The sequence below is a fragment of the Eupeodes corollae genome, chromosome 2 (genome assembly GCF_945859685.1).
Source record: "Eupeodes corollae chromosome 2, idEupCoro1.1, whole genome shotgun sequence".
NCBI classification, from domain to species: Eukaryota; Metazoa; Arthropoda; class Insecta; order Diptera; family Syrphidae; genus Eupeodes; species Eupeodes corollae.
In genome coordinates, this window is record NC_079148.1 from 112,690,701 (window position 1) to 112,834,879 (window position 144,179).

The window sequence follows — 144,179 nt, forward strand, 5'->3', positions numbered from 1 at the left end:
ATTGATTTTTGTTTGTAATTTTTGTTAAAATGTTTTTTTTCTTAATTTGGCTTCTTTTAATAAAAAACAAATATTTGTGTATTGCTCCAGAAGGGCATAGAATCGTTATTTTGTTTTTAAGTTTTCTCAAGAACGAACAAACCGATTTTAAAAATTTGCATAATTGCTGCTCAAGCTCTTATACTATCTTAATAATGTTTAATGATCAAAAAAGTCATTGTTTTCATTTTTCATTCTAAAACAAAATATTAAACATTTTTTTCGATATCTTGGAAATGGGTCATAATTTTTTACGAAACTAAAATGTAAGCGTCAATATCGTAAATAATCTGAAAAAAAAAACGATGAAACGATTTTTGAAACAGAATTTTGAAAATCTAAGATTTTTTTTAATAATCAAGTAGCATTTTAATTTTTGAAAACAAACTTTCTGCAGGTACATTTTTAAGTATTAAAATAAAGAAAATATTTTTTAACAGATTCTGGACAAATGACCAAGTTTGTGGGACCCAGTCGTGCATTTTATTTCTAAAGGGTGATTTTTTTGAGGTTATGATTTTCATGCATTAGTATTTGACAGATCACGCGGGATTTCAGACATGGTGTCAAAGAGAAAGATGCTCAGTATGCTTTGACATTTCATCATGAATAGACTTACTAACGAGCAACGCTTGCAAATCATAGAATTTTATTACCAAAATCAGTGCTCGGTTCGAAATGTGTTTCGCGCTTTACGTCCGATTTATGGTCTACATAATCGACCAAGTGAGCAAACAATTAATGCGATTGTGACCAAGTTTCGCACTCAGTTTACTTTATTGGACATTAAACCAACCACACGAATGCGTACAGTGCGTACACAAGAGAATATTGCGTCTGTTTCTGAGAGTGTTGCTGAAGACCGTGAAATGTCGATTCGTCGCAGTTCGCAGCAATTGGGTTTGTGTTATTCGACCACATGGGAGATTTTACGCAAAGATCTTGGTGTAAAACCGTATAAAATACAGCTCGTGCAAGAACTGAAGCCGAACGATCTGCCACAACGTCGAATTTTCAGTGAATGGGCCCTAGAAAAGTTGGCAGAAAATCCGCTTTTTTATCGACAAATTTTGTTCAGCGATGAGGCTCATTTCTGGTTGAATGGCTACGTAAATAAGCAAAATTGCCGCATTTGGAGTGAAGAGCAACCAGAAGCCGTTCAAGAACTGCCCATGCATCCCGAAAAATGCACTGTTTGGTGTGGTTTGTACGCTGGTGGAATCATTGGACCGTATTTTTTCAAAGATGCTGTTGGACGCAACGTTACGGTGAATGGCGATCGTATCGTTCAATGCTAACAAACTTTTTGTTGCCAAAAATGGAAGAACTGAACTTGGTTGACATGTGGTTTCAACAAGATGGCGCTACATGCCACACAGCTCGCGATTCTATGGCCATTTTGAGGGAAAACTTCGGAGAACAATTCATCTCAAGGAATGGACCGGTAAGTTGGCCACCAAGATCATGCGATTTGACGCCTTTAGACTATTTTTTGTGGGGCTACGTCAAATCTAAAGTCTACACAAATAAACCAGCAACTATTCCAGCTTTGGAAGACAACATTTCCGAAGAAATTCGGGCTATTCCGGCCAAAATGCTCGAAAAAGTTACCCAAAATAAGACTTTCCGAATGGACCACCTAAGACGCAGCCGCGGTCAACATTTAAATGAAATTATCTTCAAAAAGTAAGTGTCATGGACCAATCTAACGTTTCAAATAAAGAATTGATGAGATTTTGCAAATTGTATGCGTTTTTTTTTTTTTTAAAGTTCTCAAGCTCTTAAAAAATCACCGTTTACTTCTCCAAAATAGTAATGTCATATCTGGAGCTCAATTTTGTTTTTAAGAAAAGCAGTACTTGCAGGTAAAAATGGTAAAATAGTGGTTTTACGCATACTGCAGAACCTTGCTTCATTATTGGATATTTTAATATTCGATGCCATCTATTTTTTTGATTAGTACATCTATTAGTGGATCATATTTTTGGTAACGTGTACAGTTTTTGGTTGATTTAACATCCTTAAAAAATCAATAACATTTGTATTACTCCCCCTAAAAATTACAGCTCTTCATATTTGTAATAACTTTTTTTGGCATTTTGAAATTTGACATAGAATTGATTTGGGTTGGTCAATATTAAGCGAGGTTGTTTAAATTAAACACTCGAATAATTTACCAACAAATCTGACACAATTTTCACTCCAATGAAACGAGAAAGAAATATTTCAATTATTTATGCCACAGAGAAAAAAAATCCCTCTGGTATTTGATTAGATTCATAAATAATATCGATTTCAATGCTCCCTTTAAATAAATTGTTTACCATCAATCTGTCATAAAATTAGTTTCAAGGACACATAATATCATAGGTACATGTACAAATTATTTCAAATGAACTATTACAGTAAGAGGAGTAACATTGTCCTTTTTATTAACGGTTCGAATTTAGTAAATAAGTACAGTATTATGTCACTAAATGGAAAAACATCTGTGACAGAAGAAAGCTTAATAAACTGTATAATCATTTCATTTAACCTTTATTTGATATTTCCGATAAATGTATGTACAAAATATCGAGCAAAATATTGATTAACTAAAGCTATAACTTGTAATAAGTCAATTATTCAATTGAAAAACACACCACTAATCGAATCGAAACCAAAACCAACTAACACCATCATCAAAAATGCCATCATCAGCAAAGGAAGAGGTTTAACCTTCATTTGGTTATTCGTTTACATAGGTTGATTTCATAATTTGGGTTTTATAAACATTTAATAATACCTTCGAGTATGTTCTACATTTTGAGTGCCTGAAATAGAATCTATGATATCCTTAATCAAGATTGATTACCTGTATAATGTGGTTAAAGTTTTGTAAAACCAAAATAGAAACTTGTGGAAAATCCATATTGGCATTGGAATTCCACTGAAGGGTTTGAATTAAAAAAGAAAAGTAATATAAATCTATAATTGCAACACGACGCCGACCGACACGTGGTTGTGTTTTTGATTTTGTTTTGATTGATACCTATGCTAGAAATAATTGAGGTAAATGGAGGTGTTCTGTATAAACACCATGAAAACAATAACAAACAAAACTAAAGAGCTATTTTCGTATGTTCGTGTTATGCCGGTTTTTGTTGAGTCCTGCCATTTAATGACACCGAAATTTAACCGTGGCACCACTTGTGGTGAAATTGATGGGGTTTTAATTATTAAAAACGGGTATTTCGATTTTATTTTTAATGCTGTAGAGACTATTCTACTTTCTTCTATGAAACACATATTTGTACATAGTTTTGTAGGTCTTAAATTCTATATTTCAAAACACTGTAAACTTAGTACACTATGGACCATAATGCTGTATGATCAAAACACTGTATGTATATTGTATATCATAATACTGTATCGCCAATTTTTTTATGACAAAACGCCTGTATCCCTAAAAAGTGTGTTTGTGATAGTTCTGATTTAAACAATCTGTAAAACAAAGACCGAGCTTGATTTAATGCATTTTTTTTGAAAACCCGAACAAAAGTTGGATCAGAATTTAATTAAAAAGGCATGAAGATAATTATATACAGATGACATGATATAAATTTACAAAAACACTATATCAAAGAAAAATAAAAAGTCTAAACATAGCAATGGAGAGACCAGTGGGGGTCGTAGAAGTCATGACCCCAACCCCTATCAAAACAAGTAAAATTTTTGTTTCACGCAATTTTCAATTTGGAAAAACTCTAGTAATGCTTTAAATTGTTTTCATAAAATTTGTTTCTAAGAAAAAGGGCAAATATTCAGTTTCTTAAAAATAAGCCTTGAACAAGAGATCGTGAATGTGATATTAAGTTGCCTTCAAATTCCTGAAGCTTGTCTTCAATTACGTCTTATTTTTCAAAAAGCACACAAATAACCGATAAATTTGTTTTTAATTTCCTATTTTTTTTTTCTTACTTAAGCTTCTTCTACAAGAAAAAAATATTTCGGTATCGATCCAGAAAAGTAAACTTAATAAACCCGTTGTTTTCAAAAGAATGCCATTATTTTAATTTTTTTAAAATATATTAATTTTTGTTTACAAAACTTGATATCTACTAATTCTGCATACCAAAATCATTTTTAAAACCAAATTTAAAAAATGTATATGCAAAAATCAATTAAGAAAAATCCCTCTATTGATTTTCAAAAAAAATTATGTTAATCTAGTTTTTTTTGGGAAATGCAACTACATTTTTTTCTTTGAGATAAACTTATTTCTCAGACACATTTTTTTAAATTTTAAAACGGACTTTTTGTAAGACATTCGCAGGTTCGAGCAATTTCTTTCAAAACTAATTTTCTGTTGAATACAAAAACTTGTAGGATCTTAAAAAATTAAATAAATCTACTTTTTGAAGTGAATTTGCTTTGGATGCTCTAGAACTGAGATTTCAGCAGATTGACAGCAATAGTAATAGTAGACTCCCAAAAATTGAATTCGAAATAACGTCAAAAAAAAAACCGAACATTCTTCATATCAGATCCTTTCTCATATTCTAGGTTTTTAAATTTTTATTTGTAGCGTCCTTCTCATTAATATTTAGAAATGGAAACAAGAAAAGTATAGTGAGTGCTTGAAATGCACCAAAAGCTCTCTTAACTGTTATGTTTAGCTCTTAAATATGGCATATTTAGAAAACTGTTGGAATATAGGAATGCTTTCATATTTCAAACGTTGGAACATATTTTACTGGATAATTATTATATATGTATATAATTATTTACTAAAGTTGTAACATTAGCCCTTGAAATGTGTAAATGTAAGGTTAAGATGCACATTATGTTATTTAACATTTAAGTGGTGAGTAAAAATTCGTGCATATATCAAGTGTGTGACCCCTCCCAGATGAAATGTCTGGATCCGCTCTTGAAACATTGATATATTCATAAAAAAAGGCTGTAAATGGGCTACAAAGAAAAATCAATTTGTAACTTCTTCATCCATAATTTTGTAAAACAGCATTTTGACCTCAGCATAGTATTTCGGAAACAGTACAGCTTTTCGACACAAAACCTGATTATATTTCTGCGCTGATGGTTTTACCTAGCAAACAAAAATAAATTTAAATTTTCAAAGCATTTTAAAAAGTTTCGTTCAGCTTTTCCTTAAAGTGGCGACTCAAATCGATTTCACTACTTTTGGACATTATTTGGCTATAAGCTTATGACATGTCCGCATTTTAAACCTATTAAATCCAGTTAAGATAGTTAAGATAGTTACACAAATGTCCTTCCTTCTAAGAGGTAGAAGTAATTACTCTAGCATTGCCAATAGCATCCTGAAACACATATGACCGAACGAATTACCAAACGTATTTGCTACAGTGGTTTTTATAGTACCAATGAAGGGTTTTAACAACTACTCAAATAGCATATTCTATACTTATAAACAAAGCTAACCAATCCATAAAAATAATTGTATGCTAAGAATCCAGAAAATTGTATGTGATTTTTTGGCATTCTATAAATAGTAAAGTAGAAAATTCCCAAGAAAACTCATCGCCAGATTTTAGTATTTTAAAATTGGTACAATTAAAAGAAGATCTGTTAGAATAATAAGAGAAAAACACAAAATTTGAAGAAAATTTTGTGAAAATCAAAAGTTAAAAATTACCTTTAGCAAAATAAAACTAACTTAAACTAATAAAATGAACAATTTTCAAGAATAATTGGTAAGAAAACATCTGGAAATTGAGATTCTATAAAAAAAAAAGTTCATTTAACAATTGCAGCTTTGACATCAAATAAAAACTTCAGGAAGGGGGTTTGTTCGTAGACTACTACATTATCATGTGGTATTGAAGCGAGCTCGAAACTCGTTTCAATTCTTTCAATAACTGAATCGAGTTGAAAAGAGCTTGATTTGACTCTATTCTGGTCGGGAATCAGAGTTGATTCAAAATTTGTGAAGAAAAACCAGTGTGGAGGAGTTGGTCTTACAGATAATACATTGTGGTCTGTTTATTTCCATGATTGTGTACAAAAAAATATAGTTTTGTTTAAATCAAATTAAAAAAAAATCACACATCATAAGAAACATCGAAACACCATTTGCATTTTAGAAAGTGCTGTCAAACTTTATCATTTTTAGATCTTCTTGTTCGGTGGAAATACCAAAAAGATTTATTTAATATAAAATGAGATGAAACCTTTAGTGGAAACATAGCAAAACTTAATTTCGTTTTCTATTGTTTACTCTTTCAAAATAATCCCAGTTAGTTCATTTTCATTAACAAAACTAAATAATATTAACAGTAACAGATTGTTTTTTTTTCGCCAACGGAAAACACATGATTCCACATGCACAACTACTCAACGAACACAGCAATCGAGACACGAATGCATTATCAACATTATTTGAGACTCGTATATAAATGTCAAAAACCTATCCGTAGTAAGATTCTACTTTACCTATTATCGGTAGTTTTCATACTGCGGATATTAATTTTTTTATTCGTGTAAGATCCTACTATACTATTGATAGGTTTTCCAACAAAACTCGGGTATTTGATAAGAATAAAAATTCAAATATAATCGAATTTGTATGTACAATAAGTAAAATAATCAAAACCGTATGGAAGTACATAAGGTACCTTTTTTTTCTGGACAGAAAAACTGTCAGTTTCAGTTTTACTGCTGATAAAAGTAGATTCAATTTTGACGACGATTTCTTGAGTCTCAAATATAAATATTGGTACAATTGATAACTCGTGAGTATGTTGAAGGTATGGTCGTAGAGTATGAAGAGTAGTTTGTTGTTTTGAACTTTTCAGTAAGACCTTACACCTTTAACTGTTTGCTGCAATTTTTGGTATATTTTCAACCAAACTAACAGAAACGCAATGCGAACAAATTAAATTTATACGAAAAACTATCTATTTTTTGTTGTCATACAAAAGCTGTGTATTCTCTGCTTAATCTTTTCGTTTTTCAAGCAGCAATATAAACAACAAAAATGCATATTTCAATTTTTCGTACTCCGCTATTGTAAATGTCTTCATAATAAATTGTAAATCAAATAAAATTATTATTTTGTTTGTAACCTGACTCGAATTAGTTATTTAATTATGCTGAAGTAAAAATAAGCTGTAATGCTTATTTTTTATTTTGCAAAAAGTTTTTAGAACCATGCGATATTTTCTGAATATGTACTCCTAAAAATTGTCTTTTTTATTTAATAAGTTAACATTTTTTTTATTAATTATTGGCGTTCCTAAATGTGACACATTTTTACGTTTGTTGAATCTAGACTTGTGTAAAAGTCACATTTCCGAAATTTCATTAGTTATAACTTTAATAAAATTTTAAGAATTGGTAAGACACTAAGCTTTGAAAATTTTTTACCAACTACTTCCCTTTGTTGACATAAAATAAAGTTAAGACTAAAGTTAAGACTACTAATTATATTATTAAACAAAATTCTCATATTACACTATTCTTATTCAGAGAGAAGTTTTGATCTTTAAGTCCGCCTTCCAGAAGAATAATTCTCAGAACATGAAACCCATATATAATTTAAATGCTTATAATTATCATCCAAAAAATATCCATTAATTTCAGTTATTATTAAAAAGTCGTAAATACTTCTCATAAAGTCGAAACGAATATTAACAGAAATAATGCCTTACAAGCACATATAAGGTTCCCTTGAAATTTTTTAACCATAATTATAAAATTCCTGAAAGCAATTAAAAATCTTTTGATCAATTATACTTTAATCTTACAGATGAAATAATAATTTTGTGAAAAGTCCATATTCATGAATGCGCGCGTTCGTTCGTCGATATTGTAAAAAACAAAGAAGTAATTTATTGCATCCTGATAAACTTTAAACTTGAACGAATTAACACTTCAATGACGTTTAAGTTTGACAGCTGTCAAAATTATAGTGCATCATAAATATGTATGCATCAATTGTTGTATTTAATCACTTCACTTCGTTAAAATACTACCTCCTGAAAACTGCACCCATACCCTCCTTTATCCTTTGTAAACCTGTGAATGACGTGCGATAAGGCATACAATTTTAAAAAAACTCTGACTCAAACGAAATTATTGGGATTATTTTAATCAAAAACAGTTTAATAGCTCCTGTTGGAATTTTAATCTCACACAATCCATTTTAAATATTAAAATGAACAACTGCAAGTGGATATCCCTCGATAGAGCACAACTTTTATATCACTTCTGATATGAAACCAATACAATCCTTTATTAAAAAAAAAAAAGGAAAAATTACCATAATCATTCCATCAGGAAATCATTACATCGTTTCGACACTGAAATGCCTCATCCTTATACTTTCTGGTTTATCATACCAATACGACATTTCGTAAAAATTTCATATACGAAAGTATAACATTTGATCGAAATGACACGCAATGGTCGACAACGATGACGATGACAAGCTACATTCAAAGAATCCCTCTTAAAATGAGCACAAATATTGGCATATCATGTGCCTTGATGGGGCTTGACATATAAATTGCTATATCACTTGAAATCTTCAGCTGTTGATTATTATATCCAAAGGGGAGCAAAAAATTGAGTTTGTATAATCTTACATCCGATAGACTCGTAGATACACAGGAATGCTGTCATTTTTGTCGTTCTTGATGTCGTTGTCATTCCAATTTAACGAAAATGTACTTGAACTTTCGTCATGATGAAGACATCACCAGAATTGATGGGATCATCATCATGGTCGTCATCGTCATTCTATCGAAATGGGAATGATGATGAAATTTTTTTTCTCGTTTAAATTAGTTCAGGATGATGAAGAAGAAAAGCTTGAAGCTCTCTTCAATGCAGAGCGGTATTTTTATTTTCTTGTTGTTTTTGGTTTTCGGATTAAGTTTTCTATTTCTAGTAGATAAGATAGAAACGAACAGGAAAGGATATAGATTTTTCAGCTACAATTCTCATTTGTCTATTTAAACAAACCTGAGATCCTGGTTTCTCCTTGAACCCCTTTTCGCATGAAGTGCTAATTAGTTTTCTACAATAAATCAATTTTGAAAAAGTAGTACTCTTGTTTGCTTGTGGCATCAAAAAATCACTCTCGCTACAAATGCATCGATACGACGATGGAAGCCATTTATTGAATTAATTTACATCATCTATTTTACAAACTATATATGGAGAGTTTTAAAGTTAAAAAATTTGTATTATATTGAGAATCAACCTTTTTTAAAATAAGTTTTTTTTTAAATATCTCTCTGTTCTTATACGCACTGAAAAAAAATTAAATAAAAACGAAGCAAGGTAAATTTTACCTTCGATCTCAGAACTGCTTATAAGCTGCGAACCTTCAATTAGGAAGCCTTTTCTTACATGTTAATTACATCTAAGCTTTTTAAAATGAGCTCTGAACAGAGTCCTCACATACAAAGCATGTCCTGATCATCCTCTGAACAGAACCACACCTAATCACTCAGCTCTCACCATTTGGCATTTATCAATTTCAACATCGTAACCCATGCACTACAGCTAAAAATCATCAATTAGGTATTGGAAACCTTGAGTAACAGAATTCAAAGCTTAGCCGATACAGCCTCTTGAATGACGCTGTGTCCATTAATGAATAAAAATGTTTGCTAAAGCTCATTAAACCATAATAAATGGATCGAATTTAATTTTTTTCTTTCTCAACCATTCCTGGATGCGAGTATTGTTGTCTGGAATGAAGGGGACCTACAGTTTTAAGCCAAGTTGTCAGTTCGAATACCAAATTGACGTGCTTCGACTCAACTTGATCACTCCACCAAAGATGAGGCGTGCATCTGCTTCTTGTTCCCTCAAACTTGGAGTTGAATACCTTACGGGCTCAAGCTTTGATGTTCATTTGCTCGACATGCCTTGGCCATCCTAAGCGTTGAATACACTGCTTTTTGACCAGTGGTAAGTCGCTGTGCAAAGCGTATAATTCCTGCTTAAATATTCTTCACTGCCTGTCGACACAAACCGGACCATAGATCGTACGCAGAACTTTCCTCTCGGAGATACCAAGTGATCCTTCATCCGCCTGGGAGAGGGTCCATGCTTCTGCACCATCAGCAAGACTAGGAAGAGTAAGGTTTTGTACAGTGTCTCTTTGGTACTTCGCTTATTTCTCAACTGCTTGCTTAGGCCAAAGAAACAGGGATGGTAATTCTACCTTTGTTTTCCGCGCTGATGGTGCTTACGTTTCACTCGTCGGGCATGCTTTCTTCCGACCAAATTTTAGTGACTAGCTGGTGCATGCACCTTACCAGATCTGCTCCAGCGTACTTAAAAAGCTCAACTTGCAGACCGTCATCAAAGGCCGCTTTGTTCGACTTCACCCTGGTGATGTCTAGTTTGATCTCACTCCGGTCGGGTGGGTGGAACTCTAGATCGTCAACCAAATGGATTTGACGTGGCTGCTCGCTGGTGGAATCGTTGACTTCATCACCATTAAGCAGCTGGTTGAAATGATCTCTCCAGATTTTTAGCATTGAGTGCGTCTCGACTAGGGTATTCCCCTCCTTATCTTTACAGGCTCTCGGGAGGCTGGTGCATCCCATTGTTTTCTTTTTGACTCTTCTATAAAAGCTCCGCACCTGTTTCCTGTTAAAACGTCCCTAAATCTCCCTGACTTCACGTTGCTCAAGGGCTTTTTACTTTCCTATGAGCAAGCGGTTCTCATCCCTTCTCTTGTCGATGTTGAGCTGGCGGGAAAATTCTGTCCTCCTATGCTGCCACAATCTGTGTGCCTCCGTTTTGGCTTTGTTTGCCTGAGCACATTTGGAGTCAAACCAGGGGTTCCTTGGTGGTGGCTTTGGGAAACCAAGCACCTCTTCTACATGATTCCTGATAGATTGTTTGTAAGGCTGCCAACGGGTCTTTCGCAAGCTCTAGGGATACTTTGTCGGCAAAGGCAATGGCTGCTGCACTCTTCCAACGTTGAATCTTCTCCTCGTGGTTGTTGCTCGCCTAAGAGCTTCCATGAATATTCAATAGCAACTTGATCGATTTGGTTGCATGTTCGGTCATCGGGGGAACGCCAAGTAGCTTTGTGGATATCAGGGTGCAACTCAACACCATGTTGTTTTGGCTAGGAAGTCGATAAACCTGAGTCCGTTTCCAGATGTGATGTCGTTTAGGCTATGTCTTCCGATTGACCTACCAAAGATACCTTCTTTACCAATTTCGGAGTTAAAAATCCTAGGAGAATTTTAAAGTCGTTTTTGGGACATAGCTCATATGTTTTGGCGCAAAGCTCGCGGATTGTCGTCCCTCTTTCGCTCACTTCCCGAGAGCTTAAAACTCTTTGCCTTAGTTTCCCTCTGACAGCAAAATCCACATCTAAGTAAGCGATTCCTTCCATCAAGTAGACACTTCCCATAGTCTTCCCATAGTTCCTACTGCCTGGACCATTCCATCGCATTTCCTGGAATGCTGTCACATCAGCTTTGAGTTCTGCGAGGGCATCGGCAAGCTACTCTGCTTTGCGTGGTATCCTAAGTGTACGCACATTCTATGTAGCATTTTATTGCATTTTTAAAAATTCAACGAATCTAACGATATCGCTTTCAAAGATTGTTCTTTGACGCACATATCAATTCAGAATAGGCTAGTTTCCACAAACCTAAATTACTACGTTAAATTCACAATATTGCCACTAGGACAGATTGACTGTCAGCATTTTCTCAATAGCTTAAAATCCCCTTTTTCGTAGTTGCTTTTAGAAGACCTTTTCTTTCTACTTTTCTTGCGTAAGTTTCCTCTAATGTACTTGATAGTTTTTTTTACTGATAATTTCAAAAGCAACTTACGTTATTTCTGCAATGAACAGGTCTTCTAGCTCCCTGACACAGGATTGTTTAAATTTCTGCAAAACGAAAATGTAAAAGAAAGATCTTTTGAATTAGATACAAACCAAAGCAAAGAATAAGTTTCGCTCACTTTTGAAATACATACTTTCAAACTTTCTTATTTTAAAGTCTCTTCTTCTTCATTATGAATCTCATTTAAACTTCTACTATTGGAATAAATTAATTACATAAATATTTTTGTTCTGTTTTTGATAAGAACAAAAGCTTTTTCAAGTTTTTCTATGAATCTTTTTATCTTTATTCTTAGATAATTTTACCGGATGTTTTTTTACAGAGAAAAGTAACCCCTTATATTTAATGCACTTAATTTTTGTACAACAGGAAGGTGATGAAGTAAATGTTTAGGGATTTCTAAAGACAAAATAAAAAGAAATCATAAAAAAGAAGTTTAAGGCTTTGCATAGAAACAGTTTTCTATGGAGTTTCATATCTTTAAATTTGATTTAAACAAATTGTTATCGTCGTTGAATTTGATTTCTTGCTCGAAATGTAACTTGAAACGTTTAAGAAAAAGAACAAAGAGAACATTTTTTGACTTATGTTGGTATCTGACTTTCCTTCTGAGGGGACATTTTGAAGAAAAAAATTGGTTAAAAAAGTACTTTTACTTATTTTAATTAACATGCACGTAAGGTCATCTATAAAAGTAGATGGCTTATATGTTCTAAATTTGAGTTAAGCAAATTGTTACCGTCTTTGACCTTTATGTCTTTAAAAACTATCCGAAATGTAACTTGAAACGTTTTAGACAAAGAACAGGGAGAATATTTGTTGACTTATATTGGTATGTAAATTTTCTTGTGAGGGACCACTTTTAAGAAAAAACTTGCTTTTATTGTTTTAAATAAAAAATCAAGTAAGGTCATCTAGAAAAGCAGATGGTTTACACCTTCCAACTTTTTCGCTGCAGAACTAATCATTTTGATAAAAACCTAAATTTTGTTTGTGCACGAAATCAAGGAAGTAAAATAAAATAATACCTAAATTCAAACTCATCTTCATCATCATACGTTATCCTTAAATTCCTTGGTACAGGTTCTCTTTTTTTTTGGTGTTATGTGCAGAAAAGAGGTTAAGATAGAGCTACCTATAGCTTATTTATGTTGTCGTTTTGTTGAAAAATCTCATTTCAACACATCAGAGGGTTATAAAATCGTGTTAAGGTTCTTTGAGCTTATCGGGATGAAACAAAAATAACTCACAAAATCATATCCGCATCATCGTCATCGTGCTTTGAGAACCGGATGTTATGTAGTTTCCAACTGATGCTTCTTTCTCGCTCTCAACATAATGTACACTTCTTGAATATATATATTTATATTGTGTTGACGTATCCTTTTTTTATCGCACGTTCATCAAAAAGGAAATAAGTGTTGGAACTTGGAAGGCTTAAGATAAAAAGTTCATTTTACAAAATAACTAAACCCATTTCGAACCTGTGATGTATTTTTAAGGATTGTTGTTACTATTGTTTTTAATGAGTTATGGACCTTTGAAAGTACAAATGATTCTGAGTTGAATTTTAAATAAAAAGGCCTTTTGTGGGGTAAGTTGTTGCAAAAATACAGTTTGAAACATCACCATAAATCTCAATTCAAAAGATATATCAGATTTTTGTTAACAAGGTGTGACATCTAGTGGTTTCTTCTTCTAAAGGTTATATCAGTATAATTAGGGACGTAATCAGTTACTCTACGCTTGAACGACGTTGGGAAATATTGAAAACTTATCAAAGCATCGGAGGCAGAATTTTCTGTGAGGAATAATCACGGCCCGAATTTATGCAAACAATCAGTACATAAATCAAATACTTAGGACCAATATAATGAAGAATAAAGGATGAGGCTGAAGGCCCAGCCCTTTACTTTTTGGGATGAGTTGTTCGTAACTTTATAACAATCAGCTATAAAGGATCTTTTGATTTATCAAACGTTTCTAATCTAGGAGAAAATTCAAATTTATAGTTTAAAACTAGTTATTTTGAATACGTTCTTGTTTTAAAAACTTATGCATGCATTTATTTAACACCAATTTGGTGATATGAAATTTGATATTTTGTTAAACACCAACAATTTTTAAAATAATAATTATATAAAGGTTATTGAAATTGCTCTCTTAGTGCTATAAGCAAAATGAAGATTATACCATTAAGCTTCAAATTGCGAAACAATATTAATTAAAAGTTCAAATATCTGCCTACGGTGTTCCTGAGGCTTGAGGCAAAGCAACAATTTGTATTAATTTATGTGCCAAAAGTTCAAAGTACTCATCACTACCACCACCATCATCATCATCCAAACAGTATAATTAAAATCTCTCTTCACTATACTTATCTTATATTAGTTTTATCAGTGGTGCCGAAAGTGCTGTTTTAGTACTATTGTAGTATTCACAAGACGTTTATACTCTTAAACTCATCCCCTCACATTTTTAATACAATTCAAGAAACTGTATTCATGTATATAATGCATAAGCTCTGACTTTATCCTTAAGAATTCTCTTAAATTAAAATGTCAGTACAAATTTGACAGATTATCAAAGATTATTTTATTTTGTCTCTGACTTTATCTATTAGTTTAATATTTTGTTATTGTAATAGTAATATTATTTTACTGATTTGGTTTTTTCATGGACTTAGGGCTTGAGAAATCTTCTACTTTTCAACACTTAACTTCGTCGGCATCCCTGGTAGCAGCATAAATTCTTAACATACCTTAACTAAGCATTACAATCAGCAGCGATCGGAACGTGGAAGTCGTGGTGGTTAATTTTAACGTGTAAAGAAGGATAAACGTAATGCAAACGCACCTATTATAGTACACCTTACATATTTAACATTCACCATGATTCACATTGAAATGCACCACCATTCCACCGCCACACGTGCTGTGGATGCTGCCGTGATATTTTGTACGTTCTATGGAACATGTTGATGGGCATTGTTGGAATTGTTGCTCTAGTTAAAGAATTATATAACAATAAAAGAAAATAGAAAAAGGAAAATAATCAATACTATATGTACTATGACGGTCATTATGTAAACACAATCTGAATGTTAAGTGTGTGACCTAGAATTACTCGTATGCTTACACATCAGCTACTTAGGAATTTCTAGTTCAGCATACATATTTCCTGTTTTAAGAAAAATATCTTTGTATATGGATGAGGACATCCGTTTCGTATAAGCTTTTGTATATCTGGTGGAAAAGATCTTCTAATGACTCTGCTATGACTGGTATATTATTTATAAAGTAATAAAACGGAAGTATGATTAAAATGCTTTACAAATTGCAACAGAGCTGAATTGAGTCAAATTTGTGGAGTAAACTTCCGTCGAATAGAAATTAACCGGATGAAAGAAACCTACATTGAAAATAAAAAACTTTTTGTACAAATTTAGATCCACCTGTTGAGGCTTTTAGTTAAGGGAATTTTTTCTTGTTGAGCTATTTTTAGAAATTGTTTTTAAGATGTCCATTTTTACCCTCAGACCTTAGATAAACTCATGGATTAAAAGTTACCTATATAAAACTTATTTCTACTGGAGATTACTTCACCAATAATAGTTTCCTTCTTAAATTAAGACAGGGTCTTTCACAATATGCTGTTGAAATTTGATAATCAATAGAATGCATACATTTGACAAATGGTTATTTATTCGATTCAATCTGTTTTGTCAAATCATGTTGCAAGGATACAGTGTTAAACGGAGATGCCGATAAACAGTGTGGTGGCCCGTGATTAAAATCCTCACGAGGTCTGCCAAATTCTATAACACTTTGAATGATCTGTAAGTTCGTTGAGATTAACTTTTGGAACGTCTTCAACATCAACGGGAAGCGCTAAAAATCAATGATCGATAACTTCTTTTGGAAGATTTTGGAGGTTATCGATACCAAAACTACATAATTTCATCAGTATGGCGCATTGTGACAAAATAATCAAGTTATTTTGGGAATTCTGAATCAGTATTTTTCAAACAACATGTCAAAATATTCAATAGGGTTTTTTTTTTTAAATAAGCACACACTCAAGGCGATATTACTACCCTTATTATGCAGAGTCACAGTGGGAGCACTAGGAAGAGGAGAGATGGTTTAAAAGGAGATGTCGGTGTACATTGTTTTTGAATTCCTGAATAGGAAATACAGAGGGTAGTAAGGCATTCCACATTCGAGTAGTACGGCTAAAGAACGAATCTCAGTATTTGACAGTCCAAGTTGGACTCGAGGGTAAACTGAAGAGCATTCCTAGAAGCGCGAGTATTACGGTTCAACTGTGCAAGGGGAAAAATGCACCTGGCTATTTCACTAGATCATAAGCCGTTAAAAAAAACGGTAAAAAAGGGTCAGACAAGAAACCCTACGACGATATTTAAGCGAAGCAAATAAACTTATGATGATGTTATCATCTATCAATTTAAATGCTCTACGTTCAATACTATCCAACAGGCTTAGGTAAGCTTTGAACGTATATAAGTCTTGTAGATAACAGCCAAATCTAAAGGAGTGAAATATTTCTTGCATCGCCTAAGGAAACCCAAACACCTTGGGACATTTTTGGCTAAATCGCGTATGTGACCGAGAACATTGAGGTGTTCAGTCTCATTGATGCAAGTGACATCACAGAGCCTGGGGCACACCAGCATTTAATTTAAGGTTTTCAAACTTGAACCCATCCGATAATACTTATATTGAACGATCCGAAAGGCGATTACTAATCCAATGAAGCAGTGATTTATGAAAACCAAAAGCAAGCAATTTCAATAATATTACTTTCTTCAAAACGATATAAAGATTTGCTCCACTGTTCGGTGAGATGAACCATAAGTGGACTATGAGCACCAGTTGACCTATTGCTTCGAAAGCCGTACTGCCGGTTATTAAGAAACTTTCGATCTTCAAGATATTTCTTGAGCTGATAATTAATCTGCGTTTCCATGACCTTGGAAAGAAGGGACTTTAGTGCAATCGATCGATAGTTAGAGGGTGAGAAAGATTCGCCTTTTTTGGGGATGGGCTGGACAAATGCAGTCTTACACCCTCTCGGAACGAGACCTGACGAGTAAGACAGATGCAAAATTTTAAGCAGTGGGTTTTGCCACCGTTGAAGAACACCTCTTCAGAACAATAGCGGGGATACCAACCGGACCAGCGGATTTATAATTGTTGAGATCTTTAAGAACTCTTGCCACAGTACGAGTGCGAAAAAATATTGGTTTCATAGAACCACTAACACGCTCAAGTACAGGCGGAGTCATAACACTCACTGGCAGCGTAGAATTAACGGTGAACTGCCTAGCGAAGAGATTAGCTTTCTCTAAAGAGCTAACAAAAGGAGTGTCATTGACAACGAGCGTAGGAACCGAGAAAGAGGAAGAATTCCTCATGTTTTTTACAAATGACCAAAAATTTGTGCTGCCTTTGGGACATTCAAAAAAAATCAAATGGGGTGGCCCAACAGTCCGTTCTGAACCAGGGCCTAGTGACTTACAACTCTCAACCATTCCTGTGTGCGAGTTCTGTTGTCAGGAATGGAAGGGACCTACAATTTAAGGCCGAATCCGAACGGCTAGTTTGAGAAAGCACTTTTTCATGACAAGAATTACTCTTGAAGGATTTGTCAATTCCTCGCAAGAGGCAGTACCCGCGAAAATTATTTTTTTTAAATTAAGGTGGCACAGGCAGGGATTGAACCCAAGACCCCTTGCATGACAGTCCAACGCACTTTTTTTTTTTTTTAAATTCATTTTTAAACCTATCCTAAAGCTAGACAAAAAATTCATAAAACTAGCCTAATTATCCATAACTTACAACTAACTTAATGGTCCCATACGGATACTCTAAGTTAAACTATAACACTAACTACTAATGCCTTTTGGCCCTAAGATCTATTTTAACTTCAATTCAATTTTATTTATTTTTGTATTAATTAGAAAATTAAAAAAAAAAAAAACAATTTTAATATCCTTTTTATTTTTGCTTAAAAACTACTTAAATAAGGTCCCTAATATAAAACTTAAAACTAACTTAAACTACCTATTCTACCTATAAACTACTTAAAACTAGAACAACCACAGCAGCAAATCTAACGTTTTTTGTTTTTATATTTTACTGTCTATTTTTTGTATGCTTTTTTTTAATTTTGTTTGTTTTTTTTATTCATCTGGTGGAATGAACCCGCTCAAGCTTGCACTTTCAAAATACTCGTCGTTCGGATAGAACGCCCAGAAAATTAAATTGTTGGTCGAAGACATAGCTCTTGCAATGTGACCTCGAACGAGTTTTATCACGAAATTGTCAATTCTGTTGATTCGAGCCCCGTTGTATAGGACCTCGTCGGAAAAATTATGCACATAAGAAGACTCGGCTGTTCGATATAAGCCGGTACAGCGTCGTAAACACTGCCGCTCGAACACCCGAAACTTCTCCATCTGGGAAGGAGCAACGTTGAACCACACAGGACAACCATAAACGATCATTGGCCGTATGAGGGCCATGTAGCAAATTACCTTCACTCTGGGGTCAAGCCGACTGCTAAAAAACAGCCGTTTCGTCAGAGCGAAGGCTCCTCTGGCCCTGGTCAGAGCAGCATTTATATGTCTGTCGAAATACAAATACTGATCTAACCAGCTACAGTCCAACGCACTAACCAGCTTTTCTCAGTACGGTTGGCCTTATAGCAGTGAAAACTTACTTCTTTGGCCCTAATAGTTCCGAACGCCACTATCGAGGAAGCGTAATGACCAGTTAATGATCCTGAAGTAATTATTGAGACCGTCCCAGTTGGCTTTCTCGTATTTGCCAAACGGTTCTCTTAGCAGCTCTTTCTTTAACTGAACAGTTTTGACACGAGAAATTTGCTGATATAACATGATGGTCAGATGTGCCTAGATAGAACACTTACAATGTACTTAATGTACTTATCAGGGTCAGAGGTAAGAAACAAGTCAAGAGTGTTTTGTGCTCGACTTTCAACGTCCGATATTCGGGTGGGCTCGTTGACCAGATGAGTTAGGTGGTTCAACTCAGCGAAGATTTCTGCACACACTCCATCGGGTGTTGTCTGGCCTGAATGTTGAAGCCATGAGAATTTAAGATAAGCATCCTTTGTAAACAGCTAACAGTAAGAAAAGATATTTGATTTGAAAATCAATTTTTAGTAATGTTTTTTTAGTTTTCTATTTTTTTAGGAAACTGTCAATTCGATCTTTCTCAAAATTTTATCGAATGTTGAAAACAATATTTTTTATGGAATAACATTAATTTGAAGCCTTATCTCAAATTTTTAAAACAAAATGTTGAGTCAAAATCAATTTTTACAAACTTTTACTATTACTTTTTAGGGTTTTTATTTTTTTTTTTTAAATTTTCAATGTAATCTTTCTCATAATTTTATCAGATGTCAAAAACTATATTTTCGGTGCACACAATTATTTTGCAGATAAAATCAGTTTTTGTGCTTGGTAAAAGGGTGACAAAGTTTTACTCTACGGATCTTGAAACGTCGAGAAATGTTAAAATTTTCAATTTGACAAATCGGAACGATTACAATAACTTCCTATGGGAAGTTAAAAAAAAATGTAATAAAAGTACTTTGAGTAAGCTCTTTTTCAATCAAGAGCTTATGAGTGATGCAATTTTGTTTTTTCAAAGAAAGTCCAGAGAGTGTTTAAGAGAAGATGAGAGATGAGATGAGAAGATGATAATGTCCACGTGATAAAATCAAGCAATTGGTACTCAAAAAACTTTACTAACCTTGTTGATATATCAAAAGGATCCGTGAAACCAATTGCCTATAGTGACCATTTGGGTCCCATAAAATTGAAAACTCGATTGTTGCCAAAAACGCTTAATATTTACACCAATAATTTGTCATCATATTCGTTCCGAAAACATCGAATTAACCTGTCTTAGAACTAAACGACTTCTGGATATCGATAGAATATAGACATTTTTTTTTATTTTTTATTGTTTGCACACAGTGGTACATATTTCGGGTTCTTTAATGGGGAGCAGTGTTTTCAAATTTTGATAAATACACCTTTAACAATTCTTCGCCTTCTTCTTTTTCACATTCATTTTAAGCTTTTATGATTTGCAAATTTCAAGAACATCAAAACGATTATATTACCAATCAAATTCATCTGTTGGATTTTCTTATAAAAATACAATTCTCAAAAGCTTAAGCTTTGACAGATTCTAAAAAATCATTTTTCTTAAAACCCTTTTAATAGGAAATTCAATGCAAGTGAACATAACCTATACTATTAAATCTCGCATACTTGGTATATAGAAATATATTTAACACTATTATACGTCAAATAAGAATACTCGACTTCTTTAATATCATATTTGTTCAGAAAATATGTATATACCTGCTCAATAGTTAGACCTTTCAGGAAAAACAGAATTCCAATAACTTGAAAATTAATCAAAAAAACTATTGTGAAAAGCTAGTATAGAAGCAAAAGATGCAAGTATCTGATGCAATTCCCACAGCTGCAAAAAGCCATATACTTTTTTAACTTAACTATAAGAAATTCATTTATATATTCTCTGTATACGATTCTTTATAATATCAGGATAACATATACATAAAATCTAATCCTCTTTTCTCGAAAAAGCAAAATATTTACATATTTTTTAAACAGCTTTGGTCACTCAGTATTGTATTTTTCCACATCAATTCTTCGTTACACAGAAGAAGACATTTTATCTTTATTTAACCACGTACATCCCATTTGATCATTAAGGCATATTATTGGGAAAATCTCCAAGATGCAGTTGGAAAAACCTACACAAAAAATAAGACCTTAAGGACTTTTTATGAATCTATTCAAAGTCAACACAAAGTATTTTATTTCGTGGTGGTAGAAGAAAAACTCACTATTTAACAAATGACATTTTTGTGTATGGAAAAGAAAATGTTTAAAAAATAAATTTGCTTACAAATTTCCAAGTTCCTCTACAATAGTTTCTTAAATTCACTTTGATGTTTAAAAACGAAAAGGACTCTTTTTTTGCGTAGCGTAATAGTGCTCGTGAGTCGTCGTCGTTGGTGGTGTCGTTTGTATTTTTACATGAACATAGAAAGGACACTGCTCACTTAAACTTCACTTAAAGTCAAAACGTTTACTTCTGTTATGATTATTTTCAGACAACTTTTATGCGCTTTTTTGTCTTCTCCTTTTTCTTCTCCATTTTGTTCTCAGACGTCTCTGCAATTGAGGACTTAGTCAGACAAAAATGCAATGAAATAAAATCGAGAAAGGATATTTTCCTTTTTGATGCAGTTTTTCCTTTTTATTTTTGGATTTTGTAGATTTTCATTTTAACTTGGAGTTCAAATTCAAAAGGATATAAAAGGACAAAGAAGTTGTGCTTTGCGTTGAGATGTAAAAAAAGACTTTAAATAAATTTGCGACGAAACGCGAATTTGTATTACTCTTAAATATTCGACTTAAATTCTTGAAATCAAAAAGAAATTATTTTTAAAGAGAATTTTGAAAAATATTTTGCTACTTCATTACACACAATGGAAAGTTCATTTATCTTTTCTACTTCACCACCCCCCTTCTATTCGAAGATATACATAAATAAATTCTTATCCATATGTATAGCGTGTATTTTATTTATCCAAAGGATGCCTTATCCTTGATGAATGAAAGGATATCGTAGCGAAGTTTTGTGTTTGCTTATGCCTCGTTAGCTTAAACAGTCTTAGAAGTATGATAAGGAAGTACAAATTGCTCTTTCCATTTTGTTTATACGTACAACATCCACTTCGTTAACTTGATTTTATTATATAGAGGGAAAACTGTTGCTGATGGAAAAGCTTCCTTATTTTACTTCCTGTTCTACAAGAGCGGTGCATATGTATGTATGTAGGTGTATATAACTTTCACCAAAGGAAATACATATAATAAGTTTAATAAAGCAATTTATTAGTTTTCGTGTTCGTACGATGCGTTGCAAGGGATGGTATACAACAGCGGTAGTGGTGGGAGGGTAAACGAAACTATTATATCGGGGGGTTTAATATTGCTTTATTGTGATTTATACTTTTTTATGTTCTTTTTAACGTTTAATTTATTTTTCATGTTTTTTTTGTTTATTTCCTTGCGTTCATTTCGGCCAAAGGGCAATTGGCATGGTTTCAAAAAACAAAAGATTGTACATTGTAAGCTATTCGCTGTATTTAAATTTTATAGTTTAAGGAAAATGTTATTTTGTTTTCTTACGAAATTAAATTTTTTGTTCGATGGCAAAAATTGCTTGTTCAAAATGTTTGTTCTCATTTTATTTAATTTAATTTGTTTCTCGAAAAAATTGAGACATTTTAATATAAATTTATTCGAGGAAAAAAATACTTGTTGATATCAAGAAGATCTGTTTATTTACAGGAAAAAAAAAAGATTTACGGTTTTTTTTGCAAATTGTTAAATGCATTTCTAGTTAAAAATATTATAATATTATAAGAGCCAATTTAAACTAGAAGCAATAAACAAGCACTTAACTAGCTATTCAAAGTCATGTTTTAGAAAAGTTTATTAACTTATACAAATAGTGAAAGGAATTTAACTGAAAATGTAACTTCTTTGTTGTTAAAATTTTAAAAGATAATAAAATGGTTTTTAACAAAAAAAAATATATTGTACAGATACCAATGGAATGTAGACAATCGTCTATAGATTTCAAGTTGAACAGCTGACCGAATTGGTTAAAATAACCATCATAGGTAGGTAGGTAGAAATGGCGATCTCAAGGCAACCTAGTCTGAGATCTAATTAGCGCTGTAGTGCGCCGTTTTGATACCAAAAACTCGTTTGACCTGTGATAGAAAGGGAAAGATTTATAGAGAAGCTTTATAGTCATTATGTTAGAGCCATTTTGTCGCATTGAGAAAAAATATTAGGTCTCTTATCTTTGTCTCAGATAGCTCATCAAGTTCGTAAAAGAATGCTTTTCCAAAGTATTTCATTCTAGTGTTTTGCCAAAGCAGGACATTTGCAGAGGAAATGGATTATAGTTTCACTTTCTCTTTGGTCACTACAACTACGGCAAAAGGTGTTTTAGAGGAGGTACCCAACTTCTCTGCATGAACGTCTATAGGCCAATGTACAAACCGCAACAATCCTGGCTATATCTTGCCTTGGGCTGCATAGAAAATCGTATGTACGGGTTTTATTATAGATATAATGCAGTTGGGTAAATTGCTCCACCTTCGATTTGATTCAGTTTGGTTTAAAAAAAAATGTACCCTTCATAGCACCAAGAGGAATGTTAACCATTTCCGCAAGTGAGTTATGAAGGGCCGATCCTTGCCTGGCTAGCTCGTCAGCCCGTTCATTTATCACGATACCACTATGGCTGGAACCCAGATCCGGGTGATGTAAAGATGGTTTTGTCGAAACCTATCCACACGATGTCATCCTCCCAATCTTCTCTGGATGGGAAAATAACCTTAAAACCCTTACTAAGGCTCAAAGTAGGAGTGCAATAGTCAGTGTCTACCGAGATAATATCTGAGCGAATCAATTTCGTTGTGTTGCTGTGACTATAAGGTTTTGACAACCAGCTGTTTGATTCCTTCAGCCTTGAGAAAACTATGTATTTAATAAAAAGGTTGATTGGTAGAAGATCCAAAATAACGTTTAAGGCGTCCGTTGGGCAAGGACGCATGGCCCCGTTGGTGCCCACCCAAGCTGTTCTCTTTAGCTTATTAATATAATAGGCTTTGCTAAGAGCAGGCCACCACACAGTCGAACCATATGTAAAGATTGGGCGTACTGCGGCTGTGTACGCCCATAAAATCATCTTCGACTAAAGTCCTCACTTTTTGCCGAAAGTTTTGCTGCAGGCGTAGAATGCAACACAGGCCTTCTTAACCCGTACTTCAATATGTAGTTTCCAGTTTAGTTTAGGGTCGAGTACAACTGCCAAATATTTTGCACTGGAAGACAATGATAGGATTTGACCGTTGAGTCGAGGTAGCGTGAAGGGCGGTACTTTTGTTTTGGTGGTAAAGAGCAACAGTTCAGTTTTACTTTGGTTAACTTCTAGTCCACAACTCGTGGCCCAGCTGCTAACTTTCTTCAAAGCTGACTCCGTGATTTCACTAATCACAAAGGTGTACTTTCCTGACACCAATAGCACCAAATTATCCGCATAGGCTACCGCCTTCACTCCACTTCTTTCTAATTTAACGAATCCATGACCGGAAGCCATATAGAAGAGGCGAAAGGACACCACCCTGGGGTGTTCCCCTACTCACGTGATTTTTGGTAGGAATCTCATTGAGCTACTTAAGCATTGAAAACGAGCATTATAAGGACTTCCATTTAAGTTGAGAACTTCACATCTTGCTTTAAAGATTAGGGATATCTCTTCAAAACTCAAGATTATAGCTGAGCTAACTGTAGATTATTATATTGAATGAGTCTTGAGCTGCTTCTATCAGTGAATGCCTCATTATTTCATATGGTTGCTGCAGACTTTGATGATGTATTGAGCTTGAGACTTCAGGGTGCTTGTTAGAAGTTTTAGAAGTCCTGTTTCTAAATAGGTATATGGCAAAACTAGGCGTATTCAGAGGTAGGTTAAAAAGTTTCTTTATAAAATTCCTATAAAATTTTTCGCTTTCTTCATATTCTTCTGATCCCTAAACCTGAGTAGCATGCAAGAGAGTATACTTCACTACTGAATTAAATATTTTTTACTTTGTATATAAGTTAATTTGTTTGTTTATTAAATTTATCAAACCTTGCGAGCTTTAGGCTTTCTCCTATAAATGAATTTTGCAATTTAACGTATGATTCAATTTCAAGCCTAGTTATTTGATCACTTTTGCTACCAGTTGCGTATTATTAGGCAGGTCTTGTTTCCTTGCAATTATTTGTACAATTTCATTAAAAATCTTTAAAGCATGGTTTTGCCGTCTACCTGATTGACAACTGTATTAAAGTTTGGTAATTAATTAAGTTGCAATTGTTTTAACTAAAAATGTTCATCTCTAACTCTGCTTCTAAAGCTATTTTACAATATATAAGCATTTAAGACACATCTACTTCATTTAAGAGAGCTAAAGTTTCGTTTTCTAATAAAAAGTCTCTACCAAGTACATTTCTTCTAGTTTCTCTCAGGACTGGACACTATCCGCAAAAAGAAAAATATCCTCTTGTTCAGCAGTGTTGCAAACATCACATAGCAGTGGAAGATCTTCGTGATGTGGAACGTAATTTATTTTTAGTAGTTCACCTCTTACCCGAAACATGTTATAGATTGGCTCTACAGTATTTATGTCCTGGAAGTAGTTTCTTTCATTAAGACTATAAATCAGCCTGTTTTAGATCATCCGAAGAAGTGAGCTGGATGCCTATTCTGTGAACACATTTCTAAAATTTTCATCCAGACGCCTAATTACCAAGTTCAGTGACGATTTCCATGTACTCTGTTCACTGAGATATAAAGTTACACCTGTATCTTCTGCTAGCCCAATCCACTCTTAAACAAATCCTGTTTTGCTTCGTATCGCTTGTAAGGTTGCTTATTTTGCTAAGAGATTGTTGGGCATATTCAGTACTTTCAGAATGTAATCGACTTGTAGCTTCAACGTTTTTATAAAGTGCGGGGATAAGCCTGTTTCTAACATTATCATGTAATTTGGGGTGCATGAAGGAAGGCGGAATGGTAGTTTTAAATAAAATCTCAAGAGTTTTTCCACAGTCTCAAATTTGTTTGTTCCCCACATTTGAGCTACGTAAAACAGGATTGATTGGGATACAGCTTTATATTTACTACTATGCGCAATGTTTTTGTTGTTGAAACATTATTTCCATACAACGTTAATTGTGGTTTTAGCCTTAGAAGTTTTCTGTTGAGGTGTTATTCCATACTTAAGTTTTGGGTAAAATATACTCCTAAATAAACTTTGCCTACATAAACATCTATGAATAATGTTTTATAAAATACTTCCGAATACATTTTTATAGAATAAACTAAACTCTTTAAATTTATCGGTATCGAAAGTCTTCTTCTTTTCAAGAATCTTATTCCTTTACTAAAAATGAAATCCAAATATTCTATTTTTGTTTCTTTTCTATTATCATTGTGGTCCTTAGCTTCCTTGCGATAACTTCCTCCATCACTGGTGTTATTTACCTTCACTCTTTCTTGGTTTATGATATTTTTTGTTTGATATAAAGTCGTTGATACATCCTTGTTCAATCTTTAACACACATGAGAAAAGTCCTCGATTATATTGCCACCAAAAAATAAAAAAGAAAGAAAATAATAAGTTGGTACTCGTATAAAGACTTTTTATTGATTTTTCTACGTGCAATAACAGTTTTGTTTGTTTTGTATTATCAACGGAGCAGGAGTATTATCCTACCATCTTGCTTCTTATGGAATTGTTAACCCCTGCCAGTGGCATTTTAGTCACTTCTTAAGAAATAAAATATTATATTCAGGTGTGTACACTTGAGCTATGTTATTTTGTGTTGTAAGGTTGCAAGTGCTACACAAGAGGTAATAAACTGGAAAGATCCTTCACACTTTACCTTGTGTTTATGACTTGTTTTTTGTTTTGTGTGTTATTGAAGCCATATGTTATATGCAATAGGGTGTTACTCATTTTAAAAACATGTCAAGTTCTTAAGACTCTCAGATGCGTATTCGATTTCAAATAACGAAAGAACAACTTTTTATAAGTTACAAGTCTACTAACCTATGATATGATTCTCAATGGAACTTAATAAAATATAAATGTTTTAATTAAGTTTTTAATAAATTACGACCAACAGTTTTTCTAAGGAGTTTTTTATTAGAATATAAGAGTTCTAAGTACTATAATTCTCTTACTTAAATTCGAAATTGATCCAATTACGAAAATGCTATGTGCATTAAACTTGCCAATTGGAATCTTTTGATTTCCTAACATTAAGGATCACCCTATTAAACTCATATATATTTACGATTTGATAAAAGATAAAACACGTTTGCACTTGACCGATGAGGTTGTTGGATGTTCGAAAAGAAAAGAAAAACATTTTTCATTTACAATAAATCATTGATTAACTTGATAGACTTGACGAGAAAAACAAAACAAAAAATAACACTTAAATTCAATACCTTTTTCAGCATAGTATAAAGCTTTCGAAACTTTGAACAATAAATTGTTCGTAAAAAAGAATAATGGAATATATCAGATTTACATGTTTCAATACATAACCCTTACGAGGGTAAAAATGACGAATGTCTTTGGTAATTTAAGAAACACAGTACGCTCTCTTTTGTTATAAAAATATAAACTTGATTTTACTTTATTTTACTTAAGTCTCAAAACCTTTTTCTATTTATTTTTAGTTCTTAAATAAAGGTTCATCACTCGTAAAATTTTCTTAGAAATCAATAAACTCACAATATTGCCCAGGACTCATTTATTCTTTCTAAGAATTTGTTGTATTTTGTATTGAAATGAAATTATTTGCTTAATTTAATAGGAAGACCCTTTTAAACAAATTTTTAATAAAACATGCAATCAAATAATGAAATAAAGTCAACCCATCAAGTCATGAGAAAGTCAGCTGATATTTTTGTATATGTTCTCTTGAAATCCAAAAAAGTTTTCTTGACTTCAATTTTAATTTTATAATAGATTTTGACAGTTGAAAGCAAATGGTTTTTGTGGATAGGTCAAGAAAGTAATTTTTGTGCCTAAAACCTTGGCATCTTTTAATACCTTCAAATTATAAAATAAATAAATTGGGCGGCGCAACAGTCCGTTTGAGAAATAGGGCCTGGTGACTGACAACTCTCAACCATTCCTGTGTGCGAGAACTGTTGTCAGGGATGGAAGGGACCTACAGTTTTAAGCCAAATCCAAACGCCAAATTTAAGAACGCATTTTTCATGACAAGAATTAATCCTTATTATTAATGTGGTGGTAGAGAAGGAGGCAGGAGATCAAGAAGCATCAGCTCTTGACTTAATTGAACTTTAACCACAAGTTTCACAATTGCAAATTGAAGAGCTACATTAAAACGCAAAGTTAAAAAAATTGTGGGAGTGTACAGAGAAGACCAAGAACTGTTTCTTCCTCTTCCTCGCCCATACAGGTTCTGCAAAAGTCATTTAAGAATACGCCTAGTCTCGTGGCGTGCTTTCCTATTAGACAGTGTTTGGTTATGACACCTATTATCTATTATATTATATTTACGTTTTTAATCCAGTGTTGGACAGATGTTTTTTGTGACCTGACACGTGGTGATGTTGTTCCACCATCGAGAAAAGTTCCGCCTGGCTACAATGTTCGGGAAGGCGGAATGAAAGACTTAATTTCATTCAACATCTCCACCAACTCGTTCTTTTGTTTTTGATTCATCTGTATAAAAATGGATTGACTCGTCTTCCAAGAATGCCTTTTCCTCCCAGAAAGATCTGGAAGGTATAGAAATCTGGAAGTACCTGTCGAATTGCAGTTGGGGAATAGTGTAGTCTGTGTGCTTTGGAAATGATTCTAAAAACCTTGTTGTTGTCAATTTACTGACAGTGTTTGGTTATGACACCTATTATCTATTATATTATATTAACGTTTTTAATCTAGTGTTGGACAGATGTTTTTTGTGACCTGACACGTGGTGATGTTGTTCCACCATCGAGAAAAGTTCCGCCTGGCTACAATGTTCGGGAAGGCGGAATGAAAGACTTAATTTCATTCAACATCTCCACCAACTCGTTCTTTTGTTTTTGATTCATCTGTATAAAAATGGATTGACTCGTCTTCCAAGAATGCCTTTTCCTCCCAGAAAGATCTGGAAGGTATAGAAATCTGGAAGTTCCTGTCGAATTGCAGTTGGGGAATAGTGTAGTCTGTGTGCTTTGGAAATGATTCTAAAAACCTTGTTGTTGTCAATTTACTGCGACGAAGCTTTAAAGTGAATAGCAGATGTGTTAGGTAGATTAGAGTGTCGAGTGCCGCAAATGGGGTCGTGCACAGCGATTAGCTTATACACTTGCAAGCTGAAGGTTGGACTCTATTTATTTTGTTGTGGTTTATAGCTTTTTATAAAGTCCACTATACTGCCTCTGCCTTTTTTTTCAAGAAAAGAGAGCTACAGTAGCTTTTTTGACTCTTTCCTGTACGTTGCGTTTCCAATTAAGTATTTTTAAATAAGCCAAGACCCAGATATTTAGCCTCGTCTGAGAATTTTAATTGGATTTCTTTAATATAAGGAGGGTTAACAAATGGAATTTTGTATCTCCTCAAAAATAAGACTAAATCGCTTTTGTGTGAGTTAACACCCAGCCCACTCCGATCAACCCAAAGTATTAGTCTGTCTAAGGCATCTTTTAAATGTTTTTTTTAAGGTGTTACACTTCAAGTATTGACTTATTTCTTACTTGTGAAATGTCAAAAGATGGCGGCTCTAAAAGTAACAGCTGATGAAATAATAGTGTATCCAAAATTAAACATTTTATTGCTAAAACCTCTACTTAAGTTCAGAAAATGAATTTATTAAGAGGAAATTTCATTCAGTTCTTTAAATGGGTGTAAAGAATAGAGTGTATCAGACCAGTACCTCATTTATTTATTCATTCAAAAATTGTTTTTAATTAAATAAGTGACGAAATGAAATAAATTAGTCGCCTGAAGAGAATTATCTGTAATCAGAGTCAATGGAAGATATTATAACAACTTTCTTCAAATAAGAGTTAAGTTCAAGGTTTGTAGGATCAAATAAACCAGGAAATACAAATTTTACTTCCGAAAAAAAAATGTATTCATTATCATTGAACACGTCATTATGGCAAGCTCATGAATGAATTTCACCATGTTACATCTATGCTTACATATATTTGGACAATTTAAACAAATTTAATACTTATTTAGATTTCAAGAAATTGATCGATTTAAAAAAGCAATAAACCGTTTTAATCACATCCAGATCGAAAAAGTGAATAAAAGCTTTGAAGAGTTTGGAAACAAAAGCATTTTAAATATCAAACTTTAATTATTTCTGTTCAATTTTCCTTTTTCGAAAATATAATAATTATATACATAAGTATGTAGATTTACTTATTTAATCATATTCAACCTTTATACAATGTTTAAAAATACCTGTTGCTTTAATATTACAATAATCTCATTCAAATCCTTTTCAATATATTGAAATGATAATTATTTTACAGGTGCCTTCCTTCATATTTTTCATTCTTTTAATTTAAAATCAATATAGTAAACGTTTTAAACTTTATATGATAATTACACTCAACCAAAAGTAGAATCTCCTCCTTCCATTACAGTATTAATAATAATTATCACAAGGTTACACCATTAACTTGAATGGGGTATTTTTCACCCATCATAAGTATGCAATTAAACGTGAAATGAATAAATTATCCCCTCTCGTACTTCTTTTAAGAAAGTATTTAAAAACTTGAAGCACAGCACGAGAAGAACATTTATCGCAAAAACATTATATAAGATGGCATAAATCTCCTCGTTTTGATGGTCCCACAGAACGCAACGGCTATAGATGTATTTTGAAAATGAATTTGTTTTTATTTCTCGGTTTTAAGTTTTCCACTTAACAATTCAATGCAGGACTTACCTTAAAAGAAAAAAATGAAAGAAAATTAATTAGTGAAAGATTTCAAATTTTTAAAAGAAGAAATTGAAAAGAATTAGGAAATAGTCACAACCAATAGATATGATCGGAGTTATATAAAAGTTTTATTAAATTCTCATAACTTAAAGAGTGAGTGGAATGTCATTGAAATCTTGCAATATTTTTAAAATTCTACCAATAACATTATGTATTTTCCAAGACTCTGGCGCATAAAGCAGGCGTCATTAGACTCTTAGCATTTTGTGGGTTAGTGACTTGTGAATTATTTTCAAAAAAAATGTGACTTAAGATAACCTCACAAGGATAAATCTATAATCATTTCAATATTGACGCGTCTACCAACTTTCAATGTTATAAAGGGTGTCCCAAATTCAATTTTTTTTTCCTAATAATAATCAGTTTTGTTTTAAATAGGCCAATGCTTGGGGATTTCCCATATTTGATGATAAGAATGCTTTGAAAGATAATGTACTTCCAGCTTTTGAAGATGTTATAAAGTACAACAAGTGGACGCGGTTTGAAATGAAAGTGACTAAAAATACAACAAAAAGACCCATATTTTCATTTTTCCAGCCCATTCACAAAATTTGGCGAATCTTCTTCACTCTCTAATTATCGACCGGTTGCACTTACATCCCTTCTTTCCAAGGTCATGGACACGTTGATTAATTATCAGCTCAAGAAATATCTCGAAGATTGAAAGCTTCTTAATGACCCACAATACGGCTTTCGTAGCAATAGGTCAATTGGTGATCTCCTTGTTGATCTTACCGAACAGTGAAGCAAATCATTACATCGCTTTAAAGAAAGTAAGATTATTGCACTTGATATTTCAAAAGCATTTGATAGGGTTTGCATCAGGCTCTCTTATCGACAAGGCGTGTTTTCGGTTTTCATGAATTCCTGCTTCATTGGATTAGTAATTACCTCTCGGATTAGATACAAGTAGTATTAGATGGATTCAAGTCTGAAGTCCATAAAATAAATGCTGGTGTGCCGCAGGGCTTTGTTCTATCTCCGACACTCTTTCTCATTTTTATTAATGATCTCCTGTCTGCAACTTATAATCCAATACATTTTTTCGCTGACAATAGTACTCTTTTCATATCCGTTTTCAAACTCACATCCCTCTTCTTCGGATGAGGAACTGCAACGACAAAATATGATAAACTCATTAAATTCCGACTTAAACAGCATTGTGGATGTGGATTAAAAATCCGCGTGGAATTTAATGCTTCGAAAACCCAATACTGTCTTGTATCGTTAAAGCGAGATATACACCCCTTGCCATTATCCATGGATGGCACTTGCATCGAGGAGACTGAACATCTCCATATTCTCGGTATGTGTATCACCAACCACCTCTTGTAGAATGATCACATACGCGATGGCGCCAAAAATGGCCCAAGGTGTTTAGGTTTCCTTAGGCGATGAAAGAAATGTTTTACTCCTTCTAAACTGGCTGTTATCTACAAGACTTTTATACGTCCAAAGCTTCAGTACAACTCCCATCTCTGGGCTGGTGCTCCTGCAACTTACTTAAGCCTCATGGATAGTATTGAACGTAGAGAATTTAAATTGATAGGTGATAATATCATCCTAAGTTCATTCACTTCACTTGAACATCGTCGTAAGGTTTCTTGTCTCACCATTTTTTACCATTATTTTTACTGTTTATGCTTAAGTGAAATAGCCAGCTGCATTTCACCACTTAAATACTCGATTCTAACTTGGGCCGTAGTGTCAAATACAGAGATTAGTTCTTTAGCCGTTCTACGTGAATGTGGAATGCCTTACCACACTCTGTCTTTCTTAGTCATTGCAAGAGGTCTTGGTTTCGATCCCTGCCTGTGCCACCTAAAGTTTTATTCAGGGGTACTGCCTCTTACGAGGAATTGACAAATTCTCCAAGAGTAATTCTTATCATGAAAAAGTGCTTTCTCACTGCAATTACTCCCACACAGAAACGGTTGAGATTTGTAAGTCACTAGACCCTTGTTCTCTGCAGACTGCTGCGCCACCCAATTTATTTATATTTATTTGTCATAAGTCGTTCTTGTTAGTGCCTCTTTCGTTAATAACTCTTTATCTTCTGCGTGTAATACGTCCTCGTCCAGTGAAAGTGAAGATTATCCATCAGCAAAAATAAGAAAAAACATAAAAAAGGAATCTTCTGTTTTTAAAAGCTTCCTTCTCTACGTTGTCTTAAACTTGTGATTGTTACGGGTTTCATATAGAGCAGCTGCATCTATAGCCTCGGTTGCATTGCAACGAAGTTGCAAAGGGAAAGATATAAAGCTCGAAAAAACATTATTGTGAAACAAAAAGATCACCAAATTCCAACGCTATACTTCGACGGTCGTAAAGGCAAACCAATGGCCGACAAGGAAAAAGGCGGAAAAAATTGTAGAGAAACCATTGTTGAGGAACATATTTCGTTAATTAAAGAACCCGATAACAAATATTTGGGTTATGTCACTATAGAGGATAAAACAGCTTAGTCTATAGAAATGGCAATTGTCTTAATGTCTTCTTAACAGAAAATGTACTTTTGGATCAGTTGATAGCTATAGGACGTGGTGGAATCAACGTCAACGATTAGTAGAAAAAACATTGAACAGACCTCTACAATGGCTAATATGCTAGCTACATATGAATGAATTGCCATTTCGGCCTATATTTTATTTTCTTGATGGATCTACTTCTCGTGCAAAACATGCCAGCTGGCACACGTGCGCTAACCGGATTCTTAGTCTCTACGTTGCAACATAAGACCCTTCTGATAATCTTGTTTGTTTGGCAACTAATGTTATCAAAGTTTACGCTTAATTTTGGTTTGATATTAAAGGCTACCCAAAATGCAAAGATGAAGGAAGACATTTATGGCAATTAATATCAAGTTGTCGTTATTTACCAAGAGAACTAAAGGCTGCTATCGAACCGGTAATACAACGTAAAAGTTACCTCGCCTACCCAGAAGATCTTCTGTTAGCAATGTTAACAGAATCTTAAAAACACATTAGAGAATTGGCTCTTCGTCGTATTCTGAAAGTTTGAGGTCAAAATACACAAAAATTGAGGCCGTTCCAGGTTCCAGTAATAAATATGAATGCTGAAGTCTATAACGACCTCATTAACTGCAAGAGTCATGTTAAAGAACCACCAATCTTGAAAAAAATTTCGGCAGAAGACCTTGCAACACTTATTGCTCGAGGAGAAGATAATACAATACATATTTTACGTTTACCTTGCCATACTAAAGCAGTTGAGAGGTCAATAAAAACTATCACGGAAGCCTCAGGACGTCTATCCACAAAATCAGCAAGTGAAATTCTTATTAAATCAAAAATTTAATCTCGTAAGCTCATGCAAAAGTTTGGTTGTAAAACGGATTTTTGTGTAAAATAGCCAGTTGCATTCTTCGCCTTAAAAAGTTCAACAGTAATACTAGCACTTCTAGAAACGCTCAGCAATATACCCTTGAACTCAACTTCAGTGGGACTGTCAAGTTCAGAGCTTTGTTCTTTAGCCGTACTCTGTCTTTACCAGCCATTGCAATGTTCAGGAATTCAAAACCGTGCAATGACACCTCCTTTCAACCTTTAAAAATATGAATTTTATACAATTTGTCAGAATTTCAGGGCCAATCTTAACAAGGTTCTGTAACCATAGGGCATATTTTTATCACTATTAGAAGTTAAAAAGAAATTCCATACAGAAGTGGCCTACTCTATTATTTATAGAAAATATCCTCTTTGAAATAGTAAGCCGAGGTGGCTTTCTGCTACTCTAATTTTCCAAGATGATGATTTCGGGCTGTAGAACACGGATTGTTTGTCTGATATTTGCCTTAAGTGCTTGCATCATTTCCTGATTGTTGGCATAAAACAATTCCTCCAAAAAAAATGTGTAAGATTGCAGTTCCAAGGCTTGCAATTAACATTGCCCAGAGGACTGATAATACAATTTAGGAATTTGTGTGCAAAAGAATGATGTGGCATAAGATATATGACAGCGCTCATGTCAGTTAAAAAAAATAATCGTTTAGACCGGTTCCGTTTTTTCCAGTCTCATTGTCGAAGAAAAATTGTGCAATGATTTCTCCACTTCAGAATTTGCAACAAAGTGTCACTTTTCGCTTTTCAATAAAAACTTACTTTTTTAGCACAAAGCGCCACAATTTCGTTTATTAAAATAGGCGTGGATGAAAATGCACCTTGTCATCTTTCATTAAAAAACTTTGTCCAATTCAAAAAAGCATGACTTGGAACTGAGTTTCACGTTGTATACTTCAAAAGCCACATTTCCGTCTTAACACGTCGTTAGACTAAGAAAATCATGTATATTGTCCACGAGAGCATACAATTCTCACGAACATTACGGCCAAAACTTCCTTTCAAAAAATACAATTTGGAAATAAGTTTTCCATGTTTACCAACATTCTTCAAGTGCAAAGCACTTTTCCAAATCTAAGAACCTAACACCTACAATGATTTAAAATTAATCTAAAATTATAGGACCCCAAAAAACAAAAGTAGATTTTTAAGAATGTACTGGAACATTTTCATCAACACCATCAACTGTTTTTGGGTACATTTACCAAAATTATTTATTTTTTTGTCTCTTTTATAGTTTAACTTATATCGCTTATTGAATTGAATTTTCATGAAAACAATGAAAACCCCATCGTTAAGATGCAACATTTCTTGAGTAGCAAGTTTATTTGAATAACTAAAGTTAAATTTTCTTCAATAACTCATTTCAATGCTTTCCATCAAAGCATTAAATCATAAAACTTAAGGAAAATTTAATGAACTTTTTTTCTCGCACCCAAATTCAAAATATTTTTTGTTTAGCTTTTTTTAAAACAAAAACATAAAAACCCTTTTAGAAAATAAAAACTAACCAATTTAAAATTGTGTGCAATAAAATTAACAATTATTATGCATAGCATAGTGTTCCTCTTCTATCTTCCATCCATCTTTTATATTTTGTATCCTTTCGTAATTTTATTTGAAATATACGAATATTCATTTTTAACCTTGAGAAAATTTCAACAGAATTTTACACTCCAGGACACTCAAATTAAATTTTGTGAGTTGAATTTTATGCTTCAGTTGGGGATTGGTTGGTTCTTGGTTTTTTATGATTTCCTTTCTCGGTAAGCGATAAAATTTTGGACGAACGCAATGGGAGCTGGAAGATTGATACATTACACGGTGGATAGGATATTTAATTTTCCTGACGCCACAATTGTCAAAATATGTAAGTAAATTTATATTACTCATTTAAAAAACAGACAAAGATGTACCTAAGTAATGGAGATAGATATTCCTCTGATAATTGGAACTAACATTTTTTTAGTTTTTGATGCCTTCACACGACGACATGACATAGTTAGATAAATGAAGAAGAAGTTTAGAATAAATTAACTTGTCAAGGACATCCCTTAGTTCTAATTATTTGTGTAAACAAGTATTTTTTTTTTATTTTTGTGAACTTTTAATTTTAAATTCTCAGCATTGTTCAAAAACAATGTGAGCCTTTAATTTTATTTATGACTTTCTTAAACGGAAGGAAGTTTAATTTCCTAATTATACATATACACATTATATAAGAAAACAATTTAAGAAAAAGAGGAAACCTTCTGTTTCTTTGTTAAAAACAATATCTAGTTATTATTAATTAGATACTCAAGTCCTACTCAATACGTTCCTTTGAGGAAGTCAAAGACTTTGTCTGACTAAGCTCCACTATGTTCATAGAAACTAACCCAGCGCTGAGATCAAATGAAGAATTACTCTTGCTAACCGCTGCTTCTTTGCGCTAAGAAATCAATTGAGTAGTAAAGCCCTCTTTCAAACAACCCTCATCGTACACCTTTACTTAGCCAGAAGGGTAAAAGTCCAATGACTCTACTGAAGACATTTAGGTAGGGACCAAGCCAGATGGAAAAGCTTATTAGGTGAGGCCCTAGTTCATACAGGACTGTAGCTCCAACTTAAGTGAGTAAGTTCTCAAGTTCTAAGGCTCCTTTAACTCTGAAATTCTACCTTGTCGATTCTATGTCGATTTGAAAGACAAATTCTGTCAAGCATATCCACTTTATCAAAGTTGTCGAGATTGGTCCACCTAACTTCCAAGAGAGCAGATCTTTTGGACTGAGTTCGATGTTAAAATAGACACCAATGATACTCGTATGTGGTTCCTCAATGATTTTCTTATAAGAGGTTTCATCTTAAACTATTTGAGCAGTTGTCCCTTATGAAGCTGTTCTATTTTGGCATTTAACGTATAAAAACTATATTATAAAATTTGTACAGTCCCATTTCCTAGAATCACACTCTCAGTCGGCAAGAATGGAACTGTTGGACAAAATTTTAATTGTTGGAACTGGTTAAAGATGTGAACAATTGAAACCGTGGGACGAAAACCCTTCGATAAAACGTTAAAAAATATCTTAGAATTTAGAGATTAGAAATTCCAAGAATGATTATTAAAAAACGCTCCATTCTCAACTTGTCAGAATCCAGAATACATGATTTTTATCAACTTAAGTTTCTAGAAATTAATCCTCATTCTCAACTTTTCACGGCTCAATGTGATTTGTTTGCTGGAATGCTTTAATATGGAAGCCTACTTGTTCGAAAATGTGCCTGATGAACTATTATGTTAAAACCAAATTCTCCTACTGCGATTTTTAATGTGGGTGTGGATATAATTTAATACCTTGTACTTAAAAGACCAACCAAGAAAATAACTAAATCAGAATGCTTGGTGCTGTAGTAGGGGATTTCCCTTTTTAGGTTTGTCGCATTAAAAGTGATGCCTTTATTAAAACAAGCACGTTTCAATATAAACTGTATCTACTCGAATTTGAGAAAGATTAAAAATACGTATTTAAATTTTACATATTAGGGGTCAATCATGTGCTTCATATTTGTAATCAAATCAAAATTACATTTATAAATTGTAATCTACAAAGTATTTTTAAATCGAATATCTACTCTTTGTTGTTACAAAAACACATGCAGATGAAGTTGAACGGCTTACATTTAATTATTTTCTTTATCTCTGTTGCGACTAGGCAAATATGTTCTTATTTTACTAAAACAATTTAAAATCAAAAAGAATCCATTGATAGACTTTTGTAGTTTTAGCGATAACAAACTCTAGGTGGCACAATTTACCAACATGCGCAGCCAAAAAACTCATATGGCCTTCACTGGACCTAAAGCGCTCTTAAAACTTGTTACCTCAAAACAGGCTTCTTATTAGCTCCCTACTATGTGTCCTTACGGGACACTGTCTTATAGGCAGACACGCAATACGACTTGGTGTAGCCTCAAATGAATTCTGCAGGAGCTGTATGGACGAAATAGAAGAGGAACCAATCTCTCAACTCCTCTGTACTTGCCCTGCTCTTTCACTAAGACGCAAACTTCATCTGGGAGACTACTCTTTTGATAATAACAGTGAACTAGCTTAAAAAGGATATCAAATATCTTCTTCACTTAAAAAAATGATTTTGTGAGATTAAATTGCATTAAATAACCACAAAACCCACTGATATTAAAATAATGTAAAATAATACCAATTCTAAGTCCAATATTATGTTTAGTACCAAAATACGGCAACAAAAATAAAAATAATTGGAGGACTTTTTAAAATTGTTTATTTTTCTTTGAAATACTAGAGATATGCTGAAAATGGATAGAATTTGAATGCTTTAAATAATTATGCCTAACAAATTTACAACGTTTATAACTTTCCATAGGACTTCAAATAAGTTTTGATATACAGATAATAATGCAAAAAGATGAAGAAAGGGCTCTCAAGAATATTGCGTCGGTAGTTTTTTAACCATAGCAGTTTAAAAAAAATATGAACATTTTGGTTAACCCTTAATATCTCACAAACCAATAATGTTAGAGACTTGAATTAAATTTTGTATAATATATTGTAACGTGATACCAAACAAATATACTTTAGGAAAACATCCAAATCAAAGGTATTTTTATAATTCAAAAACACTGAACAAAAATAATATTTGTCACCTCGAAAATTTTGCTAACAAAAAATGATTTTATCTCCAAAACAATTTTGTGCAACAAAAAATAAAGTTTTTAACATCTGGTAAAATTTTGAGAACAATCGAATTGGCAGTTTTTGTTAAAAAAAATTAAAAACCTAAACAAAAACAATATTAAAACTTGGTAAAAATTTACTTTCTACTCAAATATCTTTTCAAAAATTAAAAAGAGGCTGGGATGCGACCCATACTGATAACTTCCCATTCCGTTCATTAATTTGTTTTGCTCAAAAGGTTTGAAGGTTTTCGTGTTTTATTAAAAATTTTTGGCAACTGAATTATTCTAAAAAAATTTAAAATTAATAACAATATTTTGCATATGAAAATGTTTGATTTCAAAATCTAGTTTTGTTAACGAGATTTTTTGGACGTTAACCAATTTTTACCAATTTAATAGCATTTCCCTAAAATTTGTATTTCTTACGTACACAAATACAAATTGGATTAAAGAAATTAATTTGAAGTCAATACCTTCTATTGTTCAGGGCATATCGAGAACCGAACATCATTTTTACCAAATGTTCGTACTGTTATTTGTAGATTTTGATTAATGAAAAAACATTCTGTTGGATTTTTATCAAAAATTCACTGAATGTCAAAAACATGATTTTATATCAGATAAAATAAGTTTGAATCCAATATTTTTAATTTTTGAAAAGACATTTGAGTCGAAAATCAATTTTTACGAACTTTTAGAAATGCTTTTTTTAGGTTTTTATTTTTTGTTAAAAAAAAACTTTTGTTTCGATTTTTCAAAAAATGTTATAGAATGTTCAATACAATATTTCTCATCAGAAAAAATTATTTTATTCCAACATCTCAAAGTTTTGAAAAGATATTTAAGTCAAAAATCAATTCTTACCTAATTTTGTTAATTAGTTTTTAGGTTTTTAATTTTTTGTAAAAAAAAAGTGAATTCGATTTTTCTCAAAATGTTACTGAATGTTGACAACAATATTTTTTTTAAATAAAATTAGTTTAAAGCCAGTGTCTCAAAATGTTGAAAAGTTATTTGAGTCGAAAATTTATTTTTCCCAATTTTTGTTAATTTTTTTTGTTTAAGTTTTTATTTTTTCAAAAAAAAAGTGTCAATTCGATTTTTCCCAAAACTTTACCGAATATTGAAAACAATATTTCTTATAAGATAAAATAAGTTGAAAGCTACAATCTCAACGTTTTGAAAAGATATTTGAGTCGAAAATCAATTTTTAACAATTTTTGTTAAATTTTCTTTTAAGTTTTTATTTTTTGTAAAATAACTCGATTCAATTTTTCTCAAAATTTTACCAGATATTAAAAACTTGATTTTTCGTTGCGAGATAAAATCAGTTTTTATTCGTAAAATGTTTGGAAGTGAACATTTCTTTTTCTGTTGTTTTTTATTTAAAAAAACAAAAAAATTAATTGGAGTTTTAAAAAAAAAAAATATATATTTGTTTGGTATCACGTTACAATATATTATACAAAATTTAATTCAAGTTTCTAGCGTGTTTGGTTCGTGAGGTATTTAGGGTTAGCCAAAATTTTCAACTTTTTTTAAAACTGCTGTCGGAAAAAGACATCTTTCAAAAAATCTTTTATTTCGACTCGGGGGACCTTGAAACGTCGAAAAATGTCTCAAATTTTCAATTTTACGAACCGGACCCATTACAATAACTTCCTATCTGAAGTTAAAAATATTGGGTTCAACCTTATTTTACCTCACAGAAAATATTATTTTCGACATTCGGTAATTTTTTTATAAGAATCCAACAGTACGTTTTTTCATAAAATAAAATTTACAAAAATAGTATGCAAATTTATTAAAAAATGATGTTCAGTTCTCGGTAACTCAAAATATTGTTGCTAATTTTGAAAATTTTAAAAATAATTTAACGGAAAAGTTTTTTAACACAACACGAAAACCTCCAAACTTTTAAGCAAGACAAATTGACTGACGGGATAGGAAGTTATCACTGTGGGTCTCTTTTTTCAATCGATTTTATAATTGTTTTGTAGTTTTGTGTATGAAGTTTAAAAAATAAATACATGTACTCAACTATGCAAGTACATAAGATTCATTCGTACAATTAATTCAAGAATATATAAATATAGGAAAAAATTGAGTTTATGCAATTCAATCTTACATTATCTTTGAAACGAGTACATTGAAACTATTTGGATTTTTTTTCTTTTCAAAATTCAATAAGTTACTGATAACAATTATTTATTTAAACTGCAAACTCTGAAACGAAGACTTCAGTTTAAAAAATTTCTTCCTATTGAAAAGTTCTTATTGTTTTACAAAAATGTATAGGTTCCATTGTCTTATTGTTTCTATATTAATTTTACTAATTATTGAAAAACCTGAATTTGCCAATGGTACAGTATTGAATTGTTTTTATTAAATCATCAATTTAAATTTGACAATAACTTTTTTTTGTGATAGAGTGATATTTATGAATAATTATTACTAATTTATTAAAAAATATTGTATGTCATCTCATCATGTGAATACAGGCCTAGTCTTTAAAAAAAAGGTGCCTCTTATCATGTTAATTTAGAAGGTTTTTAAGTGCCCTTTTTACCCAAAAAAAAAACAGTGTAAGCATTAGGACAATAAAAAAGAATTTTAAATTTCTATATATTGAAATTGCTGGGATACACATTCGCGTAGTTTGGCTTAAGAACAGATTTTCATAAATTACAGTGCTACCGAAACTGGACTGATGAGAATTCCTTGAAGTACACCGGTTGAGTTTGCTTAAAACTATGCAAAAACATAGTATTGAAAGAAGCTCAATCGTTTCTCACGAATAAGGTGTAATTATGTTAAGAGGCCAATTCTCACTAAAATGTATTTTTTTTAAGTTCATAATTTCATCGCAGTTATGTAGATTTGTTTTCAATTCAGCGTAGCCATTTTGTCTCTTAAATTCTTTAAACATTTCTTAAGAAAATTGTCATGTTCTCCTTAAAAATTATACAAGTGCTTAAAATCAAACAACTTTCAAATGGTACGTGTGGCTAGCTTTGGAATCATAATTTGAATTTGAGCAAAACCGCTCTAGGTGGAACACTAGATCTTAATAAAAATATGTTATAAGTTTCATTATACTCCTCAAGTGCAAAAAACTTGCCTGATAGATTTTTTTCCCTTCATTATAAACTTGGTAATAATAGTGTCAGACATTTGGTGATTTTTTGAATCTCTATACAAAAAAAATCACTGTAATAGCTAAGAAAACAACATATCTTCCTTAATTCTTGAACTTTTAGGAATGCGGACGTAGAGAAAAATAAAAATCCATTTTTGAGCCTCACATTAACAATATAGATTGTTTTACCCAACTCTATATTCCCTATTCAAAACTAATGTGCACCTTATTTTTGAAACATATTTAGGGTAGCAATAATCGCCAACTTTAAAGTTCAAATAATACAAAAACAAACATATACTGAACTGAATAGCTCAAAAATATTCACCGTTGAGCTTCGTGTTTTGAAAATACTCTTAAGCTGGGTAAACATTCGGAATCTTTTTTTCTATCACAATACTTTACATCTTCATTTTCTGAAGCTAAATAAACGATAATTTGACTGAAGTTACCAACTCACTAGCCTTTTTTGAAGCCATTTCAATAACGAGTAAACCAATTCAACGATTGGAATAGTTGGTTAAAAAAATAATAAGTGTAAGCAATAGCTCATGTACAACGTAATTTGAAAAACTAAATAGGTAAATACTATACACCCCATTCAAGTCGGGTTATTTACTCGTGTAATCTTACGATGAGTGAAAACGAAAATAAGTGTAATCAATTAGGACAATAATCTATAAATATTTATTTTCAATTCAAAAACTCAATGCATTTTTTAATATTAATCTATGCAATATTACCTTATTCATAATTAATAAAGTATTTACTCGTAAAATATTAACTGACACATGTCAATTATAAAATAAGTAAAAGTGACATCCATACAAATGATTAGCACATGTCAATCATTACAAAAATTTAAATAATTTAAGTGAATAATAATACAATTTAATTTGTTTACTTTACTGAAATAATTTAATATCAAAGAAATTTCCAATAAATGTCACCTGAACGCACTTTAAAGAGTTCATAAGCGAACGCAATTCGAATCTCAATTTAAAAATCTCAAAGTGTCGTAATGACAGAAGTACTCGTGTAATACAGTTTAAAATTACTTTAAGAAAACTAACAAGTTTTTAAATATAAAGCAAATCACTTGCTTTTTCAAATTTGGAATCATTTGCTTATAACTAAAATGCTGATTGAATTTAATTAAAAACTGACATCTGAACAGGTCTAAACCCTCCAAAACTCAAAAATTTCGTTCGATAGAAATTTTTATTTTAGCAAAGACTTTTTAAACTTAGTAACTCACGAAGACGCTTTTATAATTTCTTAAATTAATTTGTTTTAATTATCATCATCTCTTTCAAAATTAGCTTTTTTTTGTTTCAAGTCTTAAGAGAAGTTTTATTTTGTCAATATATTCTTTCAGGAGACACATCTTACCGGTGGATAACTTTACAGCCAGGTGAAAAATTGCCCACAAATAGTGTTTTTGTTTACGAATCTACAACCCGATACATTGGCAGAGCTAGACATTTTGATGAAATCCTTCCAGCTGAAATCTATGCAAATGGTTCGGCAGTCATTTCATCGTGCCATAAAATAAAACCCAAAGAAAAATATGAGGTTCTTACATTGCCCGAACAATGTGTTTGGAAATCTTTCTCCGAAATACAGAATTTAGATGACACTGCAGTACGTATTGGTACAGCTTGGAATGGTGAACCCACCTATATTGTAGCTTCGAGAAGTGATTATTATAATTCTAATTATTATTATCTTGATATAATTTATTTAACTAAAAATCAATTATTTACATGGAATGCTAAAAGTAATATCTATTATCAAGATGAAAAGGTCTATCTGAGCTGTCCCCATAAGACCAAATGGATTGATACTGCTGCAGTGAAATTACCAAACAATACAGTATCTGGTGGCAAGTCGGAGGATGGCCATGACATTTATGTAGCTCAATTGAAACGTGGTTGTGATATTGTTGGAGGACAAGCCATACCAGAAATGGGTACTGCAACTGCATTTTTAAACGATGGCAGGCCTATTGAGGCTTCTTATTGTCAGGTATTAGTTGGTGAACCAGACGAATATACTTGGATAACAGCTAGTGATGGAGAAATTCCTGATTATGCTGTTGTTAATGGAAAACATGGAAATGAAATTGCATATGTGGCACGATTTAATAAGACTTTAGGGCATTTGACACATAGTGAGGCGCTAGAAGAACAACTTGATTATGAAATATTGGTTGCAAAACCATAAGTGTATAGTAAAATTACGTATCTTGTTCTTTTTATACAATAAAGACTTTTAAATAATATTGTTTGTCTAATTTCTGTGTTTTAGTAAAGTACACTATTGAAAGTGTTAAGTCGATGATCGCATATCACAGTAACTTCTCTTGAACAAAATGTACAAACTTGTACCGGATACTTATTTTTTTCATTGATGGTTATTGTTCTCAATTTTTCTAATTTTTCACTTTAATCTAACTCCATGGTCCTAAGAGAGGTGCCTATGCCTGTAAATGTATACCTTTTATAATTCTCCATATCTCACAAACGAACTGATAAGAAAAGTTCAGAAATATGCAGTAGTTGATTTCTTTTCTTAATTTTAAGTCAATAATTTTATTTCAAAAGCATTTGATAGAGTTTGGCACCAAGCTCTCTTATCGAAAATGCGTGCTTTTGGTATTGATGAGTCTCTCCTTCCTTGAATTAAAAATTACCTTTCTAACCGTTCAACACTGTATTAGATGGTCTCAAATTCACTTAATAAATACTGGTGTCCCCCAGGGCTCCATTTTGGCTCCGACCCTCTTCATTTTACCCATAAATGATCTCTTGTCTGTCACTTCCAATCCATGAAACTGTTTCGCCGGCGACAGTACCCTCAGCTTTTCATATTCGTTTCTAGATTCACATATTTGTCCTTCGGATGTGGAACTTCAACGGAGCATATGATTAGCTTATTAAATTCTGATCTTGACAGTATTGATTGTCCAATGGGGAATCAAAAACCGTGTGGAATTTAATGCTTCGAAAAGTCAATGCTGTCTCCTGTCGTTAAAGCGTAACGCACCCCCGATGACACTTTCTATGAGTGGCACTTGCATCCAGGAAACCAATCAACTATCAATACTTGGTATGTGTATTACAGATAACCGCTTATGGAATGATAACATATTCAATATCTCCAAAAAAGCTGACAGGTGCTTAGGATTTCTACGACGATGCAATATATTTTGTACCCCCTCTGATCTGGCTATATAATCTACAAAGCTTTCATCCGTTGAAAGCTTGAATATAATTCGCATATCTAGGCAGATGCCCCTAAAACAAGTTTAAATCTCTTGAATAGAATTCAAAAAAGAGCTTTACAAATGATAGGCGATAGAACATTTACATCGCTAGAACACCGCCGTAATGTTACATGCCTTTCGTTGTTTTATCGTTATTTTTACAAACAATGTTCAATCGAATTAGCCAGCTGCATTCCACCTCTTAAACTATTCAGCCGTAATACTTGCACTTCGAGGAATGCTCATCAGTTTACCCTTGAGCTCAATTTCGGGCGTACTGTCAAGTACAGAGATTCTTTCTTAAATCGCACATCGAGAATGTGGAATGCTTTGGTCAACTCTGTTTTTCCCTCCCATCCTTGTGTTTAAATATAAGCATATAAAGGGTACTAAAAAACCCTTAAGTGTTTGTTAATTATAAAAAAAAAATATTTAAGTCATTATTCGTTCCTTTTTTGAGAAAGCAATGAATTTGCTTGTAAGTGATGTCTGCATTATAAAATCTTTAAGAATTTGATATCTACTCTCTAACTTGTAACGGACAAACTTATAGTGCGTTAGAAAAATGCAAGCATAATTTGGCCGTGTTAACAACTTTGAAAGGTATGTCACTTGTTAATGCTAACAATCGATTCAAGACTTCCAAGATAAAATTGGTCATGGAAAATTTGGCTGATATTGTGAAATCTTTATCTCTTCTTTAAATTAAATATAAATACATCGTTTGATTTCTCTCAAGAAACTATTTTTTGAATAGCAAAATGAAACCTTTCATACAAAAACTTCATAAGCAATGGCAACCCTACATGCTTTTGTTTTAATAACAAGTTTATATTTTTTTAAATCGTCAACCTTTTAGTTTAATTTAATAAATATGGTGTTCAAATATGCGTTTCGCCCCGATGTAATGGTTGGGCTCATCAGAAGATGACCATTACACCTTGTCTTGACGGATATTTTCTCGAATAAATCGAGAATCCATATTTTAAATCATATTTATTAAATTAAACGGTGTTTAGAAACAAATTTTTCGACTGTTAACAGTCAAACATTTCATTTTAATTTAAGCTCTGCTAGAATAACTGCGTATTACAAATGGGATTATCAAGACCATGCTATCACCGACCAACCGTGAGGAAACCATATGAGTACATTTTTAATCTTAAATCCTTTTTTTATTTTCCTGGATCTAATTCAAGAATTAAATTTCTTCCTCCTGCTTAGTTAACAAAAATTCTTCTAAATTTTATAAATAATTGATCTGGTCAACAAACTTGGTAACACTAAGATTTGATAAACTAACTAATTTATTTGGACATTGCGCTAAGGTGACCAACAGTATTTCGTAGTTTTCGTATTGGAACATGGAAGAATTTGTACTAATATTTCGAACGTATTTACTTTGTCTTATGTAAATTTGATAATATGGGTCAGAAAGGAGTTTAAAATTATAAATTTAGTCTTGTTGCTACATTTATAAAAGAATAATTGAGTGGGATATGAAAGCATGAATGTATAACAATTCTTCTTAACATATGGTCACCGTAAATTTGTTCAATCTTATGAATTGTTATAATTTCCTTATCTAGAGATAAGATAGCATTTGAAAAATAGCTAATAATTTTAACAATTATGCGTGGATTTTAAAATCAGTAAACAGTCATAGATTTTAAGTTTTCCACTGCACATTTTTTGTTAAGTTTTATGTAAAAGTTGTAACAATAAACAAAATGCCATCAAAGTGATATGAAACGATTGCGTTACATTAAAATTTTGCTCTTTTTAATTTTCCTTACCAAATTTCATCATACTGCTGGTGAGTATAGCTGATAAACTTTAAATAATTGTTTATATTTATTTTTAATTTATGTGTTTTCTAGGAAGAGCAATTAAAACAAAATTATTACAAATTCAAGAAAACAATATGAGTCTGGTTGAGGCGAATGATTTAACTGAACGAAAAAAAAAGGAAAAAGCTCATAATTGTCGATGCAATATTATTTTTAATTAAAAAATTTGAAAATGGGTATTTCTGTCAATATTTTACACTAAGTTGATCCTATTACTAATTTTATTTTCTATATTGTAGTTTCATAAGCAGGAACCGTGATGAAAAGCAAGCAACCAATCCCGAAGATGAGGATGTAAACTCTTCGTCGGCAATGGTGGCACAGGAAGACGATGCTGATAAAGCATTTCTTTTGTCTGTTCTGCCCGATTTGAAAAATCTTAATGATGACGAAAAACTTGAATTTCGATTACATACACTTCAGTTTTTCAAAAATATCCGCAACGGAAATAAACAATACATGAATCTTCAATATAATCATCAGCCATCATACTTTGGCATCCAACCGACACCAACAGCACCATCATCGAATCATACAATGTTATCTCAATATTTCTTGAACTATCACACACAACAATCGTTATATCCAGGAACTCGAGAAAATAGTTTCCCACCACCCTCCTCAATGTACTTTTCGCCACAACAGTCATTAATTGTTCCATCGGCTGAAGGTCCAAACACGTATTTTAATACAGATAATAATTTAAGATGTATTGGAAGACAAGAACCAATTTTGTGTGACAGTTTATCAAATTCAAAGCATTTGGAAGACTATATTTTAGACTTGAAATAGAATATAAACATACATTTAGACTAAACGAGTGAACTATTAATATAAAATTGTATTATTTTTACAAGCCTTATTTAATAGTAGCTTAAATATGTAAAAAAAAGCAGAAGTGTTTGGAAGTCGTTTTTAAGATGATTTTAATCAAATTGAAAGAGACGCATTCAATTTAAAATATTTCATTCAACAATCAAGAGTGGATTGTAAATTAATAGTGAAGGGCATAACTTTTTTGAAACTGACAGACACTTTGAAACCATCAAGTCCATGGTTCTTAAATTTGTATCAACTTTTATTCTGAAATAAGTTTTTGACATAACTACCATTAAAGCAAAAATTTTGACTTGACACAATCCTGACGTTTCCGATCAATCGATCATAAGAGAGTTACTTGACAGAAAACAGCTTTTCTTTAACGGACTTCATTCGCACCTTCTAGGCCCCTTATTAAATGAACTTCAAAAAATATGCAATCAATATTTAAAGTTAAAGAAAGTTTTTTCTTTTGATATTCGAGACCGTTAAGAATTTTTTAGATTTGGCATGGTTAATTTTTTGAATTAACTAACTAAAAATTAAACAAAAATCACCATAAATATTTTGCATATGATAAAATAAAGGGTGGTTTTTTAAAAGCTATATAGGAAAGTTTTTTTTGAATAAAACACATACAATTTAGAAAATGCATGAAATCTTCATTTGAATCGGTAGTACAGTCCATATAATTTAATGTTTGAAGATAATTTCATGCAAATGTTGACCCTGATTGCTCCTCAAAAGGTTTAACATTTTGGCCGGTATCTTACGACTAAATGCTTTAATGTTGTCTTCTTACCCGTCAATTGAATCGGGCTTGTCTGTATAGACATGAGCTTTAACCAAGCCCCCAAAAAAATAGTTTAAAGGCGTTAAATCGCATGATCTAGGCGGCCAATTGACCGGTTCCGAACGTGAAATAAAATATTCACCGAACTCCCCTTTCAATAAGTCCATTGCTGGTCGTGCTGTGTGGCATGTGGAACCGTCTTGTTCAAAATACATGTCATGCAAGTCAAGCTTTTGCATTTTGGACAAAAAAAAACTTGGATATCATCTCACGGTAGCGCTTACCATTCACTGTTACGTAACGTAACAATTCGCATCATCTTTGAAGAAGTACGGCCCAATGATGCCACCAGCCCATAAACCGCACCAAACTATGACTTTTTCTATATGATTTGGTAGCTCTTGCAATGCTTCTGGCTGTTATTCACTCCAAAATCGACAATTCTGCTTATTTACGTACCCATTGAGTCAAAAATGGGCTGAACACAATTTTTCCTTAAAGTATGACGAATTGTACTGAATAAGAATTGTCTAAGAACAGTATCTTACGTTAGCAACGAAATATAGCACAAAATGAAATCATTTTTGATTCAATGTCTTAATTTTTTCACTAGAATCGAGTATCAATTTTTACGTATTTTGCTTACCATATTTTGTATTTATACATTATAAAATTTAATTCAAGTCGTTAGCGTTATTCGTTCGTAAGATATTTTAGGTCAACCAAAAAGTTCACTTTTTTAAAATTTTTATGGTTAAAAACCACCTACTCAATTTTTTTGGAGTCCTTTTCGCATCTTTCTACATTATTATCTGTATAACAAAATTTACTTGAAGACGATGAAAAAACGAACGTACGGACGTACAAACGCACAGGCATTTCTCTAAAAACCTTCTTTTAAGATTCTAGGGACCTTTAAACGCCGAGAAATGTAAACATTTTCAATTTGAAAATTCAGACCGATTCCAATAACTTTCTTTGTGAAGTTAAAAAAATATTTGTTTTGAAAATTGTTAACTTATTATAAGAAACAATTTTGAAGTCAATATCATTTTTTGTTTTCAAGATATTCGATCCTAAATATTGCACAATTTTATTGGCTTCAATATTTTATACAATAATTTAGTTGAAAGCTGATACTTGTTTCACGTAGACAACATCCTGAGTGATGCTTTCTTTATGGATTCTGCTTTGCAACGGGAATGGTGCCTCCAAGTTTTTAAAGAAACTGCAACGCGTCATTGCGTCAAAATAAACTTAACTTTTTTCAAAATTCAAATTTTGTTTAAATTCTTTTCTATAACTGGGGCGCAGGGAATTTAATTTCTGTATTACTTCCTATTTACAAGCCTCGGGATCTTTTTCCCTGTATTTTAAAAGTAATTTTTCATTTAATTATTTATTTTTGGCAAGTATTGCATTCATAAAAATTTCGAACTCGAGATTTTAATCAAACATGACATAAGGATGTTAGAGAAGTCGAAAAAAGTCATCCCTATGGCCCAAACCGTTCGGTCGATTGGCCTCAAATTTGGAAATTAAGATTTTAAGCCGATTTTTTATTTCATTATTTTTAAACAGACTGATAACAGTAGTCGTCATATAAATTGGTCAAAAATAGAAAATATGAATCTTCTCAAAAACACGCCGATAGATATTTTTTAATTTTCACTAACATTTGTATTTCAAATTTGTCTTTTTTTTAATTAGAAAAAATATGTTTGTATTGCTCCAGAAGGGTACCCCCATAGAACCGTTACTTCGTTTCCCTTTTAAGATTTCTCAAAAACTAATGAACCGATTCCAAAAATGTTTTTTCCGCACCGTATTGTCTCAATAATATTTGAAGATTAAAAATGTCAAAAATTGTCAATTGGTTCTTTTTATTAAATATTAATTACAATATTCTTTTTAAGATGAATTGACTTTTAAGCCAATACCCTTCTTCAGATACCTGAGCCCAAAACTTATTTTTAGAGGAATTTTGTTCAGTATAATCGTTTGTAAAAATAAAAATGTGTATATTTTAATTTTTTAAAATGTTACCACATATGTAAAAAGCCAATATTCGTAAATGTAGAATTTTTTATTGAATGTCAACTTAAATGTTATGTTAATAAAAAAAAAAACTTTAAATTTATTTTATTTTCGAAGTTCATACTTATAAAAAGTTTTCGAGATTTTTTGGGGACCTTGAATTGTTTAAATGTTCCATTTGACAATTCGGAACTAAAACTATCAACGAAAAGTTGAAAACAGGAATTTTTTGACTTTTTATAAAAAATATATATATAACGATTTTGCAAAATTGAGATATTTCAGAAAGAACTTGACAATTTTGAAAATATTAAGCATTCAAATGCATTTTATTGTTTTGGGAGAGCTTGCTTAGTTGACTAATAAAATTAAGGCTCTTATGTTAATAATTCAATTCTTAATTCAACAGATTTTTGCACTTCAGAGTTCTATAAAAATAAAACATTTTAGTTGTCGTAATTAATATCCTTCAAACATTTGTCTTTTTAAATCATTCTTGCTCTGAAGAAGACAAAATCAATAGTTGGAATTCTTCTATTAAAATCCCTCTTACTCATTGTATCTTTCGAAGCCTTACAATTCAATGAACTTAATTTGAATAATTTAAATATATCATGACAACATTATTTGCACACAGGAATGATTGAGAGTTGTAAGTCACTAGGACCTAGTTCTCGACGAACTGTTGACGCAACTAATTTATTTTATTTATTTAAATACATTATGATATCGTTAAATATTGAGACACAAATATATTTCTGAAAGTCCAATTGAAGGTATAGTTTTTCTTCACTTAATTTTCTATAAACATTTTTTTTTAATTTTAAATATTTAAAAATAATTGTGCCAAATAGTTATCAAAAGGTATGTGAAGTTAGATACCATCCCAATAATGCTAACAAACTTTTTATGTTCAAAAACATTACAACCTAAAATAACAAAGTATTGTTTTTGTTGTGGTTGTTGTTATTTATAGAAGAATGTTTTTGTTTTTTGAAAAACAAGGACACAAAAGTAAAACCATACCCCAGATGGTTTCAAATGAAATTCTCCCCTTCAGCCGTAATACCTTCCTTCCTTCTTATACAAAATTGTTTGTGGATAAAAAGAAATCTTAATGGAATTTTGAATGGAATATCGTGAAACAAAGAAAATACAATTACTAATTTTTAATACAAACTTGTTGTTTTTTCGTTAAATAAAGAAGGAAATGCATTAAAAACTTAGTGCTGATTATGTTTGAAATGAAAACAATTCCGTACATACCTAGATGTGTATGTATAAAGATGGTTATGGTCAAAGAGTGCTTTTGTTAAGTTTATATATGTACATATATGTATACACAGAATACAATAAGAGAAAATAAAAATAATAAACACAATGTCGAGATATTGAAATCAAACTTTTTGAATGTATTTTTCTTGAATAATTCTCTTATTCATACATTTTAATTTCTCATTGACAGATTTAACTGACAACTTTTATTACGAAAAACTGTGGATTGATTTTATTACCTTCACATAAGGAGTTATTGTAATCGTTCCAATTTGTGGAATTAAAAATTTTAAAATTTCTCGGAGTTTCAAGGTCCCTAGGGTCGAAATAAAAGATTTTTAGAGAGATGTCGGTGCGTGTGTACGTATGTTCGTTAGTCAGTACGTTCGCAACGTTTTTTTTCGTCGTCCATAAAACAGTAGAGATATTGACTGCAAATAAATGTCCTAATACAGATAATAAAGCTGAAAAATGAAAAACTTGAGTGGGTGGTTTTTTGTACCATAGCAGTAAAAAAAGGTTAACATTTTGGTTAACCCTAAATATTAACCCTAAATATTTCACTAACTAATAACCAATAATATAAATTTTATATTATTTATTGTAACACGATACCAAACAAATATATTTTTGGAAACAATTCTAATTAACATTTTTTTTTTATAAATCTAGAAAAATGGAAAAATAATATTTGTCACCTAGAAAATTTTATAAACAAAAACCGATTTTATATAAATAAAAATTGTGATCATCGAAATAACCTGTTTTTAACATATGGCAAAATTTTATGAAAAATCGAATTGAAAGTTTTTTTTATTAAAAATAAAAACCTTAAAAAAAAACATTACTAAATGTTGGTAAAAATTGATTTATGACTCAAATTTAATTAATTTAATATTATAGAAAATATTGTTTTCAACATTGGTACAAGCTTTGAGAAAAACCGAATAGACAGTTTTTTTTTTAAATTACTTTCGATTCAAATATCTTTTCAAAACTTCAAAATATTAGCTTCAAACTATTTTTATCTCACAGAATGGCAAGAACTGCTACAAACTATCTACTCATTGTAGAGTATCCCAAATTCTACAAGCTCCTACGCAGAACTTTGATTCATAATCATAAGAAAGAGCTCATCGAAAGTTGGCAAAACTCTGAAACTTTTCTAAAAAATGATCAACCTACTTACGCGCGTATATCATACAATCGGTCTCTAAACAGAAAAGATAGCATAAAACTCTTCCGAATAAGAGTTGGAAAATCTATTTTTAACACTCAACATTATTATAATGCTTTAGATCCTGAGTAATGTTCGAATAGTGAAACGATACTCTCTGTTTGGCATACGCTTGTCGAATATCCGATTTCTCGCCAAATTGAAGTATTATCAGACTATATAACCGAAAAACTTGCCGGAATCTTAAATCCATCAGATGATCGATCCACTCAGTATATAAAAGATGCAACATCCACTCACCAAAAATTTTTTACTTCTCAATCAAACACAATTAGCCTTTGCTAAATACTATTACATTAAGGCCAGTTGATTATCCCATTGTGATAGATCGCAAATCTCGATGATTTTTTCTGAGCTCAATGAAGCCAATTTGAGTCCCTTTTGAAATGTGAAAGACTTATTATGTTAATGCAATTGAGATCATTTAGATCGTTATAGAATAATTCTAATAGGAAGGTCTTGTTTTTGAGCTAGAGTAGAGCACTAACAGAGGTGGTTTCCTTCTCTTCCTCATCCATACAGCTTCTGCAAAGGTCTTTTGTACCAGTTCTGCCTTACAATTTTCTGAAATGTGTCTATGGCTCGACACCTAGCAAAGAATGTTAAACTTTTGTGCCATCCTAATAACAGATGATCGCCAATTATGGACTGTTAAAGAGTTTGTAGAGACATAGTCCAGAGATTTGATAGCGGCCTGTCTATCTGCGAAAATACGAATATCAGGTATTTATAACACGTTTTCTTTAAATCAGACCTAGACCTCTTTCATTTTTGTATTTATTTATTTTCAAACTTTTAAAAAACTCATTGTAAGTTAATAATATAAATAAATTGGGTGGCGCAACAGTCCGTTGTGACTTACAACTCTCAACCATTCCTGTGTCGATTAATGTTGTCAGGAATGGAGGGGACCTACAGTTTATATGCAGAATCCGAATTTCTAATTTGAGAAAGCACTTTTTTATGACAAGAGTTACTCTTGTAGAATTTTTCAATTCCTCGCAAGAGTCAGTAGTCGTGAAAAGACTTTAAACGGCATAGGCAGGGATAGAACCCAAGACCTCTGGCATGACAGTCCAACGCACTAACCATCATGCCACGGGTACTACTTTATTGTAAGTTCATTCACAAATAATAAAGTTATATACATAAAAATATATCAGACTTCATTATCTTCAAATATAACTAAAATACATGAAGAGATGCACTGAGGCGTATACGCACTTTCTTATTATACCGAGTGCTTGGTATTTTCTCTTCAATATCTATGACAAACATCGTCCAAAGGGCAGCTCCTGTAGCTGAATAATGTTGACAGATAATCCAAAAAATATTTTAGGTTATTTGTAGGATGATAAAATAAATAGTACTTGTTTCAAATTACTTGGTATTCAGTTTTAAAGTTGTTAAAAAGTTTTTTTGGTAGATAAAAATCAAATGTTGAGTATGGAAAGTGGAAAGTTAGCAACTTCTTGACTTATTATAAAACAAATATTTTCATAAATTTTTTGTACAACTTATAGACCGTCTTTTGGTTGAATGATTTCAAAAAATTATAAAAATAAAAACTAGTAAATTCATTTATTTAGGGGTCTTTAAGTTTTTGAAAAAGGTCTTCGCTTTTTAGGGCTCCTTAAGTCTAAATGCATCAATTTTAGAAAGGTCAGAGTGTAAATTTGTATAAATAACCAAGAATATTCACTGAGCTATGTGAATAAATTTCCGGTTGTTTTTTGTAAGTTTGTTCTTAAAGTTGGAAATAAAAAAGTTCAAAAAATATTACTACTATTATATGCATATTTGGATGTCTAGAATATATCGAAATTTAGCGATTATGACAAGGATTAAGAGTAAAAGCAAATTATTGAGTTTAAGATTTCTTCTCAAAGTTTATCAAATAAAAGTAATTTTCCTTGATTCCTTATGTCTAAATTAAGTATTAAGACAGTTAAATAAATAAAAAAACAACATAACATTCAAATTTGAAGAGATGAAAATCAAAACAAATTCCTTGAGAGATCTCAATGCTGTAAAGGTCATATAAAACTAAATCTTTAGTAACTAACAATGCTTAAACGATCCAGAGACCTAAATTTGTATGCCAAATATTTAAGCCTGAATTCAATACTATTTTATGTTAAGAAAGGTTAAGTAAAGTTTTCACGATTGACTGACAGATAGCCCAAATGGAACTGTTTTAATTAAATAAATCAAAGAATTACGAATCAACAAAAAAATCCACCTAAACGAGGTTTTTTTTGAAATTTTTCTTACAACTGAGATTTCTTAACGTATCCTTATTTTCATTAATTTTTTTTAAATATAACTAAACATGCTTAAAGCCTCTATAAATAACCTGTGTTTTCCTTTAAACATACAAACCTTAAGCCAACGACTTCCAAATATACTTTTCCTAGCTTATTATTTTAAAAATGTCATCGTTAATGTGATAACAAGGCCAACCATAAATGCATACGTTTAAATATGACAAAATGTAAAACAAAGTAATAAAATACACACTTCAAACACAAGACGAATCTTTGCTGAAATATGGAAATAAATAAAAAGTTATCAATGTTACGGATTACCATAATCATATATAGTTGAAATTTTACATTTTTTTCAGTTGGCACTTTAAGTTCCAAAATCTTGAAAGCAGAAATAAAGCGTCTTTGTGAAAAAACAAAACGACTTTAAGAAATTACTTACAATATGTCTGCCTACATTTTCTGAAAAGCAAAATTCAAGATTTTCTGAAAATTAAAGAGATTAATCTTGTTTGAAGCTCTTACTGTGCCCATACTGAAATTATCCTTTAGCTTTGGAATAGCTGCCATAAACTCTTTAATTTTCCAACTCAACAATGAAAATTCAATGAAAATAACTTTAAACAAAGTGTATCTTTATCATATTTTTGTTATAGAGTATATAAAACTCTATTTCGGGACAACAACCTATTTTGCACGGGTACGATTTTAAGGTCTTCAGGATAAAATTTCATTTACAAAATTTATAACTCACCTTTTTTAATGTTAACGAAGGTTGTAATTTTGTGAAAGAGGACGATGAGTGGATTGAAAGACAAGAATAGGAATTAGGGACAAATAATTAAAAACGTAGCAGGGGAGACAAATGGACCACAGCACATATTTTACATTTTATTTATTTTTTCTCTACGACACTTTTTCAAATTATTTGAAATATAGAAATATATTTTGTAAATTTTTCTTTTAATTTAATATTAACTTTCACTTAATTTTTTGATTTAAATTTGAATAAAATTTATATTTTTAAGTTTACAACAATGGATATTATTTTTATTTGAAAATTTGAATTTAACCTTAATTTAATTTAACTACATTTTTTTATTTTATTTTAACCAACACTGAATATTTATTAATATTTTTAAGTATAATTATTTTTTTTAAATCTTAGTATGGTATTTTCGATAGCATTATTTTGAAATTTTATTTCAAACACTTCTTTTTTAATTGAAAAACAAAAAATAAGAATAAACACAAACAGATAAAATTTTGTTGACTTTTCTCAGTCAACTTATAATTTTATATAATTTCACGACAAAATATTGTATATTTTATTTTTGTTATATTCTTTTGCCGAACGGTTGCGTTATTTTGACTCGATATTCAAAAATCAACTGAAACACTTTGATTCGAATTCCGGTTGTATTATGTGAATTTTTACCGCGATATCATCCCGAAGGCTTTAATAAAAACCACCACAAAGAACGGGGAACGAGCCAACAACTGATAAAACAAATTTTCAAACTACATACGGAGAGCTGAAATCAAAAGTCTTGTGTTTTTTCGAGATAGAAGATACATTTTGACTTGGCTAAAACACAGGTTTGTGTGTCTATTAAGTTATATACAATTTCTATAATATTGTGAATGAATTTTGGAAGAAATTTCGCTGAGTTCTCTTAAATTTCAAAGATTTGGTCTTGCGCATGTTTTCTCTTTTTCCATCTTTCATCAACTGAACTAAGAGACACTTAACGGTATATAAGTATACGTTTTTTTTGTTTGGATGCATTTAGAACGGAAGTATTGTTTATATCTGAGGAATAGCAAGTTGTTGCGCTACTGTGTACATATGTTTTGTATATAAGTATCTATTATGAGGACAAGGTGTAAAAGATGTTGTGTGTAATGAGAAAATTGATTTTTTTGTTGTAAATATGCATTCCAAGGAGACAAGGTTACTGGAAAACCACGTGGACTATAAGGGGTGTAAGCAGATACCTATCTAACTTTATTTAAGTTCAGTATTTTTGGAGAGCTTCCAGCTAAGAGATTGAAGATGTTTTATGAATGAAAATTGTATGTTTGTATTTAGAAGAAATTAAGGCTTGTTTTTATGATTTTGTTTTTGTTTTAAGTTTTATTAGAAACAAAAAAGAGAACTGAGCGAAAAAATTAAACGAAAGTATATTTTGTTTTTTAAACCTTAATTCGGGACAATTACTGGTGGATAGTATCGTATGTATGTAGATCTATCCATTGTGTTGATTGTAAGGACTCTAGGTAATTAAAAAATACGAAATATGATAAAAATACATTTCACCGCCTACATCCTTGAACTAAACTTTGTTTTGAAGTTAGAACGTACAAAATCAAAGCAACTTTTGGAAATGTTTTTGTTATTTTTAAAAGCAAGTTAAAGTTAGTATATTTTGTTCTTTGGATGAGCTGATTTAATATGTATGACAGATTAAGGCTTATGATTCTGACCTCTGACAATGGAATGGATTGAGATGAGCTGAAATTATTATTATGTTATTGCCTACTACAAAGATTGAAAGCAAGGAAAAATAATATTTCCAGTTCATAATATTTGGCCTATTTCTAAAAGATTTAGACCGATGGATAATCATTTTGAATTTCATTGAATATTGAGAATAGCACTTAATATTAATATTAAATGATTTATCATTTAACACTTACTCATAAATACTTCAATTTATTAAAATGAGGGTGAAAATTGTGTGGTATTACAATATTTTGCTTCCGAAGCAAGAAGTCTGTATACAATCTGAAACACCGGGTCTTATTCCGGGTTAGCCATTATGTGATTTTAAAAGTATAGTATAACTGTAAATAAATACATTGGGTGTTGCAATAGCTTGTTGATAACAAAGGCCATGACAAGAAGTACTCTTAGAGAATTTGTCAATTCCTCGCAAGAGGCAGCACCCGTGAAAAAACTTTAGATGGCATTGGCAGGGCTCGAATCCAAGACCTCTGGCATGAGAGTCCAACGTACTTACGATCATGCCACTGATACGGAATTCGTTAACTGTCAAACTAATTTATTAAACCAATTTTTTTATTTGAAATTCTGATATTTACGAAAATGTATCGTTTGCAAATACAAATTGTTAAAATCTACTACAAAAATGGTGATTCAGCCATAATCGTCCAACTATACAAGCAATAAGCAAAATTGTGAAGAATTTTGAAAAGACTGATTTCTTCCTTACAGATATTGTAAGGATTGTGCATCATCGTTTCGCTCGTACTACTAAGAGCAGCTGTAAGTAAAAGGGTTGCCAAAGACGCGAATGTATCAATTCCTCATCGTTATCAGCAATAAAGACTGTCTTACGCATAATGGTGTATTTTGCATTTGGATCTACTGATACATCTATATAGAGTCCAGCTCACACAACAGCTGGCAACTTCATAGATACGTCGAATGAGTGCTTGAACAATAGACGAGGTGGTGGACTGTGATTTTTTCGAACAAAATTGTCTTAAGCGACGAAACACATTTCTCACTTGGGGGGTTTATCAATAAAATAAATTGCCGTATTAAAAGTTCTGAAAATCCTTAAGTAGTTAAAGAGAGGCCATTACATCCACAAAAATTCACTGTTTTGTGGGCCGGAGCTGTGATTGGACCTTACTTTTTCGAAAACGACTATAAAACGACTGTCACCGTCAATTCAAAGCGTTATGGTCATATGATAACTGACTTTTTTGCCTGCTATTGAAGAATACAACTTGGAAAAAATGCTGTTATAACAACTCGGTGCCACATGCCACACAATTTGAACGAATATGGCTTAATTGCAAGAGACATTTTCTAGCCGAATAATTTCTCGTCGTTCCGATATCAACTGGCAACTGGTGTTTTCACACCGTTTGACTTTTTTTGTAAGGCTATTTTGTTTAATTATTCTATTTAGCAAAACAAATCAAAAAAATGTTTAAATTTAAATCCACATGCAACCCACATTTATAATTTTACACTGTTCCCTAAAGAAAGTATTGTTTCTTTACAATAATCGAAATAGTCATTTAAATAACTTCAAAAAGTATGCAATCAATTATTGAAGTTGAAGCTATTTTTGTTTAATGTTTCGTTTAAGTTTTTGGTAAGATTTTCTTTTTTATCTAGAAAACTGTGATATGTTCGTTAATAAGACCCATTAGATGCTTCCAAGTTATTCAGATTTTACTTGTAGAATTATCTTCAGTGGTAAGACTCATTTTTTTTTCAAAGGCTAATAAGCTGCATTGTTACTTTTAAGGTTCGGTTAAACCAAGAATGAGTATTGAAATGCCTCTCCATCCTTTGTTTTAAATCTGCAGTGCTATTAAATAACTTTTCGGTTACGGTGAAGGAATTGCGCTTCCAATTTATTATTGACGATTCCTTATGTCCGGAATTGGAATTATGTTCATGTGGACGCTGTTTATATTTTTTCTGGTTTTATGAGCGTGATATTTGTCAAAATAGTGATCACAATTGGCCACCAAGATTTTGTGATTCAAAACCTCTAAAATTATAAGATCCATACCAATAGACAACAAACGATTTAAAAACTTAAAAATAAAATTTAGGAAATTAATAATTTGTACATTTTGTTTTGCATAATTAGACATTTTTAACAAAAATATTTCTTGACAGTTTTTTCACAAAAAAAAATGTATTAAAAACTGATAAATGCTTTTATTATATCATCAGAAAACAGCATGACATATCTCAAGAACCATTGGTGCAAATATAGTATGTTTTTTTTTAATAAATTTGTGATATTTTATAATAAATAAAAGCGTGTAATATCATAAATGAAGGTTACCTACAGCTGTTATGCCGAATGCGAAAGGCTTTTTAGATAAAGAAGAGGATTTTTCAATTCCACGCAAGAGTCAATACTAGTGGCACAGCCAGGTATTAAACCCAATACCTTTGGCTGTGCAGTTCTATAACACCTAAAATCACGCTACGGTTACTACCGATATTTACCATATTAATTTTCTTGAAAATCATAATTTGGTTGGTTCCAATTATATGACGAACCAATAATGCTAGCGATGTCAATTATTGTATATAGGGTTATCCATTATGCGGTTTCAAAAGTAAACGTAAAAAAGAGGCTGCGATGCGACCCACACTGATAACTTCCCATCCCGTCTGTCGATTTGTCTTGCTTAAAAGTTTGTCTATATGCACTCGTATCAATTTTTACCAAATTTGCGTACTATTTTTTGTAGATTTTATTTTGTATGAAAAAACGGACTGTTGGATTCTTTTATAAAAATTACTGAATATCGGAAACAATATTTTCTTGGAAATAAAAAAGTTTGAAGACAATATTTTTAATTTTTGAAAAGCTATTTGAGTCGTAAGTAAATTTTTACCAAGTGTTAGTATTGTTGTTTTAAGAGTTTTATATTTTGTAAAAAAAACTGTCAATTCGAATTTTTTTTAAAAATTTACCAAATGTTGAAAATAATATTTCTTATAAGATAAAATTAGTTTGAAGCCAATATTTAAAATTTTTGAAGAGATATTTGAGTCGAAAATCAATTTTTACCAACTTTTATACAATTTTGTTTTAGGTTTTTATATTTTGTAAAAAAATTATCAATTCGATTTTTCTCAACATTTGTCCTAATGTTGAAAACAATATTTCTAATAAGAAAAAATTAGTTAGAAGCTATTATCTCAAAGTTTTTAAAAAATAATTGAGTCGAAAATCATTTTTTACCAACTTTTGTTAATTTGTTTTTGGTTTTTATTTTTTATAAAAAAAACTGTCAATTCGAATTTTCTCAAAATTTTATCCGATGTCAAAAACATTATTCTTCGTTGCACAAAATTGTTTTGGAGATGAAATCATATTTCAGTCGTAAAATTTTAGAGGTGACATTTTTTTAAAGTTTTATTGATTTATAAAAAAACCGTTATATTGATTTTTTTTCAAAAAATATACCTGTTTGGTATCACGTTACAATATATTATATAAAATTTAATTCAAGTCTCTAGCGTTTTTTGTTCGTAAGATATTTAGGGTTAACCAAAATTTTCACCTTTTTTTCAAACTGCTATGGTAAAAAAACCACCCACGCAATTTTCTTGAGAGCCCTTTCTGCATCTTTCTCTCTTATTATCTGTATAACAAAATTTATTTGAATTCGATATCTCTTCTGGTTCTTGAGCTATGGACGACGAAAAAAACGTCACGAACGTACGGACGTACGGACGTACAAACGTACGTACACACGCACGCACAGACATCTTTCTAAAAATCTTTTATTTCGACTCAAGGGACCTTGAAACGTCGATAAATGTCAAAATTTTCAATTTGACAATTCGGACCACTTACAATAACTTCCTATGGGAAGTTAATAAGGTCCAATCACACGTCTGGACCAAACAGCGCAGCAATCGGTGACTTTTTGTGGATGTAATGGTCTCTCTTCAATTACTTGAGCATTCTCAGAACCCTAAATACGACTATTTTGTTTATTAACATACCCACCGAGTGAAAAGTGTGCTTCGTCGATAAAGAAAATTGTGTTCGAAAAATCGCCGTCGACAACAGGAGTTGGTGTGTTGTTCAAGCACCCATTCGTCGTATCTACGACTAAGACGTTGTGAATGTCAGCTGGCTTCAGCGACATTTTTAGTGGCAAGGGAGATGATATACAGGCGTTAGACCTTACAATATCTGTAACCAATCTAGTCTCTTCAAATTTCTTTTCAATTTTACTAATTGCTTGCGTAATCTCCTCCTAAAGCACGATATGTGGCAGAGTCAGAATCACCATTTTTGTATTAGCTTTTAACAATTTGTATGCGTTGTGCCATAGTTTAGCGATCCATTTTGGTAAATGTCAGACTTTCAACTGAAAAAAAATTGTTTTAACGAGTTTTTAGTTTTACAAATGTTGAATTCTGTGCTTATACTTTTGAAACTGCAAAATGGATAACGCTTCAAGTTGTGACGTAATACCGAATTTTTTTAAACTTGAACAAAATTCAATTGACGTTTCTATTTTTGCGTTTTAAATCAAAAAATGGGAGTAGTCAGCTTGAATATTTTACGAACACCAAATGATATAAGCTCTACAACGAAAAATAACGTTTTTTACATCCGGTAAAATTAATATAAAGATAAATAGAATTGAAAAAATGTTTACTATTAAAAAGTCAACTTTGATTTTCTACTCGATTATCATGGCAACAAATTAAAATGTTGTTAAAAATTAAAATTAAAAAAAAATTCAATTGACAGCTTAAAAAATGTTGAAATCAAACTTATTTTATCTTATGCAGAATACCGTTTTTAAAATTTCGATATTTTTTTTAGAAAAATTCAAGTGACACTTTCCAAACTTGTTATTTTGTTATTGTCATTTCTCAAATTGAATATCGAAAAAAGTAAGAAAACAAAACTATTTAATGCAAAATCAAAAAAAGCAACTAACAACGTTCTATAATATTTTAGATCAACATCAAAGAAAATATAAAACGCGAACTGCAGGAAAACTGATCGCAGTCAGAGAAGCGATTACATTAACATTGTAGACAATAAGGGAAATGATGTTGCGATGATAATAAAAAAAAGGATCTTGGTTCGATAGGAGGGTCGCTGGCTAAAACAGATGCTGATATAACCTAGAGATTGCCAGAAACGTGTTATTCTCTTTTACTTCATAGTTATCCAATATTAAGTAAAAATATAATGAATGTGACTGTTTCTATATCCAAACGATATCTTTTGTAGAAATCCTTGTCGTTTAATATAAATGAATTGAACCGTGTTTTTCTTTTTCTTGGTGCCATATTTTGAAAGATCACGATATAACTCAAACTCCTCTAATATACTCGAATCTTTCAATTCTTTAATCAATCCACATTTTTCAGGACAGCAAGTTAACTATACATTTATTTGTTATGATTAACTTCTCAGTTTTCAATTTAAAAACAAAAAAATATGGCATTTGGCTGTAATAATAACTACTACACAACATTTCTTATGTTTATAGTTAGACCACAGATTTAGCCCTAAACTTAGGTTATCATTTATTTCTTAGTAACAAGGTAGCAAGAGTTCAGCAAACATCTATGCCTCATTATGTTTTCGAGTCAATTATCTTAAAAACAGAGAAAGAAACTAAATACAAATATGTTTAAATCAAAGTCCTATCAGAAATAATTTTTGTATTGATTTAACTTATCAAATATGTATATCTCATCAGATAACAGCTTAGCCTGAAATTTAAAGTTACTTACTCTTTAACTTTCCTTAAATTATAAAAAGTGACTTTAAAAAATATATAAATATATAATTTCAAAACTTTCATCGGGCACCAATGTTACGTTACCAGCTTCTAATTTTTATCAATCTTCAGCACTGGTGAATTATTGATTAGCTACAGAGAAAGGATATGATGATTTTCAAAAATTATTTTTGCTTAAGCCAGTCAAAAACAGTATGATTGAATATTTACACTTCACTGTGTATTTTTTAAATTATATTTTCATATTCCTCAAAGACAAATCTCTGTTCAATACATTTCCATATATTTTTAATATAAATTCAATTCAACTTAACCCTTTCAGCCATGAAAGTAATTTTGGTATAAAACAGAACCTATTCCAAATTAGAAACTAAACTAAGAAAAAGGAATTTTCCTTTTACGCACAGTTTCATATTAAATGTACATTTATCAAAAATCAATATCTAAAATGGGAAACAATCATATTTTGTGGCTATTTCTACTAAATATATACTCGTTCATCATATTCGTTCAAAAAGATTTCTCTGAATACAAATTATTTTCAACTTTGAACTACATAAATGTAACAAACCCATTTCCATTTTGTTAGTATAAGTATAAGGATATTTGAAAACAAAAATCCCTTCCGGTCAGATAAATATTACTATGTTCGTCAAAAATATTTTATATGTTTGCCTTCAGGACACGCACACGATAGTACGTTGTGTCTAACCTACATTCGTCTTATGCACGACATCAAAATATACAAAGGGACCTTCGACAAAGGACATCGTGCAAGGTACCAACATAAAATGTATTTCTCTCAACCGGATAAAATGTAAAATTATTATTTACATTTCAATTTTCCATCAACATACATAGAAATCTATATACATAGGTTTGTTTGAAAAACTGAAAACGTTTAGTTTGCCAAAATTCAAAACAAAAAAAATATATCCACATTCACATGCGAGTGAGTATATTCAATGTGAAATATCCTTAAACCCCAAAGGGACCAACATTTTTACTTCATATTATCACAAAACAATATACGAATATCCTTATACATTGTCTAGGATCATGGGTGTACAATATTTTGAGGATGATGGAGGTTTTGAATTGAGAGTGTGGAAATTGCTTAAAGAATAGGAATGGATTAACTGAAAATCCCCTCTAGGGAATGGCCTTCTTGACAGGGCTGTCGAGATTTATCATATATGTATGACATGATACATGAGTTTAGAGTGTTGTTCTTCTAAAAGGATTTACAAATTTAAATTGGCCAACAATGTATTCCGGTCACGACTGATTGCCTTTATTAATGGTTTGTCTTTTATTTCTGTTTTGTCTTTGGCTTTTACTTTTTCTTTGACGCCAAAAGTTTTAAGTTATGGTTTATTGAAGGATTTTATCCTTTTACTGAAAAATAATGTCCTTTGAGATTGTTTTTCCTTTTTAATGTCATTTTTCGGTAATTGATAAAATTTAATTTTCTTTTTAAGTGGAAAATATTTGATTTTATTGTTGAATCTTAGTTGGTTTTGTTATATTAAGTCAATAAAAAATTATTGATTGTAAAAAAGAGTTTTTCTTTAACGTTTGCTTTAATGCCATCATTAACAATCAGAAAACATATTTTTTTCTTAAGTTCAAATTCAAAATTCAGGAGTTGGACTAAGTTTTGTATTTTATGTTCTTATATTTTTCGGAGAATTTATTGTTTTTTTTAATTTTTTTAAAGGTTATTATCACCAGTCTAGACTTTGTTTTTTCTTTTATTAGGTTGACCATTTATTTCTTATGTTTATATTTCTTTTAAAAGAATGTTAATCTTAAATTTAAATTGAATTCAAATTTAAGCTTTTACTTCGCTTGTAAGGTGCAATATTTAAATGACATTAAATTTATAAAAGATGTATAAAAATGTGTAAGATTTCTTAATTCTGATCTAGTTCATAGGGTTTATGGATAAAATTAGGAGCTAGTCCAAGAAAAAGATTTCTCACTGAAAACAAAAGGTTCTCTCTTTAAAAAATATTTCATGTACTTTATAAACTAGAATAATAGAATAAATCAAATAAACCCCTAAGGTTGACTAATTAATTGGAGTCGCCTTCGATTGTCTAGGTTCATGGGTAAGCAATAAAAATATATTAACCTTACTTTTCGGGAGGAGCTTCTTCACCGCAAAAGCTCTTTGATTTTAATAACGATAGTAGGAAACTTATTAGTTTAAATGGTTCATATTTAATTAGTGGTGATCTTAATAGCAGAAATAGACATTGAAATTGTCTCAGAGCTACTTTTTTAATTCCACCTGAACCAATTTACTACACTACCAATAATCGTGGGAATCCTTCGACATTAGATATTTATTTTACTAATTTTCCCAGACTTTTTAGTCACCGTATGTTCTAAAGAAACTTTGCTCAGATCACTTACCAGTTGAATTAGGGGTGTTTGAGTCACCGTTTTGTCAATTAAGGACATTTTTTATTTCAAAAACGTTAATTGGAATTAAAGCAACAAAATTCAATCTTTACCGAACTTTTTTTCTTATGAAGTGAGTGAGAATGGCATTGGCAAAAGTATTACTTATTTCACAAACTCGATGGAAGTGTCAACGAAGTTGAACCAAAAGTAGCTTCACGTTGTGAAAGATAAAAAAAAAACCTTTAAAAACAGTTTAATTAAGATAAGAAATAGTTTACCTACAAATTTAATATGAGTAAGAGACTTTGGATTGGTGTCTGAGGTTAAAGTATTTAATTCACCTATAAAGGAGTCGATTGACACTCACATGAATAATTCTTGGAACCAAAAACTTCAAAGTTAGTAATACGCAAGTAATCCGTTCTGGAATATTACAAGAATCTTTAAAAAAAAAAGCAAACTAATATTCCTGCTCCCAGAAGTGGCAACACTATTAGAGTATCAAACTTAGAAAAAAGAATGCTTTATCCAATGATTGTTACTCCAGTCAATCGAACGTATAAATAACTCGAAGGCAATCATCAGTTAGAAAATATTTTTGATGAATCTTTTCTGTACATTAACAATACCATTTTACTGAAATTTGTGATGTTTTGATTAATTTAAACGCAAGAAAATCTGTGGGGTTTGATTCCATAAGAAATATTTCTTTAAAAAATTTTCCAAGGAGTGGAGTTAAATTTTTGAAGCAATTTTTTGTATAAAAATTAGTTATTTTTCTACGACTTTAAAAAAATGAAAAAATTATTTCCTTATTAAAACCACTCACTATAGACCAATAAGCTTATTAAGTTCACTTAGCAAGTACTTTGAATCATTGATTAAATCTGAAATGTTAGTTCATGTGAATCAAAATAATCTACTGCTTCCAGAACAGTTTGGCCTTAGAGCTGTTCACAGTACAGTTCAACAAATTAACATAGTGACCTAATATTTTAAAAATAACGTAAGCTTTGGAAAAAGTACCAGTTTGGTACTTTTGGATTTGCAAAAGGCATTTGACTCTGTCTGGCATCATAAATTAAACATTTTTAATTTTACTTTACACATAACAAAAATCGTAAAGTCCTTCCTTTTTGCGAGCAGTTTTAAGTTTCTAATAATAAATGCAGGCGTACCACAAGGGTCTGTTCTTGGACCAATTTTATACATATTATATAAATCCGATTTCGAATTTGAGATACTGTAAATGAGTTATTTTTGCCTCTTACCTAATAACAGCATCCTTATTGATGGAAAAATATTTCAATGGGTTAATTCCGCTAAATACCTAGAGGTATTCCTTGACTTTTAACTTACATTTGGATTCCATGTACGTTAAATTGTAAATAAAATTAACGTTACAATTAGCGTTTTTCTTTTTTTAGTTCAGAGCTGAGCACTAAGCTGAGTTTGAGCGAACAGAGTAGAGTAGAGTTCTGAGCAGAGTATGTTCAGATCTCTCTGATTTAATTTTGAAACAACTTGAGCACTTAACTGTCACGATTTAAAATGTCGTCTGTTTGAAGGTGTTCAAAATTTTCTTTAATCAAATTAATTAAAAAAAAAGTCATAGAGTTGGCTAATTTTAAGCCTGAAATAAATTTAATTCATAAAAATTTTAATTTACCGGTTTTCAAATATCAAATTGTTTGTGTCCATCATTGTACTCCATTTACCCTCTTATTTTATTCTTAGCTCACTGAGTTCTGAACATGTTCACAACTAAAAAAGAAGCATGAATTTGAAGATCTGAACGATCAGAGCTCAAAAAGAAACACAATTTTTTTCGACATTTTGAGCTGTGCTATATATATAAATAACAACGCTTTATACTTTTATAAATCGAAGGCCAAAACTAAGTAACCACTGCGAAAGCTTTTCCATCTTTCCTACTCAACAGGTCTCATTCCGAGTAGATGGAAAATAGCATTTGCCCAGCCTGTCCCTAAAAAAGGCGAATCCTCCTCTCCCTCTAATTATCTTCCAATAGGCCTCACGTACCTTCTTTCCAAGGTCATGGAAACGCTGATTAATTATCAGCTTAAGAAATATCTTGAAGAACTGAAGCTTCTTAATGAGCGACAGTATGGTTTTCATAGAAAAAGGTCCACTGGTGATCTCATGGTTTATCTCACCGAACAGTGAAACAAATCCTTACATCGTTTTGGAAAAAGAAATATTATTGCATTTGATAGAATTTGGCACCAAGCTTTCTTCTCGAAAATGTGTGCTTTTGTATTGATGAATCTATTCTTCTTTGGATTAGAAACTACATTTTAAAGCGTTCAATACAAATTTTATTGGATGGTTTTAAATCTGAAACTCATAAAATAAATGCTGGTGTTCCCCAGGGCTCCGTTTTGTATCCGACTCTCTTCCTCATATTCATAAACGATCTCTTGACTGCCACTTCTAATCCAATAAACTGTTTCGCTGACCACAGTACCCTCAGATTGAGAAAGATAACTGATTTAATTGATAAAGATTGTTACCATAAGCTTTTTCTTCCAGTTATATTTGATAACGTTCTTTCAATTTACTCAAACATATCATTGACATCAGTAACGTACCGAAACCATATCTATGTTAATTGTGCAATGGCCATTTTGTAAGAAAAGATAAATTAATGCTAATACTAAATAATAATAATAAATAATGTTTTTCAAAACACTAACTTATAGCCAATTTATATCAAAATCACTTATTTTTCGAAATATATGGATATAATTTTAAGCTTCAATTCAAAAACAACTATTTTCTTTTTAAAAAAAATTTAAATCTTCCATTCAAAGGCAGATTCTAGCAACCAAGCATAAATACAAAAATATATAAAATAAAGAATAATACTAAGTTGAAAAATCTATTAAGCCCGATTTTGTGAAGAAGTGTGGACAAACTTAGGTTTGAACCTTCCGTCTTTGACATGACATTTCTACTGCGTGTAAAAGCTGGACAGAATAAAAGTTACAAACTGTCAACCTCTATTGACACTCATTATCTTTTCGACAGTGAATCGCGGGTTTTGATTGTTGTCCAATTGAAGCTGCTTCAGGGCCCAAACAGGAAGCTTTAACGAAGAAGATGGTCGTCAATCTTCTATAGCTGAGTCAATTTTCTTAAGCTCATATTTCAAGATCTTTGTGTCAAATTGTAAGTGGAATGTTAATATGTTAAGATCAATGACGAGTTACTGTTGCTGAATTGTGATTAACCCTTTTTAATACAATGAGTGTTGTCCACTATAGTTAATACATGTAGTACCACAATATTCACTTTGGATGTAAGTTTTCCACGGTTCTCGGTACAGACAACATTTTTTATTTAAAAACTTTAAACTGCATTATAATTTTCTTTCAAAAATCAACAATATTCAATCAAAGTAATTTCTGTCATGTACAAAATCAAACGAAGAACATATTCCCCTTATCAAATACTCTTCCATCTATTAGACAACATACTCGTAAGTGATGTGTTTAATAAACCCTAGATACACTCACGCAAATTCATGCTGAAAGTCTATTACAAGATCAATTTAGGGTCGATTTAGAAAATCCTTAAGAGGACATAAAGATAGAATCAAACTATGTGCGGTAAACAACAACAACAATATCAACAGTAGCAACAAATACAAAAGGAAGGACCAAACTTTCCCCATTCTTTTCCATTCAACATGTCATTCTTTTGAATTCAAATGTCTGGCAAATAGACGAACGACTTTATAAAGAAAAAGGTCCAAAATGCCAAATCAAATATAAGAGAAAGGGGTTCATTGTTTTGTGTTGAAAACACATTATATTATGCAAACCAGGAAAACACTTTTTCGTCCTTCAAAAGATAAATGGTGTTGAAAGTTTCTTTGTTGGTTTGGTCTTGGTTTAGTTTGATTTTGTTGTTATTTGGGTTTGGGTTTCTTTATTTGAAAGGAGATTTTTCTATTTTATAAGAATTCTACTTTGAATATTTATCTTTAAATCAAAAATAAACTTCAAAGAAAACCTCTGATTTAGATTCGAATAGAAAATCAATATCGATTGATGATGAAATGAATAAACTTTTGTTTGGGTTTTGATTTTGTTTTGATGATGAAGAAAAATCATGACATGTCAATTGACGAACTAAATCAGAAGTTTTATGAATATCTCGAAGAGATTATGTATTCAAGTGTCAATATTGATGATCCTTATGGTAAGTTATGGTATAAAGTTTAAAAATCCAACAATTTTTTTACAAACATTTGAAAAATAAAAACTTTTTTAGATCGCGTAACTGTAATGCAATGGATAAGAAAGTTAAGAAGTTTAGATGCCAAATTGTTGACAGATGTAATGATAAGAAATGAATATGCAAATTACTTACGAATAACTTTAGACAATGCGAAAATATTTTTGTCTGCGCCTTTTAAAGAAGCTCCGCCAGAAGGTAATTTAAGACCGTTGTGTGAAATATTGGCTAATTTTGTAGCAGCTAAATGCCCACCAATTCCTATGACAGGTATAAGACGAGGAACATTTTTCTTTTTTTTATCTATGATAGAAGTAAAATTTGTTTCAGGGCCGATTGAACCCATCATGTCACAAATGTCCAACGATGGAAAAGTTTTTACCAAAGTTAAGCAATCTCCTGATGGTGGAATTTTGTGTTACATTGCTGTAACCCCAGACGGATTTGGGGAAAATCCAACAAAATAAAGAGAAGATAACAAAGATGTGCTGTGATTTATTCTTATTCTCATACTGTGCAGGATCTATAAATATGACACCTTTGTATATGGGGTAGGGATTGGTAGCTTTTAACTGGTATTAATGTCATAAGTTCTTTTTATAATTCTATATTTAATGTTGAAAGTTTCTTTTGTACACATTTTCAACGTTACCACCCCTCCCTCTAAAGCTCCTCTGTTGCTCAAAACTTTTGTCTGTTCATCAAATAAATAAACTTAAAATGTGCTTCATTTTTTTAGAATATAGATCTGAAAAAAAAGAATATCCGAACTTTGACACTTGATACCAGCCATATTTACAAAGTTTAACAGCTTGGCTCTACATTTCGCTTTCACTAGGAACGCAATTTAAATCGATTCAAAACATAAAATAGGATTTTGAAATTCAGGGGTGGAATCGGCTTAGGTGATTGTTGACTATCAATTTTTTGATAGTCAAATTGACTATCATTTTCATTCCGTCTGTGTAAGATGATTCAACTCAATTCAATTCGATTGAACAATTTCAGATTCAAATTGTCAAAATTCGTTGTTGCCTTGGTGAAATTTTAAATTGATTCTTATAAAATATCTAAATAAAAGTTTCAAATTGACTGATTTTGAATAAAATTCTTCTTTTCTTGCTCTTTTTCGAATGTCGTAAGCTTTGTCGGTCACAGGAACGTTTTTTTTAAATGAAACAAAGTGAACTAATAAAATTTTCCAGTCGTTCGTGTAAGCATCTGGTAGCTCTATTCGGAATAAACAAATTTGTTTGAAAACGACTATCACATTTTTTTGTGATAGCATTTTAGGTATCAATTTGACTATCACCTTATGTAGATCAAATTCGATCATTTTGATTGTCATTAATAAACAATCACCTTAGCCGATTCCACACCAGTTTTATCGATATCGGTTTAATTTTTTTTAACTCATAACGAAGAGAATTTTAGTTACATGGTGTGGTTGTCTCCGGTTGTGGTGTAATTAATTAAAATTGAAAAATAAAACGAAAATTTAAATTTTGTTAATATTATTTGTTTTATTTTAAAAACAATAAATTTCACAACTTTATTTATTTATTATTTAATTTATGACGCGACGCGTTTCGGAAATTCTTCTTCCATCCTCGGGCGTATAATTGACTCAATTAAATTTAAATTTTGTTAATATTATTTGTTTTATTTTAAAAACAATAAATTTCACAACTTTATTTATTTATTATTTAATTTATGACGCGACGCGTTTCGGAAATTCTTCTTCCATCCTCGGGCGTATAATTGACTCAATTATACGCCCGAGGATGGAAGAAGAATTTCCGAAACGCGTCGCGTCATAAATTAAATAATAAATAAATAAAGTTGTGAAATTTATTGTTTTTAAAATAAAACAAATAATATTAACAAAATTTAAATTTTCGTTTTATTTTTCAATTTTAATTAAGAATTTTAGTGTTTTACATTTCAATATTTGGTATTTTAAAATGATTTGAATTCGAAAAGATTAAGTTGGTGTGATTTGAATTCGATCGAATGATAGAACCTTAGAAACAATTTCACTCGATTTTCAATTTAGATTTAGATTTCATTTCACTTGATTTTGTTAACCTAGCTATAAAGCTTTATTCTACTGTCTCGTTAAATTTTTCTAACATTTTAACTTGGAATCTGGATTTTATATGGTAATCTTTATTAATATGGATCAGCTCAGCATTAATGATAATCGAATTGTTAAAATTTACTATAAAATTAATTCATTACCAATCTTACACCAACCGTTTTCATTCCTAAATGTTAAACAGAAGAACTGTCAAATTGTCCTAATTTTCTGGCTTAATTTTTGTGTAAAAATTACCATCGATGGATAGAGTGTCTGTATCAAAGAAAATGACAAATTGTTGTTTGTATCAAAATAATTTACGTTTACCATGGTTGTTCGCTCTAAAAGAATCAGATATAAGTCCACTGATACAGTGAACAGGTCTACGTTGACGAAAAGCAAGATCTGACAAAAAATTCGTCACTAACCTTGACAGTGTTTAGAATTCAATTCTGTTGATTTCGTATCACTCACAAAAATTTGGTATCTCGAAACTAAACATCCATAATCGTCCTAGATCAGTGTTTTAAAATGAAATACTGGTACTCCAGAAAAAAATTCTTGAATATGAAACTATATAAATACACATGAGAGATCCTACGGCACCCAAAACTGTGTAGCAGAATGCATTGACCTTAAGCTGTTAAACTTTTTCAAGATCTACCTACGCGACCAACCCCCCGCCCCCATATAAAAAGTTTTTTTATAGAGAACATACCAAGAAATTAAAATCGCTCTCTATTTCCTTGCTTTTAATTTAAAATAAAACGTGCATATGTAGTCTAAGAGCATTTATATTAAAAAAAAAAAACAAAATCTTTGCGAAACAAACTGTTAAAAGAATTCGAACTAATTTCCGAAAAAGATTGAACAAATTTTTTACGCATTGAGAAGCGTCTTTTTTAACAACTTCTATCTTAAGTGACACTATTAATCGAGAAAAAGATACTATAATGAAAAATGCAATATTTATGTACCTATCATCGCTTGTCTTAAACTTTAAGGTTTTTGACCAATGGAAACAGCTGCGAAGATTTAAAATTCTTGACAGTTATTTTTCCCCCCAAAATTGGACAAAAAGTCATTTAAATATGCAAAAGCGTTGAAATATACCAGAAATTTCATCCGCTCCGAGACCGGGCTTCTGATTCCTTTTTGCTTTCTTGAAATTATTTACATATCTTTTTCACGGCTGTCTCACAGTCAGCATTTGGGTTTTTTTTTAATATTCCTTTTGCTACAATCAGAACTCTTTATTTCCTATGTAGCTAACACAAATTTTGACTTACATATATCTCATATACACTTTATTTTATTGATTACTAGCTGATCCGGCCAAGCGTTGCTGTAGCTAAAGGTTTTTTTTATGTTGAATTGTTGTAAATTATTTACAATGAAATTATTATTTACGAACGAAGACGGAATCGCTAAATTTGTTAGACTGCCAAAATAGCCCGATGACTGAGCCAATTATGAAAAATACTCTGTATCAATTTATTTTGTTTCCTGAAGAATAGTGCTGAAATTGTCTGGCAGTTTAATGCATTGCGTATTTATATTTTATTTTACTGTTCCAAATATCTAGTAATTTTTCAGAAAAGTGCTACCACCAAAAATTGAAAAAGTAACGTTCACTGTATCTTGTTTACAACAAAATAAATGTCACCTATACTTCTACCTTAACATGTGGTGGTTATGCTATTAAATTTTAGCTTTGATATAGCGCCATCTATTGAATACTTGCTCAATCCAGTCAAAAGATGATACCATCTGTTAGAATGGTTTGGAGCTAATACTCATAGTTAATTGAGACTATCAAATTTTGGACAAATAATGTGCAATAAAATAATTCAAAACTTCACGCGGTGTACAAATTTGATTAAAATCGGTTAAGTAGTTTAGGAGTCCATCGCAGACAAACATCGGAACACGTAATTTACATATGTAAAAGACCACGTATTAATCTTTGCACTATCCTTTTTATTCCACATTATGAAGAATCAAAATTTAAGTATTTATCAATCGGTATATCATTCCTTTTTTGTAAAAGGTTTTTTAATTTGCGCGGGTAGATGTTGGTGCTCAGTTTTGTCCATTTTGTTTTTGTGACATCTCTCAAATCTTTTGTTTATTATTCAGTTGTGTATGCCAATTCATAATGGCAAGTTACACGATTGAACAGAACGTTCAAATGATAAAACTTTATTATCAAAATGAGTGTTAATTAACGCAAACGTTACGCACATTGCACAAATTTTTCGGTAGACGTGGTGGCACTTCACAGTCGGCTCTTCAACGTTTGGTGGCGAAATTTGAGACGACCGGTTCAGTAAACAATCAGCCAACACCCGTATGTTCAAAGAACGCAAGATTGGCCGAGAATATCGCCAAGGTCTGTGAAAGTGTACAGCAGAACCCGAGTCAGTCTATTCCTGGCCGTGCACACGAACTCGGCCTTTCAAAGACTTGGGGATATATCCGTACAAGATCCAACTGACCTAGGAGTTCAAAGTTCATGAACATAGCAACACCCGTATTTTCGGTGACTGGCCTTCGAATCGTTTGGAAGAGGACCCTAATTTTAGCCGAAAAATCATCTTTAGTGACGAGGCGCATTTTTGGATGGAAGGCTGTGTTAACAAGCAAAATTGCTGTATATGGGACAACACCAACCCACGCAAGGCTCACCAGGTGATAATGCGTCCTCAAAAAGTTACCGTTTGGTATGGATTTTGGGCCAGCGGCGTAATCGGTCTGTATTTTTTTGAAAACGACATTAGTGAGGATCTTATGGACATTGACGATATTTGCAGGATGGCGCTACATGCGACACAGCAAACGCCACGATTGACATTTTGCATGAACGATTTGAAGGTAAAGTTATCTCTCGCAGGGTTGATGTGAATTGGCCACCAAGGTCATGCTATCTGACCCAGCTAGACTTTTTCCTGTGGGGTTCTTGAAGTCGCAGGTCTATGCAAATGAACCACAATCGACCGATTCCCTAGAGGTAAACATAACATGGGCCATCGCTCAAATTCTGCCACCTAAAGTTTTTCTCACATGAACTGCCTTTTATCAGCAATTGACAAATCCTCCCAGAGTAACTCTTGTTATGAAAAGTGCTTTCTCAAATTAGGAATGGTTGAGTGTTGTTAATCACCAAGGCCTAGTTTTCTAAAGACTGTTGAGATACATAATTTATTGATTTTTTTTAATATGTATATCATTAAAGTGAGGTCCTTTTTTTTCTTTACAACTTTCGAAAGTTGTACAGTATAACTACGGAAAAAGTTTCATTTGATTATCTAACATACATATATAAGAACTTCTTTACAATTAATTGACATTGAGCTACTCAAAATCCACACATTTAATAACGAAACACATTGCCCAGCAATAAAATTACAATTATTAAAATGTAGTGGATAATTCGGTGAGTGTGCCTTACTATGCGAACCCAGAAGTCAAATATTACAACACACTTTTAGTTCTTTCAAAATATTAAAATCATAATTTAAGTTAAACCTTTTTCATCTTTATTGTATTTTGTAAATAATAATACATTCTTAATAATATACAAATTTTATGTCTCCGTAACAATGAGTCCATTGCAGTTCTATTATTTTATCTGACTTGTTTTGTGAATTTTTGGAGCAGACAAATTGTTTTATTTTTCTTGTTCTACATTCAGAACATGCGATGCTTATAATAATAAATAAGAAAAAATAATAAGTATAGTACAACTAATACATAATGTTCTCAATGCGCTACCAGAGAACATCATTCAGGAAGATCTTTCGTAACCGGATGCAAGACAATAGAAGCTCCATTACATCCTGCCGTATCTGCTATGAAGTCATGGAAATTACTTTCCAGTGCCCACATAAACTTTTTATGTCCTGGCACAACCTGTAATACAAGAAGTTGAAAATGTATTTAGTTTTTTTTTCTAAGCTTCGTATAAGAAAAACAAAACTAAGCACATACCTGAGTAGATAGACGACAATCGCCCCCATTCTGCACTTCAACCAAATTAGCCATCTTAAAACACGTTGCTGAATCCCACATATAGATGTCATTCTCACCCTTGAATCTCAAGAATAAAGAAGCTCCACCATCTGTGCCTAGAAATACTAAGGGCTTGCCATAGGGTTTTGGACCAACATCTACAACAGCTCCAGCACCTTGTCCCACACGCAAGTAATGAGTTTTTATTGAATAAATCCGAGGTGAGCTGAGGAAGGTAAGGAACATAGTTGCAGCACCACATGGCTTAACGGCAAGAGCAATATAAAGGACGTCATTGATGGGTGCTGCTGCTTTAGGTAATACAACACGGAATGCTTTGGCTCCAATCACGTCATAGACTAGAATACTTCGAGTTCCAGCATCAGCGACATATCTAGAAATGTATTGTATTTTTTATGATGAACGATATGTATTATAAAACAAAGCTTTAAAATAAAATAAGTATCTGGAAAGGGTTTGTTTTTTCTTACAAAATTCTACGTTAGGTTAAAGTATCTGTTCAAAATGGTTTAGAAGTATTGTGATACAACATTAATCTTAAGATTTTCTTCTGAGCTCAATGAAATCAACTTGAGTCCCAAAAATAGTATAGTATTTAGGAAGTTATACAAAAAATAAATTCATCTGTTAAAATGTTAAACATCACAATTTCTATAACAAAGACGCACATAAAAATTGTGAATGGGACACAAAATACATCCATTTTTGTTTTGTTTCAGATATCCAGTGAAACATATCCAAATGGCAATACACGGGTGCTTGTCTGGTTGACTTGGAGAAGGCCTTCGACAACGTATGGTTAGAGGTTCTTCATCTAAAGCTAACCAGATTTGGTATAAGTAAACCACTGTTGTATATACTTTATGAAATGCTTAATGGTAGACGGTTTATGGTCAAAATTGGCAATGTAACATCTACCAAAATCTTTGATGTTAAAAATGGGAGCCGCTAACTCGCCGATCTTGTTCAGCATTTTCACCAGCGATCTGATAGCAAGTCTGGCTTAGGTAAGAGCGTACTCTGACCACCTAATTGGGTAAAGACAATTTTGCAGTGTGACTTTGACAAGATTCAGCAATATTCCGATGACTGGGAGTTGAAACTTTCAGAAATGCGAAACTATTCTGTTCAGGACTCTGTTCTTTGAGAAAGAACTTGAAAAATCTAGTGATCATTGGACCAAATCGACAGCAAAAGTACTTGTATTTCGACAGACAAATGAGTGCTGCTCTGACCAGAGCTAGGGCAGCCTTTGCCCTGACAAAACGGCCTGCAAACTTTTTGACAACAGGGTGAAGATGATTAGCTACTTGGCCCTTATTAGGCCGATGATTGCCTATTGGTACCCGATCTCAAATAGATTACACAGAACACCAGAGTCGGAGCACAAACATTACTATTCCAACCAGGTTCTATACAACAGAGCCAACGTAAACAGAATAGAAAATTTTCGGCTGAAGCGGCTGATTGCGAGAGGGATGTCTTCGACTAACAATTTAATTTTTGGGGCTAACTACCCCATTAATTAGTACTATGAAAGAGCGCCCGAAGCTTTCCTCTATTTCGACAATCGAGGGCCGATAGACGATAGAGAGGCGGTTCCGCTAATCTACCACGTCAGTCGTAAAATTGTAGGTATGCGACTCCTTTACAGTCGAGACGTCCTCGCACTGGACAGAACCGAGTGCCTTCTATTCAGTAGGACTGTTTCCGATTAGAACCGAAAAGATAGGGTGTAGCAAGAAAACCAGTTTTGGTGGCTTCAAATTGAGAATGTCATTTAAAGTTGTCTAAGGCGTTTGGTCTAGGCTGGCTTACACAGGTTTAAAGTTTAGTTTAGGGAAAGTCAGGGTGACACCAAAAAATTAATTTTAGGTATTATAATTGTGGGATGCGATCCACACTGAGAACTTTTCATCCCGTCTGTCGATTTGTCTTGCTTAAAAGTGTGTAGGTTTCTTTTGGGTTTTTATTTTTTTGTAAAAAAGACTGTCGATTTTTTTTTTAAATTTTACTGAATATTGACAACAATATTTTTTAAAAGATAAAAGTAGTTTAAAGCCAATATCTCAAAGTTTTGAAAAGATTTTACCAGATGTTAAAAACGTTATTTTTCGTTGCACAAAATTGTTTGGGGGATGTAATCATCTTGCATTCGTAAAATTTTTGTTCAGTTTTTTTTATTTACAAAAAACAAAAAACTTTATATAATATAAAATTTAATTCAAGTCTCTAGCATCATTGGTTCGTGAATTATTTAGGGCTAACCAAAATTATCATATTTTTTTAAAATGATATGGTAAAAAAACCACCCACGCAATTTTCTTAATAGCCCTTTCTGCATCTTTCTGCCTTATAACAAAATTTACTTGAAATCGATATCTCTACTGGTTCTCGACGACGAAAAAAACGTCGTGAACGTACGGACTTACGTACGAACGTACGTACACACGCACGCACAGGCAGCTTTCTAAAAATCTTTTATTTTATTTTACTCTAGAAACCTCGAAACGTCGAGAAATGTCAAAATTTTCAATTTTACAAATCGGACCCATTACAATAACTTCCTAAGGGAAGTGAAAAAGATACCTATTTTTTAGTTTTCTTGTTTTTAGAGTATGTTATTGTTATTTAGTATTAAAATTGTTTTCAGAATAACCAAGAGCGCCCGCATTGGACATCGTTAGATATTTTTAAGTTTTCTAAATGTTCGCGTCTATCTTAAGAAAGTTTTAAGTCCATTTCTGTCCTGTTTATGAATTTTAACCAAAACAACAAGAATCTATTTCCTCTAATATCAAATGATTATGACCTCAAAAACGCAATTGCAGCAGAACGTGTTTTATAAATAGTAGAGTTTTCCAATAAAAGATTTAATTTTGAATAAAGTACTATTTCCGCAACAGTCACTTTTAAAGCTTTTAACATTTGACAAGTGAAACCCGCCATTGCTACACACACTCTTCAAAAATGCATTGAAATTGTTAAAATGCTCCACAATTAATTGAATGCCCAAAAGGTTTAATGTGAAATACAGCCGTGAAAATTTTAATTGGTCATTTTAAAAAATAGATAGATTCATGATTAATGGCATACCATCATCAATACAATGAAAATATCATCCATTCATTTCTTTTAAAAAATACTCGTTTTTTTTGTATCAAAATGAAATCTCTTAATGGAAAATTCTGTAATCATTTATTTTATTTGCAGTATAATTTGTTATAATAATATTTACAAACATTAATATATATATTAATATTTTTAACTAAACATTATTTTAATTGCAAAAAAAAGGACAACTTTTATGCAACTTACGCCTTTGGTTGTAAATATTATAACTTTTTTCTAAATAAATACAAAGTCTCTTTATATTCACGAGCGGAAATTCGTTCTCCGAATTCTTTTAAAATAAAATTGAGGGCGATGAGCTTCTGGGTGTACTTTTAACGTCATTTTAAAATAATTGTTTATCTTCCGGTTGTCAAATGGATAGCAGGCGCCCGCCCGCCCAATTCTAATTATGTTAACTTAATAGAACATTCATAAGATTTCCACAGTTCTTTTTATGTTTTCCTTATTTTCAATTGTAAATTATTGCAGAACTCACAAGTAGAGTTATAACTTTGGGACAAAGTAATAATAACTTTTTCCTGAGGTTTATGTTTATGTTACCATAAAATAGAAGGGTTCATATTTCGCAACGATTGGTGTGATAAGAATGATGAAAAAATAAGAATTCAGTGGAATAAACAATTGAAAGACAAGACATATAATTGAATGTATGAAACAAAAGAGTGCAAACAACTGATAATAATGTTGGTGTTCATTTAAGAAACTTCCTGGATATAATTGGTATACCTTTTTGGTATTTTGTGACATAATAAAAAGGAAGTAAACTTTGAGAATTCTTGGAATATAATATAAAATTCTTCATCTACTTCAGCATTTCCTGCAATTAATAATTGTTTTCTCTTTATCTTTTCGAAGAAGCTATTAAGAGAATGAAATTTTGGCCCAAGGATTGTTTGAACTTAAACCTTTGTTTCGAAATGAGCTGGAAATTTCGATATTATGAACTTTACACGTCATAAAAAGAGCATGAACATTAAATATTAAACCAGAGCTAAGGAGAAATAAAAATGTATTGTTTGTTAAAAGTGATAGGTTTTATTTTGTTATAAAAAAGTAGTACATTTAAAGGGAAATCAATTAATGTTTATTTCATTGTTAAGCAGAAGGTATGAAATTAAGAATGGAAAGAAAACGATATAAGCCAAATGGCTGCCATGGTGACGGTTGAAGCATCATGAAATTTGTCATATCAATTCGCACATTTTAAGATGTATATCATCGATAACTTCACGAATTCCAACTTTTGTCTTTCACGTAGACTCAAATAAAAAGTATAAGGGTGTTTAGTTTTAAGACCTACTTTGCCAACTCTGACTAAGTTTTCAAGAAATAACACGATCAGGAACTTTACTTGCAAAACTGTGAACAGAGAACTGTAAAATTGATCACCATTTTTTAGTGACAAATCAACTTCCATGGGTTTTTGAAAAGTGTTTCGTTCCATTTTTAGTAATGGTGTCATTTTACATGTCAAATTTCAAAAGACGACAGCTGCTTAAAAAATTGTCTTTTAAAATGGAACATCTTATTGGGAAACCATATATTATGGATCTAAGATCTAATTTTCAGTGCGATAATACATCTTAGAAAGTATTTTATTTGAAACTGAACAGTAAAAAAAATTCTATTGATATTTTTAGACTTAGACCAATTCAACAAAATCTTTTATACTGTTATTCTTTCATAACTAGCTGTAAATTTTAACATAATATCAAATAATTCGAGCTCTCAACAAAAATTCTATTTCAAGAAAAAATGAAATTTTAAAAATCGGCAAAATATGTTTTATAAACTTGTCTTGCATCACGTTAAACAAAAACAATCGTTCAATAAAGTGGTAGAGGCTGATTCACACTGATAATTTCTGTAGATTTGTTTTGCTTAAAACAAAATATTCTTATTCATAAGTAGTACCCGTGGCATGATGGTAAGTGCGTTGGACTGTCATGCAAGAGGTCTTGGGTTCGATCCCTTTCTCTGCCATCTTAAGTGTTTTCACGAGTACGGCCTCTTGCGAGGAATTGACAAATTCTCCAAGAGTAACTCTTGTCATGAAAAAGTGCTTTCTCAAATTAGCCATTCGGTTTCGGCATATAAACTGTAGGTCCCCTCCATTCCTGACAACATTACTCGCACACAGGAATGGTTGAGAGTTGTAAGTCACTAGACCCTAGTTCTCAACGGACTGTTGCGCCACCCAATTTATTTATATAGATAGATAGATAGAGATATAATTTTATTTCCAAAAATGTTTGCAAAAAAATAATATTGCTCGTTTAAGATTAGTTCTGACAATAACTTTAAGTTGCCTGTTGTAACCTACAAAGGAAATTTAAAAAATATATAAGCTTTGTAAGTAGATTAAGTTACATACATACATATGTTATGAAAATTCATTTATAAGAGGATTGTGATATTTTATTGACGCTTTTAAAAAGTAATATAAGCTCGAGTAGCAGTATAGCCATTAAGAATGTTAAGAAGATGAGAATGAGAAAGAATGCCGCTGCCAAGAAATAATCTTCTGTACGTTTTGAATACTTGTCAGGTTCCAATAAAGTGCATAGTATTTTCCGATTAATCCAAATTACAAAATGTACATAATCCAACTATATTTAATTGGAAAGCTCTTCTATTGATATTAAGGAGCCCGCATTGAGCTTTAAAAATTATGGAAATCATATCACGTGAATTGGAGTCATCAAAGTAGTTCAGTATGCCAGAGTTCATGAAGTTGCAACATTCATCGTGAAATTGAGACTGTGTCGCACTAACTTTAAATTCAGTCCAGTGTTTTTCTTTCATTTTCAGTAAGAGAATGTCATGTAAGCTGAATCCAACGAACATCCATGGAAAAGATGCAACCATTCCTTAGCCCAGAAGATTTTCTTGTTTATAATGGCTTTCGATAAAATGTTGGGAAATCAATTAATTATTAGGAAGATTTAGATTTCGTCTTTTGATAGAAAATTGAAGCTGGAGGGACGTTAGAAAACTCTTCGGTTAACCCGTTTCAATGTTCAGAACATAGTGAGGCAATTTTTTGACTTGGTTGTATTCTCGGTATCCCCAAACTTGTACAACATAATAGCTTTTAAGGCGACATTGAATATTTTGAACATTGTTGAGTGTTGGACGGTATTGTCTCGATGCTTCCAATCTGTTTGTTAGATGCTCATTCATGACATGTTGTAATTAAACACTACGTCAAGATATTTGTATTGATTAGACACCTTTTTTCTGAATTGTTGTAAAACCATTTTTCGCACGATGCTCTTCTTCCACCATTGCGAAATGTTACTATTTCCGACTTATTAAGATATATTTCAAGATTCCATTGAATGCAGTAAGTCTTAAAACCCTCAATTAGCTGTTGCAAATTGGAAGAATTTTCTGACAACCGTACAATATCATCCGAATATAATTTAATTTGAAGATCATCTAAAACAATACCGATTGGAAGTTCCGCATGAAGATCATTACAAAACAGAACAAAAAGAAGAGAGCTTAGCACACATCCTTGACGAACACCTTTCTTCGTGGGGAAGAAGTCTGAAAAACACGAACCATCCCAAACAGCTGCAGTAGTATCCTTATAAAAAGACTTTATAGCAGCCAATATTTTCGAAGATATTCTCAGAGTCGATAACTTATATAAATATAAGAGCATTCCTGTCAATGCTATCAAAAGCAGCCTTAAGATCGATGAAAAAATCGTAGAGTTTCTTCTTTTCGTAGAGATGAAGTTGAATTATGCATAAAAGATTATAAAATTGGTTCACAGTAGAATAGTTAGTTCTAGCAACATTGAAAATGTTGTTTTTTTGTATAAGACGAAATTATTTTTAAACCAATATCTTACATTTTTAAACAGATGTCTTAGTCAAGAATCAATTTATAGCAACTTTTAGTATTTTTTTTAGGTTTTTTTGTTAAAAAACTGGCAATTTGATTTTTTTTTCAAAATTTTACTACATGTCAAAAAGTGTGTTGTCATTTTTTGTTCGTAAAATATTCGAGTTGACAAATATTTTTGTTCAATTTTTTTTTTGATTTATAAAAAACGTTATGTGATCTCTTAAAACTGTATAAGTTTTGTATCACGTCTTATTATGCATAATACAATTCAAGGGGGTAGCATTATTGGTTCCTGAGATTTTGGGTTTTCGAGAGTCTTTTCTGCATCTTTCTATTTTTAGCTGTATAACAAAATTTATAAGAGGTCTATATCTCTACTGGCTCTTTAGCTATGGACGACAAAAAAAAGCTTTCTGAACGGACAAAAGCACTCAAACACATCTCTCTAAAAATCTAAGGTCTAAAGACCTTGAAACGTCGAGAAATATCAACATAACAAATCGGAACGATTTATTTCTATGGGAAATTAAAGAATGCCAAGCGAAAACACTTCAGTGGTTGATTATTACAAAAAAAAATCTTAAAATTGTTAAACATTTTTAAATTTGAAATGCATATATCAACGACAGTTTTCTAATCCAACACACTATTTTTTTAAGAATTTAAAATATGTTAGAATTTCATCTGAAATTTAACATAGTTCTTTTCAACTAGTACCATTACGAATGCAGATGTATGTATCAAGTCAAAAGACTACTTGAAATAAGTTTGAATATCAAATCTACCTATTGTATTAAAGGGTGATTTTTTTGAGGTTAGGATTTTCATGCATTAGTATCTGACAGATCACGCGGGATTTCAGACATGGTGTGAAAGAGAAAGATGCTCAGTATGCTCATTGAATTTTATTACCAAAATCAGTGTTCGGTTCGAAATGTGTTTCGCGCTTTACGTCCGATTTATGGTCTACATAATCGACCAAGTGAGCAAACAATTAATGCGATTGTGACCAAGTTTCGCACTCAGTTTACTTTATTGGACATTAAACCAACCACACGAATGCGTACAGTGCGTACAGAAGAGAATATTGCGTCTGTTTCTGAGAGTGTTGCTGAAGACCGTGAAATGTCGATTCGTCGCCGTTCGCAGCAATTGGGTTTGTGTTATTCGACCACATGGAAGATTTTACGCAAAGATCTTGGTGTAAAACCGTATAAAATACAGCTCGTGCAAGAACTGAAGCCGAACGATCTGCCACAACGTCGAATTTTCAGTGAATGGGCCCTAGAAAAGTTGGCAGAAAATCCGCTTTTTTATCGACAAATTTTGTTCAGCGATGAGGCTCATTTCTGGTTGAATAACTACGTAAATAAGCAAAATTGCCGCATTTGGAGTGAAGAGCAACCAGAAGCCGTTCAAGAACTGCCCATGCATCCCGAAAAATGCACTGTTTGGTATGGTTTGTACGCTGGTGGAATCATTGGACCGTATTTTTTCAAAGATGCTGTTGGACGCAACGTTACGGTGAATGGCGATCGCTATCGTTCAATGCTAACAAACTTTTTGTTGCCAAAAATGGAAGAACTGAACTTGGTTGACATGTGGTTTTAACAAGATGGCGCTACATGCCACACAGCTCGCGATTCTATGGCCATTTTGAGGGAAAACTTCGGAGAACAATTCATCTCAAGGAATGGACTGGTAAGTTGGCCACCAAGATCATGCGATTTGACGCCTTTAGACTATTTTTTGTGGGGCTACGTCAAGTCTAAAGTCTACACAAATAAGCCAGCAACTATTCCAGCTTTGGAAGACAACATTTCCGAAGAAATTCGGGCTATTCCGGCGGAAATGCTCGAAAAAGTTACCCAAAATTGGACTTTCCGAATGGACCACCTAAGACGCAGCCGCAGTCAACATTTAAATGAAATTATCTTCAAAAAGTAAATGTCATGGACCAATCTAACGTTTCAAATAAAGAATCGATGAGATTTTGCAAATTTTATGCGTTTTTTTTTTAAAGTTCTCAAGCTCTTAAAAAATCACCGTTTATAACAATGACAAAAACATTTCAATTAGTAACTAAACGGAAGTTCATTATATCAAAAAATACCTTACCCAAAAAAAAACAACAAGAATTCTGTCACCCGAACATTTTGCTTGTTTTCCCGTTATAAATTTTACATAGTTTGTACTCTTTAGAAATGAATTGAACAAAAACAAATAATTTTCCAGGAAATTCTTTTAAAATGTGAAAACATAAAAACTTATCTAACACCAACTGGAATTATTCATCCTCAAAAACCCCATCTATGTGTCTCCCACTGAAAGTGTTTTTCTTCAACATCAGTTAATTATAACTATGCAATTTTCCTTCAATAGGGTGACCATTTATTATAATTTTCTCTTAAATTTGTATAAACAAATGCTGAAGATTGAAAAGTTTAAAACAAAGTATTGTAGACCTTCAGATAGAATTGTATGATATTTTAACCATTCTGAGCTGGTTTCCTATTTTAAGAACATTAAGTGATAGAATACTAAATGGATAGCTGGCGCTGTTGTTGTGTTATTCATATTTTTATTGTTACTTTTAAACGACTCGACCGGTTAAAGTCATATTCCCCAAAATTTGTCCGAAATATATTATTTTCCCTTTCTTGACCTTTTCTATGTATATATTCCACACAAAGCACATGAAATACAATTGGGAATTTTGTATCGTCATCATATTAAACTAAAGCATCTCTACTGTGTTGATTCTGCTGTTAACATTCTTTAAATATATTTAATATAATGTACATATGTATACATACGTATATATATATATATCTATGTACTCACACAAAAGGCTTATTGTCCTTGGAGTAATCGATGGCCATAAATTGAGGTCGTGATTCTGGTGTTACGATAGGTGACAAATCGATGCTCTTGACAACTTTATTATCCAACGTGTTAATGGCAACAATTTTTGGTGGACACCTTCGGATGGGTTGTTCCAATGTATTGACAATACCAACATCCAAAGCCCAGAGAATGCCCTGTTGAAAAAAATACGAAATTAATTAATAAAAAAAATAAATTCAATACAAACGAGAACATAAAATAAATAAATAAACTTCAGAACTTTCTGCCATTGATTTTGTTACCTGTTTTTGTTTGTTTAAATTTTAAACATTGACAAATTATTTGCATACTCTGTGTTATTGTTGAATGAAAATAAAAACAATAACAAAAACATGTTTTTATATGAGGTTAAAACTAATGTGTACGATGGAAGCAAATCGGATTTCAATTTGCGAAAAAATAATTTTAAACTTTAATTGTTACATGGATATTCATAGCGTAACTTACGCTAACATAACTTTTAGCAAACACTAAGAAATAATGTGCGTTTTTTGAGAGAATTCAAGCTCATCAAGCATTATGTGATGGTGTTCTGGAGTTTTGTTTATGCTTTTCATTCTAATGTTTCATCAATTTTCCATGATGGTTAAATAAGATGAAGTGAGTCAGACATTTTTAATTTCTTAATAAAAGTAAGTAGAAATGAGTAAAAAGATAAGACAACAGTACAAATGGCTTGAAAATAGCCGAATGGTAATCATTACGTGGGATCCATATTTGTTATATTTAACTTCCCATAAGAAGTTATTGTAATCAGTCGAATAGAAAATTTTGACATTTCTCGACGTTTCAAGGTCCCTAGAGTCGAAATAAAAGATTTTTAGAGATAATTCGGTACATGCGTGTGTACGTATTTTTGTTCGCGATTCTTTTTCGTGGTCCATAGGTCAAGAACCAATAGAGATATCGACTTCAAATAAATATTGTTATACAAACAATAATGCAGAAAGATGCAGAAAGGGCTCCCAAGAAAATTGAGTATGTGGTTTTTACCATAGCAATTAAAAAAAATGTGCAAATTTTGGTTTGCCCAAAACATCTCACGAACCAATAATGGTAGCGATTTGAATTAAATTTTATATTATATATTGTAACGTAATACCAAACATATGTTTTTGAAAAAATACAATCAACTGTTTTTTTATAAATAAAAAAACAACTGAAAAAAAAATGTCACCTCGAAAATTTTATTTACGAATAAAAAATGATTTTATCTCCAAAACAATTTTGTGCGACGAAAAATAACGCTTTTAACTTCTGATAAAATTTTGAGAAAAATCGAATTGCCAGTTTTTTATAAAAAAATAAAAACCTAAAGATATTTACTTAACCTTAATTGCATTCACCCAATTTTTATATACAAAAATAAATAAATTTAAGGAAGCTACTAAAATAAGTAAAAAATGATTTTCGATAGAAAAAATAGATTTTGAAATCAAACTTTTTTATTATATGCAAAATATTGTTGGTAACTTTTAAATATTTAAGAAAAATTCAACTCACAAATTTTTTGACAAAACACGGAAACCTACAAGACAAATTGACAGACGGGATGGGAAGTTATCAGTGTGGGTCGCATCCCAGGCTCTTTTTACTATTATAATTAACGGGCATTCAAGGGGTTATTAATACCCCTTACAAGTTAAAAGTTTAAACACAGTCCGAGCTTTAGGAAATGAGAAGGATTAAAGAAGAAAACCGGTGCATATTGGTCTAAAAGTTTTGAATATCAAAAAAGGGTTGGTTAAAGCGTTTCTCATTCTCGATGTGTGGTTAAAAAAGAATCTCTAGACTTGACAGTACGTCCGAAATTATGCTCAAAGTTAAACTGATGTGAGCTCGTGGAAATACGAGTATTACGGCTGAATTGTTTGAGAGTAGTGGACGAATGCAACTGGCTAATTCGACAGAATACTGTTTATAAAAATACCGGTAGGACAACGAAATGCATGAAACAGTGCAACGGTGTTTGAGTGACGTAGTTTTAGGTTATAGTTCTATCACCTATCATTTTCAATTTTTGAATCCTGTCCAAAATACTTAAACTTGCTTTAAGGGCACCCGCCCAAATATGCTTGTTATATCCAAGTTTAGAACGAGTGAAGGCTTTGTAAATAACAACCAAATCTAAAGGGGGGTGACAAATTTCTTCCACCGTAGGAAAAATCATAAGCATCTAGCAGCATTTTAAAATGCACCATATTCAGAAACTTTCGTAGTGTAAATAAAAATCGTTCTTTTGATTTCAGTTTGAAAAGTACTCTTCTGAAAATAAAAGAGTCTCTTTTGATCTGGGATAGAATCGGCTAAGGTTATAATTGCCTGTCATATTTTTGGTTGTCAAATTTAATTCCGCTTGTGTAAGATTATTCCGTCTGGGTAAGATGATTCAACTCAATTCAATTCGATTGAACAATTTCGGATTATAATTGTCACAGTTCATTGTTACTATAGTGAAATTTTAAAATGATTCTTATAAAATATCTAAATAAAAGTATCAAATGGGCTTTGTATAAATAGCATTTTTACTTTTTGTGTATTTTTTTGAATGTCGTTAGCTTTGTCAGTCCCAAGAACATGAAACGTAACTGAAAGAAGACGTTTTTGTAAGCGTCTGGTAGCTCTATTCCGAAACGACACATTTGTAGGTAAATGACTATCACATTTTTGTTGTGGCAGCTTTTTAGGTATTAATTTGACTATCACCTTACATAGATCGAATTCGATTATTTTGACTGTCATTTATCAACAATCGCCATAGCCGATTCCACCTCTGGTTTTTATTATTGATGAGCAAAACTATCCGAAATAATGATCTGTCAGACGTCATTATCTTTTCAATGTCAAATTAACATTATGTAAATAGAAATATAAACTGTAAGTTTATCTGTATGTTTTTTTCTTCCCTTCATATATTTACACTTTTCATTCATGCCAATTCTTCATGACTGCATTCATTCCACTTGTTTTTTGCAAAAAAAAAATCGACTTTAATTGATAGCACTTTTGGCCGTGATCAACCTACCCCCCCATACTTCTCCCTCCACCACTCTAATGAAAATTGAGTCCAACTAGGTGGTGTGAAAAGCTGCGTATATAATTTTATTAAATTTATTAATTGAAAGTTATTCTGTTTATTTGCAAAATATATATCTACATATGTATATGTGATAATTGCATACATCAGTGAAAATTATTCTACTCTCGGTGGATATATAATTGAAAACCCGTTGGCAATATAAATTGCGTAAAATGACACTCTCCGATAAAACGAAAAAGACAAAGTAGGGTAAAATAATTGAAACTAAATTGACCTCAAAGTAATTTAATTATGTTCTTTAGCTTATTAAATAAAAAATTAATAAAAACGTAAGCTTCTTAGAATTTCACCTTGCCTATACACTGCCTTATCATGCTAACCTTTTCGTTAAAGAACCGAACAAAAAAATTGTTTAAATCGAATTTGAATATAGAAAACATAATATACACATATTTATATACCGTCAACAGGAAATTAAATTTTATCTTCTTAAAGAGTAACTTCCGAAATGTATGTCTTATATTATTTTGCCTTAAGTATTTTGTTTTGACATGTTAATGAAATTGACATCGGAAGAGAAAAACGGTAGGTATAGGTTAGGAGAGGTATACAAATAATAAGCTTATGGAGAAGCGGAGGTTACGTTCCATTTAAGACTTAACAACATTATGATGAAGTGTATAAATTTGAATGAAGTGTTTTAAAGCAAGTTACTTTAAGTAGGTACCTAGACCTACCTGAAATTTAAAGGGAATTTTATATACAACACTTACATAGATGTTTTGAGCATCGAGGAAAGAGTATAAATTCATTGTTGTTTAAATAAAGGAAGTACCTTAGGTACCTAAGGTATTATGATGCTTTTAATAGGAATAATTATTATACTATAAAAGTTTTTATTCTGTATGCAAACAAATCTGAAGCTCAAGAAGTTTTAATAAGTCAACTTGATGGAATTTATTTTGTTTATGAGTTTCAGGAGTTTTTCTGGGTGTTTGTTTATAGTTTCACTGGAAATCAAGAAAAGAGGATACAACAATTACCTAAACAAAGCATCGTTGAAGTTATTATTTCAAAAGTCAACACCGAATCAATGTCCTTTTTGTGTTTGGTTTTTAGTCAGACTTAATTGAGTTTAATGATAATGACTGGTAGATGAAATTCAAATACGGGTGCTAGATTTTATATTCTGAATTTCATAAAGCAATAAAAACTGAATTGCAAATAAAATTTATAATTTTAAAACATATATTACTACTTTAGTATGAACCGATCGTATTTGAATAGTAAGTTACTCGTTTGTATGTAATGCAATCAACGAACACATTCTTTTTTAATAATTCAGGCAATGGGTATGTTCAACATCAATTCACTTCAAAATTTTTAGATTTTAATTTTGTTCCTTTCTATTTATGAACAGTATTTCAACGGTCAAACTTAAAATTCTGTTTTTTTTTTTGGGTTCAGAAATTCCTAGTTATTAAAGAACAGTTTCAAAATGTTTATAGCAAGTCTATCAGTATAGTAAAATATTTTATTTTTTCCATAAAACTTTCAGAAATCAGTGTAATTTCGAAGAATTGTGCGCAAATGCTCAAAAAATTGCCAATGAAGAATTTGACTCTTCAGGTAACGTTCAGATCGTGTTCAATATGCTCAAAATTATGATCCCTGTGTAAAAAAAACACCTTTCTAATAATTATAGGTTAAAAACCACAATACTTATTGGATTCTAAAAAAGAACTTTCTTTCTCACTTTGTATAACTGAACTGTTTAATTCCACTACGTATTTATTTTAAATAAATAAATTAGTACTTTTATTTTGAATTGTATCTACATATAGTTTTAACTTCCTGTAGGAAGTTATTGGAGTCAGTCCGATCTTAATAAAAGATTTTTAGAGAGATTTAGTGCGTGTGTACGTACACGTTGAAAAGATTTGTTCGCCACTTTTGTATCTCCAAAATAATTGTATGCAAAACCGTTTTTGACATCTGGTAGTGTTGAGAAAAGTCAAATTGACACTTTTCTTAGAAAAAATTAAAACAATACTAAAACTTATTCAAAATTGATTTTCGGCTTAAATATATTTTTAATAATTTAATATATTAGCTTTAAATGAATTTCAACTAATCAAAAATAATGTTTTCAACATTAAGTAAAATTAAGAGAAAAATCAAATTGACAGTTTTTTAAGAAAAAAATAAAAACCTAAACAAATATTGCTAAAAAGACCTTTTCACTATATGAGAACAGTTATGTACCCCCGAATTTACGAAAGCTGTTATAAATGTTATTAACAAAAAGGGCGACCCAAATCTTGCCGAAAATTTATAGAGGAATCTCCATTTTCAATTTGAATTCATTGAAAAGTTATCACCGCGATACTTTATAATAGGTTAGTTAGGTGGATCGAAAACACACAAAAATTAAGCACCTTCCAAGCTGGCTTTTGTAAAGATTTTTCTACTGTTGATCAAATTTATGCATTGACAAGTATCGTAAGAAATTATCTCGAAAAAAAACAGAAAACTTTACGTAATCTTTGTCGACTTTTAAGCAGCTTTTGATACTATTAACAGACAAGCTTTATTTTACAAACTCTGGAACATGGGTATGCCAAGAAAATTCCTACTATTATACCTGAATTTTCTTTCGACATCTTCAGCTGCTGTATGGGCTGGATTAAAGATATCTAAGTGGTTTGCAACTTCTTCAGGTGTTCCTCAAGGATGCATTTTGTGTCCTATTTTATTTGTCTTTTTTATAGATAATGTTTCATCCATTCTACCTGGAGATGTTGTGTATGCGGGGAATCTACATTTGGAGTCTTTGGAATCTTCTTATAAACATACAAAAAACAAAGGTTATGATTTTTGAAAAACGAATGAGCAGAAGAAGACCAGAGGAAGTTTAGAAGATTGGCAACGACCGCCTCGAAACAGTAAATGAATTTAAATATTTAGGTGTTTTATTAACATACAAATAAACTTCTCAAAACATGTAAAAGACAAATGCAGCGAAGCTAAACTATCACTCAACTTTCTTTTTTTCTTTTTTTCAAAATTCTTTGGAAATATAAACGTTTGCAATGCCACGAAATTCAAAGTATTCAAAGCAACCATCAAGTCATGTATGCTATTTATATGGTAGTCAAGCATTTGATTTTACTCAATTCAAAGAGTTTGAGATAATTCAAAGAAACTTTTTCAAACGAATCTTCAAGTTACCTATGTCAACTCTAACATATGCTATTTATGCAGAATCAGGACTACTCCCAATTTTTATCAAAAGTCTAAAACAAAATGTAGTTTGCTGTATTAAAATCATGGGTAGAAATGATTCAAATTTATATAAACAAATAATGGCTAAAGCACTAAGATCGAATGCATCACCTTTTAAAGAGTGGAAAGAACTGACTAATACATACAACTGCACATTCTTGATTTCAGGACACAACATTTCAAAGTGGCTTGATCAATTTTTACTTCTCACTGGTAAAATAGATGAAAATATTTTTAACCAGCATCTTAGCAAAGCTTCAACGTCCATAGCCAGAATAATTTATCGAAACCTCAACCATCGATTGCATACAAATGTAGGATAATTAAATTTAAATTTTCTTGCCGAAAAAATAAGTCTTGTCTTCAAAGCAAGAGTTGAACTATTGAATTTAAACTTTATCCCACATAGAATAGAATAGATTGTTGATCGGCAAGAAATATGCCATCTATGCAATAGTAGAGAACTAGAAAATGTCCATCATTTCATTGCTGTATGTCCTATTTTGCAGGAAATAAGAAGATTGTTTTTTGAAGAGAGCATAATATCTGTGGAAAGATTATATGGGTTATTAAATGGTGCTGAGGCTTGGTTCAAAGTGTACAAATTCTGTAAGCTCGCCCTTTCATATAAAAATAGTTTCTCACATCATTCGCACCTTGAGTTTGTGCAACGAGTTTATAACTTAATTAATTTTAAAGCTAATATGAAAATAAAGAGTAATAATAATAATAATATTGTTCTTAGAAAAATTCAATCTGTATTTGTTTGCATAAAAATCAAAATTTTGAAGAAATGCTTCTAAAATTGGTAAAAATTGATTTTCGACTAAAAATCTCGTTAACATGAATAGATTTTGAAATCAAACTGTTTCATCACATGCAAAATATTGTTGGTAATTTTTAACTTTGATATAAAAAAAAGCTGATAAGAAATGGTTTTCGACCCAAGTACTGGGAGAACAAAGAAAGATATTGGCTTTAGTTTATTTATCTCAAGCAAAATTTTGTTGTAAATAGTTTGTTAGAGTTTCAAACAAGTCAAATCGGCAGACGGAATGGGAAGTTATCAGTGTGATTCCATCTCCAGCCTCCTCTTTTTCTGCACCAGAAACAATAATTTGTACTTGCAACCAAATAAAGGAGCAATCGTTAAATATTTAAAGGGACAACATTTCAAAAATAATAATTGTTCCTAAAATAATTAAAATGCTCACTTTCTAAACAACAAAAGTAAACATTCTCCTTGATTTCTTTAATAATTCGGAGATTTATTTGCAATTTTTTCTTATACCATACATCAATCAACTTATCTCAACTCCTTTTACTTTCAAAAATTAATGAAATATTTCTACGCAATGAGACATTGAAGCTTCGATTAAAATATTCAGTCATTTTCAGTTCAAAAACAACTAATTTCTTGTAGTCAAAATCTGTAATGTAATAAAATAAATAAAGACATAATTTCAATGATGATCTGCGCCGCAAATAATATTTAAAAATATAATTGCATCATCCAAAAATTGCATGTTAAACATTTTATACTTATCAAACGCCTATAATATTTACGATTTTGTTTACATTTTGGCACATTGCTTGCACTACATCAACGAACCAATTATCCCCCCTCAAAAAAAAATAAATACCTATAACCTACTCTCAAGTCATAAACTACAAAACCTCCTTTGCAAATCATTAATATTTCCACACAAATTGTTATACCTCTCTCACTTATAAATATGCAATAAATTTATGCCATAAAATCGATTCAATCTGACAGTTTGATTGTTTCAAATTGTATTTTCAACCGCAAAATATAATTTTATTTCGAATTGACAGATGATTATAGTTCATAGCTCCTTGGATGTGCCCGACCGCGTTCCGCTCGCACATCAACATCAGCAAGAGGTATAATATCTGACATTTTTATTACACCATCTCATCAGGTCTTTCAGGCGCCCAATCTAATATGCAATATCATCAGGAGGAAAAGTGTTTATTTAAGAAATAATAAAACAAAATATGTAGGCATCCGAATATAGTGTGGGGTAATTCAACGTAATGATGCACCAAAGCTTTAAGAAAGACGTAACTTAAAGATGATAATGACATTTTGTGTATAATTTAAAAGCGTAGGTTTTGTTTCTTAGAAATGATCCAATAACTTGGCGTATACAATGTGGAAAGGTCATTAGTAAAAATTTATTATTTTTTTCTTTGGCTTAAATGATAAGTTTTTTTGCACTAATGAAATAATTCACACTTCAAGGCAACAAGTCATGGGTTTCGTAAAGCTGACGTAAGATTTAATGCCATTTGTGTAGAAATTTGATGAGAACTCGACAAGGCTCAAGAAAATGACAGCTGATATTTAAACTTTAAAAAATTGGATTATAGTCCTTAAAAGAAAGTTCCAAGCACCTTTAATTATTCATGGTACCTAAATTCTTAATAAAATTTCGTTAATTTTGAAGATATAAGAAGATAATTCTAAAACGAAGGTAGATTGGATCAAAGGCTGATGTTAAAGACACTGATTGTATAAATTTGGAAAACGCTAAAAATAAGCCCAAAATCCAAATGATCATGTTTTTTTTCAGCAGTTAAAAAGATTGATTTTCTAAATAAATTAAATGAAATTAACATAAAATTAAACTCATAATCGTTTTGAGTTTTCTTAAACGAAAATTTTCATGTTTTCCACAAAGTATGGAATTAGAATTTGAAGATATAATATCACAAAATAATCTTGTAAACTCTTTACTAAGTTCTTCCAAACATCGCTTAATAGCAATGAAATTTCAAATATAAATGAATAGTTTTCCATAACTGATTTTCACTGAAATTATTTTTTCGTAAAGGAGGATCTAGAGAGTTTGTCTTATATTAACAAAACAGGGACGATTTAATATCTCCCTTGTTATTATCGAACTATGTGTGTAAATTCCTTGAGTTATGTGATCTCGAATTTTTAACAAATTTATAGAAAAGGGAGTTTTTCTTGATGAATGGAAAATATCTTTTATCGTTCCACTTTTCAAAAAGGGATTTAAGCATTTGGTCAGTAATTACAGGCCTATCTCAAAACATTCTGTTTTACCAAAACTGCTTGAAAAAATCATAACTCAAAAGCTTTATTTTTCACTCTCTACTTCTTTGTCTTCGTGTCAACATGGGTTTTTAAAGGGTAAATCGACTAGCATAAATTCTAGCTTTTTACCAACTTTTGCTGCAACCAAATAGAAAATGGAAAGCAAGTTGAGATTTTGTACACAGATTTTATTAAAGCGTTCGACTTTGTCCCATTATTGTTTAATTTCTTATAGAAGTTAAATAAACTAGGTTTTAATTTATCATCTTTAAAATAGCTGAGATCATATTAAACAGGTAGAAAACAAATTGTTAAAACTGAAAACTGTCTATCGAGCCTTATTAATGTGATCTCAGGTCTCCCACAAGGAAGTCACTTGGGACCACTTTTATTTATCATTTTCTTCTTCATCTTTCATGAAACTTTGTAGTTGTTTAATGTACGCTGATGACGATGTCAAAGTGTTTTTTTTCCAATTTCTTCGATTGAGGATAATTTTTTGATACAGAAAAACATAAACAATTTTTTAAATTAGTGTAATTATAATCATTTTCAACTCAACAACGCAAAATATTAAATTTTAAGTATAACTCAATCCACGTCAGTCATAAATGTTGATTATTGTTTTAATGGTTATAAAATATTTAGAATGGATCCTATCAAAGATCTAGGAGTTTATATCGATTTAAGAATTGATTTTTGGTCACACTTTGATTATGTTGTTTCTAGGGGAAATTCTTTAAAACGATTTGTACTAAAAACTTAAAGATTTTACTTACATATGTCACTAGTTCTACCAATTTTGGAATATTGTTATTGCATAAATCGGATTGAAAAAGTTCAAAAGCGGTTTACAAGTTTTGCTTTATTTTTTTTTTAAATATTTCAATGAAATGTGCATTAATATTGATGTTTCTATTAATAGAGATGTCTTCAAAAAGTTGTTAAGTCAATGTATTTGATTAAATTAAAATATATCTATGGTTATAATTATAAGGTATTTTTTTTCATCTAATATATACAATTCGCCTGTCACAGTGTTAGTTGCCATACTCCTCCGAAAAAGTTTAACTAATTTCAATGAAATTTTGCATATAAATACATTAGGTGGTCTGAGAAAACGTTTGTATTTATTTTTTATATTCCTAAGTGCTATGGTTTAATTGCATCAACCTCGTACCCGGTGCAACGATCTTACGATAGTATTCAGTGACGCTATGTACAATGAAGCATTGATTGAGGATCTTTCCATTATCATTTCCAATTTAGCACTCAGTCATTTCGGCATGCACCCACCAAATCAAAATGCATCTGATTTAATAGATACTGATTTGAATCGTGAACTAAAATACAATACTGTAGAAATGGCAGCGATTGTTTTTCGAATTGTCACACTATTGAATGAAGAATTAGAACCATTTTTGACCACATCATGTTCGCAGTCTCGGCAGGGAAATGTGGATTATTTTTGTTTAGAGGCACCAGGTGGAACTGGCAAAACGTTCCTTATTTCTCTAATTCTAGCTAAAATGCGATCATTTCTCATTGGCTGTTGCATCTTCTGGCAATGCAGCAACTTTATTGAATGGAGGCAGAACAGCTTATTCAGTATTTAATCATAGTCACTGTGACGTAATTTTGAAAAAGTAGAACTAAAAGTAAATTATGCGTTTTCAAATGCTTCAAAATCCATCCGCTAAACAATTTCCAACACAACTGTTAGATATAGGCGACGGAAAAGTTACTACAGATAAAACTGGATGCATAAAATTACCGGTCGATTTCAGCAAAATCCAGCAAAAAATGTGTATGTCAAGGAATTAAGCCTCAAGATACAACATTTCTTACCAGCACACTTGGTGTAATACAAATCTATTGATACAGTTTGTGATACTACCGAAGCTGTAAATTATCCAACTGAGTTTTTGAACTCATTGGATTTACCAAGCCACCGAATAATTTACAACTGAAGGTTGGATCTCCGGTAATTTTGGTTCGTAATTTGAACCCACTACGGTTGTGTAACGGCAACATTTAATAAAAAATGCTATCAAATCCATAATTCTAAATGGCAAATTTTGAGGTGAAAATATACTATTACCGCGAATCCCTATTATACCTACAGATGTGCCAATTCAATTCAAACGCCTTCAATTTCCAATCAGATTTTCATTTGCAATGAATATCAATAAGTTTTAAGGCCAAATGATGCCAATCTGTGGCTTAGATTTGAGCACTTTATGTTTTTCACACGGACAATTCTACGTGGCGTGCTCTCGAGTGGCCAAACCATCCAGTTTCTTTGTATTTGCGAGAGATAGAATCACAAAAAATATTGTGCACTCAGGATTGACATTGTTTTTTGTCGTATAGTCATAATTAGCGATATGTACGTCTATATTTTTAAGGAATTAATTTTAAAAAATTAAAAAGAAGTGGGATGCGACCCACACTGATAACTTCCCATTCCGTCTGTCGATTTGTCTTGCTTAAAAGTTTGTCTATATGTACTCGTATCAATTTTTACCAAATTTGCGTACTATTTTTTGTAGATTTTATTTTTTAAGAAAACGGACTGTTGGATTTTTATATAAAAATTACTAAATATCGAAACAATTTTTTTTCTGTGAAATAAAATAAGTTTGAAGCCAATATTTTTAATTTTTGAAAAGCTATTTGAGTAGAAAGTGAATTTTTACCAAGATTTAGTTTTGTTTTTTTTTAGAGTTTTATTTTTTGTAAAAAAAAACTGTCGATTCGAATTTTTTAAAAATTTTACCAAAAACAAAACAAAACAAAAACAATATTTCTTATAAGATAAAATTAGTTTGAATCCAATATTTAACATTTTTAAAGAGATATTTGAGTCGAAAATCAATTTTTACCAACTTTTATACATTTTTTTTAGGTTTTTATTTTTTGTAAAAAAAACTGTCAATTCGATTTTTCTCAAAATTTGCCTTAATGTTGAAAACAATATTTTTTATAAGAAAAAATTAGTTTGAAGCTATTATCTCAAAGATTTTAAAAGATATTTGAGTCGAAAATCATTTTTTACCAACTTTTGTTAATTTTTTGTTCGGTTTTAAAGTTTTTGTAAAAAATAACTGTATATTCGATTTTTTTCAAACTTGAACTGAATGTTGACAACAAGATTTTTTGAAAGAGTAAAGTAAATTTAAGCCAATATCTCAAAGTTTTGAAAAGATATTTGAGTCGAAAATCAATTTTTACCAACTTTTCAAAAATTTTTTTTTTCAGTTTTATTGATTTATAAAAAAAAACCGTTATATTGTTTTTTTTTTCAAAAAATATACCTGTTTGGTATCACGTTACAATATAATATATAAAATTTAATTCAAGTCTCTAGCGTCTTTGGTTCGTAAGATATTTAGGGTTAACCAAAATTTTCACCTTTTTTTCAAACAGCTATGGTAAAAAAACCACCCACGCAATTTTCTTGACAGCCGCTATGGACGACGAAAAAAACGTCGCGAACGTACGAACGTACGTACACACGCACGCACAGACATCTTTCTAAAAATCTTTTATTTCGACTATAGGGACCTTGAAACGTCGAGAAATGTCAAAATTTTCAATTTGACAAATTGGACCCATTACAATAACTACCTATGGGAAGTTAAAAAAACTGTTTGGTGATTTGTATTTTTATATTTTGTCACCGTTTGCAGTGCTCTATATCTTTCCGAGATCTCTAACCAATTAATACAATAAATAAATGAATATAAACAAATTTCAACATCGAACACAATTGCCAACAAAAAATGTATAATTCTCCATTTTCTATTTATTTCGAACTGTCAGCTGTTAAACTTTTTTTATATTTGCATCTTGTATGATTAGATTAGAAAAGACACTGGTTGTCCCAATGTCAAAATGAAACATAATTGCCAAGAACAACAAAACTTACAATTCTCCATTTTTCCTAACTTAGAACTGTCAGCTGTCAAACTTTATTGTTTCCTTTTATACTTACATCTCGCATAATTATTTTAGTGATAACTTTTCCTTAAAAAAATGTGCACATATTTTGTGTATTTAAATTTAACTTAATTGGACTTCAATATTGATCAAAAAAGTAACTCTTACCTAATGTTACCCATGCGAATACTCTTGCGTTTGTTAAAGGCATAGCATAAAATACACAATTCATAAAACGTCAGGCAATGAATCATGTTTGGAGATGTTTTTCATTTTTTCACTCAAATTGGTTTCGTTTTTTGGTCAACTTTCTGACCGGAAATTTATTACTTCCTGTTCTTTTTTTTTATGTAATGAAAAAATTATTCCTATTTGTTTCGCATAAAAGAAATAAAAAAAAATATTTTGTTTTTCTGTTCTATTTTCAAATAGAAAAATAAATAACTGTAGTCATACGTCTATGAATAAGTAACACTTCAAAAAATACAGGTATTCAATGAATTGAATGTTTTACAGAAATTCGAAATAACCAATTGCTATGAAATGTATGAACATTTATCTCAAAACCAATCATTTTGAAAAATATGCAGTAACGTGAAAAAGATAGAGTATTTTCACACATAAATGCGCCTTTAGATATTGAAAAGTGATTTATTACAAGGGATATTTGTATTGAAAAATGTTCATATAGAGAATTTCAGCTCACAGAAGTTTTTGAACACTCTTTTTTAATTTTTTTCAACACTCAGTAGAAACTAAATATCCATGGGTAAAGAACGGCTAAAAACAAGGTTTTGATGCTGACAAAACTAAAGTTGTTTCTTTAACTATATGTTATCCAGGTCTAAGTTGCGTTTAATTTATCTTGTATCCTAAGTCTTAATTTGAAATCAGCACCGAAAATTACCTCGTTTTTTTTCAAACGCTTACAATTCACGATTTTTTAAAACCTCATACTAGTGACTGAAATAAAGACTCAGAAATAAAGACTTATGACGATTTACCGAAAAAAAGTCAAATACTAAACGGTTTAAACTGCACCAAGAAGAACTTTTTGTGTCTTCATTTACCTCAGCCCGAAAAAGACCGTGTTATAGATTTATTATGATTTTCAAAGAGTTATATTTTAAAAACTTGTCCTAATGGAGAGATTATAAGACCGTTCATTCAGTGATATGGAATCATAGTGAATAACCATTATTTGACAAGTTAAATAAACGCTATTACTAAAAATGGAACGTTTCACGCTTCACAAAAACAATTCACAGTTTTTGAAGGAAAGTTTCCTGACTGCGTTATTCCTCGAAAAGGTAATTATAATTTTAAAGGTTTATGCCAAAGGTCCACAATCGTTCCAAGACGTTAAATTTGGGATTCCTTAAGTGAGTTATAAAGTCGCAAATGTGCGAATTAGTCTTGGAGAGCTTCATAAAATGAGTATGTTGCTGCAACAATAGAAATGGTGGCCATTTGACTGATATCGTTTTTGATTGATAATGACGTACCCTCTTTAAGTGAAAAGAGGCTGGCATGCGACCTAAGCTGATTAAGCTGATAACTTCCCATCCTGTATGTCGTCTTCCTTAAAAGGTTTGTAGGTTTTGTTAAAAAAAAGTTGTCAGTTGAATTATTCTAAAAGATTTAAAAATTACAAACAATATTTTGCATTTGATGAAATAGTTTGATCTCAAAATCTATTTTTGTAAAAGAGATTTTTAGTTGAAAAACGATGTTAAATAATTTTTAGTAGCATGACTGAATGTTGAAAACAATATTTTCTGTGATACAAAATTATTTTATAGTCAATACTTTTAAGTTTTGAAAAGATATTTAGGTCGAAAGTAATTTTTTACCAAGTCTTAGTACTGTTTTTTTTTTTAGGTTATTGTTTTTTTTTTAAGAAAACTGTCAATTCGATTTTTCTCGAAATTTTATTGGATGTTGATAACAGTATTTCTTATAAGACAAAATAAGTTTGAAGCCATAAATTCAAACTTTTGAAAAATTTTTGAGTCGAAAGTCAATTTTTACCAACTTTTAGTAAAGTTTTTTTTATGTTTCTATTTTTTGTATAGAAAAAATTGTCCCATGTCAATTGGATTTTTCTGAAAATTTAACCAGATGTCAAATCCGTTATTCTTTATTGCAGACAAATATTTTGAAGATAAATCACTTTTTGTTCGTAAAATATTCGAGGTGAAAAATATTTTTTTAGGTATTTTGATTTATATAAACGTCGAGAAATGTCAACATTTTCAATTCGACAAATCGGTACGATTACAATAACTTCCTATGAAAAGTTAATAAGCATCCATGTTGATTTCTCTTTAAAATAAAATCCTATTTAAAAAAGCCCCGAATTTATTTATTAGAACTTTAACTTTATGAGTTGATATGCTAAATTCAGTGACCTAAAATTAGTCAACTTTCTTAAAACCACAAGGCAGTCAAGCAGTTCTTACAGTTAAAAGAGTAAGCATCTATGTGCTACTAAAATTCTTAGACAGACTTACTTACTAATATTCGTACTCTCGCTCGTTTTAGTTTGAGATTTATATTTTACCTAAAAAGCTTACCTGTGCCTTTTAATAAAACCTTTAAATCTGACGAAAAAGAAAAGATTAATTGACTACACAATCCATAGGCCTACAAACAAACCTGATAATACCTTTTAATGGTAAATATCATTTAAAACCTATATAGCTACAGATTTCGAAGTTCCAAAGTCTGTTTAATAAGTCTGTAAAAAGTTCTCAAATTGAGATTTCTGTTTTTTTTTCGTGTTGTATTTATTTATTTTCCATCGATTTTTTCCAAGAAAGTTTTTATAAAGGTTAAGGTTTTATTAAGCATTTAGGTGCAAATTTCAGAAACTCAAAATGCTAATTTCATGAGATATATTTTGTATAGACTTTCTCCTAAAGGCATAGAAATACATAAAACCCTCTATAACATCCCCCATACGTCATGATACACATTTACTTTCCAAAGAGCTAACAAAAAAAAATAAAAGAACATGAAGCTCTATTTTCTATCAGTCATGTAATCCTCACATGGATATTGGGTATGTTTAAATGAACTCGATTAAACTTTATGCAAAGTTGAATTGTGTTTTGTGTTCTGTTGTGTTATGCCTGATGGAGTTCATCGAGCTATGTTAACATGATTCTTAGTAAATATTTCTATGCACTTTGGTCTAACAGCATCATTACATTATCATAATGATTACTAGGAGTCCTTGGCATCTCGAATCTACATAACATAGGTTCTTTGTCCAGTTATATCATAGTAATAGAATAATGATTTTATATTGCTCTTTGGTTTTCTATGACGCGCCCAGTTCATCATGCTAAAACAGGGTATACACCTCACAAAGACTCGAGATTATAATCCACACAATCTATATAATATCCTGACGCGACATCTAAATGATTTACGAGCAAATGAATGAATCCTGGGATATTTGTGATGACTAAAAAAGTCACGCTATTTTGTAAGATACTTGTATTTTATACATCGAGGTTTCCAAAGGACAATGTTCCTAAGGGCAATGTACCTAAAAATGTACATTAAACTTTCTATCCGCTCACTGAATGCACGATTTCTTGAAAATAATAAACTTAATTTCTATCCTTTTGTGTTTAAAACAAGAATATGTAATAAACTTCGAAGAAAATCCCTTAAATTGCCCAAAACCTTCCTAAACAAAAATATTATGTTGTTATGGTTTTGGCTTAAACGATATATGCAAATCCGTATTTGTTGAGATGATGCTAGGGGGCTTATTAACATATACTCGTACATATGTACATAGGTACTGTGCGTTGGTTTTTCGCGTGAATTTCTTTGAAAAATATTTTTGATGCTATTTGTAGATTTTAGCCTCATTCCACACAATTTGAATACACAACAGTCTACGACGACGACGATGTCTGTTATGGTAGTAGCGATGATTTTAAGATGGTGGTTTAAAATTGACGATGTAAGGTTGCTTTGCTTAAAACACAATTCGATTCTTATATGAGGATTGGAAAGAAATAACAAATATGAATAAGGTTCCTTGTGTTAATCGATTCCTTGTCAGCTTTCCTTTTACTAGATGTATCTATGTATAAAATCTCGTTTTCATTTTTCCTGCACAAAAAGATTGAAGTTCAATTTAAATCTACTATCGAAAAGGTTATACAAACCCATGTAGTTTCTCGATGACCTATGATAGAACTATGCATTTAAATGTTGCATCTATGGAATAAGGATAACGCAGTTCCTATTCCTTTTTCAAATTCATTGACATGATAAACGTCACACGTGATAACTTCATCTTTATGCTATTTTTCAGTTCAAACATTGATCAACTTCTCTTCCTTTTTCTTTAATACAGAGAAGTAGGTGGAGAAGTTGATTGAAAGGATTCTTTTTCAAACTGGAAAAAACATCCAAAGAATTTTTAAATATTTCAATCGAAACCAAGGAACCAAGAGAAAAATAGAAAGAAATTAAGATTTCCATTTTTGGAAGGCACACGAAAGTGTGAATAGACGAGAACTGAAAAAGCGCAATTCTTAGAAAAACAACTCTAATACAATTTTTGATATCTATTCACGAAATAAGCTTCATAAAATTTCACCCTAAATGCGGCTGCGGCGGGGTGGCGTCTGATGGTTACTTAGTTAAAGCTTAACAAAACTGAATATCCTTGGGTTAAAAACATATGTAGGTGGATTTTGCACGTGGATGGAAAAAAGTTAGAAAAACAAATTCCTGGGAAAATCCACTTTCAAAAATAATTCTCACCGCAGAAAACACGAATTTTGTTAGTTCGTGTGCGAACGATTATATAATTACTTGAAGCCGTATTAATTTCGATGGGAAGAAAAGGCGTTAAGTAATAAGATTACGTTCTAAATTTAAATATAGACGACGACGCGACGTGACGTATGAAAAATCAACAATTCTCGTGGAATTTTACTTTTTTTTAAGCGTTTATTGGATTTATTTCTTCAGATTTAATGTTGTACGGTTAATATAAACTATTATAATAAAAAAAGAGGATGGGATGCGACCCACACTGATAACTTCCCATCCCGTCTGTCGATTTGTCTTGTTTAAAAGTTTGTCTATGTATATGTACTAGTATCAATTTTAACCAAATTTGCGTACTATTTTTTGTAGATTTAATTTTTTTATGAAAAAACGGATTGTTGGATTTTTATATAAAAATAACTGAATATCTAAAACAATATTTTCTGTGAAATAAAATAAGTTTGAAGCCAATATTTTTAATTTTTGAAAAGTTATTTGAGTAGAAAGTAAATTTTTACCAAGTTTTAGTAATTTTTTTTTTAAAGATTTATTTTTTGTAAAAAAAATTGTCAATTCGATTTTTTTCAATTTTTTTATCGAATGTTTATGTTATAATGTTATGAAAATTAGTTTGAAGCCCATATCTACAATTCTTGAAAAGATATTTGAGTCGAAAATCAATTTTTACCAACTTTTATACATTTTTTTTAGGTTTTTATTTTTTGTAAAAAAACTGTCAATTCGATTTTTCTCAAAATGTTACTGATGTTGAAAACAATATTTTTTGAAAGATAAAAGTAAATTTAAGCAAATATCTCAAAGTTTTGAAAAGATATTTGAGTCGAAAATCAATGTTTACCAACTCTTATTTATTTTTTTTTTAGATTTTTGTTTTTTGTAGAAAAAAAACTGTCAACATTTTTCAGAATGTTGACAACAATATTTCTTATAAGATAAAATAAGATTGAAGCCTTAATTTCAAGTTTTTGAAAAGATATTTGAATCGATATTCAATTTTTACCAACTTTGAGTAATGTTTTTTTAAGATTTTTATTTTTTATAAAAAAAATTGTCAATTCGATTTTTCTCAAAATTTTATCAGATGTCAAAAACATTATTTTTCGTTGCACAAAACTGTTTTGGAGATGAAATCATATCTAAGTCGTAAAATTTTGGAGGTGACTTTTCAGTTTTTTTGATTTATAAAAAAAACATTAAATGGATTTTTTCAAAAAATATTTTTCTTTGATATCACGTTACAATGTATTATATACAATTTAATTCAAGTCTCTAGCGTTTTTGGTTCGTAACGTATTTAGGGTTAACCAAAATTTGCACCTTTTTTTCAAACTGCTTAGGTAAAAAAAACACCCACGCAATTTTTTTGAGAGCCCTTTCTGCATCTTTCTGCCTAATTATCTGTACAACAAAATTTATTTGAAATCAATATCTCTTCTGGTTCTTGAGCTATGGACCACGAAAAAAACTTCGCGAACGTACGTACGCACACACGCACGCACAGACATCTTTCTAAAAATCTTTTATTGCGACTCTAGGGACCTTGAAACGTCGAGAAATGTCAAAATTTTCAATTTGACAAATCGGACCTATTACAATAACTTCCTATGGGAAGTTAAAAAAGGTTTGCCAATAGGCAAGGGCGGATCCAGACTTTTAATCAGGGAGCTCACACTCTTAACATATATGAAGTTGAGCTTTTACTCACCACTTAAAAATGAGGCTGACAAAATTTTAATTATTTTGATCTTAAAGGAGTTAACAAAACTTAAAAGTTGTAAAGACAAAATTTTGTTTTGTTAGGAGTTAACAAAACTTTAAAATTGTAAAGACAAAATTTTGTTCAGTTCTTAAATTTAAGTTTATATTTAAATTTAAGTGCATAATTTCTTTTAAAAATAAATAAAATACAAATTGAGGCAAACAAACCAGTTGGGAAGAAACTTTTGTGTGGCACTCACAAATTAAACGTTTCAGAATCTCTTTTCACTTCAAATTCCAAGATATTCGAAGCCTTTATGTCAATAGATATGAAACGTTCATTATATTTTTCCATTAGCCATTAGTTTAACGAAAATGTCACTTTTGCTGTTTTTGGGAAATTAAATAAAATGCACGACTTTGTACCTAGAAATTTCTAATATCTTCCAAAAATTCTTTTTTAAAGATATTTATTATATTGTTAGATTCAAAAATTTATCTGGAAAATAAGTTTTTCTTAAAAATTTAAATGTCATTTCATTTCTCAAATAACTAGATTAATTATTTCTCAAATAACTAGATTTTTCGAATTTTCGTATTAAAATAATGGAAAAAAGATTTTTTTCGACTTTTCTACCAGCGTTATGTCATGTTTGATTAAAAGCTCGAGTTCCAAATTTTTTAAGAATTTCGAATTTTTGAGACGTAATTAAAGTTAAGGTTAAGGATTTAAAGGAAACTTATTATCACTTTGACGATCTCTTATATTCAAGGTTTCTTTTTAGGAACCTGAATATTTGCTCTTTTTCTTAGAAACAAATTTTATGAAAATAATTTAAAGCATTACTAAAGTTTTTCAAAATTCTTAATTGAGTGAAACAAGAATTTTAGTTGTTTTTGACAGCAAACCGCTTTTTGGAAAATGTCGTAAAATTACTAAATTATACAACTTAACTGCATAAGTTTTTTGGCTTATACGACCCCCCCTTGGATCGTGCATTGGTCAAAAGTTGATGAATTTGTATTGCGTTATTGGAAAAGAGCTGAATTTCCGATTCATATTATGTTTTTGGTCCAGTCCTCTATGGAAAGTAGTACTTTTGACAAACAAAGTTCAAAGAAGTAAAATATAAATTTTGTTTTCATATATAAAAATAAAAAATTAAAAATATAAAGGCAGTCAAATCCATTAATGCAATATGCTAGTTTTGAATGCAAGGAAGTTCTTATAGGAAAATTTAAAAACAAATTATCTCCTAGGGGGGGTCATGACTCCTACGATCCCCACTTTGGATCCACCATTGCCAATAGGTGGATAGGAAAGCTAAGGAATTCTTAATTTTTTACAATTAAAATACTGTAAACATTTTAATTTCAATTCTTGAATGGAAATCTAACTATCTGCATTTAATTTAACTTGTTAAATGAAACCGTTGAAACACAAACTCTGAACGCATCCCAAAACTCAAAATCGTTTTCTTTCCAATCATCTCTTAGACCAATTACTTTTTTTGTTTAATTCTAGACATTATATTTTTTGAAATCAAAACTTATATCTGTCATCATTTAAAATCTGTTTTGTGCCTAACTTATTAAGTTTATTTCGATGTTTGAAAGACGATAATTTTTAGCTTGAAAGTAATATTAAAATATCTGCATTGTCAATTTTATAATTTTGACATTTCTCCACTTTTCAGGGTCCGTAAACATCCTTTATCTCTGACTTTATCACAAAAAAGTGTAGAAATATAGTCCTCAAATAAATTTTATTTAATAAATTCTCGCAATAAGCTCCAGATGTGCAGAATAGTCTTTCAAATAAATTCATGGTTGGTTAATAGCAATTTTAAAAAAGAGGCTGATAACTTCCCATCCTGTCTGTCGATTTGTCTTGCTTGTTTGTAGGTTTTCGTGTTGGATAAAAAAAGTTGTCAGTTGAATTGTTCTTCAAAATTTTAAAATTACCAACAATATTTTTCATATAAAGAAATAGTTTAGTTTGAAAATCTAGTTTTGTTAAATAGATTTTTAGTCGAAAACAAATTTTTACGAATTTTTAGTGGCATTTCTTAAATTTGTACAAATTGGATGAATTAAATTAATTTGAGAGATATCAAGAACCGATCATCAATTTTTAATAAATTTGCGACTGTTTTTGTAGATTTTATTTAAAAAAAACTACTAAGTATAGAAAACAAGTTTGAAGACAATATTTTTAATTTTTGAAAGGCTATTTGAGTCGAAAGTAAATTTTTAACAAGTTTTAGTATTAGATTTTTATTTTCTGTAAAAAAAACTCTCAATTAGATTTTTCTCAAAAATGTACTGAATGTTGACAACAATATGTTTTAATAGTTAAAAGTAGTTTAAAGCCAATATTTAAAAGTTTTGAAAAGATTTTTGAGACGAAAATCAAGTTTTACCAACTTTAGTAATTTTTTTTTTAAGTTTTTATTTTTTCGAATGTTAAAAATAATATTTCTTGTAAGCTTAAATTAGTTCCAAGCCATAATTATAAATTTTTGAAAAGATATTTGTGTCAAAAATCAATTTTTACGAACTTTTGTTAAATTTTCTTTTAAGTTTTTATTTATTTAAAAAAAAACTGTTAATTCGATTTTTCTAAAAAAATTTCCGAAAGTCGATTTTTCTCAAAATGTTACCGAATGTTGAAAACAATATTTCTTATAAGCGAAAATTAATTGGAAGCCATTATCTTAATTTTTATTTTATTTTTTTAAAAGTAGATTAAAGCCAATATCTCAAATTTTTGAAAAATCAATTTTTACCAACTTTTGTTAAATTTTCTCTTAAGTTTTTATTTTTTGTAAACAAAACTATCAATTAAAAATCTAAACATTTTTAAAAACTTTTTTTCGTTTCAGAAAATTGTTTTGGAGATGAAATCATTTTTTATTCGTAAAATGTTCGAGGTAAGAAATTTTGTTCCAGTTTTTTCAATTTAAAAAAACCGTTATTTGGATTTTTTCAAAAACTAAACGGGTTTGGTATCACGTTACAATATATTATATAAAATTTAATTCACGTCTCTAGCATTTTTAGTTCGTTAGATATTTAGGGTGAACCAAAATGTTCACCTTTTTTCAAACTGCTACGGTAAAAAGAACCATACACTCAATTTTCTTGAGAGCACATTCTGCATCTTTCTGCACTTATATCTTTATAACAAAATTTATTTGAAGTCGATATCTCTTCTGGTTCTTGAGCTATGGACGACGAAAAAACGCCGCGAACGTATGGACATACGAATGTACGTACGTACACACACACGCACATACATACATCTTTCTAAAAACCTCTTATTTCGACTCTAGGGATTTTGAAACGTCGGGAAATTCCAAAATTTTCAATTTGACAGATCATACCCATTAAAATAACTTCCTATGGAAAGTTAAAAAAGTATTACTAAAAGTTTTCTTTTCAAAAATTTAAAATATTGGCTTTACTCTTATTTTATCTCACAGACATTTCGACTTTCAACATTCAGTAACATTTTTCTAAAAATTCAAGTCAGTTTTTTCATACAAAGTTAAAATCCTCAAAAAATAGTACGCAAATACTACTAAAATTGGTAAAAATTGGTTAACGACTTAAAATCTCATTAACAAAAATAAGTTTTTATAAACAAACTATTTCATCATATGCAAAATGTTGTTTGTTATTTTTAAATTTAAAATTACAATTTAACCTACGAAAACCTACAAACCTTTTAAACAAGACAAATCTACAGACGGAGTGGGAAGTTATCAGTGTGGGTCGCATCCCAGCAACTTTTTTAATTGTTATAGTTGACAAAATATTACTCAGAGATATGTACGTCTAGAACATATTGTTTCAAAAATCTGAACATGTGATTTAAGGTTTATTAAGACAGCAAATAATATGTGTCAACTTAAACCAAGCGTAGACATAAACAGCCCATCAAGTACAAATAAGTTTAATATTTTTGCAAATAGGTTTAATCCAATTTAAAACTAAATGGATATAGTTCTTATAGTTTGATATCATATTTGCACTTCATTAAAGTTCATTTACAATTGGGAATCACAAATTAATACAAAAAAAATAAACTTACATTGTGATCAACAAAAATATCCACAACCGATTGCAACGCTGCACAATTGCCTTCCTCTTGAATGGCCCAGCATGGATACGGCGCTATTGGTGGCAAACATTCACCCTTCTTCAAATCAACCTTACCCAAGGTAAATGGTACACCTTGTTTGTAGCGTGGCAATGCCACAAACGCTGTATCCCCCAATATTTGCGTCCGGGTTGCAATAACATTTCTCGGGACATATCGACCCGTCTGAATGTAAATATTTTTCGTCGATGAACATGGCCACAAAAGATTATTACCACCCAATTGAAATGTCAATTCGGCCAGTGAACACTTCGAGTAAGTCAAAGTACTCTGAAGGATAACAACCAAAGCAAATAGGCCCGCCTGAAAAACTGATATCCGACTGTTCGACATGATTTGGAAACTATAATATAAAACTTAACTTTCAAAGCGCACTTCTTTAAGTTTTTTGTATAGAACGACTAACCGTTCTTTTGGTTAGCTAACACTCTTTTATAAAATTAATTGTTATTGAATCTTTTTAATCATCTTCTTTATTTTTTTGTTACGGTTGCATCACGATCAAAATTGGCTTCAATTAATTTAGTATCGTGACATTTGGAAATATTTGGGCATGAGTACAAAACATCTCGCGAATATGCAAGAACATTGACATTGCCAGAAGGTCAAGTTTCACACGTCACATTCACATTTCACATTTTAGCGTGTCTTTTCGATGATTTGGAATCATTTCTGCAGTTCGAGCAGTTTTTCGCCGGTAGCTGCATTGTTGATGTTGAATAGTTTCGTCATCGTTATTGTTGTTGTTGTTTTGCTTAAGACCAAAGCATAGTACGAAATACCTATCGCATTTCATTTAAATGACTTTTATTTCTCAAAGTCTGAGTCAAGTCTGTGTCTGCCCTAATTGTTTTCTGAGGGGGAATTCGAGAAACTTCATACATCAAAACGATACTTTATGATTTTGTAGTTTACCACATTTTGGTAGATGACCTAGCCTAAATGGAAGCAGGACGTGTCCTCTATATTTTCAAACTGAGAACTTTTGTATTGCATAGCACTTCTGTGACTTACCTATATATTCAAGTTATGCTGAAATATTTGCTTATGGTGATTTTTATGTTTGTAAACACTTTTCCCCCGTTTGCTTAAGGTTTAGGGGAAAAATAAAAAGTAAAAGAAGTATGACTTTTATTTTTTTTTAATTGTTTTGCTGCAGTTTTTGCCAATTTAAAGTCACAAAGGTCCAAGTTTTACGATTGGATTTATTATATTTTATCACTTTATTTCGTTTTTTGCACTTTGCTCAAGAAGTGAAAGTGTATTTATTTTAAGTGGGGAACTTTTTGAAAATTGAATAAAAGTTTGCAAAGATTTTCAAATTGCCTCATAAAGTTGATTGCTTAAAGTAAGAAATAGTTTTTATTTTTAAACTAGGGGAAAGTTGGGACAGATTGGTGAAAAGTTAAATTCTTATATTGCTTATTAAAGCCAAGGACACTCAAATTTATATTAAATGTATGAATACCGAAAGAAGCACTTCAAAAATATAAGAATAGAAAAAAAGGAGACTGTGAATGCATATACACTTAAAGTATATAGAATTAATTGTAAGAGAATTCAATGTTTTACGAATGTAAATAGAACTTTAAGATTGCAATCTTTTTTTCCAATCATTTTACAATAGTCTTTTTCAACAGTTTCTTTGAGGATATTTGATTTCTTTGCACTCTTTTGTATTATTAAAATTATTCCTAATTTCAAAAAGTGTTGAAGGTTCCGAATCTTAATTTATCGATTTTGGAGATAAGGGAACATGCGTTTAGAATGCCTTCAAATTAGTTTTTTTTTTTTAATTAATTTGAAGGCGTGCAAAAAAGACTTTATGTGGTATGATTTGAAAATGAGTGTTTACCAAAAATACATTAATAATGACATCGACTTCAAATAAATTTTATGTTCTAAAAATGGACGTCATACATAATTAAGAAATACAACTGTAAAAATATTTTGACAACTCCAATATTTAACCACCAATAATGGTACTATTTATAAAAAATGTTACTAAAAACTATGTATTTTAAGAAAAATTGTCGTTTTTTTACAAAATATAAAAGCCTACACAAAAAACTATCGAAATTGATAAACATTTATTTTTTAACGTTTTATTAATTTTTCGGTATCAAGATCATAGGACTAGAGTTCGACATCTGTCAAATTAAGTTGTCAAACCATTTTTTTTCACTTGAAAATCTGACATTTTAAACTACTACAAAAATGGTGACTCTGCAACAGTCACATATCGTGTTTTAAAGGGAAGTTATGGTTTACATAATCGTCCAACTAAGAAAGCAATTGGCAAAATTCTGAAGAAATTTGAAGAGACTGGATTGGTTACAGATATTGTAAGGCCTGAGGCCTGTGCATCATCGTTTAGCTCATACAACTGAAAATATCGCTGCTGTTAGTAAAAATTTTTCCGAAGACCGTTGTATTTGGATTTCTGAGAATCCTTAAGAAATTGAAGAGAGGTCATTTTATCCACAAAAAGAGGCTGGAATGCGACCCACATTGATAATTTCCCATTCCCTCTGTCGATTAGTCTTGCTTAAAAGGTGTGTAGGTTATCGTGTTTTGTACTCGAACTGTTGCGAGAGTTCTTAAAGATCTCAACATTCATAAATCCGCTGGCCCAGATGGTATCCCCGCTATTATTTTGAAGAGCTGTTCTTCCACGCTAGCAAACCCACTGCGTAAGATTTTTCATCTATCTTCTTCTTCTCGGCTCGTTCCGAGTAGTTGGAATACTGCATTTGTTCACCCAATCCTAAAAAAAGGCGAATCTTCTTCTCCCACAAACTATCGACCAATAGCACTAACGTCTCTTCTTCCCAAGGTCATGGGAACGCTGATTATCAGCTTAAGAAATATCTTGAGGAACGGAAGCTTCTTAATGACCGGCAATACGGCTTTCGCAGCATTAGGTTCACTGGTCATCTCATGGTTCATCTCACCGAACAGTGGAACAAATCTTAACATCGTTTTGGAGAAAGTAAGATTATTGCACTTGATATTTCAAAGGTTTTTGATAAAGTCTGGCATCTTGCTCTTTTATTGAAAATGCGTGCTTCTTTTGGTATTGACGAATCTCTTCTTCGTTGGATTAGAAATTTTCTTTCGAATCGTTCAATACAAGTTGTTTTGGATGGATTCAAGTCTAAAAACCCATAATATAAATGCTGGTGTGCCCCAGCACACCAAAATACAAAGGTCTCTGACCCTTTTCCTAATTTTTAAAAATGATCTCCTGTCTGCTACTTCTATTTCAATGCATTGTTTTTCCGACGAGAGAACTCTCAGCTTTTCATATTCGTTTCCAGACTCACAACCCTCCTCTTCGGATGTGGAACTGCAACGGCATAATTTGATAAGCTCATTAAATTCAGACCTACACAGCATTGTGCAATGGGGAATAAAAATCCTCGTGGAATTAAATGCTTCGAAAACCCAATGCTGTCTTGGGTCGTTAAAGCTACTATCCATGAGTGGCACTTGCATCAACGAAACTGAAAATTTCGACATCCTCGGAATGTGCATCAGCAACCACCTTTTGTAGATCGATGCAAGAAATTTGTCTCACAGTCTGATCTGGCTACAATCTATAAAACCTATGTACGTCCGAAACTTGAATATAACTCTCATCTCTGGGCTGGTGCTCTAGTAACTTATTTAAAACTCTTGGACAGTATTCAAAGAAGAGCTTTTAAAATGATTGGTGACATAAACATCATCAACTCGTGTACGTCACTTGAACATCGACGAAAAGTTTCTTGTCTCACTCTTTTGTACCGTTACTTTCATGGACTATGCTTTAGTGAAATAGCCAGTTGCATTCCTCCCCTCAAATAATTTAACCGTAATACCCGCGCTTCTAGGAATGTACATCAGTTTACCCTTGAGCCGTACAATAAAGTACAGAGATTTATTTTTTAGCCGTACTACACGAATGTGGAATGCCTTGTCACTTATAAAAAAAAAAGATACCACCCGCTTGCAACAATTCGCGTGGTGGTCAGTTGAATGATGTAGTGTTTCACACACAATGTTCAACGTTCAAACTTTATACTAAAAAATAAATATCATGAAAAAAAAATATTTTATATGTGTTTTATGTACGTTTACTTTTGAAGATGGATAACCCTGTACTATATTATTGTTTTAAATGTATGTAAGATTAAAAAAAATCCAACTGAAAGTTTTTTTTAAAACAAAGTTTTCTAAACAAGAGAACCTGTTTTTTCTTTCCGAATTCAAAATAGAACTTCTAACATAATCCGAGCGTCTTAAAATTCTCTGGACATTGCTTTAAGGGGTCTGAATGTATTTTTAAATGCACCCCAACACATCATGAATTTGGTTTTTAAAAGTTTGTGTTTCAAAATGTACGGTCTCTGCCCAGTTAATTTAATTTGACTCTTAGTCTGATCGAAAGAACTTAACAACTTTTCGGAGCTACGAGTATCAAAGAAAAGCCAGGAAATAGATCTTAAGATGATTCTCTGATTTTTATCAAAAGGTTATGCTTATTAAATAAATTACTGACACATGGCAAGACCTCCGAAATAACTATCCTTAACATCCTTACATACCAAGAAAAATACTACAATCTAAAATTAGACAAAAATTAAAATACTATAAAATTTCACTCTTCTCTCAAGCACTAAGAATTAATAGCTTTGCTTGAATTAATTAATGTATATTTAAATTAAGATTAATGAACATTCAGAATAGCTTTCTATATGAGTCCATAAAAAGTACAAAACTCTCTTTATATAAATGGAAAATGCCTTCATCTACAATAAAACATTTCCTTTATCTACCATCAAACTTAATATATTTTATTAGAAACGAGGAAGACACACCCCGCAGCGAAATATTTTATTATAAGTACTAAATAGTTTTTTTTTTATTATACCTCTATAATAATAAGTAATTGAAATCTGAATTTAAACGATTTCTATAACACGCCATGTCTTCGCGCAAGTTTTTATAAAAAAAAATAAATGAATTTAATACCATTTTAATGATTTTATTAATATTAATTCTTTGAATCTCTGCGATTAAACATGCAAATGATAGCAATAAAAAAATGAAACAACAACTGTAGAGAAGACTTCTTAAAGCTTCAGACACAATTTACACTCCTATAGCTTCAAATCAACAAAGGAATAATTTTTCATTTTAAACGACTTTCCTTCTGACGGACGTGAAGTTTATTGCATACTTCCTCCATCATCCTTCAAAATAAAATAACAATAAACAAATTATTTGAACAACAACAATACTTAAATGGCTTTAAGTGAAAAGTAATTTAAAGTAGGTATGATGTCTAACTTTGCGTTTTAGCAAGATCAGAATTGACATTTAACCAACAAAAAAGTCAAATTTAAAGTCGGTTGTCGATTATGACTTCCGGTGGGAGGAAACATTTAAACTTGGAAAATCTGTTTTTTAATGTCTTTCACACAAATTTCGCATATGTCATTGACGTCTTCTTACAAACACATTTATTGGCACTGTGACAGTTCTATCTTCGTTCCCACACTGTCAGCAGATTTAAAACATTCAAAGTTTATCATACTCGTATTAACACAAAAATGAACATCATGTTTTGAAAACAGAGAAGCCTCAAAATGATTGTGAAGAATGATGTCAAATTGCTTACACTCTGGTTCTTACGATTGCATTTAAAACATTTTTGTTGTATTTTAAAAATAGCCAATAGAATAAAAAGAAACAGTCCCAATTACTTTGAAAAATAGAACGCAGACAGGAGTGATGAATGATTTAAATGGTTGCCGCAGACACTAAAAGGATCCTTGCTCTAACGCACTAAGAATGAAACTATTAAGGTCTTGTAGTACGTTTGGTCTGCGCATACTAAATGAAACCAGTGCCGGTGACTCGTCAGGACATTCAACGTTTGTGGGCGGCAAAGGGACATCAGTGGTCAATTATGCTATCAAAGGAGAAGATTGGGAACCGTTTGTAAAACATTTTGTGATTAGTGAAGTATCATATTCCTGTTGTTGTGACGAAACAACTTCAAATTAAACATGGTTATTTAATCCTTTATGCTGCTTCTGCCCAAACTTAAACGGAAAGAGGCTTAGGCTCAGGAGTATCGACGATCTCTAGACTTGCAACTCCAATCACTTCAAATCGAGGACTTTTTCCTCTTAAAACGGATTTTTTTGAAAGCCCCATATCCACAGAAGGGCTCAACCAAAAGAAAGAAAATACAAAAAAAAGAACCCTGGTTTGACGAAGAATGTCTAAAAACTCGGAATACATCATTTGCGTGGGTGATTTATCTTCCGTAACTCCAAAAAAGGTTTATTTAAGGAGTTTTATGTAGATGAAAAAAAGAAGTTTTAAGAGCTTTGTAAGACTAAAAAAAGTTATACGCTGAAAAAGCGTATTAGCATCTTGTAAAAACTCCGCTGATTTTTGGAAACTGGCTAGGTAGCTAAATGGACAACGTTTTACTATCCCCACAAAACTGTCTTCAAATGTAATGGTTTTCCATTTTAAGGATCTTTTGAATCCTGTAATAACGCCGACAAAGTGGCAATTCGCAGCACCTGGATTCGTAGTCCACTCTCTGGACTGTGCATTTACATTTAGCGAGTTGGAAGAAACGCTGAAGACGCTTAAAGATGGGAAAGCAGCCGGATCGAAGTATATTCTAGTGGATTTTTTTAAATATGGGACTGTCATGCTCAAAGAGCACCTTATACAACTTTTTAATATAGTTTTGGAAGGAGAATTGTCACCAGATATTCATCTGATGCTATTATATTTCCAATCCAAAAAAAAAGGATCCTTATTTGATGCACCTAACTACAGAGGGATTTCCTTTTAAATGTACAATATATTTACAACGATGACGCATAAGCGTCTTGTTTGTTGGATTGACACCGGAAACTTGCTGAGGGAGTTCCTGGCTGGATTTAGACCAGGATATTCAGCAATAGATAATGTTTTTACATTCAGGAGCTTGGCAGGGAATTTCTTGAAACAAAGGAAAAATCTGTGTGTACTTTTTATCGATTTTAAAAGCAACTTTTGATACAATCGATAGAGGTGCACCTGTATAGTCTTGGGATATAATTGAAGTCTGTTCGCGTTCTTGAGCACCTATATTGAGGAACAAGTGCAGTTGTATAGACATTGCAGGCGAAGAACTCTCAGACTAGTTTGAAACCTCATTGGGAGTGAGACAAGGTTGCACATTAAGCCCTACATTGTTTGCATTATTTATTGATGACCTTTTAGACTACCTGCCGGGTGGAGTGGATTTCGCAGGGAGGCGGGTTAAGGCACTTCTGTTCTCAGATGATATAGTAATGTAGCGCAATCACTGGAATCTGTGCCTCTTATGATTAACAGGGTTTACCAGAATTGTCAGCTATGAAATTTAATAGTAAATATAGATAAATCCAGTAGTACCCGTATCGTGATGGTTAGTGCGTTGGACTGTCATGCTTGGAGTCTTGGGTTCAATCCCAGCCTGTGCCACCTAACTTTTTTCGCGGGTACTGCCTATCGCGAGGAATTGACAAATCGTCCAAGAGTAATTCTTGTCATGAAAAGTGCTTTCTCAAATTAGCCGTTTGGATTCGTCGTAAAAACTGTAGGTCCCTTCCATCTCTGTTACAATACTCGCACACAGGAATGGTTGATAGTTGTAAGTCACTAGGCCCTGGTTCTTGTTGGACTGTTGCGCCACCTTATTTATTAATAATAGATAAATCCAAGGTTATGGTTGTTAAAAGTGATGATGAACTTAATGTATCAAATGAAAAGTGGAGATATAATCCCTAAAATATTGAATGTGTGCACTTGAAGGAGAAATTGCTTAAGGCGAAAACTGCTATTAATATGACCTATAAATAGCACATAGCAAGTTTAAAGTATATGAAGAAGTATCTGAAAGCATACTTTTATATGGATCGCAGGTATGGAAATGTAAAAAGTACAATTGAGTTAAGAAACTCCTTACGCAATTTATAAAAAGAATATTTCATTTGCTGAAAAATTGCCAAACTACGTAATAATGCTGAAAACAGGACTCTCTCCTTTGTTTATAAAAACAATGAATTTGCAAGCGGACTTCTTACTTTACCCTTTTAAAATGAATGATTCCCGGGTCATGAAAAAAGTGACCATAAAAGCCATACAAGATCAAAACAGATGGTATCGAGAGTGGCAAGACCTTGCTGAGGAATGTCAAATAAATTTTAATTTACCCGTCGAGGATTTAACAACCGCTAAAAACATTTTTGTATGAAGTTATTTTAAAGGTTGATGGTAAATGTAGAGCATAATATATTGCTGATGCGTCTAATTCCTTGTGCAGAATAACTTACAGAAGATTAAATCATAACCTTGCAGAGAACAACTATTTTAAGGATTCCAATAATGTCCATGTGATTTCTATGATGGTCAGACTTCGTAGTGAAGTAATAGGTTTAAATTTCATTCCACACAGACCTGACTTACCCCTAGAGTGTAATATGTGCAACCTATCAGAAAAAGATGATATTGTCCACTTCTTGGGAAAATGCCCCATTCACAAATCAGAAGGAATGTATTCAGAAAAGAGTTTCTATCGGAAGATCAAGTGGTAAGTTTGTTGAATGAATTGAATATTGGTCAATCTTTACGAATTTTGAAAAACTGCGCTTAGATATGGAAGTGCTATATTGAACGAAAATTTTTGATTGTGTTTCTATTCACTGTTTTTTTAAATTATTTGTAATCTATCATGAACTGTTTATAGTTAAAAAAGTGCAAAAAGTAGCTATAATTGAGGGCTTTTTACATTCATTGTGTTTTGTTGTCAATCTAGCAGACGGCAATTGCCAAGCCAGATACTTTAATTCAATAAAATCTGTATATATCTATCCATCTAAAGACAACAGGTATCTATTATAATTTAACGACTCGGAATGTAGTGGAAAAAGAAAAATTCCTTCTCTTCATATGGGTGAACGAAAATGGATTTATAAGCTTTAGCGATGAGTACTTGACACGTGTTATTTTCGATACGAAGTGTGTATTATTTTGGATCAAATACGATTACATGTACATCAGGATTGTTCTTTTTCGTTTCGTTTGGTTTTTCTTGAATGAACTAAGTTCAATAAATTTATTCCATAGAATTGTTATTTTATCGGAGCACCTGAGAATAAGGACGAGTAAAAGTAAAGTTCAACTCGAACTAGAGTAAAAACATTTTATGCTTAAAATTTAAGTGTGTTTATTTTAATCATACCTTGAAAGTGGAATGTTTTCAAAGAAATACTATCCCTCCTGAAATATTTCAAAAATATGCAATGCATAGCATAGCATAAGACTTAAAAGTTCAAGTTTATGTTTTTAGCAAAATGTCAACTATACATAATTCCTAAGCAGTATTCTTTTGACGTAATCAAGAAAACAAAATATGAAATTCATGCAACAAGATTTTATTTATGTTTAATTTTATATCAACTTTGATTATAAGACTTTTAAAATATGCAAGAAAATGTCAAAGAAACTTAAATACACTTAAAAAACTTTTAAAAGCATTGCAGAAATTGCAATTGCAAATATATATAATGTTTAATTTTTGAGCTGATAGCTTTTTTCCCCTTAAATTATTGTGTTTTTAATATCTATATATATAAAAATCAATGCCACTTTTCGTTGTAATCTTATAACTCAACAATGCCTTTACCGATTTAGTTAATTTTGGTCTTGAATTATTCGTGGAAGTCCAGAGAAGGTTTGTACGTAAAGAAAATTAAAAAAAAATCTTGAGAAAGTGTAAAACCAACGCCTTTCTATACTCCCATATACAAACAATTTCTACTAATACTTTAAAGCCAATTTGAACCTTTGGAAAAACAATCGAAGAAAGTAATGTTAGTATTGTCAAACAAATTTAATGTGATCATATGTCATTTTATTTTATAAGCGATAATTATTGCTTAGTTGCGTTTATATTTTCCAAAATATTGTTGAATTATTGAGTGAAGTTACAATGCCACGAGCAAGACGACTAAACATAGGCCGGGGAACGCGTAATGCAAATGAAGTGGCATTATTAAGACGGTCTTAGACTACAGATGAACGCACACAAGCTTATGCATCGCAGCGTGAACGTACTGCACAGAATAGATCTGTTGGCTCTGTACCTGTACTTAATCTTGCACGGCGATCACGAATACGTCGTACTGTTTTAGATGAAATGCTGCGTGCTGCTTTTATTTACAATAGTCAGATTGATTATAGTATGTACGAATACATTGGAATGATGGACGCAATATGTCCACATTGTGATGCGGCTAACTTTCCAGGTGAAACTCCCGGCATGTGTTGTGCTAATGGTAAAGTAAGATTGCCACCATTAGAAACTCCACCCGAACCATTGTATTCATTTATTTTTGGGACATCTCAAACGTCGAAGCAGTTTTTGAGTAATATTCTGCAATACAATTCGGCATTTCAAACGACTTCTTTTGGTGCTACTAAAATTATTACAGATAATTTTATGCCGACTTTTAAGGTAAGTACCTCAACAGGATTGTTTCATGCTTATATCAATCTGAATCATAAAGTCTTAAAAACTCTGATTCAACATCTACCTAAAATTGCTTACATTTTTTACAGATTCAGGGCCAGATTTATCATCAAGCTGGTTCGTTATTGCCATACTCCGACGCTGATCATCAATTTTTGCAAATTTATTTTATTGGTGATGCAAATCGTGAGTTGGATCACCGTTGTGCAATTGTTTCTAATACAAGACGAGAAATTATTTGTGAGCTACAAAAGTTTTTCCATCAGCATACCGCATTAGTTCAATTGTTCAAAATTGCTCTTGATCGTATGCATCTGATAGTCACAAAATTGTAATAAGGGCTGATAGAACACCTTTTGGAGAACATGCAAGGCGATTCAATGCGCCGACAATTGATGAGGTTGCAATTGTTATCCTTGATGATCAGTTTCGATCCCGTGATAGTGTACTGTACTGATGCATTTGCGATAGATTTGTTATATTCTTATGTGCCCCAGTATTACACATGGAATGTGTCTTCAAAAAAAATTCAAAGACGTAAACAAGGAACGGCAGTCGATGGGCATCCAGGCATTTTCCAAACAGATGCTATTGGAAGAATATATACAGTGCATCCAAAAAATGCAGTGATTTTATTTGCGATTGTTATTAGTTAACGTCAATGGCAACAAATCATTTCAAGAATTGAGAACAGTCAATGGTCTTTTATGGTAAACATATTGTGAAGCATGTCAACTCTTGCATCTGTTGGAGGATGATGCACATTGGGATTCAACACTTCAGGATGCATCTACTTCAGCTCTTCCACAACAAATACAAATGCTATTTGCCATTATATTATCAACATGTTCGCCATCAAATCCACTCGAATTATAGATATTATTAGATTATAGAAGATATTTTAATTCGTATGCGTCATCATGAAAGAAATCCTGATTTGTTGATTACCATGAAAATTTACAACGAAGTTTTAATAATAATTGAAGATATGTGTCTAACGATTGTAAATAAAGCATTAGCACAATTGGGTATGACCGCACCAAATCGTGAGATACATGATTTTTTTGATCGTGAATTGCAACGTGAGCAGGAGTTCAATTCTAATGACTTACGTTTATTTGTACAACTAAATTGAAAATTCAACAAAAACATGTATATGACACAATCATGCAAGCCGTTTCCAATAATGCAGGTGGATTATATTTCTTGGATGCACCTGGTGGTACAGGCAAAACTTTCGTTGTATCATTGATTTTAGCAACTATTCGATCGGAACAGAAAATTGCATTGGCACTTGCATCTTCGTGAATTGCTGCTACATTATTAGAAGGTGGTCGGACCGCACACTCTGCATTAAAATTGCCATTGAATGTACAGGTGATTGAAACTCCAACTTGCAATATTTCGAGAAATTCTGCTATGGCAAAAGTTCTGCGATTAACGTCAATAATTTTATGGGATGAGTGCACAATGGCGAATAAAAAATCAATGGAAGCATTTATTCGAACAATGCAAGATTTACGCGGTAATCAACAGCTTTTTGGTGGTGCTCTGATATTGCTGTCAGGGGACTTTCGTCAAACATTGCCTGTCATTACTCGATCAACTCCTGCTGATGAAATAAACGCCTGTTTGAAGTCATCAGTTCTATGGAGATATGTACGAAAGTTGACACTGAACATTAATATGCGTATTCACCTATATATAATGATGCAACTGCCCATGATTTTTCAAAACAATTGTTGGAAATTGGTGATGGCAAAATACCAATCGACAGTACCAACGGATTGATCACTTTACCGAACAGTTTTTGTACAATTGCGCAATCTATAGATGAGTTGATTGAATGTGTTTTTCCGAATATTCTACAGAACTACAGAAATCATGATTGGTTAAGGGAACGCGCCATTTTAGCACCGAAGAACATTCACATCAAAGCAGTTTTACACTAACACATAGTAAGAGTACCAAATTATTTTTTAATTTTTAGTTTTTACTGTTTACTGATAAATATAATAATGTAAATATAATGGAGTTTTAAATAGCTAGCAATTTTTTTTTGTTTGAATAAATGAACTTAATAACGGTTTTTTTGTATTACTATGCCTTATACGTAGCGAAGCACGTACCGGGCAGCTAGTTTTACTATAAATCCTTTATTGTTATTTACATTACATCCACGAATATATTTTTTCTTCTAAAATTTTTAACATCTCATTTGTCTTTTGATAACCGTTTTCTTTTGAAAAATGAAGACGCGTAACTAATGAGACTTCCCAGAAACTTAGTTAGGGGTTTTCCAATGTGTGGCACGTAGCGCCATCCTACTGGAACCACAAGTCGTCTAGGTCCACAGTGTTAAATTTGGGCCTCACAAAATAAGTTATCATTGTTATGTAGCCATCGCTGTTAACGGTGACATCCTCACTTACGTCGTTTTCAAAAAGGTACGAACCATCTACGCCACCGCCGCCGGCCCAAAATATCGGGTTCTTCTTCCATATGATTCGAAACCCAGTCAGTGACAAAAGGCGTTGTCTATGGTCATGAACTTTGAGCTGCTGGGTCAGTTGAATCTTGTGAGGGTGCAGGCCCAAGTCTAGACGCAAAACTCACCAAGTTGAAGTGTGCGAAAGGCCGAGTTCTTGTGCACGACGAGGAATAGACTCCCTCGAGTTCTATTGTATACCTTTACAGGTGTTGGCTGATTGTTTAAATTTGGCCACCAAATGTTGAACAGTCGACTGTGCAGGGCCACCACGTCTACCGTAAAATGGGCGCAGTTGCGCGAAACTTTTACGTTTTAATAAATAACTAAATAATAAACAAAAGATTTGACCGATGACATTAAAACAAAATGGCCGCTACTGGACTCCAAAATCTGGCCACGTCGTGCCAAAAAAAAACCCTATAGTATACTAAAATGATTAAAATGGAATCTAAAAGAGAAAGATTTGTACTTTGCAAAATCATCATACAATTTATTGTCAAAAGATATTTTGAGTATTAAAATAAATAAATTAATTGTCATAACAGACAATACAAAACCAGGGCCTTGTGACTTACAACTCTTAACCATTCCTGTGTTCGAGTCATATCAGGAAACCCGAACGGTGAATTTAAGAAAGCACTTTTCATGACAAGAATTACTCTTGAAGGATTTTTGTCAATTCCTCGCAAGAGGCAGTACCCGTGAAAATTTTGTAGGTAGCATAGGCAGCGATGGAACATAAGACTTCTTGCATAACAATGATGCTACGAGTACTACTTGAGTTTTAACGTAGCCCCTTCAGAAACACGGTTTTGATATATTTTAAAAACCTGATGTGATACACAAAATTAAAGGTAAGATTCGACTTCAGGACATCTTGTTCCTTTAAAATAGTATTGTTTTGTTTGTGCTCCCAAATAAAAACCTTACTTTGTTGAGCAATGTTATCGTTTTCGCTAAACTATTCTTTTATGGTTTTCAAAGTTGATAGCAATTAAGCAAAGTTTTAGAGAAAACGCACAGCTCTTTAATGTCGGTCCTTTCATTTCCTTCTCACGATTTTCACAAATCGAAAATGTAGAATGTAAAATTTAGTTATCTTTCTAATATTAAACTTTGTGCGTTAAACTAGTTACGCTTTACTCAAAATTTTGAAATCTTTTTTAAGTTCCTATCACTTTAACCGTTTTCTTTAGTAAAACTAATTTTAAAACGGTCGAGAGAAAGGACTGTGAATATCAAATTTAAAAGATCTCGAAATAAGAAATATTGAGGCCTTCTTAATACCACAAGGGAATCCCAAATTACCAGAGATTTATTCTCTTAACTGACGATATAACAGTTGTACACTGTGGGCTTTTATTGTTGTCTAGAACTATGGATGAAAAAGATTTAATTCATTTTAAGTTGTAAACGTTAAAAAAAGGAAAGAAATATTTGGCTTATCAAATTGACGACTTTTCAATTATTCGCAAACTTAATTTTTAAAGTTTATAACCACAAAATGAGCATTTGGAATATAAAGTGGGGACAAATTAGAGGTTTGATGTCGTAAAACCACACAGGTTCCCTTTACGATCAACCAAAAATAGGAAAACCAAAAGTGATGTAATTTTCCAAATTTATTATTATTTTTAATTTCCATCCCAATATTTTATGACTTACAAAAATAAGTATCTCCAGAAAACATAAAACAAACAAAACATTTCCATCAAAATGGTTAGTAAAAATCCGCCATTTTATCTTCTAAGCCTACACAGAAATACGTACATATATGGAAATAAACGTCTACGTCAATTCTATCTGTCTATAGTTCTGTTCAGAATAATATTTACATTATTATTGTTTCTTCATACTCCTAGCCATGCCATTTGCCATTAGGCTCAGCATGTGAAATAGATACTGAATTGAATTTAATTAATTTCGGTGACAAACGAAAATTCCACACACGCTGTGTATATTTCACAGTCCTAATAATAGAGTGAGTATATAGTTTGTTCTTCTTGCCAAAGCCATGCGAAAGATTGAACGTACGAACTAACAAACCATATCAAAGGGAATTCGAAAGTCCGCATCAAATTAACAACTCGAACAAACCGAACATGGATGAATTAGTTTGTCCTTGGCATCCCTCAAATAGCTCAACTGCCGCCACATTGGCCATCTTTGACGCACATAATTCTAATTTTCATAAGCATTATCACCACATGATGGAATAATAGAATTCCATTCAGATTCCCATTCCCATTCCCATCCTGTCCTTGGCTAAGATCCTTCTTAATTAGTTCTTTCAAAATGTATTCTTGTGGTTGTGGTTGGCGTGGCGTGGCGCGGCGCGGCGCGGCTTGATGGTTGCGTTAACGAATAAGCTTTAACATTTTTCTATAGGAAACTTAATTTCAACAGGAAGCCATTAAAGTGCGTGAAATCTATCCAACCCGACAAAGCAACAAAATAAAAAACATCAACATTAATATCCTACGGGATAACAAACGGTGCGACGACATTGGGTTGCTGTGCCCTACATTGAAATCATCAAGGACCAATTTCGATCGAGCAATAAATAACTTACGCATTGTAGGTTTGAATTACATCGAAGAATGATTACGGAAGCAAGACTTGCAGGACTTCTTGTTATCAAATTATTTCCAATCGAGTGCAGGGCAGTACTACAAGGAAAGACACATTTAACCAGACAGAAGCACTACAGGTTCGCTCGGACGAGTCCAATACCGAGGTCGAGGATGATGTTGGTGAATAGGGGTAAAAGAGAGGATGGAGACGAGGGTGCAAACAAGGATGAAAACGAGGACGAAGACAAGGACTTGAAGCTCTCGGTTTCAACATCGATTTTCAAATCAAATCAAAACAAATAGTAACTGTTCAGTTCATTACTGAAGGACTTTATTGGCCTCGGCCTGAACTCTAGACCCACAAACGAAAAGGACTGGCAATTATTTAAAAGTTGTTAGTTAGAAGATTCAGAGAAATATTATGATGTTTTGAGTTGCCTTGTCATGTCATGGCCCGTCACCCAGGGTTTATTATGGAGACAGAGACATTTGTGACCAAAATTCAATGAAATACAATTGTAAAAACCAGATTATAAAGAAGTATTTGATTTGATTGATATTGATTGGTTTTGATTCAGAATAAGATTTAAATTTTACTGTGCAGGGTGCAGTAAATGTATAGTTAGAATTAATTAAAGATATAAGGCGTCGTCTGGGAAAACAAATTCCCGAGGGAGAATCAATGTTTTTTTCAATAAGTTAGTATTGTTAACTCATGTACATTCTTTCACCACTTAGGTTAACGTAATTTATCAATTTGTTTTTGATTAGTATCGGACAAACAATTTTCAATATATTTAAATATCTTAAAATCAAATTTTATTCATTTGAGACAAATTTTTCATTTATTGAGTTAAGCCCAGTTAGTTGGTTAACTCGGTTAATAATTAAATGTACAAAGTTCAGTTAATAAATGTTTTCACCTCAAAAAAAAAATCAAACAGTTTTGAAGGTTGGCACACTTACTAAGGAATGTCTGTTGATGACGCAAAAAAAGTTCCCAAGAATCCGAAGTGAGCTCTAGCGGCAGTTAAGACAAACATGGTGTTTGGTTAAGTTTTTCACGTTTATCTCGAAAAAAAAAATATCTTTCGTGATTTTATTCGGATCTGTTATAGTTTATAAAAGTGAAGAGAAACATTCGTGTTTTCAGTTTTTCGGTTTTATTTTGAAAACTATTTGTCGTATCAAAAAATAATCTTCTACAAAATTAAAGCCTATTATATTTTCTAAAGAAATATGATATTAATTTTAGTTGTACTTGTTTTAGTTTGTAAAATAACTCTATAGGCATTTAAAGAAAATATGTGTTTTTTTACACGAAAAGAAAGCTTATTAAATTTCCTAAAAAATGGTATACATTTTTTCGTGTCTGTAATTGTCCGCAAAAAAACTCTAGTATTCAATTTGTGCTTATAAAACTCGTTGGCCCACTATATGGCTTATTGCCTGCATGCCTCGAGAATAAGCATTTTAGCATGTTACTTTATCATCTCCAACTATTCTACTCGCTATTAACATTATTTCATTTGTAACTGGGCAATGGAGGATAATTTTGGAACCAATTTGACAGATTTGCAATGTCTGTAATATCTCTAATTTTAAGTGCCTCCCCAAAATCTTCATGTTGCTCACTTGTAGAAAAAAGAACGCCAGTGAATTCTTCAAGTGATGAGAAACTTTCATGATTAACAGTCAGCCCTAAAACCCATTTGCTAAGTACACTATCAGTGATTCCACGCCTTGGTGTCAAGCCAACCATACTCTTCATTCCACGCATTAGAGTTTGTTCAATCATCTGGTCCGACCAGACCAGAGAAGTGAAGTAAGGAGGGATGGAAATCATATTCTTCACATAGTTCATATGGGCATTCCAATCGCCAGACAGCTAAGCGTGAATAAAATCTTAAGGCAATATAATTATATTAAAAAACTGAATGCATAAGGTTGCTATTGGTCCATTAGATTTGAGTTTGTTAAGATTTGTTTGTAGTTTCTCACTATTGGATCAAAGGAGGGTTGTTTTAGTGCACTTAACGAAAGAGACTCATCAAGAAAATGTTTCATGAGATTTTGGATTTCATCTAATTCATGTTGGCTTATCCTTTATTATTATTACTATAGCACGAACTGCTTTATTGAAAGATTTTCCTTTCAACAGAAATCGGGGCTTATATAGTACTCATAAACTCTTGCAGCCCATTTGTCACTTATCAGAAAACATATTGGAATAATATAGGACATTAACAGGTGAAATCCACCCAAACTGCCACCGAAAGAAAAAAGGTTGGTTGATTCAAATATGTTTCATTGTTGGTAGACAATGCAGACAAAATTGTGAAAATTACTACAATTGTAGTCAAATCAACTAAGGCTTCGTGATCGAATCAACAAATCGAGCATTGTTGATTTTTTTTCGTGCTAAGTATCATGAAAATAGTGATATCAATCACATTCATAGCTGATTCAAACATGATTTAAATGTAAAACGATAATTCAATTGTTGATTTCATTGTTGCTTAACTATGCACGTCGTAAGCAACAAAAATCTTAAAAATTTGTGAAATTGAGTACGTCTGTGATGATTCAGCCAGGACTTTTCATGTTTAAATTAACAAACTAAACGTTGTTGATATTTTTTTGCCTTTAGATACCATAAATATTAATTCATCGATCACTCTTATAGTTAATTTTGAATACTTTTTCAATAAATGAAAAATCAATCACAAACGTGTTTGAAGAAGCAAGGTTTAATAATAAATCAACAAAGCAGCGATATTCGCGCTTTTTAAGTATCGTAAAAATAATCACTCAATCACATTCATAGTTTTAAAATAAGAAATAGTAAAATTGAAATGGTACGTTTCTGTGGCAATAACCAACGTTTCATGTTAAGATTAACCAAGCAGACTTGGTGTCGTTGTAAATTGTTAAGTACTATATAAAAAAAATCAAAATGTATATACATAGTTTTAAACGGTCAGAACTCTTTTACTTGTTTCTTGTTTGTATATCACAGAAACAACCAAACAAGCGAAGGAAATCTTTCTGTTTATAAACATAGTGAATCAACTATCGCCTTACGTGATTTCACTCCTAATTGTTACATTGACGAAGAGTACAAACAAGCCCATGTTATACTTAAAGAATTACATTAGATGCTAAAATTGAATATCAAATCGAACGAGATCGCCAGATTTAGAGCAACTAGTTGTACGTAGCAAAAACAAAATCAAGAAAATAAAATCAAGAGGACAACTCTTTTTTTTATTTTATTAATTTGAGTTTAATTCATCCATCATAAGGGAGTCTGATATAAATGTTTATGAAGTTCGCAGCAAAAGACAAATATGTTTAGAACCGTTCTGCAACCAGTCCTTAAAAATCATATTATCCTGTAGTAATCCCTAAACTAGAAACTCATACAAACGATCCCGTATTTTTTCTAGTTATGCTGAAATCTGTTAGAGAATAAATTCCACACAATAGTCACACCGTACACATTAAACGAGCTTATTAATAGGTTTTGGTTAGATAAATGAAAATTCACATTATAAATAACTTTGTTCCAGTCTTCTTGCGAAAGCTCTCATATTTAAATTAAAAAAAAATATTATCGGAAGTATAATATCTTAATAAAGAAAGATTATGGAAAAGCCTCTAAAAGGGGGATGAAAATCAAAACCAAATTCAAGAATTTTTGTTTATTGTTGTACACATTAGTTAATTAAATAATATGGATATATTTATCCTTTAAAAATTGAATTGTTTAAAAGCATCTCTTAAACTAAAAAGAAGTCAAAAGGACTCACCCTAAAAATTAAAATTTCGTGCACCTCGTAAAAATGTTGATAATATTTTAATAAGCTTTGTAATTCTCTAATTCGTTTTCATAAAATCTTTAGTTGAAATGTAAGAGTAGCTTTATACTGCGGTAAACACGACCATATTAGCTCCATCACGAACAATGTTACAATTGAGAATGATTCCAGTATGGTCAACAACGTACGTGATCATAAGGACGCGCTTTATCGATAACGGCATTATTTTGTGTCTATTGCTCATTCCAGTGTGAAAAGTTCGGTAGTTTTTGTTTGGGGAACAATATTCGTAAGCGTTACCACTTTTTAAAAAAGTCTAAGTATATTTGAGGAAAAAGGCGAAGTAGATTAAGAAAAAATAGAAGTAGATTTCCTTAATTAACTTTTTTTTATATTAATCTATGTATAGTGTATTACTTTAGCACCGCTTACCAGAAATACCTAACAAAAACAAACAGAAAAGAAGAAAAAAGAGGTACCTACAGGCGAAGGATTATCGCCCAACAAAAATTATATAATAAATTGGAAAAAGTAGAATATTTATGTTAGAGTTAAATTCTGCAAATGCACATACAAGCTTTTCATAAAATTCGTGTACTTTTGTGATATACCGAAAAACAAATAGATTTTTCCTTTTTTGTATAATTGTTTGGAAATGATGCGAAGTAGAAAGTGGATTTGAAATTTCTCAAAGTAAAGTGGTAACGCTGGTCATTGGCAATATTTTAGATTTTAAAATGATTTTAGGCCCTGTATCAACTGAGTCAAAAAATATCGAATATTTTATTTCATTAATAACAAAAAATATATGTAATACTTAAGTGGCTGGTTTTATATACATAAAATAGAACTAGTTCTCAAAATAGAAAGGATAATTGTAAGAAAATGGATTTTTTCTGTTCCTTTTTTTCTTTCTAAAAATCATTTTTTTTTCTTTTGAGAATAAATTCTTTTTTTTTAATCATTGTAACCAGCCACTTACAGTGCATCAAAATATCATAATTTTAAAAAAGTGATTTATTTTGAATTTAATTTGATGTCCTTCATATTTCAAAACGGAAATTAGGTAGGTACCTATGTAATTGTAACCATAATCAGGGTCACACTTATGCACTGTCATTACATTATTTACTTTATGTTTAATTCGCAAGCAAAAAATTGAATCCTGTGCCAAAATTCTCAAATCTATTTGGGTTGATATTAAAAGATACATAGGTACATATATATTTAAGCAGAAATTTTGTTAATAAATTTAACATATTTTATGATGACTTTTTTAGTTTATTTAAAACATTTTCTTTATTTTTCTCTTTAATAAAGCTTGACTGTGTGTGTTACCAAAAAATTTTAAATAATCTAAAATAATTTTCTGTCTGGGTTATTATTTTCCTATTGTGAAAGTGGACTTAAATCAAAACGTTTTTGTCTTATTTTTGTACACACAAATTGAGTGAGGAATATATAGAGATTTGTTCATGCCATTAAAAACCGCATTGTTTAAACCCGTCTACAACTAAAAAGAGAGAATAGAACTTTCTTTAAAAACTGTTGTAGCCTAAAAGCAATCATACACTATTTGTATATTTGGAAATTGGATAAAAAAAAACAGATGCATAATATTTATGAAAAAACACAGTCCATCCCATTTATTTCCTTTTCCTCCAACCTTGCAAGAAATCAATATTTAAATAAGCTTTGTAATTATCATTTTCCAAATGAGAATCTGATTTGTTGTCATTAAATTATTTGTTGAAATGTAAGAGTAGCTTAATACATCCATAATAGTGCAGTTAACACGAATATAAAACTTCCATCACGAACATTGTTACAATTGAGAATGGTTCCAGTATGGTCAACAACGTACGTGATCATTAGGACGCGTTTCATAGATAACGGAATTATTTTTCCAGTGTTAAAATTTCAGCACCGGCTCGTCGTCGTCAGTTGTAGTTGGTGTTTGGACATTGAAGTGAACGCATAAAAATTATATTGAAAAAATCGCAAAAGGGGTAAGTCGAAAACTTTTATCATATTTTTGTTTTTTCAATGCAATTACAATTACATTTGTATTTTTTGTACCACTTAATGCGAATAAATATTTATTTTCAGAAACTTTACAAAAGATTTCAACTTCGTCATTCTGCTTAGCATCTTTAATAATATCTAGAGTTCCAAATAAGAACTGGAAAAAGGTCGTCAGTTGGTGTTTGGACATAATAATTATGATATAAAAAAAGTGGAAAAAGAGTAAGTCAGAAATTTTAATCATTAATTTTGGATTCAAAAAAGCTTCTTCTTAAAAAATGTATTTAAATGACGTGATAAGTTACAATTCTCTTACTGAAAGTAATAATTATATTAGTATTTTTAATGATGTTTATAAAATTAATTGTACTATTTTGTTAAAAAATGTTCCATCTAAAATATGTGAAAAAATAATAATATCCAGTTCAATTTTATCATTTTCACGTTTTAGAACTTTTAAGATTCTCAAAATTATTTTATTTATATTATTAATGAATTTAATGGGCCTCCTGTGTCTTTGCTTTCAAACTCTAGTATGAAAAATGTTATAATTTTAAAGTTTTTTTTTTGAATAATGTGTTTATTTTGTATTTTATTCTTTAAGAACATTGATTAAAAATCAAGGAAATAAAAAAAAAAACAATAAAAAACAGTTAAATTAAATGAAAATCAACTTTTTATTTTACCTTTTTTAGAGTTCACAGATTTTAAAGTAAGTATAAAACCAAAAAACTACTGAAGATAAAGCGTTGTCAAGCAATCACAGTTGTATTGGAACGTAGTTAAAGAATAATTGAACCATTATAGTTTAAGCCTGAAAATTGTCATTTGACTACGAAATAAGCGTTGTTAAGCAATCACAGTTGTAGTTGGTGTACAATAAACATAGTTAAGGAATAACAGAAACATTATAGTTTAAGCCTGAACATTATCGTTTAACAATGAAATAAGCATTATTAAGCGATCACCTTCGTAGTAGGTGTACAATAAACGTAGTTAACGAATAACGGAAACATTATAGTTCAATCCTGAACATTGTCATTTGACTATGAACGTGTTTCTAAATAAACGTATTCATTCAACAACGTACATGGTTAAACTATCACAAGAGTTGTTTATTCATCACGGTCATACTCAAAAATAATTTTTCAGAAGTACTACAGCCATGATCGTTTGAGTACGAAAATACTCAGTGTAGCACAAATATTGTCAAAAAACTATTAGGGGTGATGCATCGATTACGAAATCAACACCGTTCATTGTAAAGTTTTGATAAAAGAATTAATCACGCAATCATAGTGAAATCAAGAATGATTCTTGGTTGACGCCAAATTAACCAAGAATATTGATTGATATCACCAACGTTTTTTTTTCGGTGTGATTACGCATTTTGATATAGACGGGACTCAGATGAAGCTGCGGCAATGATTTCTTTACTTTGTACATATATAAAGAGGCTGGTCAAATGTTACCACCAGGCATTTTTGGTCAAATTTTGCAACACAAACTTCCAGCATAGTGCAATGCGTGTAAAATGTACTATATTCGGACGGTAGAGAGTTTATTAACGGAAGATGAATGATTTTAGTTTTTGCACTAAACAAGTCTGTTGTTATTGAGTGCATGTAACCTTTAAATCCTGGAACATCGTAAATGCCAATAAACTTTTATGCCAACCAAACAGTCATTTTGGCTGTAACATTTCTTCGGAACACGCACTCATATTCTTAAAAACTAAATTTTTTAATCCACCATCTTTTTTTTGAAATGTTTCCAAAAGAAGTACTCCAAGTTATCCAATTGATTTAGCACAAGATAGTTTTCTCAGCTTTTGCCTTCGTATGTCGGTTTCTTTTCCTATGAAAGTAAAAAGAATGTAATGTATTTAGTCCATCTAACGTTCTGACATTTAAGTCCGCATTATTAAAATCAAATTGGTTAAATAAACCGCTGGAATTTGGTCGAGTGTGGCAATATATCTCCAACGACTGAGCTTCATAAAATGAAGAACAAATCCCTCAGCTTGATATAAGGTTAACCAACTTCTTAGAACCAAGCTTTCTGTTATAAATAAGACAAGGCTGCTTTGTATTGGAGACATGCATGATCTGGGACGCACAACTGATATAATGCTATGCTCTATTGCTATGCACATCCTTTTTTTATTTTTAATGTTCGTTTTCTTTCGTATAAGAGTTTCCAGAAACGTTTTAAGGGTCTAGGGTACACAATCGTCATCAAAGTGTTTGAAAAAATCATTACATGTTTTCCTCACATGACTTTATAGTTATTTTACAAACTAAAAACTAATAAGCTTTAATTTTGTAGAAGATTATTTTTTGATACTACAAATAGTTTTCATGTATGTTTCTTTTCACTGCCGCTAGAGTTATTTTATAAACTATAACATATAGCTTTAAGCTATGTTTTATAAAATTTAATGAACTTTCATTTTGTGAAACAAAATTTTTTGATACGACAAATAGTTTTCGAGATAAACATGAAAAACTGAGACAAACAACATGTTTTTCTTTACAGAGGCTAGAGCTCCCGTCGGATTCTTGGGGACTTTTTTTTGGGTCATTACCAGACATCCCTTAGTAAGTGTGCCAAGTTTCAAAACTGTTGGATTTTTTTTTTTTGAGGTGAAGGCAATTTGTTTTGTTAATTGACTGGACTAACAATTATCTCTACAAAAATATTCACAATATTTATTCAAAAGAGCTTTATTTATGAAAATCATATATCAATACTTTATTCAGTTTTCAAGTGTATTTTTTGCATATTTAAAATTGTAACTCAAATTTTTATTTACAGCCATTTTTTATAACAAGCACTTTCACTTTTGAGTTGAGAACATAGCGTTAAAAATGGAAGATAATATGGCCCAATAAAACGCAAATGGCATGCAAAGCGCACCAAACTGTTATTTTTTGCGGATGAAGTGGTGATTCATGAAGTAAATGTGTAGTTTTGCCAGACCAGCTATACATATTTTGCTTATTGACGGAGCCATTGATCTAAGAATGAGCTTCGTCCTTTAAAAAAAACGCTTATGATTTTCAGACGTTGCGAAATTGAATCATGATACAAACTTTGATTTTTCTGAATAAATTGAGAATGACAGTCCGATAATGGGTAAAAGGGCGAGTTCATAAATTGAAGAAACGGATATTTCAAAGATTTTAGTGGTTTCTTTATTCGCAAATAAATGAACAAAATTTCTCATTCGCAGATATATGAACAACATTTCTCATTTTGGCTGTCAGAAATCTGAGAATAGAATTTGCATGATTTGATTTCTCAAAAGTTGATAAAGTTTATTGGCACAGCAGCTATGAATAAAATGACTGTCAAAATATTAAAAAAAAAACATACAATAAATGCAGCTTTAGACAAGGTCAACACCAACAATTTTGACGTTCAAATCGAACATGCGCCAACGAATTGAACAATGCCAAATTAAACGTCATGATTCATGAAAGAACTGTGAGTTTTTTTGTTGTCTATTAATTAAAACACTTAGCAGACGTATCTACTAGATTTTCATAGAACTCACTATTTGACAGCTGTCCAGCTATAAGAATTATCACATTCTTATTTTCAACAACTGTCTTAGGCACCAGTTATAGCTACCATTGGTTTTCATCATTGAAAACAAATATTGAAGTTTTTTCGACAGGTCGTTTATAGCTATCATTAAAAATGTTTGTCATTGAAAAAAAGTCCTGATTGAAACCCACCGAAAAATCTTTGGATATATTTACAAAGAAAAATGTTTACTGACTGAAATCTGTCATTGGAATTGTGTAAAATTGGAACACAAATCAGTGGAACGTTTCATTTCACTTTTTAACATAAAAGTAACAGCTGTTCAGGAAAATGATTAGATATTTACAAATATTATTTTGTGGCAGCTGTGTAAAATTAGACCTATTTGAGATAAGAATTAAAGCAGCTTAGACACTTATTCATAAATAACCCAAACACGAAATAATTCTAAACATAAAACATCAATTCCGCTTTTCATTTATGTTTTCATTATAAACAGCAAAAAAGAAATTACATTTTTGGATGATTGTTTTATTTTTGTAAAAATAAATATTGTTGTTTTTTGTTTCTACAAAACATACAATAAACGCGATGAGTTATTTAAGCTTCACAGCAAAACTTGATGTAACTATATTTACCGAGGCATCAAAGCATATTTAGAACGTGTTTAGCAGCTCAATTGTTTTAAATTTCATTCATACCAAGAATATTGATAAAGAAAAACTTTTTTTGGTTTCACAACCTTCAGCAATTTAATCCATCAAAACAAAGACATCGGATGAATGTTCGATTCCAACCAAAACAAAAATACAAAGCTCATGAATCATCGTGAAACTGAAGATATTCCATGACATGAAACAAGGTCATCTCACGAAACATGGCTGATGTTATAAATGTTGCTGTTGCTGTCACCGACTGTATCGTCGCGTTGACCTTCATAATCAGCTTGTGACATTTATTCCCACAAACTATTTGTATTATAAATTCCACAGTTATACCGTTAAACTTGAACAGTTTAAGATAAAACACTATAGAACCCACTATATACCGGTATATCTGCCCGAACCAAGGTTTTGAGATCCCACAACATGTGGGTTAAGTTGGTTATTCCCATTCTATTGGCATCTTCTGCTGCCTGTCATGAACACAGTCCCACGCCGTATGGCATGTTGCCAACAGACGGCCTCTACCCACCCCAACCCAGTATCCAATGGACCGGTGGACAGTTTGACTTCCCATGCCCATCGGTGAAGTCCTTGTTCAAGAGTTCTGGAAAGTTCATTGGCAAGAATATAATCGCAACAAGAGCACAAATTGTCAAGGATAGCGTATTCCTTGCACTGCCACGCTATCGACAAGGTGTTCCTGCAACCCTTGTCAAGACGGTCATCAAACCAGGAACTTGTACGACAACGTTCGTGCCATTCCCCTGTTGGAATATGCAGGAGGAGGGAAACTGTAAGGCACTCCAATCGGTGGTCGATTTGTTCGTTGATCCCAATGAGATTCTGTGGGTGTTGGACACTGGAATCGTGAATACTCTCGAGACACCCATTCGACGATGCCCGCCCAAAGTGGTGGCCATCAGTATTAAGAGTGGCAAGATTCTAAAGGTCATTCCGTTGGATGGACTTACTGCAGCTAATTCCCGTTTGCAATATCTAGCTGTCGACTATTCTCCGGAAGGAGAATGTTTTGTGTACATAAGTGATGCTGCAAATCGGGCCATAATAGTATACAACATCCAGCTTGACCGAGGCTACCGAGTTGTTCTGCCGAAGGCTGTGTCATCTGGTAGTCGGGCACGTGATGTTCTGTATGTGGCACTAGTCCGCCAGGATTGTGGATCGACGGTGCTTTTCTTCACGTATCTGGGTTCCAAGAAAATGTTCGCCATTAAAACGGATTACCTACGAACAGGGTGTGCCGATGGAAGGATTATGGGTAGGTGTTGTGTTGACATGTTGACATGTGTGCTTCTAGGAAGGGTTGATTGGAATTTTCTTTTTTCTTTTCCTATTACAGATGTAGGACTTAAGCCAACACGAATAGTTATTATCGGAACGGATAATGGGTCAGCAATATTCTTTAGGCACGAAGGAGAATCAGAAGTCTATCGCTGGGATACGGTGACCCCGTTTTTGGAAGCTAATTTCAAAGCGGTCTATCGTTGTCCAACGTGTCAGTTAGCCACACATGCTATTCCCGATTATAAGCGCAATACAATGCGTGTATTGCAGAGTAATTTCCCCGACTATATGCAAAATACGATGGGTTGTGGTGCAACGCAACAGCTATCAGTCATGCAAGGTTGTTGGTAGTTCACTTAAGTTGACTTGAACTGCCTTAGAAGGAATGCCGTTGAAAGGGGGTTTTTTCCTCGATTTTAAATAATCGATTTTAAAAACGCTAACAACAAAAAATAATGAGACTTGTGTGTTCATTAATTGTTATATTTAACTTTATTTAAGTATTTTAAGGATAAGAATGTACGATAGGTTTTTATTGCTCAAACAACCATGGACATTTTGAAAAACATGTTTATCACCATTTACCTGTGTGCATCTTATGTGTGATTTTAAGTAATTGTGTATGAATTTTGAAATAAAAATATTTAAAAATATATTTTTGTCTTTCATTTTACCTGCTAATACGTTTCTTGAGTGAGTTTGTCTATATATGTAGTTGGTAGTACTTTGGAATAGGCTCTTGATTATGCCACATTTACAGTAGACCAATATAGCCAATAAGCTACTAAGAATTTTGAGTGTGTTTGGAAACTTGGATAATTTACCTTTGATGTGTCCATGTGTCAGTTTCGCGGTGCAACAGAGCAAAAAAATTGTGTCAGAAAATGTTTTTGTTTAATTTTCAATTGTGAATACATTTTGAAGATTTAAATTTTTAAGGCTTGAAAGGAAGGAAATGATGTTTAGAAATTTGTCTTTATTTACATACAGCTTTTTTTAGGGCATTGAATTTCCTTTGTACTCATGTAAATGTAATTTTGCTTACTTCAATTATTTGTATGGAAGAAAAGAAACTCTGAAAAATTTTGATTGCTACAGCAGTCATCAGTCGTATGTAATGGGATCTTTTAAATAAATGGTTTTTCAATTAGCGCAGTTAGATTTTGGCGGCAAATCTTTTAATAATAAATTCAGTTGTCTATGCCAAATCATCGATTATGGCAAATTAGACGATTGAATTGCACGTTTAAATGATAAAACTTTATTATCAAAATGAGTGTTCGTTTACGCAAACGTTGGGCGCATTGCACACATTTTACGGTAGACGTGAGGGCCCTTCACATTCGACTTTTCAACGGTTGGTGGCCAAATTTTAGACGACCTGTTCAGTAAACAATCAGCCAACGTGTTACAGCAAACGCCACGATTGACATTTGGCATGAACGATTTTAAGATAAAGTTGTCTCTGGCAGGGGGGTGTGAATTGGCCACCAAGGTCGTGCGATTTGACAACGCTAGACTTTTTCCTATGGGGTTTATTGAAGTTGCAGGTTTATGCAAATAAAACACAATCGACAATTGTCATTAAGGTCAACATAACACCGGCCATCGCTCAACTTCAGCCGGATCTATGCGGAAGATTAATTGATTAATATTCTTCACTTAATGGCATACAAGCGCCTTTCAAATAAAAAATAATTTTGTTAATACCTCACACACAGCTTGTTTTTTTCAACATCTACCTTTATTGAAAAACCCTTTAATATGAAACTTTAAATAGTTATAAAAAAACTGATTTGTTGGAATCATTTTAAATTTTTATTATCCGTAAATTATTTTGAACAAAATTTATTAACTTCCCATAGGAAGTTATTGTTATGGACCTCATTCGTCGTTTTTTGCCTTTTCAAGGTCCCTAGAGTCGAAGTAAAAGATTTTTAGAAAGATGTTTGTGCATCCGTACGTTCGCTACGTTTTTTTCGTTGTTCTTATCTCAAGAACCAGAAGAGATATCGACTTCAAATAAATTGTGTTATACAGATAATAATGCAGAAATATGCAAGAAGGGCTCTCAAGATTGCGTGTGTAATTTTAAAAATAAAAACCTACAAAATAATTAACAAAAGTAGGTAAAATTGATTTTCGACTTGAATATCTCTTCAAAACTTTTGAGATTTTGGCTTAGATCAAATGTTATCTTATAAAAAATAATGTTTTGAACATTCAGTACAATTTTTTGAAAAATCCAATTGAAAGTTTTTTAACAAAAAATAAAAACGTAAAAACAGCATTTCCAAAAGTTCGTAAAAATTGGTTTCGAATCAAAAATCTTTTGCAAACATTTGAGATTTGGCTTCAAACTTATTTTATATTATAAAAAATATTGGTTTTGAGAAAATTCGAATTGACAGTTTTTTTTACAAAAAAAAAGAAACTTAAAAGAAAATTTTACAAAAGTTGGTAAAAATTCATTTTCGACACAAATATTTTTTTTACATTATGTACATTATGGTTACAATTAATTTTAACTTATAATAAATATCGTTTACAACATTTGGAAATATTTTGAGAAAAATGGAATTGACATTTTTTACAAAAAATAAAAACCTAAACAAAAAAATTTATAAAAGTTGGTGAAAATTGATTTTCGACATAAATATCTTTTCAAAATTTTAAGATATTGGCTTTAAACTACCTTTATTTTTTTAAAAATATTGTTTTCAACAGTCAGTAAAATTTTGAGAAAAATCTAATAGAGAGTTTTTTTTAACAAAAAAAAAAACAATACTAACACTTGGTAAAAATTTACTTTCGACTCGAATTACTTACTTACTTAAGGTGGCGCTACAGTCCGGGGTGGACCTGGGCCTCAACCAACAAGCGTCTCCAGTCAGCTCGGTCCCTAGCTAGCTGTCTCCAGTTTCGCATGCCAAGTTGGTTGAGGTCCTCTCCCACCTGGGTGCGCCACCTGAGTCGCGGACTTCCTCTACTGCGCCGTCCCTCGGGATTGGATTCGAAGATCTTCCGGGCTTCAGCGTTGATGTCCATCCGCTCTACATGACCTAGCCATCTAAGCCGTTGTACTTTAATTCTGCTAACTAGGTCAGTGTCGCTGTACAGCCCGTACAGTTCGTCGTTATATCTTCTCCTCCATTCTCCATCTATGCGTACGGGACCAAAAATCACCCGAAGAATTTTTCTCTCGTATCATCCTAAGACGCTCTCATATTTCTTTGATAGGGTCCAGGCCTCAGCGCCATAAATGAGAACCGGGATGATGAGTGTCTTATAGATGGTGATTTTACATGCTCGAGAGAGGACTTTACTTCTCAATTGCCTTCTAAGTCCAAAGAAGCAGCGATTTGCAAGAGTTATTCTTCGTTTGATTTCAGCGCTGGTGTCGTTGTCTATATTAAAAGCGGTGCCTAGGTAGACCAAGTCCTTAACTACCTCAAAGTTTTAGCTGTCCATGGTGACGTTTTGTCCAAGACGTCGTCGTTCAGTGTCCTTTTTTGATGACAGCATATACTTGGTCTTGCCCTCATTGACCACTAAACCCATCTTCTTCGCTTCCGTCGCAATGCTCAAAAACGCTCCACTGCCATCACGCTTTGATCTTCCAATTATGTCAATATCATCCGCATATCCGAGTAATTGGATGGACCTTTGGAAGATTGTGCCTCTAGTGTTGACGGTTGCGTTTTGCACAATTCTTTCCAGAACGATGTTGAAGAAGTCGCATGACAGTGCATCGCCTTGTCTAAAACATCAAATGCATCGGTAAGATCTTTTCTGACCTTGATAGACCTCGAATAGCACTTCAAAAATTAAAAATATTGTCTTCAAACTTTTTTCTTTTACAGAAATATTGTTTTCGATATTCAGTAGTTCATAGAAAAATAAAATCTACAAAAAATAGCACGCAAATTTGGTAAAAATTGGTGTTCGGTTTTTGATATCCCCAAATTAATTTAATTTATTTCGACTAAAAATCTATTTAACAAAACTAGATTTTCGAACTAAACTATTTCTTTCTATGAAAAATATTGTTGGTAATTTTAAAATTTTTAAGAATAATTCAACTGACAACTTTTTTAACCCAACACGAAAACCTCCAAACTTTTGAGATAGACAAATCGACAGGCGGGATGGGAAGTTATTAGTGTTGGGTCGCACCCCAGCCTCTTTTTTCATCCTGTCTTCGGACATATGTCCGTCACGGCTACAAGCTATACCGTTCGATCAATTTTTCACTACTTTTCCGATTAATCTGTTCGTATGGCGTCGATAGTTTCTTGAATATTGGCTTCCAATGTTTCTAAAGCTTCTGGTTTGTCGGAGTAAACTAATGACTTAACTTAACCCTGTAAAAAGTAATTGAGGGGTGTTTAGTAGCACAAATAGAAATAGAGTTATGACCTCATGGTTAAGCGCACTGTATGACAAGTTGCGCTACCCGCCATCTAATACCGTAGATGAGTATATATAGCAATATAAAGTCACCTCTTTCCAGTTTTCAAATAGTCAATTTTTATGGATTAATATAACATGAGAATTATCTTTGCTCCATTGCACGGAAATTTCGGTTATTGACGAACCCATTTAACTAGAAATGAGCTTAACATTGTAAATTATCGTATTGCTCTATGGACTATGCGAACAGATTTGCCTATAACTTCATTACATTTCCATCACATTTGTTTTTCTGGCCTTAAACGATACTAAACATGATGTCAACACAGTGATTTTGATCAATCTCAGATAGATAGGGTATCCAGATACCTTTTTATTACCGTTTTACGTGTAAAAGAACAGCTGATCTAAAACTAATTGGCTATCGAAAAATAAGAACAGCTTGTTGAACATATAGTTTATATTTTCTGCTAAAAATCCGATGAATTTATAAAATTATAAAAAATTATATATTGCAAATTTTATTTTACAATCATTTTATTTTACAACTAGCTGACCCGGTAGACTTCTTACTGCCTCAATCGATAAATAAAAGACCTAAACTTTTGTTTAAATTAATTTCAAAACAAACAAAACGTATTGAATAAAAAAGTATTTTTTTAATAAAGTTTAATTATTATTTTCGACACATCATGTTGCTTACTTAAAAAAACAGAGTTTTCCTGAAATACTGGCTATTTATATTTTACATTTTTATTAACAGACACACACTGTTATGATACAGTTTGTTAATCAATTTAAAGCTTTCTCATAAGCTATATTTTTTGTTTTGTGGTGCGTAAATAAACAAAGAAGACGGTTTTTCGACGCGCGAACACGCGACGTATAATTGTCCATGCGCGAAACAGGTAAACTTCAAATTGATTTCGCAAACTTCTAATGACTGTCCTTGCGATTTATTTACTGTTATCCCAAAAGCCAGACATACTGAAAATTGTAAGCATTTAAAATCGAATGGTAAATCCGTTGGAATCATCGGTATTCACGTGATCAAGACATCCTCTCCTTTGTATTTTCCTTTTATGATTGTTGCCTCAATGACGTTATTCATCAGCTTTTTTACGGCCAGTCTTGTTCCATTGCATAGTCAAGGTTGATTTATGTTACACAGCATGATGACAACTGATCCTTCTTTTAACTACAAATTGTGAGGTGATAATCGAGGCAATTCCAGTGAATTTAAAAACTCCGTGGGATAGTTGAATACGTCATCCTGTATTATAACGGTGTCACCTGATTTGAAGAAAACCAACTGTCCTGGAAGAAAATTCTGAATGGTTGCATTGATATCCTCGACATCTTCATTTTTCGCTGCCAATATTGCTCGTTTACCCAGCCAATTATGGTTATTGAACTTTTGCGCTATATCTGGAAAAACACGCTGAATAAGCTCCTCTTTTGAAACTGTGATGTGACAGAAATCTGTGGGTAATGTGATGAATCCGGTCGAGGTGTCCATTGCACCTTTATTATTTCCAATATCTAACAGCTGCTTCGCAAACACATTTGCAGTTCCATCATGTTGCAAAAATACTCGCATAATAGTTGTTAATGATGATTTTAGGCATGTATTTAGTTCATCAGCAACAGTTGATCAAGGAATAACTGGAAGAGTCTGACGAAAATTTATGTGTTTCCGTTTCCTATTTTGGTGTTTCCGTGATTTGCATTTTTAATGGTAATTTCAAGGCAGAATAGTCATTATTATTATTTATTGAATAGCAATAAAGGTCAAATTGACTCTAGAAACCGTTTGTATGAGAAATAGAAAAGTGCTGTTTTTAGGGTTATCCCGGAAATCTTTCGATTTTTTCTCGCCTTGCAACCCTTCCCTAGACCTCAACGAACATTTAAAGACTAAGATAAGATAAATCCGTTCAGCAGTTCTCGAGTTTTAGCGAGACTAACAGCAATTGATATTTATATATATAGATAGAATAGATAGATAAAACAGCTAAAAATTGTTTTTATCTTTTGCTAGTTATGTCAATTTAAATTATCTAATAAGCTATAAAGCTTTTCATGTAGTTAAAGAAACACCATATACAAGATTAAAGGTGCAATACCAATATTATTATTATACTTAATTGAAAAATAACATAATAACAAAATTCAATAAATATTTTACAGAGCATATTAGGTGGTACCCGTGGCATGATGGTTAGTGCGTTGGACTGTCATGCTAGAGGTCTTGGGTTCGATCCCTGCCTATGCCATCTAAAGTCTTTTCACGGGTACTGCCTCTTGCGAGGAATTGACAAATTCTCCAAGAGTAACTATTGTCATGAAAAAGTGCTTTCTCAAAATTAGCCGTTCGGAGTCGGCATATAAACTG

At 31.7% G+C, this 144,179-nt stretch overlaps 4 protein-coding genes and 2 long non-coding RNA genes across 6 annotated transcripts; 5 read left to right on the forward strand and 1 right to left on the reverse strand.

Annotated features, from left to right (window-relative positions):
- The first annotated feature begins 40,870 nt into the window (after nt 1-40,870).
- On the forward strand, nt 40,871-44,086 carry LOC129947979 (uncharacterized). The gene is made up of 2 exons (XM_056058781.1): nt 40,871-41,026; nt 43,181-44,086. Exons 1-2 carry the CDS (start codon nt 40,954-40,956, stop codon nt 44,026-44,028), a joined length of 921 nt encoding a protein of 306 aa, XP_055914756.1. The 5' UTR covers nt 40,871-40,953; the 3' UTR covers nt 44,029-44,086.
- Nucleotides 44,087-46,636: 2,550 nt separating this feature from the next.
- Nucleotides 46,637-47,743, forward strand: LOC129947734 (uncharacterized). The gene is made up of 3 exons (XR_008781753.1): nt 46,637-46,886; nt 46,951-47,096; nt 47,160-47,743. It is a non-coding gene; the product is annotated as an uncharacterized LOC129947734 (long non-coding RNA).
- An 8,745-nt stretch (nt 47,744-56,488) lies between these two features.
- On the forward strand, nt 56,489-63,152 carry LOC129948453 (uncharacterized). Its single transcript, XR_008781879.1, has 3 exons — nt 56,489-56,947; nt 62,707-62,777; nt 62,845-63,152. It is a non-coding gene; the product is annotated as an uncharacterized LOC129948453 (long non-coding RNA).
- Nucleotides 63,153-70,083: 6,931 nt separating this feature from the next.
- On the forward strand, nt 70,084-70,801 carry LOC129948451 (uncharacterized). Its single transcript, XM_056059456.1, has 3 exons — nt 70,084-70,279; nt 70,352-70,585; nt 70,646-70,801. The coding sequence occupies exons 1-3, from the start codon at nt 70,174-70,176 to the stop codon at nt 70,780-70,782; spliced, it is 477 nt and encodes a 158-aa protein (XP_055915431.1). The 5' UTR covers nt 70,084-70,173; the 3' UTR covers nt 70,783-70,801.
- Nucleotides 70,802-75,927: 5,126 nt separating this feature from the next.
- LOC129948450 (uncharacterized) lies at nt 75,928-110,756 on the reverse strand. The gene is made up of 4 exons (XM_056059455.1): nt 110,301-110,756; nt 86,265-86,461; nt 76,386-76,800; nt 75,928-76,307 (listed from the first exon to the last, which is right to left on the reverse strand). Exons 1-4 carry the CDS (start codon nt 110,700-110,702, stop codon nt 76,179-76,181), a joined length of 1,143 nt encoding a protein of 380 aa, XP_055915430.1. The 5' UTR covers nt 110,703-110,756; the 3' UTR covers nt 75,928-76,178.
- Nucleotides 110,757-136,420: 25,664 nt separating this feature from the next.
- Nucleotides 136,421-138,021, forward strand: LOC129947689 (protein yellow). The gene is made up of 2 exons (XM_056058350.1): nt 136,421-137,345; nt 137,427-138,021. The coding sequence occupies exons 1-2, from the start codon at nt 136,490-136,492 to the stop codon at nt 137,720-137,722; spliced, it is 1,152 nt and encodes a 383-aa protein (XP_055914325.1). The 5' UTR covers nt 136,421-136,489; the 3' UTR covers nt 137,723-138,021.
- The last annotated feature ends 6,158 nt before the right edge of the window (nt 138,022-144,179 follow it).

Excerpts from the sequence above, each read along its gene's own strand:
- LOC129947979 (XM_056058781.1), top strand. The coding sequence starts at position 40,954 with ATGTATAGGTTCCATTGTCTTATTGTTTCTATATTAATTTTACTAATT. Across the intron at positions 41,027-43,180 it reads AAAACCTGAATTTGCCAATG|GAGACACATCTTACCGGTGG; the intron begins GTACAGTATTGA and ends ATATTCTTTCAG.
- LOC129948451 (XM_056059456.1), top strand. The coding sequence starts at position 70,174 with ATGATGAAGAAAAATCATGACATGTCAATTGACGAACTAAATCAGAAG. Across the intron at positions 70,280-70,351 it reads CAATATTGATGATCCTTATG|ATCGCGTAACTGTAATGCAA; the intron begins GTAAGTTATGGT and ends AAACTTTTTTAG. Across the intron at positions 70,586-70,645 it reads CCCACCAATTCCTATGACAG|GGCCGATTGAACCCATCATG; the intron begins GTATAAGACGAG and ends AATTTGTTTCAG.
- LOC129948450 (XM_056059455.1), bottom strand. The coding sequence starts at position 110,702 with ATGTCGAACAGTCGGATATCAGTTTTTCAGGCGGGCCTATTTGCTTTG. Across the intron at positions 86,462-110,300 it reads ATATTTTTGTTGATCACAAT|GGCATTCTCTGGGCTTTGGA; the intron begins GTAAGTTTATTT and ends TTTTTTCAACAG. Across the intron at positions 76,308-76,385 it reads ATTGTCGTCTATCTACTCAG|GTTGTGCCAGGACATAAAAA; the intron begins GTATGTGCTTAG and ends CTTGTATTACAG.
- LOC129947689 (XM_056058350.1), top strand. The coding sequence starts at position 136,490 with ATGTGGGTTAAGTTGGTTATTCCCATTCTATTGGCATCTTCTGCTGCC. Across the intron at positions 137,346-137,426 it reads TGCCGATGGAAGGATTATGG|ATGTAGGACTTAAGCCAACA; the intron begins GTAGGTGTTGTG and ends TTCCTATTACAG.